This window comes from Pelmatolapia mariae, linkage group LG10_11 (assembly GCF_036321145.2).
Source record: "Pelmatolapia mariae isolate MD_Pm_ZW linkage group LG10_11, Pm_UMD_F_2, whole genome shotgun sequence".
Lineage (NCBI taxonomy): Eukaryota > Metazoa > Chordata > Actinopteri > Cichliformes > Cichlidae > Pelmatolapia > Pelmatolapia mariae.
This window is the reverse complement of record NC_086236.1, coordinates 75134056-75278234: the sequence shown is the minus strand read 5'-3', so window position 1 is coordinate 75278234 and position 144179 is coordinate 75134056. Positions and strand designations below refer to the sequence as shown.

Below are 144179 nucleotides of genomic sequence, written 5' to 3'. Positions count from 1 at the left end.
AATTGTGATGCTATTTTCTGGAGATGTGATTGGTCAGTAGGTGGTTATTTCATACCTGACGATGTCTAGTTACCATGGCGATTTACCCCAGAAAGAAGTGATTGACCTTGGTGTCCAGAAAACCCAGGGTTAACCCTGAACTTATCTGGATATCCAGCTTACAGTTTTTCTCGATTGCTAAGACACATTCCTGGAAAGTTGCTCTCCTTTTCCCCAAACTGTGAACATCAAGCTACATTCACAAAACCTCTGACTCTTCTTGCAAAAACTTTCACCCCAAAACAGTTCAATTTGTGCTCAAAATGAACTATGCCATCAAATCATGCCTCAAGTCAATCTAAATTAAATACTCTACTGAGTAGTCACTAAACACTACATAGAAAAAAGGAAAACACAATGCTCAGGACATGAAGCGGTAGGAATAAATGTTTAAATGCATGTTGCAAAACAAAATACCTGGATATTTCTAACACTTGTACATAGAAAAGAGAATTTGCCAAAAAACAGAAATCCTGTGCATTTACATGTAGCACTTGTGCGTAGAAATAAAGCACACAAATATAAAAATGAAGTACAAAGAAAAGAAGTGCGTTACTCCGCCACAGCATCATTTCTCCGTACTGGGTCGGGCCACAGGACTTCATCTACATCACAGGCCACATGTTCTCTGGCCAGGCAGCGGGGGAAAAGACCCTGGCATGCCGTAACCAGGCTTGACATGCCTCCAAACCCATGTCACCACAGGCCAGTTCTCTGGCTTGCAGGAGATTTACCCTGGTGTAAGGTTGGCGTTCATATACCTTCCACCGCCATGAGGAGAAGAATTCTTCAGTGGGGTTCAGGAAAGGGGAGTATGGTGGAATCTACTGATGTTTGGTTGTACCCTTAGTCCGGCCTCCTTCATTTCATACCACGGACAAGGACCAATCACAGTAGCTCTGATTTCATCTGAAATTACTGGTCTTTGTCCTCGCTGACCACCTCGACTACCTTGACCTGCTCGACCTCTCACACGAACTCCTCTTCCTGGATGTCTATTCATTGTAGTGCCTCACAAACCAGTGCTCTGGCTTATACGTACCCTCACGTCATTAGCCACAAGTGTGATAAATTTTGAGTTGTTGTCAACCGGTGACACCTGAGCTTTACTTGTGTTTGACTTTTGCCACCTGTGCTCACCGTTATGCAACACAGGTGCATCACAATGACAATGTGTTGACAAGATGTGTCTAAACAGGTGAAAAGTGCTTATGGTTTTGCCAAAAGAGTGATTGATTCAATAAGTGGGTTCAGGCAACTGAGACTTTGGTTCAGACAATAGGATTTAGTGTTTTAGCAATTGAGAAAAACTGTAATAGTAGCGGCCCCTGGCCTCATGCTTGGATAAAGCTGGGTCATCTGCATAGCACTGAGCGTGCATGCTACGGCTTGTAATGAAGCCTAGGGGACGCATGGTGTAAGTCAGGCCAGCACAGATGGCATTTCACCAGCGTGTTATCAGCTCTGCGGCTGGTACGCGGTGAGGTCACATGGGTCAGACTACAGTGAAGCATTACCTGCTTCTCTTCTGTCCTCACTGAGTCTGCTGTCTCTCCCGTCTCTCCTCTCTAACCTCAGCTCACTTGCTCGCCATCACATGACACACACACCCCCCCCCCCACCCGCACACAGAGCTCGCTTTGTTCGTCTTCATCACTGAGCTCTTTATTTATTGATCAGCTGATCGGTGACTGTCACCAGTTTCTCTGTAACTGTGATGCTTTTCTTGTCAATGCTGAGACGGTTTTCACATTAGAGCTGCTGCAGTTTGTTTACCTTAAAAACAGACAGTATAAAACAGGAGCTCTGTCATTGGCTGGATGCTAGTCACATGATTTCTCTCCTTTAGTTTTTCTCTGACCAGAAGAAGTTCAGAGTCAGAAACAGGAAGTAGTTATTATTTTCAGACATGCGCTCAAAGAGAAACACCGATCACATGCAGAGAAAACTCAAACAGGAAGAACTAACCCTGTTTCTGTAATCATCACCATCATTAGTTAAATCTGTGATTATTTCCACTGACAGTGTTGCTGTTTGTGAGAGACACGAAGTGGGGCAGTGGGAGGATGGATGTCTCGATGCTGTGCAAACGTCTCGTTCTTTATGCTTTGCTCATAAGCAGCCAGACTCGAGCAGTAGTTCTCCAGTAAAGTTCTTTGGACACTGGCTGCTTTTTCAGTCTGGTCCATGTACCTGACCGCTGTGTTTGTTTAGCCTTGCAGCTCTGACCTTTGAATCATCCAAACATAAAAAGGATAATAAATCAAGGATGAACCAATGTTGTATCCACACATAAGACACCTCAGTGTCTTTAGGCTCTTTCTTACCAGTGTCCTGTTCACATTTCTTTACTGAACCTATGAAAAATGTTAAAGATAACACAGTTGGAAATAAAATAGTATTTTTGCACCAAAACAGTGAATTCCAAAGAGCTGGTAGCTGAAAACTGGCAGGAACATCTGATTGTCATCAGCTTCATTTTTCAGCACGACAGTCAGATGTTAATAATCCCAAACACACTGTGGAACACTATCAGTCACGGATGGTCCTCCCCAGAGCCCGGACCCCTGAAGCAGTGTGGGATCATCCTGACAGGGAACAGAACAACAGGCAGAAACATCCTCAGCAGCAGCTGGAGAGCTGCTGCTGAGGATCCTCACAGAGGGATGAAGGAGCTCACACATAATATACAAACTTATCCCACATAGCAAAATTGGTATGGATCGGATCTGGCCCACACAATGTGCTTACACATGGCCCACATGCCGCAAAGAGTGACGGCCCTTTGGTGGCCCAGATCTGGTTTGCCAGAGGTGGCCCACACATGGGCCAGTTGCAGACACACTGCTGGCCCTGTGCTGGCCCAGAACAGTTTCAGCTCTGGCCCCAAATGTCAGCCTAATGTGTGCCTTAATCAAGCCATGTAATAACAACATGTGCATAATAGTGCAAAAGTAACACGACAAAACTCCGTTCAGACAGTGAATGGACTGATCTTATATAACACTTTTCACTATCCCAGATTACTGAAAGTGCTCTATACAGCATGCCACTTTCACCCACTTTCTCTAAACTGAGTGCTTCCTAACTACATTCATACACATTCACACTCTTGACATGCAGACTGGAGGAGCCAGGGATCGAACCACTAACCTTCTGATCAGTAGGTGACCTGCTCTACCTCCTGAGCTACAGCCACCCAGTGGTAAACATGAGTAAACCCTCTCTAGGTTTTGGATATAGTGCACACTCACAAACCTGTCAAACCTGCATTTGAAACGTTGGCTACCATAGCAGTATAGTATTGCAACATGGCATTTGGGTCTTCTAACTAAAATAGGAAAATAGGAACATAAATACTGCCATGATTACCAGACCTGGCCCACATCTGGCTGACATACACCCTGCCATCACACCGGTCAGTCAGAAGTGCCAGCTTGATGCCGGATCCAGGGAAGACCTGTTTTCTATGAGCCTGGGCCACATACACCAAACCACAATCGAGCCAGATGTGGCATGCCATCACATAGACAGTGCCATCTACGCCAGGCCTGGCCCACATCTGGATGACATACAGTCAGGTCCATAAATATTGGGACATCGACACAATTCTAACATTTTTGGCTCTATACACCACCACAATGGATTCCAAATGAAACGAACAAGACGTGCTTTAACTGCAGAGTGTCAGCTTTTATTTGAGGGTATTTACATCCAAATCAGGTGAACGGTGTAGGAATTACAACAGTTTGCAAATGTGCCTCCCACTTCTTGAGGGACCAAAAGTAATGGGACAGAATAAGAACCATAAATCAAACATTCATTTTTTAATACTTGGTTGCAAATCCTTTACAGTCAATCACAGCCTGAAGTCTGGAACACATAGACATCACCAGACGCCGGGTTTCATCCCTGGTGATGCTCTGCCAGGCCTCTACTGCAACAGTCTTCAGTTCCTGCTTGTTCTTGGGGCATTTTCCCTTCAGTTTTGTCTTCAGCAAGTGAAATACATGCTCAATCGGATTCAGGTCAGGTGATTGACTTGGCCATTGCAAAACAGTCCACTTCTTTCCCTTCAAAAACTCTTTGGTTGCTTTTGCAGTATGCTTTGGGTCGTTGTCCACCTGCACTGTGAAGCGCCGTCCAATGAGTTTTGAAGCATTTGTCTGAATATGAGCAGATAATATTGCACGAAACACTTCAGAATTCATTGTGCTGCTTTTGTCAGCAGTCACATCATCAATAAATACAAGAGAACCAGTTCCACTGGCAGCCATACATGCCCACACCATGACACTTCCACCACAATGCTTCACTGATGAGGTGGTATGCTTAGGATCATGAGCAGTTCCTTTCCTTCTCCATACTCTTCTCTTCCCATCACTCTGGTACAAGTTGATGTTGGTCTCATCTGTCCATAGGATGTTGTTCCAGAACTGCGACGGCTTTTTCAGATGTCGTTTGGCAAACTCTAATCTGGCCTGCCTGTTTTTGGGGCTCACCAAAGGTTTACATCTTGTGGTGAACCCTCTGTATTCACACTGGTGGAGTCTTCTCTTGATTGTTGAGTCTGACGCACATACACCTGCCTCCTAGAGAGTGTTCTTGATCTGGCCAACTGTTGTGAAGGGTGTTTTCTTCACCAGGGAAAGGATTCTTTGGTCATCCACCACAGTTGTTTTCCGTGGTCTTCCTAGTTTTTTGGTGTTGCTGAGCTCACCAGTGCGTTCCTTCTTTTTGGGAATGTTCTAAACAGTTGTTTTGGCCACGCCTGATGTTTTTGCAATCTCTCTGATGGGTTTGTTTTGTTTTTTCAGCCTAATGATGGCTTGCTTCACTGGTAGTGACAGCTCTTTGGATCTCATCCTGGCAGTTGACAGCAACAGGTTCAAAAAGCAAACAGCACACTTGAAATGAACTCTGGACCTTTTATTTGTTCATTGTAATTGGGGTAATGAGGGAATAACACACACCTGGCCATGGAACAGCTGAGAAGCCAATTGTCCCATTACTTTTGGTCCCTTAAGAAGTGGGAGGCACATATACAAACTGTCATAATTCCTATACTGTTCACCTGATTTGGATGTAAATACCCTCAAATAAAAGCTGACAGTCTGCAGTTAAAGCATGTCTTGTTCGTTTCATTTGGAATCCATTGTGGTGGTGTATGGAGCCAAAAATGTTAGAATTGTGTCGATGTCCCAATATTTATGGACCTGACTGTACGTCTTATCATGCCAGAAGTCAGCCAGCAGTGCCGGCTTGATACCAGATCCGGGCCAGACCAGCTTGCTATGTGGGTATAAACAGACAGAAATACACTGGACACGTGTGTTTGCATATTTCATCCCTGCAGCTGTTTCACATTTTCTTGCAAAGATTCCAGAGGTGGTTGTCTTTTGTGAGGTGTCGGGTTTCGACCTGCAGCATCCAATAATCTAGAATCAATAATGATGTTCAGCTGGAGCTGTGTGAAGAGGAAAAGCAGAAGTGTTTCGTTGTTGGTGGATTTCACACCCGTGTGTACTTCTGTGTTTGTGATGACATCATCCCCCCACCCCCCACGGTCCTCACACACTTCCCCTTCCTGCCCCTCCCAGGGCAGAAAGCAGAAGTTCAGCTTTTGGGAACATGAAACATGTTTCTGATGAATCGTCACTTTTAGTGTTTTCAGTTTAAACTCTTGCCCCCTCTTCTGTTACCGATGGATCGACTGATCGGGTCTGAGTCTGTAACTTTGGAGCAGTTTAGTGAAGATGTCTCTGAAACTTGTCGGCGGTTTCGGTTACAGATGTGACTCATTTAAGCCTCACGCTGCCTTCACGTCTGTATTGACAGCTGATTAATCACTCTGGCTGAATTTAGTCACAGTTTGAGTTCCTGTGTCGGTGATTCCCACGCGCGGTGGGCCTCCAAGTATTTTATTGACTCATTTCAGAGTGGAGCCACTGATACTCTGATTGGCTGGTGAAACAGTCTGTCTGCAGCCAATCAGAAGTCTTGGGTTTGAATCCACTGGCTGTTCTCAGCAGGTGCTCCGGTTCCCTCATACAGCTGTATCTCATCTGTTTCTCAGAATAAGGAGAAGGAGCGCCTGAAGGAGAGGGAGAAGGAAGCGAGAGAGAGGGAGGCGCGCTCCAGCAATGGCCACCTGTTTACCTCACTGACAGTGTCCTCCACCACCCTCTGCTCCTCCTGCAACAGGAGCATCACGGCCAAAGAGGCGCTCAGCTGCCCAGGTAAGCACACCTGTACAGAGGGAGGGTTTACAGTCGATTTACACACAGAGGAAACTTTATTTATACAGTCGATTTACAGCTTGATCAAACTTGTATGCGTGTGTGTGTGTGTGTGTCTGCTGTGTGTATGACAGACGGTGTGTTAATCCTCCTCACAATGAACAGATGTCCCTCCAGATTAACACACACAGAGTCAGCTGAGATCAGTGTAACACAATAAAATCTCCTTGTTGAACACAACAGATTGATCATGTGACCACATGTAGACCTCAGGAGCGGGTGAAAGAAGACTCACCCCTCTTCCCGCCCCATCCCCCCAAGCCCCTCGCCCCTGTTTGTGTGTGTGTGTGTGTGTCAGCCTACACACCTTGTTGTCCTGCACTCTGATTGGCTGCTGCAGATGCACCCTGAGAAGTGGGTCAAGGGGACTATGTCTACACGTGTGTGTGTGTGTGTGTGTGTGTGTGTGTGTGTGTGTGTGTGTGTGTGTGTGTGTGTGTGTGTGTGTGTGTGTGCACAGACTTCAAGTCAAGTGGCTTTATTGTCATTCCAGCCATGTACAGTGGTACAGTACACAGTGAAACAGCGTTCCTCCAAGACCACTGTGCTACAAATGACAGACAATCAACACAGGACAACATAAAGTGAAATGTGCAAAAACTGCAAAAAACCAAAACAAAGACAGAACAGAACGATACAGACAAATCTTTGTGTAGAGCAGGGGTGTCCAACTCCAGGCCTCGAGGGCCGGTGTCCTGCAGGTTTTAGAAGTGTCCTTGATCCCCACAGCTGATTTAAATGGCTAAATTACCTCCTCAACACGTTTTAAAGTTCTCCAGAAGCCTGGTAATGAACTGATCATTTGATTCAGGTGTGTTGATCCAGGGTGAGCTCTAAAACCTGCAGGACACCGGCCCTCGAGGCCTGGAGCTGGACACCCCTGGTGTAGAGCAACTCGAAGACCGAAGAAAGTTTATAAAAAGAAACGTACACACCCAGAACACAGACAGAGTATTTTTAACTGTGTGTGTGTTGTGGTTTACTGACGACATCTTCTGTGGAAAAAGTGAGGTCAGCACAGTGAACAAATGTGTGTGTCTTTAGCATGTAAGTGGTCTCTTTCTTGCCTGGTTTCTGCTGGTTCCAGTACCACTGTGGTAGTTGGGTTTCTCTCTCTCACTTCTCTTTTTTTATTTATACAGCATCAAATCACAACAACAGTTGCCTGAAGGTGCTTTATATTGTAAGGTAGACCCTACAATAATACAGAGAAAGCCCAACAATCATATGACCCCCTATAAGCAAGCACTTTGGTGACAGTGGGAAGGAAAAAATTCCTTTTAACAGGAAAAAACCTCTGGCAGAACCAGGCTCAGGGAGGGGCGGGGCCATCTGAATCTTAAAAAAGTTGTAGAGTTTCTGTTGGACTTCACAGAGTCCGGCAGCACAGCAGATTCTGTTCTGTAAACTTCAGACTGTAAGAAGCTCGTTTACAGACTGTTTCCTGCTGGATTAATTGAAGGCTTTTCATTGTATACCAACAAAAATGTATGCTATGTCTTCTAATGATGCTGCCTAAGGGAAGCATGTATAATGTAAGTAGAATTGGTCCTAGCACTGAACCCTGTGGAACTCCATAATTAACCTCAGTGTGTGAAGAGGACTCTCCATTTACATGAACAAATTGGAGTCTATTAGATAGATATGATACAAACCACTGCAGTGCAGTACCTGTAATACCTACAGCGTGCTCTAATCACTCTAATAGGATATTATGGTCGACAGTATGGAACGCTGCACTGAGGTCTAGCAGGACAAGCACAGAGATGAGTCCACTGTCAGAGGCCATAAGAAGATCATTTGTAACCTTCACTAAAGCTGTTTCTGTGCTGTGATGAGCTCTGAAACCTGACTGAAACTCTTCAAATAAGCCATTCCTCTGCAGATGATCTGTTAGCTGTTTGACAACTACTCTTTCAAGGATGTTTGATATGAAAGGAAGGTTGGAGATTGGCCTATAATTAGCTAAGACAGCTGGGTCACCCCATTTACACCTGTGTCTCTCTTTACCTGTGTGTCTCATAGCATGTAATGTCACCATCCACAATCGCTGCAGAGACAGTCTGGCAAGCTGTGCTAAGATGAAGCAGAAGGTAAGAGCAGTCTCTCTCTCTCTCTCTTCTTACCTGTCTGTCTGCACACACCTGTCCCAGTCCTGGTAGGCTACAGTCACACTGGGGAAAACAATGGTTCGCTCTTGGTTTACATCTTACATCAGAAAGCTTTGCTATCAGGGTCTCTCTGACAAAATGTTACATTAACTTCAATTCAATTCAATGTTATTTATACAGCGCCAAACCACAACAGTCGCCTCAAGGTGCTTTATATTGTAAGGTAGACCCTACAATAATAGATACAGAGAAAAACCCAACAATCATATGACCCCCTATGAGCAAGCACTTTGGTGACAGTGGGAAGGAAAAACTCCCTTTTAACAGGAAGAAACCTCCGGCAGAACCAGGCTCAGGGAGGGGCGGGGCCATCTGCTGTGATTGGTTGGGGTGAGAGAAGGAAGACAGGATAAAGACATGCTGTGGAAGAGAGACAGAGATCAACACATACATGTTAATCTCTGTGGCTTGGCAGCGGATGGTGCAGCCGCTGTGATAGGTGTCACACCCCTGAGTGAAAAAAATCAGCCCTAACCTGACCGTCATTCAGTGCACCATTCACAGTTAGAACAATGATGTGGTAAAACATATTACTTTCACATATTTATTAACTCTGAAAATCTGAAAGTCTACTGTTGAATTCAGTGAGTGGAGCAAGGCGCCTCCGTTCTTGCACAGAGGAAAGATGTGTGGGGAAAAGGGAAGTGATGCACTGCAGTAAAAATAAATGGCATCAAAGCATACTTTTTTATTGGGAACATCCTGTAGTGGAATATTTACTCATTCTTTCTTTAAGCTGACAGCATTTTGTGCTGTTGCATATATTGAAGTTGTGTGACAGCTGGTCAAAAATAGCACAGATGAGGCTTTCACCTGCACTGAGGATAGTAAAAGAAAGAAAATGAATGTTGCTCTGTGTGCACACTACTGAGAAATGTTATGTAATTTTTATTGTGCACTGATCTTTGTGTAGAAGTTTGACTAAAACACTGAACTGATCGCTGGAAAAAGGAAAACAGGATATTTCCATGTGTGCGTCCTGTCTCAGGATTCTCCTTGCTCAGTTCAAGTCGTCTCTTTGAGAAAGCTTGCAATATTATTGTGGAGCAGGAATATGTGGGGCTCGACTCTGAGCGCGCCAGGAGTGAGTAAAGATCAACAGAGCCAAAGGCCAAAGGCTCAGGGCTCCGCCCCCTCATTCTAACATGGCCGACCAGCCCCTCCTGACTCACTCTAAGTAGATTTCTTTCCATGCCCAAGCAAGGAGGGAAGTGTTGGTGAAACACCTGACTCTCTTATCAAGGAACCAAGGATTACGTTGAGTAATCCAACATTCTTTTTCTAACTCCTCTGTGTTTCTTTATGGGAGATATAGCCCACTCCCCCGCAGCTATGCTCCAGGACTACTCAGGTCTCAGGGTGGATCTGAGGCACTGGATTCCAGCACTGCCTGAGCCAGGGATGACTGTGCAACATCCAACTTATAAAATTGCACAAACGTGTGTGGCGTAGCCCAGCTTGCTGCCTCACAAATATCCTGGACTGATACACCTCTGAACAAAGCTCATTCTTCTAGCTGTACCCCTAGAAGAATGAGCTCAGAGTCCTGGGGTGGCCTGCGATTCCTTACAGCTATCAGCCAGAGCTATGGCCTCTACAATCCAATGAGCTAGGGCCCGCCCTTGTAAGGGGAGGCCCAAGAAACCAACAGCTGATCTGACTTTCTGTCTGAATCCAGCTGTTCTGTCTACATATGTCTCCAAGGCTCGCACGGGGCACAAGTATTCAGCCTCTGCTCCTTCTCCGAGGAAAACTGGGGGGGCAGCAGCTCTACTGCAGAACAGAGCACCTGATGACGTTTCCATCACCTTAGGGACAAAGGCCGGGTTACGCCTCCGACATGCTTCAGTCCGGGAGCCAACTGCAAACAAGAGTAGTGAATAGACAGAACTCGTTTAGCTGTGGTTAGAGCCAACAGCAGAGCGGTTTTAAGAGAGAAAAACTTCAAACCCACAGTCCCGATAGGCTCAAAGCCTGACTGACAGCTCCAATAGTAGGACCAGTGGTCTAGAGACCGGGAGCCTACGATGTGCCCCCTCAGGAAGCGACAAACAAGGGGGTGTTGACCGGCAGATTTATCACCAAACCCCACATGGCAGGCTGAGATAGCTGCCAAATAGACCTTTATACTGGAAAAAGCTCTCGTTTTGTCAGCTCCTAAAGAAAACACAGCAGCTGCATATCAGACAGTAGGAGTACTGTCCGATATGCAGTGTGACTGCATTAAGAGAGCATACTGACTGTACAGCACATTTGTACATCCTTTGATAAATAGATGTCGTGAAGCAATCTACCATACTGGGCAAAGAAATGCTGGCAGAAGCTGAGATTGCCCCGTGGTTAGGGTGTAGGTAATAAGTAGGCTCCACAGCCGAGGGTTCGGTGAGCCCCAGCTCACTCATCCCCTGGATCTCGAGCTTAGAGCAGCCCTTGGTCGGAAGCTTCCTTGCTTGCCATCCACCAGGTTTGCAACTTTGGCCCCACTTGGTGGCCTAGACTGCTGGGCAGGGGAAGTGGAGTCATCCTCCTCCTCGGCCGTATCCTCCAGATAGAGGAGGTAAGAGTTGGCCGCACTCTCGCCACCTGGGTGGCCAACGTTTTGATTGAGGAGGTCCTCAAATGGTGGGACTCTTCTCAGGGACTCTTCCTCCATCATGTCCACCCAGCTCATGGTGGCTCACGGATGATGGATATCACTCGTAGCAGTAGTAGCTGACAGGCAGCGATCCTGCCTGTTCGTTACTGCTACTCTCATCCTCCTTTCCAGGACTTGCTCTGGCATCAATGGACAGTGGGGGCATGACGGTTATGTTTCCGCACATGCTGTTATTACATGGCTTGATTAAGGTACACATTAGGCTGACATCTGGGGTCAGAGCTGAAACTGTTCTGGGCCAGCACAGGGCCAGCAGTGTGGCTACAACTGGCCCATGGCTGCACACAATGTGCTTACACATGGCCCACATACCGCAAAGAATGACGGCCCTTTGGTGGCCCAGATAAGGTTTGCCAAAGGCAATCCACACATGGACCAGCACACAATCACCAGTGTGTCTGCAACTGGCCTTGTGCTGGACCATGTGTGGGCCACCCCTGGCAGACCAGGTCTGAAGCACCAAAGGGCCGTCATTCTTTGCAGCATGTGGGCCACGTGTAAGCACATTGTGTTTGCCAGATCTGAGCCATACCAATTTTGTTATGTGGGAACACGGTTTGTGGCCTACTAACATGTTAATGCTAGCCGGACACTGAGAGGAAAAGGCTCAACGTAACACTAGAGCCTGAATTTGACAATCGTCGGCTAGCTCACTAGCTAAAACCAGGAAGCGTTGGAAGAGCTCGCCTGACTAGATTGCTGTTCAAAAGGGTGTAACTGTAAGTACACTTCTGTGGAAGGACTTACTCAGCAAAAACTGGAACCGGAAACTGCGTTTGGCAACATACTCCTATACGGGATGCGTGAGAACTGTCAAGCAGCTAATCAAGTTAGCTTGGAGAAGCTGAGGGAGCTCAAAGTAGTTTCTCACAGGAAGAAAGCAAGAATGAGTTAGCAGGGGTTGGTCGGCCGTGTCAGAATGAGGGGGTGGAGCCCTGAGCACGGCTCGCCAGGTCTGTCATGGACAGACATGGTCCGTAGTTGGTCACGCCAAGACGATTCCCATAGAGAAACAGAGCGAAGTTATAAAAAGAACTGCCACAAACATCGGTGACTCAGGTTTTTGGAGCAGCTGTGTTGCTCATGAACGCAGGCTGTCTCTCTCTCTTTGGTTGCTCCAAGGTTGTCCTGTGTTTCTCTCTGACAGCAACAGAAGCTGGCGTTGGCGAGAAATAGTTCAGCTCTGCAGAACGTCGCCATGAGAAGCAAAAGTGAGTCCTGTCACCTAAAAACATCTCCTTTTCCTCTTCTGCTGTTGTTTGTCACAATGATGACTTTTTCTTCTTCTCTGCTTCAGCGCCGATGATGAAGGAGCGTCCGAGCTCAGCCATCTATCCTTCTGACAGCCTTCGTCAGTCACTGCTCGGCTCCAGACGCGTTCGATCTGGCCTCTCGCTCGCCAAAAGTGTCTCCACCAATAACATCGCAGGGTGAGGCTGAGCACGGAGCTAATTGGCTGCTGGCTGTTGTGGTTGAGCAGGAGCATCAGAAACAGGAACAGCAAATGTACAGACTAAAGTGATTATGGGTGTTCCTAATAAACTGACCACTTTGTGTGTTTGTAAGAGTATAAATAGCTAAGACTGGAAATCGGAAACATTCAGCTGAGCTGAAATATAAACCTCCACAGACGAGGATCCGGTTTGCTCGGCTCCGACAGCGCCATATTGTGGTTCTTGTGGTTACAGGAAGCAGCTGCTGGGAGGGTTAGAGATATGGCCGCAGAGTGAAAGGAGTAAAATTCTATTAAATTTGAATTAAATTAAAATTGATGCAAGAATAAAATCACGCAGAGTTCATTAAAAATAAAACATAAAAAAAGGAATCCAGATGCTGACATCATCAAACCGCCACCCATCACAAAGTGAGGTGAGGTCTTGATGCTCAATCATCCAGGTAAGTAAATCCCATAAAGTGGATTCTGTTCATCTGGATGTTTTCAGTGGGAGAAACGTTTCGTCACTCATCCAGGTGACTTCTTCAGTCTCAGCTGACTGCAGGTTTCCAACCTTATAAACAGGACATTTGCTCAATGACTGAAACCAGCCCACAGAAATGTTTCTCCCACTGAAAACGTCCAGATGAACAGAATCAGTTTGTGGGGAAGGTGAAGCAAGCTTTTAAATCGCATCCAGTGAAACTAGTTCAGTGTTTTGTGGGGCAAAAGTAAAACACTGAAGCTCTCTGTCTTTAAACTAATCAGGACTTTAAGTTATTCTTTCATTGCCACCTCTGTTTGTACTGTACTCGATTACTGTAATCGAGTATTGCAGCTTCGGTGACTTGAAAAAGTCTTCGATATGACGAGCTTCGACACGCTCAGACATTCAGACATTTATTCATTGCCACAGCAGTCAACAGCTGACATGCTCACCTGCTGCTCCGCATCCGGAGGAGCTCAGGGCCGCAGAGAACGTACATGTTTTTAAGAACAGGCTCAAGACCCACCTTTTTAATTTAGCTTTTACCTAACGTTTATTTATTTTATGCTTATTTATTCTATCCTGTTATTCTATTTATATTATTAATTTAGGTTTTACCTAATATTTATTGATTTTATTCTTATTCATTTTTTATCTTCTTACGCTATTTATATTTATATTGTATCCCATTCTTATTTATTTTATCTTTTTATCCTGTATATATTCTTATTGGGTCATATCTCCATGTGTGTATGTATCCATGATTGTTTATGTTAATGAGAGTGTGGGGAGTGAGTTGGAGGGCGGGGTGGGGTGGGGTGGGCTGCTTTTAACCATGTAAAGCACTTTGTGCTACATTTCTGTATGAAAAGTGCTTTATAAATAAAGATTGATTGATTGATTGATTGATTGATCTTCACACCAACAGAGCATCATAAGTCACCTTTCTGTCTGTCTCACCTGTCTGTCCTCAGTGTGACCGAGGACTCTGCAGGTCTCAAGAGGATCCTGTCTCAGTCCACAGAGTCTCTGAACTTCAGGAGCAGGACTCTGTCCATGGAGTCTCTCACTGATGACGGTCTGTTAGTCACTTTTATTGATTCCTATCAGATCTTAATTATGTGAGCAGGTGGCGCTGTAACCTGATGGGATTCATTCTTTCTGTGTGCAGCTGAGTGGAGCCCTCTGCTGGACGAGCTGCAGAAGGAGGGCAGCTGCGTGCAGGCCGACAGCTGGAGCCTCGCCGTGGAGCCCAACTTCCTGCAAACGCTTCACAAAGACCTGATCAAGCAGCAGGACGTCATCTACGGTACAGCGACAGTCACCAAACATACACACAACATGTGGACTCGTTACACCTGCGGGAGATTTAAACTTGGAGCTCTTACAGCTTCCAGACGTGTGGGAATTTTTGCCCGTTTGTTCAGGAGAGCTTTTGTCAGGTCTGGCACCTGGCGTCTCTGTTTTAGTTCATCCCAAAGGTGTTTGATGTGTCAGTGGTCGAGTTTTTCTACAGTCCCGATGAAGTAGCCAATTCTAAAAACTTAACTAAAGCATGATCTACAGCTGTGTGTGTGCTCGCCACAGCTGGAGAAGAAACGTGACCGAGCTCTCTCTCTGCCTCAGAACTGATCCAGACCGAGTTTCACCACGTCCGCACGCTGAGAATCATGGAGGGCGTGTACCGGCGGGGGATGCTGGAGGAGGTGATGCTGGAGGCGGGGGTGGTCCACACCATCTTCCCGTGTCTGGACCAACTGCTGGAGCTTCACTCCCACTTCCTGTCAGAGCTGTTGAACAGGAGGAAGGCGGGTCTGGTGGAGGGCAGCTCCACCAACTTCACGGTGCGCAAGCTGGGAGACCTGCTGGTCCGACAGGTACGACGGCTCCACCTCTTGCACCCACACCTCGCTGCTAACAGGGCCTCTAAGGCTACATTCCCACTGCAGGCGAAAGCGCATCAAATCCAACTTTTTTGACCCTATGTGACCCATATCCGATCATGGTATGACAGTTTGAACAGCACAAATCCGATATTTTCAAATCCGACCTTTTGTATGTGGTACTGAATCCAAAACATATCTGATGTTTTAGAAAGTGACTGCTGTTTCAATGGTCATGTTGCATTAAACTAGTCTTTTACATCACTGACACAAGACAGACGCCAATTATCAGCACTGGAGAAGACAAACGACTCCGTGTCCATGTATACCTCTGCACAGAGGTAGCAGCCACGGGCTCTCTGTTTTCTCAGTGTCCTTCTTTCTCTAATTAATTTGTCAAAATTCTGTCGGCTACGACTGTGCAGAAATTGATAGACTGCTGTAACAACACCTACTAGCTCTGTAGCCGCCATTTTTACTTCCATAAACAGAGCGTGTTGTGTGTGACGCCTTCTTTTGCGCATGCAGGCCGCTTTGAGCCGCTCACACTAGAGCGCGTTTGCTGTCACATTTTATTTGTAGTGTGAACAAAAAACAGACAAAAAAACTCGGATTTGATCAAACAATCAAAACTGAGTATTAAGACCTGCAGTGTGGACGTAGTCTAGCAGCCTGATCAGAGTAAATATTTCAGTTTCACTTTAATGACGACGCTGAAGGAGGACTAAGACCCTAAAACAGGTGTTAACATACCTGCTGCTTCCTCGTATGTGCAGCGCGGGTCATACAAACTACAGAAGAGCTCTGAAACAGAGAAACGCCACATGACTGATAGTAGAAGACAGTGTAATAATCCAGTAACACAGGAAAGCCAAACATACAACCAAAAGATCAACAAGAAGCTCAAACCTCAGCTCGCTGTCTGGGAGTACTTCCTGTCACTGAAACAGTGCAGTAATGATCAGGTGAGGGTAGCGTGACACAGACGTTAGACGGGAGTGCATGATGGATCACAGGTACTGTAAAGAAGTGGACATGAATAACTTGAGCTTCTTGTGTAATATTGTACTGCATGCTGCAGTATTACTCTAACCCAGCGGTCCCCAACCTTTGCTGCCCCACGGACCCATTTAATGTCAGACAATATTTTTCGGACCAGCCTTTAAGGTGTGGCGGATAAATACAATAAAATAAAATCATACGACAGATAAATATAACAATAAGTGTGAATTCATTGTGTAACTTTACTAGCAGCGTCCTCCTGAAATGCGCCAACATTGAGACTAACATCCTCCTCTCTGTCCCTTAATGCTCTCTGGTCGCTATGGTAACATGTAAACATTTCTTTCAAAATAAGAGAGACAACTACAACATGGTAAAAGACCCAGGGAAACCGAGTTAACGATAAAAACCCGGAAAAGCATAAATTTCACACCCGGGCCTCGACTCTCGCGCCCTGGTACCAAACGACTCGGTCCGCGGCGCGAGGGTTGGGGACCGCTGCTCTAACTGATACTTTCTTTAAAGATGGAACACATTTTGGGGTCAACTTGAAAGAGCTGAGGTCAGAGGTCAAATGTGACACGGCATCTTTCCCTAAACATTGTCAGTACAAACAGTGGCAGCCGAATTTTAAGCAAAGGTAGGACGTTTTATGACCGCTTGACCCTGAAGGAGAGGTCAAATAAGAGGTCGTGTCCACAGACAGAATGACGAGGCAACAGCATCATCCAACAAATAAAACCCGAGGCTTGTTCGCCCGGAACTGAAGGTCACGTTTGTCAACATAAACCGACCGCTTGGCACTGATTTTAAAATGGCATTCGCCAGATGGTCGAGTTTATACACCAAACCTACACGTGTGTGTGTGTGTGTGTGTGTGTTTGTGTGTGTGTGTGTGTGTGTGTGTGTGTGCGTGTGTGTGTGTGTGTGTGTGTGCAGTTCTCAGGGCAGACTGCTGATGACTGGAAGAAAGTTTATTCAGAGTTCTGCAGTCGACATCCGAAAGCTGTGAAACTCTACAAGGAAGTTTTGGCTCGCGACCGGAGGCTGCAGCAGTTCATCAGGGTGAGGCGCTCGCCTGCGGCTTCAGGCCCGTCCTGGAACCGTCACGGTCACTTTAGATGTTTTGATTTACGTTGCTGCAAGCTGGTTCGGCCCGGGGCCGGCTGGTGTTTCTGATGCTGACTTCCTGTCGCTGTCCTTTCCCACAATGCTCAGCGTGTGACTCGCGGTCCTCTGCTGCGGCGTCACGGCGTCCAGGAGTGCATCCTGCTGGTGACGCAGCGGATCACAAAGTACCCCGTCCTCATCCAACGAATCCTGGACAACACTAAAGGTAACCTGTGGCTTTTGACCTTTAGGATTCTCTGATGACCTTTGACTTATGACTGTGATGAATCCATGACCTCCTGCAGGCTGCGAGGAGGAGGCACAGGCTCTGAGCCGCGCACTGGGCCTCCTGAAGGAGCTGATCAGCTCTGTGGACAAAGAGGTCCTGGAGCTGGACCGGAGCAGGAGGCTGCAGGAGATCCATGCCCGCTTGGACCCGCGGGCCCAGGCAGAGGTCCGGGGAGGAGGCGTGTTCAGAGGTGGAGAGCTGCTGAGGAGGAGGCTCCTGCACGAGGGGACGCTCCTCTGCAAGGTCCAGGGCTCCAGGATGAAAGGTAGTGGGCTTTATCACCTGCTGTGGTGTAACATGCGTGTGGGCGGAGCTTGCAAGTCACGACTGTGTTTGTCTCCAGATGTGCAGGTGCTGCTGATGTCAGACATCTTGGTTTTCCTCCAGGAGAAAGACCAGAAGTTCACCTTTGTTGCGTCACTGGTGAGTCATGCCTGATAACACTCGAAAGCCCCCTGACCTTCTTCAGCTCGGTTCAAGTTTTCCTGTCTGCTCACCTGTCTGCTCACCTGTGTTTCAGGACAAGTCTCCAGTGGTCTCATTGACTAATCTGATTGTCAGAGATATAGCCAATCAGGAGAGAGGGATGTACCTGATCAGTGACTCCACCCCCCCGGAGATGTATGAGCTGCACGCCTCATCGAAAGAAGACAGGAAGACCTGGATGAGCCGCATCCAGCAGGCCGCCACCAGGTGAGCAAGACACACGTGTGTCCTGAGGAAACGAAGTGCTCGGGCTGTGCGTCATTTCCTACCCCGATGACGACATTTATCACAACACAGAGCGCCTGTAAATTCAGTGAAGAGTTTACATAATATAGTCATATACCTGCAGGCGAGTGTTTTCGACCAGTGCATGACATCGTGTATTTGAGGGAGTTTTGATGTCCGGTTTTCTCTTTGGTATTTGACGTGCTGCAGGAATCAGAATCACAACTATTAATGAAATGATGTGTTTAAGAGCAACAGGCTGAACCAGTTAAATAATACATTATAAAGTTACAAACATAAGAAATCGCTCTAATATTCACAAACGGCTCAATTATAAATATCCAGAATATTACAGAGGTTAAATATATATAATTGACATTTAACCTGTGAAACTGGTATTTGTTACCTTCAGCACCTCTATTTGTTTTTAGTTTTGGTGACCTTAGTTACCGTGGTAACTACTGCAAACTGTAGTTACTGTAGTTACTGTGTACTTTAGTTACTGATGTATTTTTTTCTGCAGCTGTCCGTGCAGAGACGAGTTTCCTCTCATTGAGACAGAAGACAAAGCGTTGCTGCGCAGACTCAGAGCTGACATCCAGCAGAAGGACAGGGAGGTGCTGGAGCTCTTACAGGAGCGCGTCACTCTGTTTTCTGACCTGGTGGAGGCGTCTGGAAGAGGAACGGCAGAAGAAGAAGGAGACATGGAGGTCAGGATCTCCTCCTCCTGCAGGAACCTTTTTAGAGCTGACACTCCTCAGGCTCCTCAGGCCGAGCCGCTCCTCCTCGCTGCCATCGGTGAAGGTGAGGAGGTGCTAATGCTTCTTAGGTCCAGAACGATGGACTAAGGCTTTAACAGAGAGTAGTCTTTGGGTGGCGCTGTCACTTGGTGTTTCGCTCGCTCTGCGGTAGAGTATCACTTCCTGTTCCTGCTCAAACACAGTGGTGTTTCTGAGTAGCTTTTCTGCTTAGCAATTTAATTGAAATCTTTTGATACATCCCTTTTTCATAGTATAATCTTAACGTGCTTCATCTGAATCACCCTTTCTGTGTGCTCACTACCTAATTTATAGCCAAAGTATTCACTCACTGTCTCTTTACTGTTTCGCTAGCTTAGCTTAGCTCGTAGCTGACTCGTTAGCACCATGGCTACTTCACCTGTCCCTGTTGCACTTTCCTGCTCATTGTGTCAGATGTTTAGTTACTCCTCGGCCTCCTTTAGCAGTAATGATACCTGTAACAAATGTAGCATATTTGCAGCTCTGGAGGCCAGGATTACTGAATTGGAGACTCGGCTTCGCACCCTTCATTCACCCGTAGCTAGTCAGGCCCCTGTAGCTGGTGCAGCCGAAGATAGCGTAGGCCCCGCTAGCTGTTCCCCGGCAGACCCCAAGCAGCTGGGGAACGAGGGCGGTTGGGTGACGGTGAGGAGGAAGCATAGTCTTAAACTGAAGCCCCAGGTACACCACCAACCTGTTCATGTGTCTAACCGTTTTTCCCCACTCGGCGACACACCCGCCGGGGGTCAAACTCTGGTAATTGGTGATTCTGTTCTCAGACATGTGAAGCTAGAGACACCGGCAACCATAGTCAATTGCCTTCCAGGGGCCAGAGCAGGCGACATTGAAGGAAATTTAAAACTGCTGGCTAAGGGTAAACGTAAATACAGTAAGATCATAATTCACGTCGGCAGTAATGACACCCGGTTACGCCAATCGGAGGTCACTAAAATCAATATTGAATCGGTGTGTAACTTTGCCAAAACAATGTCGGACTCTGTAGTTTTCTCTGGTCCCCTCACCAATCAGACCAGGAGTGACATGTTTAGCCGCATGTTCTCCTTAAATTGCTGGCTGTCTGAGTGGTGTCCCAGAAACGATGTGGGCTTCATAGATAATTGGCAAACCTTCTGGAGGAAACCTGGTCTTGTTAGGAGAGACGGCATCCATCCCACTTTGGATGGAGCAGCTCTCATTTCTAGAAATATGGACAAATTTATTAAACCCCCCAAAATCTGACTATCCAGAGTTGGGACCAGGAAGCAGAGTTGCAGTCTTACACGCCTCTCTGCAGCTTCTCTCCTCCTGTTACCCCCCCAAAAACCCATCTCCATTGAGACTGTGTCAGCTCCCAAACAGACAAAAAACAAACCAAAAACCAGCAATAAAAAACTTAAACATAAAAAATCAAAAAGAAAGAACAATACAGAATCCACATCTGAACCAAAGAGTAAAACAGTGAAATGTGGATTATTAAATATTAGGTCTCTCTCCTCCAAGTCTCTGTTAGTACATGACTTAATAATTGACCAACAAATCGATTTACTCTGCCTTACAGAAACCTGGTTGCAGCAGGATGATTATGTTAGTTTAAATGAATCAACACCCCCGAGTCATTCTAACTACCAGAAACCTCGAAGCACAGGCCGAGGGGGCGGTGTGGCAGCAATTTTTCACACCAGTCTATTAATCAACCAAAGACCAAGACAGACTTTTAATTCATTTGAAAGCCTGATGCTTAGCCTTGTCCAACCCAGCTGTAAAACTCAGAAACCAGTCTTACTTGTTATCATCTATCGTCCACCTGGGCCTTACACAGAGTTTCTCTCTGATTTCTCAGACTTTTTATCTGATTTAGTGCTCAACTCAGATAAAATAATTATTGTGGGTGATTTTAACATCCATGTAGATGCTAAAAATGACAGCCTCAAAATTGCATTTAATCTGTTATTAGACTCAATTGGCTTCTCTCAAAATGTAAAAGAACCCACCCACCACTTTAATCACACTCTAGATCTTGTTTTAACATATGGCATAGAAACTGAACATTTAACAGTGTTTCCTGAAAACCCTCTGCTGTCTGATCATTTCCTGATAACATTTACATTTACAATAATTGATTACACAGCAGTGGAGAGTAGACTTTATCAAACTAGATGTCTTTCTGATAGTGCTGTAACTAAGTTTAAGAATATAATCCACCCACTGTTATCATCTTCACTGCCCTGTACCAACATAGAGCAGGGCAGCTATCTGAACGCTACTCCAACAGAGGTCGATTATCTTGTTAATAATTTTACCTCCTCACTACGTACGACTCTGGATACTGTAGCTCCAGTGAAAACTAAGGTCTCAAATCAGAAGTACCTGACTCCGTGGTATAATTCTCAAACACGTAGCCTAAAGCAGATAACTCGTAAGCTGGAGAGGAAATGGCGTGTCACAAATTTAGAGGATCATCATTTAGCCTGGAGAAATAGTTTGCTGCTTTATAAGAAAGCCCTCCGCAAAGCCAGAACATCTTACTATTCATCACTGATTGAAGAAAATAAGAACAACCCCAGGTTTCTCTTCAGCACTGTAGCCAGGCTGACAAACAGTCAGAGCTCTACTGAGCCAACAATCCCTTTAACGTTAACTAGTAATGACTTCATGAACTTCTTCAGAAATAAAATTTTTATCATTAGAGAAAAAATTACCAATAATCATCCCACAGATGTAATATCGTCTACAGCTACTTTTAGTACCATTGATGTTAAGTTAGACTCTTTTTCTCCAATCGATCTTTCTGAGTTAACTTCAATAATTACTTCCTCCAAACCATCAACGTGTCTTTTAGACCCCATTCCTACAAGACTGCTCAAAGAAGTCCTGCCATTAATTAATTCTTCAATCTTAAATATGATCAATCTATCTCTAATAATTGGCTATGTACCACAGGCCTTCAAGGTGGCTGTAGTTAAACCCTTACTTAAAAAGCATCTCTAGACCCAGCTGTCTTAGCTAATTATAGGCCAATCTCCAACCTTCCTTTCATATCAAACATCCTTGAAAGAGTAGTTGTCAAACAGCTAACAGATCATCTGCAGAGGAATGGCTTATTTGAAGAGTTTCAGTCAGGTTTCAGAGCTCATCACAGCACAGAAACAGCTTTAGTGAAGGTTACAAATGATCTTCTTATGGCCTCTGACAGTGGACTCATCTCTGTGCTTGTCCTGCTAGACCTCAGTGCAGCGTTTGATACTGTCGACCATAATATCCTATTAGAGCGATTAGAACATGCTGTAGGTATTACAGGTACTGCACTGCAGTGGTTTGTATCATATCTATCTAATAGACTCCAATTTGTTCAAGTAAATGGAGAGTCTTCTTCACATGCTGAGGTTAATTATGGAGTTCCACAGGGTTCAGTGCTAGGACCAATTCTATTTACATTATACATGCTTCCCCTAGGTAGCATCATTAGAAGACATAGCATAAATTTTCACTGCTATGCAGATGATACGCAGCTCTATCTATCCATGAAGCCAGGTAACACACACCAATTAGTTAAACTGCAGGAATGTCTTAAAGACATAAAGACCTGGATGGCCGCTAACTTCCTGCTTCTTAATTCAGATAAAACTGAGGTTATTGTACTCGGCCCTGAAAATCTTAGAAATATGGTATCTAAGCAGATCCTTACTCTGGATGGCATTACCTTGGCCTCCAGTAATGCTGTGAGGAACCTTGGAGTCATTTTTGACCAGGACATGTCCTTCAAGGCACATATTAAACAAATATGTAAGACTGCTTTCTTCCATTTGCGCAACATCTCTAAAATTAGAAATATCCTGTCTCAGAGTGATGCTGAAAAACTAGTTCATGCCTTCATTACTTCCAGGCTGGACTACTGTAACTCATTATTATCAGGATGTCCTAAAAACTCCCTGAAAAGTCTTCAGTTAATCCAAAATGCTGCAGCAAGAGTCCTGACAGGGACTAGAAAGAGAGAGCATATTTCTCCTGTTTTGGCTTCCCTTCATTGGCTTCCTGTTAAATCCAGAATTGAATTCAAAATCCTGCTCCTCACATACAAGGTCTTAAATAATCAGGCCCCATCTTATCTTAATGACCTTGTAGTACCATATCACCCTATTAGAGCACTTCGCTCTCGCTCTGCAGGCTTACTTGTTGTTCCTAGAGTATTTAAAAGTAGAATGGGAGGGAGAGCCTTCAGTTTTCAGGCCCCTCTTCTGTGGAACCAGCTTCCAGTTTGGATTCAGGAGACAGACACTATCTCTACTTTCAAGATTAGGCTTAAAACTTTCCTTTTTGCTAAAGCATATAGTTAGGGCTGGACCAGGTGACCCTGAATCCTCCCTTAGTTATGCTGCAATAGACGTAGGCTGCCGGGGATTCCCATGATGCATTGAGTTTTTCCTTTCCAGTCACCTTCTCACTCACTATGTGTTAATAGACCTCTCTGCATCGAATCATATCTGTTATTAATCTCTGTCTCTCTTCCACAGCATGTCTTTCATCCTGTTTTCCTTCTTTCACCCCAACCGGTCGCAGCAGATGGCCGCCCCTCCCTGAGCCTGGTTCTGCCGGAGGTTTCTTCCTGTTAAAAGGGAGTTTTTCCTTCCCACTGTCGCCAAAGTGCTTGCTCATAGGGGGTCATATGATATGATTGTTGGGTTTTTCTCTGTATTTATTATTGTGCTATCTACTGTACAATATAAAGCGCCTTGAGGCGACTTTTGTTGTGATTTGGCGCTATATAAATAAAATTGAATTGAATTGAATTGAATTAACAGATCATGTGACCTTTGGTGGAGGTGGGTGTAGCTGAACTGGTTTGATGTTTTAAATTGATATTTATGGGATGAAGCCGTTACACCTCAGGTCTTTGTGCCACACATAAACATCTGTAAGTGGGAACAACGAAGAACTGAGCATTAAAGGAGACGCTCTCCTCCACCTCCTCCACCCTGAGCAGCTTCCAACGCTAACAGAGACTCAGTCCAGGCCATCGGTTGCTCACCATTAAGCTCACCATGTTTTCTGTTTCAGTCGACAGACTGACGGAGCTGCTGTCAGACGCCAGCATCCAGAAATCTTCCATAACCAACGGCAGCCAGGAGATCAGCGGTGAGTCACCTGTTACCTGTTTGTGCTCCGCCCACTCTCCGCCCCTTCCTGTTAGAAGTGCAGAAATCATCTTTCTGTTGCTGTTTGACAACCTGTCTCTTTCTCTCAGATGGTGACTCTGGTTCTCTGAACGGCTCTTTTGACTTGAACGACAAATCCTCAAAGGTAAAGCTCACCTTTCACCTTCTGCTCAGGTGTGTGTCTTAAAGAAGTGAAACTTTCAACCCTTCATATTTCTTCTGACAGCTAAAATGTTTGAATGCTCAGAGGTTCCATGGAAGTTATTTACAGTCTTTAACCAATCAGGGGGCAGTTGGTCATATGATCCCGATGTCACAGCGAGGTTTTGGTGGATTTTGTTTCTGTGGAAACTGGTGCAGAAATGTAAGATACAGGTGACAGTAAAAAACGTTGAAGAATGTTTTTCTGAGGGGCTCGTTTACGTCTCACTGCACAGATGAGCGGGTGGAGCTACTTCTTCACTCACATGGTCGACGGTCCGCAACATTTCCCTTATTTATAACATCATCATATGCAGCTGGTACAACAGAGGCTCCACCTGATTGGTCCACATGTTTCAGGTGGTTCGTGAAGCTGAACCTGCATCTGCAGGATGCAAACCTTCAGTGGTGTTTAAATGTTTGTCTGCTGAACCACAGTTCTTCAAAGAAATCCTCTTTATATGAACTGTATGTTTTTATATGTCTGAGTGAACCTTCAGAATAAGAGCAGGTCTGTGGCAGCTTGTCTCCACATCTCTCAGTTTCAACTCTTTTCTCTTTCAGGACAGAAATGGTAACCAGCTGCAGGAGCGAACCCTGAACGAGGTAACACCTACTTCCTCTTTTCTGAGTAACCTCTCGTTACCAAGAAGTCAAAGACCTAAGCCCCTTCTCCATCAGTACCTACTCGGATCGACTCGCCACAGTTCGCCACGGTTTTCGGGGTTGGCACCACATACTGCAATAGTACCTGCTCGGCCCGGGTTCCAAGGGACCCGAGCAGGTACTAAAATGTGATGTCAGATTGCGTGACACCGATTGGCTGGTCAGTGGCGTCGTTCGAAGAGTCACGAAAGCATCTCGTTCACGAAAATCAAAACAGACATTTTTGAAACCCGGCAACGAGGAAAAAGGCTACAAAAACCGACGCGAGGTGCACGAGTCTGACGAAAAGCCACAGACCCAGCAGCAGCTATACTGCTGGGTCCACGTCCACCTTTGTTGTAGTCGTCGCATATTAATCACGGGACGCTCGGACATGTCGGTATGATGACAAACACACACGTTAGGTGTAACTGGACTGTAATGGAAAGCCAGTCGATCTGAGTAGGTGCCATTGGAAGAGGGGCTTAGATTCGCTTTGAAGATCGACATGTTTCTGTCTGTGTTGAGATGCAGCTCATGCACCGTTTCATACATTTTGATGTACAAAGTTTCTGCCTGTGCAGTTCTAACATCTTCAGCTGTCCTCTCTGCAGGACGTCCATCAGCGGTTGATCAGTCTGAGCACACAGCTTCACGCCCTGCAGGTCTGAAAATTATTTCCACTATTGATTGTTTATACTTCCTGCAATTAACCCAAATAAATGTATAAATAGTGATTCATGTATTCAGTATTTATGTTATCAATGTTGCAGGCTGCTGTGATTCGTCAGGACTCAATGCTAGCGCTGTTAGTCAGTACAGGCTCCACCCCCTCCACCACCCCTGGCTCTGCCCCTGGCCCCCGCCTCAGCCGGTCACTGTCACGTGACACAGGGTTGGAAGCCAGCGGGGAGGCGGTGCTGCTGCGGCGGCAGGTGGAGCTTCTACAGGAGGAAGTGACACGCCTCCGTCTGAGAGGGGAGGACCAAAACTGGGAGGGAGTGGAGCCAGGCACCAGACGGAGGAGCAAAAATGGAGAGAAGAGTGATGTTATGAAAGGAGAACAGGTGAGTTGCGTTCACCTGTTCACCTAAAGCGCGATGAGTCGGCAAAACTGAAATAAACCCGAGGTGTCTGTTGACAGGTTAACAAGAGGCGTGGCAGTCGGGAACTGGAGCTCCGCCCCCTCGCCCCACTAGCCACCGAGGATCCAGTCGACCAGTTAGATGGCGTCCAAGAAGGAAATGAAGAGGAAGAGGATGAAGTGATGAAGATCTCTCCTCGCTCTGACAGCCCCAGAGGTTAGTACCACTGATCAACAATCGTTCTGGAAAACCCATGGCATTATGATGGTCTCCATGGTAACCTGTTACCTCTGACCCCTCAGACCTGCAGGACATCCCAGAGGAGAGCGAGAGTTAACACCCCACCTACAGCCGACCTCAGGGACCTCTGCTGTTGTCACTGTGACGTCACAGACACACATCGGACTCTTATTGTTAAAGGCCCTGGATATAATGCCATTTCCTGTTTTACAGTTTTTAGACCAAATCAGACTTTTGTTCTTGGAACATTTTCTAAAACTTGCTCTTAAGTTTAAAACAGGAACCATGTGGCCTGTTTGTGTTATCATGTCTGTTGGAATGGGAGGAGCCAAAAGGGTAAGGGCGGGGTTAAATTGGCAACTTATTTTCTGCTTCAAACAAACTGGGTCATGTGATTAGATCACTGGTTTGATCTGTGCCCTTGATTGTTTTTTGTTTATTTGTTTCTTTGTTGTTTGTAAATGGGACCAGAGCATGCGTATCTGGAGCTGGTCTGATCCGGATATTTTTCACAGTTTGTTTTAAGCAGACAGATTTTTATTTATTCTTTGAATCTGAGACACACCACACTACATTACCCAGAATGCCTTTGGACCAGCAGCCATCTCATGTTTAAAGTTTTGGTTTTAGAGGTGTCTGATTTACAGAAACCATTACCAGTATGTAAGCATTGAAAGGACTGGGATTACGGGGAAGGATTGGAGGTTGGTGTGGTCAGATGTGGGTTTTGGGGGTCGGGACTCACGTAGTGCTGGATTGTAGGTCAGGTGTGTTTTTAAGGAGCACAGAGCTCCTTCTATTAGCATGTTAGCATGGCTGTGTCTCTTATACTTGTGTAGGACATTGGTTGAATTGACCAATCAGCTTGTTTCTTTTGATGCATGGAGGTGATGATGTCAGCTCCTCATGTCGTCCGGTGATGATGATGATGATGATGATGATGATGGAACAGTGTTTCACGTAGAAAATTGTTCATTTACAATAAAGAACAACAGACGCCGGTGATGATGTAATCATGCGATCACATTGGGGTGGACTACAGCAAGTTTAACAAGTCTGCGATCAGTCAAAGAGGCCATGCCCCTAATAATGCGAACTCTAATCCAGTTCAGACAGGGGAGTGTTGTCTATAGAGACCAGTTTGTGAATCAGGTTGTAAGCATGTTTATTTTAACGTGTAAGGGTTTTGGGACTGACTCGCTGCTGCCTCTGCTGGACAGTAGAGGAACTGTAGTTTGGCGCTGATTAAGCAGAAAGCGTTAGCGAAGAATGCGGGTATCCTCTGTCCTGATCGTGTGTGATTGATCATCTCTGATCAGGTGTTTTATGGACAGTAGTCCCACCCCCTGTGAGTTCACATGATGTTCTGTAGGTTTTGGAAACACAAAAAAATAAATTTGTAACATCAGGATCTGAATGTGATTTTGACGTTTTTGAATAACTGATCGTGTTCAGGTTTAACGCTGAGAAGTTTCTACAGAGTGAACCGTCACTGTTTTGTTATGTTTTTTTTATCTGAAGCTTTGGGATCCAAAACATTTCTGACTGTTTACGCAAAAAAGCTCGCCAGGATGCACGCCTCACATCCAGATGTGCCGCTGTAACATTTCTTTTGAGTGTATTTTAACTGTAGTAACAATGGACTGAAGTAATTGTATTGATCTCTGATCAGTGTAGGTGATTCCTGCTGTACTCTTTATAAATCTAATCAGCTGCTCTTCGAGTATTTGTCTTTACTTTTAGCTTCAGATGAAACGTCACTTTCAGATTTTGATTACTGATGCAGAAATTGATGAAAGTGGAGTTTTAAACTAAACATACAGTGACACAAACTTCATTCAGCAAATTTATTTCCTGAAACTAAAAATAAACAAAGATGGCTCCTGAAGAATTTGTGAGCTGACGTTCAATTTAATTCAGTTTTATTTATATAGTGTCAAATTACAACAACAGTCGCCTCAGGTGTCACGGGTGCAGGAGAAAGAGGACCCCAAAATGCGGAGCTCTGGCCAAAAAGGGTGCGTTTATTTACAGTGTCCAAAGGTAGTGCCAAAGAACAGTGAAAGGTGCTAATCCAAAGGTGCTCCTCCTTAATCCCCAAGTGCAGCTTCGTCCGTGCGATTCCGTGTGTGAATGGTGCTTCCCGATTCTCCTCTCCGTGCCAATCTCCTGGGAGAGGTTGAAACCAAACACACAGTTCGCGGGCTTTAAAACCAACAATCCACTTTCACTTAAAGTAACTAATGCTACCGGCTTGGAGTAATCATCCGACGTGTCGCCGTGCATCTTCCTTAAATGGCACAGCTCTAAGATGGAGGCTTAGTCCAATGGGCTAGTCCGGATGAGCCTAACTTGAGAGACATGAAAGATGTTATGTACCTTCATACTGCGCTGAAGGGCCAGCTGGACCTTCACAGGATTCAGGACGTCCTGAATGGCAAAGAGCCCCAGGAACCGGGGGCCCAGTTTCTTCGACTCCGTCCGGAGAGGAATGTTTTTGCAGGAGAGCAACACGTCCTGGCCGACCCGATAGTCCGGAGCCGGAACTTGTCAGCGGTCCGCCAGTCTCTTGTTCCGCTCCGACAACCTCAAGACCGCTGCGCGGGTGGCCCGCCAGACCCGACAACAGCGCCTCATATGGTGTTGGACAGAGGGCACCGCCAGCTCATCCTCCGTGACCGAGAGAAGGGGAGGCTGGTACCCCAGTGATGCCTTGAAGGACGAGACTCCTGTGGCCAAAGAGGTGCTTGAGTTATGGGCGTATTCGACCCAAGCCAATTGGTCGCTCCAGGAAGACTGATTGGATGAGGTGACGCACCACAGCATGGCTTCCATCTCCTGGTTCGCCCCCTCGGTTTGCCCATTGGTTTCCGGGTGAAACCCGGAGGACAGATTGACCTGAGCCCCTAGCTCCGAGCAGAACTCTCGCCTGATTAGAAGCAGCTGGCAGGGCGATCAAGCGCAGGTGAGTCGACAGCCGCGCAGAGGAGCCTCCGGGTGGGAGGCCGTCCGGGCCATGCCCTCCCCGGAAGCGCGAACTTCTGTAAACAAACCCCAGGGCTGGGAGAGAGGAGAAACAGGAGAAAAAACACACACCAAAACCCAGGTCGCCCGGGGAGGACCATCTGACCGTGACACAAGGCGCTTTATATTGTAAGGTAGACTCTACAATAATAGATACAGAGAAAAGCCCAACAATCATATGACCCCCTGTGAGCAAGCACTTTGGCGACAGTGGGAAGGAAAAACTCCCTTTTAACAGGAAGAAACCTCCAGCAGAACCAGGCTCAGGGAGGGGCGGGGCCATCTGCTGTGATTGGTTGGGGTGAGAGAAGGAAGACAGGATAAAGACATGCTGTGGAAGAGAGACAGAGATTAATAACAGATATGATTCAATGCAGAGAGGTCTATTAACACATAGTGAGTGAGAAAGGTGACAGTGGGAAGGAAACACCCAGTGCATCATGGGAATCCCCCAGCAGCCTACACCTATTGCAGCATAACTAAGGGAGGATTCAGGGTCACCTGGTCCAGCCCTAACTATATGCTTTAACAAAAAGGAAAGTTTGAAGCCTAATCTTAAAAGTAGAGATAGTGTCTGTCTCCTGAATCCAAACTGGAAGCTGGTTCCACAGAAGAGGGGCCTGAAAACTGAAGGCTCTGCCTCCCATTCTACTTTTAAATACTCTAGGAACAACAAGAAAGCCTGCAGTGTGAGAGCGAAGTGCTCTAATAGGGTGATATGGTACTACAAGGTCATTAAGATAAGATGGGGCCTGATTATTTAAGACCTTGTATGTGAGGAGCAGGATTTTGAATTCTGGATTTAACAGGAATGAAGGGAAGCCAATACAGGAGAAATCTGCTCTCTCTTGTGCTTGTTAGGACAGATGGAAGCGTGCAGAACAATTTGGTCACCCTGGAAGTGCAGATAAAGAGAAGGGTTCAGGCTCCAGGCACGGCGTTTCAGCCCACAGATCAAAGCTGTGCTGCCTTCTGTTACAAGACGTGCCCAAACCCAGTTGTGGGATGATGGAACAGCTCCTCCCGGCCCTGGGAGTGAGGCTCACCCGGAGTGAGGAGGAGAATAACCCCGGCCACTCTGAGAGTGTACTTGTGCCCCTACTTTTAATGGAGGTCAATTTGACCTTTTCACCATAGTGACCAGCCTCAGACTGACGGGCTGGTGGAGCGGCTGAATAATGATTTGCAAATTCATTCACCACGACCAGTTGGGGTCGCAGTGGGAGGTGCCCCAGGCCTCCACAGGATGTTCTCCTTTTAAACTACTGTTTGGCAGGAAGCTGCAGAGGTGTTGGACCTGATTAAAGAAAACTGGGAGGAAGATCCAAACCCAGCTAAAAACAAGATTCAGTAAGTCCTGGACCTGAGAGCAAAGCTGTACACGGGTCCAGGAATGTGCAACAGAGGGCCAAGAAACTTTCACTGGGATACAAAGTACTTGTAACATAAGGCTGACCAACACAGCAGTATTACTCCCTTCCCGGTGAAAATCACTCGCCAAGTGGTAAGTAACCTTCTTGGTCACACGGTGAGTGGGTGACATCGACTTTGAAGTATCACGGTCAGACAGGGGAGGGGCCACACAGATTTATCACCTCAACCTCCTCAAAAGCATGGAAAGAGTCTGAAACCACTTCTCTGGTGAGCCTGGTGAAGGAAAGAGATGAGTTGGGGCCCGAGGTGCCAAATTCCACCTTTCCCACCTCCCTCCATTGTGACGAGCATCTCACACAGGCCCAGAGAGCAGATGTTGGTGCATCTGTTCTCCCTCCCTACGTGGTCGTACCATTTTGAAATGCGACCTGGTGGGCCGATGCGTTCATGGCTTTGCAGGTTACCCGAACATGTAGTGTGCTTAGTGGTTCTGTGAATGAAGCGTCAGAGTTTGATGCTTATTTCCCGGGTCGACGACCTCCTGAACCAGTTAGGCACTGCTTAGCTTTCCAAGACACTGGATTTAATCAGGGGCTACTGGCAGATTCACGTCTTAAGTAGTGATGGGAATTCTGGCTCTTTTGGCTCGGCTCACTAAAAAGAGTCGGCTCTTTCGGCTCCCAACCGGCTCTTCAGGTTGTTTTGTTGCTTTAATTAATTTATTATCAACAACAATATAAAATTATGCACAAAAGGAATTACTAATGTAAAAAAAATCTGTTTTTTATTTATATATGTTTATATATAAAGATATACGGAGACAAAATGCGTACAAACTCCGAAGCACTGCATGAATAAACTGGGATGATTTTTTTGGGAGAGTGTTTTCCTGCTTGGAATTGCATACATAGGATTCACTGCATGAATAAACTTTCTGAATCCTTTATCATCTGCAACTGAAAATAGTTGTGGATGATTACTATACATTTCTAATGTGACGATGTTGTTTCTTGTTGTTGCCCCTGGCTCTCTTTCTCTCTCTCTCCCTCCCGCTCTGTTCCTGTGCTACTGCGAGTGTTACTATCGCCCCTCCCCCCTCTGCTCAGCCCAAGCACAAGGCCCACATGCGGAGTGAAGCAAAAAAAATGAGAGAGAGAGGGTGAGAGAAAGAAAAAAAACCCCACGGCTCCCAATAAGGAGCCGGCTCCCGTCGTTCACTTCTAAGAGCCGGCCCTAAGAGCCGTTTCGTTTGTGACCCACACATCACTAGTCTGAAGAGTCCAAGAAAAAACGGCCTTCCCCCCTCTGTACGGTTTGTATCAATTTGTCCTGCTTCTGTTCGGCTTGTTCAGAGCCCCGGCCACTTTCCAGAGTCCGACCCATGGCCCTTTGACACGTCTTCACCTTCATCCGCGTTCCTGTCAATCTTCACTGTAACTATCAAAAAGGGTGAAGCAATAATTTAAACCCCCCCAAAAAGAACAACTAAAGCAATGTACAGCTACAGTAATGAAGTATTTGTACTTTCTTGCAGAGGTTGGAACAAACACGTGGGTCATGTAGCCATCCTCCTCCATCTGAAGCTGATCTCTCTGATCTTACTCACATTCAGAAGCAGATGCTTCATAAAATCATCCACTGGTGCTTCATCCTGCTGATGCAGCCACCCACTGCTGCTCCATCACAGTGTTTCTGTAGGTTGAGCTCCTTCACATCATCTGTTTTCAGTAGCAAGCGATGCTTATGATTGTGCCACAGCACATTTTGAACAACACCATGGGAATTTCAGATTTCACACAGCTGGTTGGATGTTACACTCTGGAAATGGATTGAAGGTGAGTGTTATTAACCCTCTGGGGTCCACGGACACACTGCACCTCCAAATCACATGACTGATGTAAGCTGACACAGCCACAAGCTGCAGCCACGCTGAGTCTTTCAGCCCGTGTTGAAGTTTGGACTTCAAAGTTTTAAAATTTTAATTACAGGCCAGTAAATCCAGAGTTATGATAAAAATATTTATGTATATAAGCCATGCTTTTTTCTAAATACTGTCGTCAAGGTTTTGTTTTGTTTTTTGTATAAAGCATTTTCTAAGGACAGCGCAAAAACAGTAAAAAAAGGGGAAAAAAGACACCTGTTTCCTATCGGTGGAAAAATGCACCATGTCGACCAATTAAACAAAAAAAAAGTCAAGTCGTGGGATTTGGTTGTTTAGGCAGAGGGGAAAGTTTTGGGAGTGACGGTAACGGCAGCGAGACAGAGCGAGCGAGAGAGAGAGAGTTTTTAGACATGGGAGATTTGTGACGTTTAGTGTGTTGTGTTGTCTTGTGTGGTTAGTCTGTTGTGTAGTCATTGTTTTGTTTTGTGTGTCAGTGAGGGCACTAATGAATGTCACACAGGCACATCTGCAATGTAAACACTATCACCAAGTAGAAAACCAGCGCAGTGATACGCCTCCTGCTGTCAGGCCTGCAGGTTTGTGCTGTTCTCCTGTCTTGTGGTGGACAAACTTTTTTTTTTGACTGGCACACATCATTTGTGGGGCATCTTATTGCGACACCTGATTGTTCTCTTATTTTAGTTTTAGTATCATTTTTAAAGCGTTGTACAAAATTAAAAAAAACAGCAGGTGTATTGGCTGCATTTTTAGATAAATAGTTGTATTTGTTTACAAAATGTGTGCATAAGTTTTCAAAATGTAGAATTTATATTTGCATTTCAAGTTATAAAAATAATTTACTCAACATGTCTGTGTTTTGTTTACAGTAAAAAAATACTACTAGGATTTTAAGTTTGTGTGATTTCAGATCAGTAATATTAACACAGTATGTCAATGAAAACACAACTGAATTCAGACACGTGAGGTTGAGCTGAAAAGAATGAAACCAAACAAGGCAAAGGGGGAAAATCAAAAGGAGTCAGAAATGACCGGTTGTATTTGGACCTCAGAGGGTTAATCCAACAAATCATGAAAAATTAGGTTTAAATTTTTGTTCATGACGGTGCAGATTTCTGACATTTTGTGTAATTTAAGCGTGTAACGATTTTACCTTTTTTTCTAACGATAAACAGTGAAACTTCAGTTAGACTTGTGTTTGTAAATGAAGCGCCACATGTTGTGAGCTTTCTGGATTGTATACTTACTGGGCTACATATTTATTTATTATACAGGCTATACAGTACACAACATCACGTTTTATGTCACTAAAGTGTTTTAATTATGTAGGCTACAGAAAATAATTAAGTTATAGACTATATTTCTATGAAAAACATGCATAATTACTGCATTTGAATCAGTTTAACCATATAAACCACCTGCATATGTGTTTGGAAAAAAAGGCTTTGATTTTGCCAGCCCATTTGATTTCTTTGCCACCCTCATGCCACCCTAAGAAAAGTTCTCTAGATCCGTCCCTGGTCCAGTGGGTCAAATCGAATCCTTTGCGGACCAATTCTGCCCCCCGGCAGTGTATGTTTGGCACGCTGCCCTATGATAATACAGAGAAAACCCAATAATCAAATGGCAACCTTTGATTGAGCACTTGGCAACAGTGGGAAGGAAAAACTCCCTTTTAACAGGAAGAAAATTGTATAATCCAAACAGGGAGCTGGTTCCATAGAAGAGCGGCTTGATCGATGTCCCAGGACCACAGATCACTGCTGCTGTTACAGGATGAAGGTGGGGTCTTCCTGCAGGCCAGCACACAGTCTGCTTTAACATCACGCTGGAGCTACCTGTGCACACCTGCCAGAGTTGCTCCTCTCTGATCTTCTACACTTTTTTCCCACCTCGAGGTGGCTGCTGCTGTTAATTTAATTGATTTAATTAGAGCCAAATTGCAATAACACATCAGAAGAACAAGCTGGAGAAGATTTCTGGTTTGGTTTGTTAAAAAAAAAATCTGTCATTATGCATTCTAAGGTTTAATATTCAGTCACAATGAGACGGGATTAACAGCTAAACAGTTTCAAAAACAACTTATTCAGGAAAAAAAATAAACAGAACAGAGCCAGACATCAAAGAGTCCATTCAGTTTCAGTAAAGTCACTAAGACCGGTAAAACTGAATCAAAATCCTCACGGACACTTTTTAAAGTCTCATTGTTTACATTGGATTTTTCTGCAAAAGCAAGTTTTAATTCATTTAAAACAGTCATGTTTGCACAAATAATTAATACACTTTCTTTAGTTTTCATAGAGAGCGCTAATGTGTGCTGTCCGGGAGGTATTCACAGAGCTCAGGAGTCTGATTTTAAACTTTGATACTCGGCAGCTTCTTCTTTCGGACTTTTACTTTGAAGAGGACATAGTGCAACATCACTTCCCGTGGAGCGAATTTAACCCGGAAGAGGGCGAAGTCTCCTGAGTTGGGAGTTGGCTGGAACCGGAATCCAGACTCAGTGCGACCAGAACCCTAGACCAGAAATCGAGACCACCACCCGAACCGGGAGCACGAGGACCGACACGAGACTCGAATCCGCGGAGGCTGAGACGTAGCGCGATTCACAGTTCGACAAACTTCAGGGCGAGTGAGGCATTAGCCGCCAACAGCTAACAGTTAGCTGACCGGGAAGTGAGTGCAGCGGAAGAAGGGCGCGAGCTACAGGTGTGATTCCTTCCAAGGATTCGGACAGGTAAGTGGGTGACACACGGGTAAAGCTGAGCACACCTGAGCTGAGCTAACGAACTAGCCGCTAACAGGGCGGTGTCCGCAGCTAGCTTCCGGCGCTAACGTGCTAACACGGAACAAACAGTGGCGCACACAAGAGGAAGTCAGGTGTGAAAAACGTGCTTCCGATAAAGTCGGTAATAATCGATGAGGTATGGACAAAAGACCCGAGCACGTGAGAGGTGCGCGGGCACAGGGAGGGACTAAAGTTTGAGTTTTATTCAGACCAACTTTATTTTAAAAAGCCAATCATAGGGGGAGAGAACCGGAACCGCCCCCTGAACGTGCCTCTTCAGATCAAAGCTTCAACTCTGACCTACACTTCCGATTTGATCAGATTAATCGGTGGTCAAAAATATGGGTGATGACCCTGTACATTAATCACACTCGGAGGATGGGTCATTGCTCAGGCCCAGCAGTGTGGGGAAATCAGATTATTAAGAATAATCAGAGTACTCTCAGAATCTCTGAGCTGAGCTCAAGTGTAGCAGTCGTTCCTACAGCCTTCAGCTTGGCGGTGTTAGGAATCAAGAGGCTCATGCGACACAAGAAAGAGCCACTGGTGCTCAGGTGGAACAGTGGTGTACCCATCTCAGCAGATTTGTGTCAGCTGACTGCGAGGAAAATTCCCCGAGATCGATTCGTTGCTGACACCCAATCCAAATATCGGATCCTCCCAGAGGACGCCGGTCTATGGAGATGATCTAAAGCAGAGATTGCTCTGCCCTCTTCGTTCGTCTCAGGAGCTTGAAACCCATGTTACTCTGTGGGCTGCAGGATGCCACTGTGATCTGGCAGCAGAAAAACCCACGCCGCCTTCTGTCAGAGCTAAGATGTTATGCTAGGGCTGTTCGATATAACGATATATATCGGATGACGATATAAAAACGTCTATCGTTTCCTTTTACGCTATCGTTTGTTTCGTGGTGTCGCAAAATAAACTGTTTACATATTTTTTTTCATTGTTTTGATGGTCACCGTAGTGGCTATATTAATTTCTTAAATTTCTCTCTTTCTCTTATATTTAATATAACCACACTACGGACCGACATGCGCCTGTTTTTATGTGTTGTCCTTGTTAGCAACAATGACGGTAAAACCATTGCGTGTCCGCTTGTTTATTTTCTATATAAACCTTTCAGAATAAAGCTCAAGATCCTGTTGAGACCTTTCAAAATAAACGGAATCACGTGAAAGAGTATGCAGAGTATTTACAGATGAGAAGCAACAAAGAGGCGTCAGGTGCTAAAAAACAAACCTTAGACTCAAACGTTAGAACAGGCTTTTCCCCGCAGCACGCCGTGTAATAAATACTCACAAAGAAACGGCGGCCGTTACAACTTATGTCTAAAAATGTATCGTTTCATGCATCGGTTAAAATACTCAACTCCAGGTACACGACGCCCAGCTGGAAACACTTCACGCAAGTCGAGCTGCCCGAGATTCACAGAATTTACAGAAAATGTTAAATTTTTGTGATTTATATCGTTATCGGACGATAGATGTCTTACATCGGGATATGAGATTTTGGTCATATCACACAGCCCTATGTTATGCTATGCTCCATCCATGTTACCATTGGATGTCAGAACGGTCACGCCGCTTCAGAGTTGCCGCGTTCCAGGAAAAGCAGGTTTTTGTTTTGGTTCTTCATGAGTTAGAGACATTCACGTATCACCAGCAACACAGCATAACACTAATGTTTCTTACACATTCGAGAACCGCCTGATCACTGCTTTATGTACGGCTTGGTGACTCAAAAATACACACCTTGGTTTAATGCAACTCACTTCTATTTATACAGCGCCAAATCACAACCACAGTTGCCTCAAGGTGCCATATATAGTAAAGTAAAGGCCCTTCAATAATGCGAGGAAAACGGAGAAAGCCCAAACAATTATATGAGCAAGGGCTTTGGTGATGGTGGGAAGGAAAAACTCCCTTTTAACAGGAAGAAACCTCCGGCAGAACCAGGCTCAAGTATGCGCTCTCCTTTTAGTCCCTGTCAGGACTCTTGCTGCAGCATTTTGGATTAACTGAAGGCTTTTCAGGGAGTTTTTAGGACTTCCTGATAATAATGAATTACAGTAGTCCAGCCTGGAAGTAATAAATGCATGAACTAGTTTTTCAGCGTCACTCTGAGACAGGATATTTCTAACTTTAGAGATGTTGCACAAATGGAAGAAAGCAGTCTTACATATTTGTTTAATATTTGCATTGAAGGACATGTCCTGGTCAAAAATGACTCCAAGGTTCCTCACAGTGTTACTGGAGGCCAAGGTAATGCCATCCAGAGTAAGAATCTGGTTAGATACCATATTTCTAAGATTTTCAGGGCCGAGTACAATAACCTCAGTTTGATCTGAATTAAGAAGCAGAAAGTTAGCGGCCATCCAGGTCTTTATGTCTTTAAGACATTCCTGCAGTTTAACTAATTGGTGTGTGTTATCTGGCTTCATGGATAGATAGAGCTGCGTGTCATCTGCATAGCAGTGTAAATGTATGCTATGTCTTCTAATGATGCTGCCTATGGGAAGCATGTATAATGTAAACAGAATTGGTCCTAGCACTGAACCCTGTGGAACTCCATAATTAACCTCAGTGTGTGAAGAGGACTCTCCATTTACATGCACAAATTGGAGTCTATTAGATAGATATGATACAAACCACTGCAGTGCAGTACCTGTAATACCTACAGCGTGCTCTAATCGCTCTAATAGGATATTATGGTCGACAGTATCGAACGCTGCACTGAGGTCTAGCAGGACAAGCACAGAGATGAGTCCACTGTCAGAGGCCATAAGAAGATCATTTGTAACCTTCACTAAAGCTGTTTCTGTGCTGTGATGAGCTCTGAAACCTGACTGAAACTCTTCAAATAAGCCATTCCTCTGCAGATGATCTGTTAGCTGTTTGACAACTACTCTTTCAAGGATGTTTGATATGAAAGGAAGGTTGGAGAGGAGGCTGCCAGTTGTAGCATCCAAGTGTAAATAAATATCAATGGTACTGAAAGTAGCTGTAGATAATATTACATCTGTGGGATGATTATTGGTCATTCTTTCTCTAATGATTAAAATGTTATTTGTGAAGAAGTTCATGAAGTCATTACTAGTTAACGTTAAAGGGATGGTTGGCTCAACAGAGCTCTGACTGTTTGTCAGCCTGGCTACAGTGCTGAAGAGAAACCTGGGGTTGTTCTTATTTTCTTCAATCAGTGATGAATAGTAAGATGTTCTGGCTTTGCGGAGGGCTTTCTTATAAAGCAGCAAACTATTTCTCCAGGCTAAATGATGATCCTCTAAATTTGTGACACGCCATTTCCTCTCCAGCTTACGAGTTATCTGCTTTAGGCTACGTGTTTGAGAATTATACCACGGAGTCAGGTACTTCGGATTTGAGACCTTAGTTTTCACAGGAGCTACAGTATCCAGATATGTCTGTGAAGGTTCTCAATCATCCAGGTCATCGTAGTCAAAGGAGTTTCTTCAGTTCTCAGAACTGAAGAAGCTTCTCGGATGAGAGGTGAAACGTCTTCAAGCAACTTAAAGAAGTCCAGACGCTTTTCTTTCCAAACTCCTTTGACTACAGTATCCAGAGTCGTACGTAGTGAGGAGGTAAAATTATTAACAAGATGATCGACTTCTGTTGGAGTAGCGTTCAGGTAGCTGCTCTGCTCTGTGTTGGTACAGGTCATTGATGATGATAACAGTGGGGGGATTATATTTTTAAACTTATCTCCAAAAGTTGATTCTGTTCATCTGGACGTAGCATTTTGTGGGAGAAACATTTCGTCTCATTCAAGTGACTTCTTCAGTCTCAGCTGACTGCAGGTTTCCCCAATTTTATAAACAGTACATTTGCATAATGACTGAAACCAGCCCACTGAAGGAACAATGGGCTGGGAGTTCCTTATTCTTAATTATGCAAATTCTCATGACCATTGATCAAAGACCACTGATCAATGGCCATGAGTACCATTCACAGAGAGTGGGGGAATGGCTGCAATCACAGCGTTATAAGATGGTGAAAGATGTACCCTTAGGCCCCCTCCTCGATTCAGAGATGGTCTTTCCCTTTTCACGTAAAGGGCCTCCTTGACTCCGCCCTCAAACCAGCGTTCCTCCCTGTCCAAGATGTGTACATCCTCCCTGACCTCCCAGCCCATTGTTCCTTCAGTGGGCTGGTTTCAGTTATTATGCAAATGTACTGTTTATAAGATTGGAGAAAACTGCAGTTAGCTGAGACTGAAGAAGTCACTTGGATGAGTGACGAAACGTTTCTCCCACAAAACGCTACGTCCAGATGAGCAGAATCAACTTTTGGAGATTTACTTTCCTGGATGATTGAGCATGCATCAAGAAATTCTTAAACTTAGTTACAGCGCTTTCAGAAAGACATCTACTGTGATAAAGTCTACTCTCCACTGCTGTGTAATCAATTATTGTAAATGTAAATGTTATCAGGAAATGATCAGACAGCAGAGGGTTTTCAGGAAACACTGTTAAATGTTCAGTTTCTATGCCATATGTTAAAACAAGATCTAGAGTGTGATTAAAGTGGTGGGTGGGTTCTTTTACATTTTGAGAGAAGCCAATTGAGTCTAATAACAGATTAAATGCCATGTTGAGGCTGTCATTTTTAGCATCTACATGGATGTTAAAATCACCCACAATAATTATTTTATCTGAGCTGAGCACTAAATCAGATAAAAAGTCTGAGAAATCAGAGAGAAACTCTGTGTAAGGCCCAGGTGGACGATAGATGATAACAAGTAAGACTGGTTTCTGAGTTTTACAGCTGGGTTGGACAAGGCTAAGCATCAGGCTTTCAAATGAATTAAAAGTCTGTCTGGGTCTTTGGTTGATTAATAGGCTGGTGTGAAAAATTGCTGAGAATCCATACAGGAAGGGGTGGGACTATATTTCGATGGGCACACTATGCGGCCAATCGCATGCAAAGACAGACTGGGATCATACTATAATGTGAAAGCAGGAAGGAGGGCAGACGTGTAGTGGTACAGGCCAGGCACACAGACAGACTTAAATGTGTGTCGGGAAAAAGTAAAATGAGTGAAAACGTAAAGTGAGCATCTGGCTGCATTTCAGTGATATTGGAGGCCACAAAGCTGAGTGCAGAATTGATCAAATTAGGAGCTGGATAAAGTCAAACCCGCTTTTATTCTCAGCCATTTTTCACTGTTGAGGACAAAAGGTTTCAAACTTGTCCAGGCCTTAAACTTCATGTGTGTTCTCCCTTCTAGACTTAGAGCTTTTTATTGTCATTGTGCAGTTTCTTGCACAGTGAAATTGGGTAGCTGGACCACAAAGGTGCAAAAGTAAAGAAGAGAAAACAATATACAACGAGGGGAAAAATAAAATAAAAAGCAATATATATGTATACACATATATGTAGTTTTTGATGTAGTAAATGCATCAAAATAAGGCTTTTATGAGAAAATGTGGAGGGTGAAGGTAACGGTGGTCCCAGTGGTAATCAGAGCACTCGGTGCGGTGACTCCCAAACTAGGCGAGTGGCTCCAACAGATCCCGGGAACAACATCGGAGATCTCTGTCCAGAAGAGCGCAGTCCTAGGAACAGCTAAGATACTGTGCAGGACCCTCAAGCTCCCAGGCCTCTGGTAGAGGACCCGAGCTTGAAGGATAGACCGCCCGCAAGGGGGCGAGCGGGGGATTTTTAAAATGTGTATATATTAGGAATTTCTTAAGCTGGGCATACACTGTTCGATTTAAAAAAGAAAAAAAAAAGAAAAAATTCAGTCGCGTTATTCAGCTTCTGCTCAAACTGTACGATTGACTCGCAGGTGTTAGAAGTTCGTAGGTCACGATGCAGGGTGTCTCAGTATATGGCCCAATGCTCTGATGCACCCTCACGACGGCCGACAGGATTTCAAACAGGTTTGATTTTCTTGCGACCAAGCGATTGATGATCGGGAGCTGGTCGTGAGGTGCTAATCGCTTCTCGTTACCCCGCATATACTACACGATGCATGACACACGATTAAAGCGAAACTCGGGCCGAGCCTCAAAACGGTTGCACGACTGAAAAATCAGCTCAGTGTATGCCCAGCATTTAGCCAACTAAATAAGGGAAAAATTGAACTGAGTAGTCTTAAAACTAAGAAGCGCTTAGATTTCAAGTTGTATTTGAGAAGCATTTCACGTCCAAAACTCATTTAACAAAGGCATTTAAACCCATCAGTGTCACTGTTCAACAGTGACTCATGCTGCTTAACTGTGCAGCACCACGCAGCGTGCATTATGAACACTGCATGTTAGACTCCAGACCGGCGACAGAGGAGAAGGCGCTTAAACTCATGTTAAATGTGATATAAAAGAGTTTAAAGTGTTATTAAAATTTGCCAAATGAAAATCCAAAAACCTACAACTGTGACTGAAAAGTGTGGCGCATTGTGGCTTGCATTAGGAATGAAAATCAGTGACAACCACTTCAATTAAAGCTAACACCCAAAACAACAAAACCATAAATCATCCAGCTGCTTTCTTACACTGATCTGGAGTCAGGTGGTGGGGGCAGCAGCAGCAGGGAGGCTCAGACCTCCCTCTCACCACCTTCTCCAGTTTACCTGCGGAAACGCTGAGCCGTTCCCAGGCCAGGCGATCGATCTGGGGCTTCCTCCTGGTAGGAGGGGTTACGTTTTTACGTGTTTACTGGCGTGGACAAATCCGGACTGTTAACAGGTTGTAGAAGTGAGCTCCCCTTGCCCCTTTTTTAGGATTCACGTATTTACACACAGAGCTCCACGTTATGTTTCACACCGCGGCTCGCTGTGTTCGCTCCCCGGCTCAGTGATAGAGGGCCTCCCTCTGACCACAGCTGTGATTATTTCAATCTTCAAAACGTCATTTGAACTGACTTCCTGCTGATAGTTTATTTCAGACTAGGTATGTGCGGCGCTCTGTGACTGTTTTACTGTGAAACGTGTGTAATAAACTTTTTCTGTGCAGTAGAAGAAGAAAAGATGAGTGGCGGCATGAACAGCATCGAGGCGGTGAAGAAAAAGATCAAAGTCCTGCAGGAGCAGGCCGAGGAGGCCGAGGAGCGGGCAGAGCGACTGCAGAGGGAGGTGGAGAAGGAGAAGAGGAGCCGGGAGGAGGTACAGCACACGCACCCGAACGATGTCCTTAAGTCACAGGCGATGACATCACGTATTTCACAGCTGTTTCCTGTCAGGTGGCATGAGTCTGCGCTCCCACAGTCCTGTACTGCTGTGCGTTTGTCATTGTGGGTTTAACCCTTTAAAACCGGTCGGAGCGGGCACGCTCCGTTTTGCGTAACTATTTTTAAATCCCTGTAGAACCGGAACCACGTAAGCTAGCGCAAAAATCTTTTTTGCATATGAAACCGGAGGAGTTGTACTTACATCTTATGCCATCAGCTTGTCCCAGGTCACGGTTTCCTTCCACATAAAGCTTTGCAAAAACTGCATAAAAAGCACTTGCAGCAGCAAAAACATAATATTCCAGAAACATGCTTTGCCGATTCGATCAGCTGTTCAAAACACTTCCTACGTTGGAATAGACGTCAGCACGAACAATCGCGTGTCCGCCATTACCTGGCCAAGACCGGAAGTGACATCATTTTCGCGGAAAATGTAGTTTTTTTTTTACCTTCAGGGCCTTATAAGCCTTTACTGGTGTTTTTAAAAGTCATGTTTGGCTTTATGCTTTCCTGAATAGTTTCTGGGATGCTTAGAACTCAAATTGCACTGCTGGAAATAGTTTATTTTGATGCACATGCTGATTTTTTTTGCAAATTTGCATTATAATATTTATTTTTGTTTTTCCTGCAGTATATAAAAATTGGTGTATCTCTTAAATTTCTCTAACCAGAAATATATGTAAAAAATCAAAAACAATTTTCTTGTAGTTTATTGCACTTTTTTGCAATTTATGTAGTTACTATGGACTTAATGCATACATGTTATTAAAATTTGGGCTATAACGGTTGTATTGATGTATAGCAACTTGAAATGCTCCCAAAAATGTCTCCACAGCATGTAAAAATATAAAGATAAGCTCTGGCGGACTTGGTTCTGTGGTAGGTCTTAAAGGGTTATGTGGCACTGCATTCAGACAGGAAATGATGCTATTACTCACAATCAGACCTCAGTCACAAAACAGGAAGTGTGCCTGATGCGGCTGGCTCTGATTGGTGTACAGCCTGAAGTTTAGAGCGAACTCGACGTGTTTGAAGCAGGGCGTAAAGATCAGGCGAGCTGTGTAGTTCCAGCAGCGCTGCAGCAGAGGGCGCTCACCTTTTCTAAGTTTGTGGGCTCCCGACAACAGAAAAAAGACAAATTTCGGCGGCACAAATTCAGGAAGCAGAGGCGACGCTCGCAGGTCGCTGACTTTGATTGCTGCTTCAGCCCGATACGTTTGCTGTGTGTCACCGTGGCGTTTCCTGCCTGTGGGGGAGGAGCTTTGTCTCCTCTGCGTTCCTCGTGGCTCGCTGACACAGTCGCCTGAGTTTTTGTGAATATTTGGTCCAGCCACTTGATTAGCTCAGCATGGTGCTGTTTTCTCTCTGATTGGCTGTTTAAGCTGTCCGTGACAACATGCTGATCGTGTTTCATGATGCTGGAGGAGACTGCATGAACAGGAAGTGATAAAGCTCGATGAACACGTTCCTGCTGCTTCTTTAAACACAGATATATTTCACCTCTGTAATATTCTGGATGTTTATAACTGAGCTCTTATTTTTGTAAACATTTACAAATATCCTCTTATTTATCTTACTGTTGTGCTGCAGCGACATCATTTCCTCCGATTATCAAAGTGTTGTGAAAATGACAATGATTGATAGGAGGACTCACACACATCTGGAGGTGGCTCACATGTGGTTCCTCCCACACAGTGTGCACAGCCTCATTGCTACCTGTTACAGTAAATATCCAGTACCCTTCCTGTCAGCGGAGTGTGTACTCTGAGTACTGCAGTACACTGTGTGTGTATCAGGGCGTGACGCGCTGATAAACGGCAGCATGAAGCTGCTGATAACACACTGGCTGTGTGACCTGATGCGTACAGGAAGCCTGACCCGTTTCACTTCCTGTTACCTCCAGATTAAAGGTGCTGGGTTAAAAAGGCCGCAGTCTGCTTGTGCGTTCTGGTGCTGAACTCGACTTTAAGCAGAATTAAAGTCGTTTTTTTTATTTTATGACAGTTTTTCATATTTTAAGAGTAAACAGACAAACTACAGTTAAGCTTTGTTTTGGTTTTTTAGGCACGTTTGTGAATCATGAAATCAGAAACGTTATTTATAAAACAGATGATTCCTATGTCATTTCCTGTTTGTGCTGCTGAACCAGAGCAAGCTTGTTATTAATACAATAACAATGTTTCATAACTAGTAAAAAACACATTTTTAGCTTTAAGTATTTCACGTGCAGCTGTCACTGTGTGTGTGCGCACCTGTGTGTGAAGAGGAATTTTATTGTGAAAGGAAGGAACAGGATGGGGAATGACAGGATGTTTGCGCCCCTGGGGGGTTAGAGGTCGATGTGTCAGCTGACCCGTGTCTGCGTCTCACCGCAGGCGGAGGCCGAGGTCACGTCTCTGGGTCGGCGTCTGCAGCTCAGCGAGGAGAACCTGGACCGCACTCAGGAGAGGCTCGCCGCCGCGCTGCACAAGCTGGACGAGGTTGAGAAGGTAGCTGACGAGAGCGAGAGGTCAGAGGGCGCTTGTACTCCACAAATACTGCAAAGTACTACAGCTTGTAATAATACACAGTAATACTGTGGCAGTACTATGACTTTAGAGAAGCACTGCAGGATTTGTAGGATTTGTTTGTAGCTTTTTTACACAGCAGCAGTGATGAGAAGGTCAAAGGTCAATGTGATCACATAACTTTGTCCACAATCAGGGGGATGAAGGTGATCGAGAACAGAGCTCTGAAGGACGAGGAGAAGATGGAGCTGCTGGAGGTGCAGCTGAGGGAGGCCAAAACCATCGCTGAGGAGGCGGACCGCAAGTACGAGGAGGTACTGCAGTACTGCACACGCTGCTACCGCCATTACCACATAGTAGTAGTACATAGTGGTAGTACACAGGAATGCAGTGTGCTGTTTGATTGACAGGTGGCTCGTAAACTGGTGATGGTGGAAGGAGAGCTGGAGCGAGCTGAAGAACGAGCGGAGCAGGCCGAGAGGTTCAACACACACACACACAGACACGCACAGACACGCAACTTTCAGAGCCACTTTATTAGGAACACCTCAGGGACCACACAGGTGAGTTTCGAGCGGGTAGGTGTTCCTAATGAAGTGGACTTACCTGCCTCTGTAACAGCATGAAGCTGCTTTGACACACCTGGTAACTGTGACATCACATTGATGCCACACTGCTTCTGTAACAGCTCCGCCTCTTTCTCCCTGTCTGTTTCCACGGCAACTGTCTGCATGCCCTGCTACCTGCCTCCACCTGTCTCACAGTAAGGTTCGGAGGTTGGAGGAGCAGCTGAGGAGCTTCGATCACTCGCTGAAGAGTCTGCAGGCGTCCGAGGATAAGGTACTGAGGGTCACGTGACCTGGACCTGCTGTCCGAGTGAAGCTCCTCCTCCTGACCTCCCACTGCCTCCATGATCTCTGACCTTTATCTGCTGCTTCAGCTCCTCCTCCTCACCCTCCTCCTCTTGTTGCTCTGCATGAATCTACCTGCAGGCTCAATGACACCTGACAGTGCGCGCACACACACCTGATGACACACACACAAACTCGTAGGGTGCTCAGGTGGTGTCGGGTTGATTAAAATCCTTCTAGAAGCAGTTCTCGACACTCGGCAGCCATCTTGGTAACAGGGTGTCAAGCAGCAGGTGAGGTAGAAATGTAAATCAATGGCTTTGTCGGCATCCTCATGACCTGAAAATGAGGGGGCGGAGCCTACAGGATCACATTTATGGTGTTCCACCTTGCTCCTGCACCTGTCTGCCTGGCGACAGAATACATCATCAGTTCCGTACCTGGCAATCTCTCAGAGCAGCACCTGTGCAGGTGTGCTGCTCCGTCTAAGTCCTGAGGCGGGAACATTAAAGATGGGGACCGTATGGACAGTTGGGTCAGGCTCGTAACATTTCCAGGTGCTGCTGAGTGCATCCTGCTTTAGTCGGAAGGTAGTTGATACCTGACACCACCTGAGCCTACCTGCCCACATGCCTGTCTGACACACTGTGTCCTCTGATGTGACCTTTGACCTGCAGCAAGACCCGGGTGTTGGAGGAGGAGCTGAAAACTGTGTTCACAAGTGCAAAGTCTCTGGAGGCCCAAGCCGACAAGGTAGGAGGAGGGGGTGGGGCTTCATGGCACAGGTAAATCTGCCGGGGAACGGAGCCGGTGCTGTCACTGGAACCAGAAACTGTTCATCCTCACACCTGTGTGCTCACCTGTGTGTACCTGCTCTCTGATTGGCTGCTGTCTCTGTGTGTCAGTACTCTCAGAAGGAGGACAGGTATGAGGAGGAGATCAAGAGCCTGCGCAACAGACTGAAGGAGGTGAGTGCCATGTTCACCTGTGACGTCACGACCTGTTGGAGAAACTCGATTTGTTTTTTCTTTTCACAATAAAAGTTGTCAGCTGCATGGAGGGAAGCATCTGAATAAAGTCAGCCGATCGTCGGTTTAAGGCTATGTGTGTAATGTATTTTCAATTTTATAATCAAGGTCTGAGACTTTGTCTGAGGTCACGAATATTAAACAAGATTAATGTGACCATAAAGTGTGATGTTTTTTCAAAATAAAACTAAACAAAAATATCTTGAAAGGGTTTAAAAAAAGAAAAAAAAGTAGAAAAGCAGGACGTACGAGCGTTTTCAGTTTGACTATTTATCCTGCACAAAACAACAAACCAGAGCGACCAATCAGGGTTCTGCAACAGACCAGCTTTTCACATTCTCCCAGGTGTGTATTTCCCTTTTGTCATCCGACTTCCTGTGTTTCAGGCTGAGACCAGAGCTGAGTTTGCCGAGCGCTCGGTGGCCAAACTGGAGAAAACCATCGATGGTCTGGAAGGTGAGGCTCACGATCAATATTCATCACAGATAACAAGTGTTATTTGTCACATACACAGTACAACATGTGTCCGAGCTGCAGACTTGGCCGCGCCATTCCAGGTTTCCAGGTTGGATGGTTTTCTAGGCAGGACCCTTACTGAACACAGGGCGGGAATCGAACTTGCAACTCCCGCTCCAAAGGCGTATAGTCTTACCACTACACTATCAGCTGCCAGCTGAGGTCACAAAGTAAAACTGTAAGACCTCAGAGACCAGCCTGTGATTGATGTGATTGGTCATTGACTGGTTGGCCCCTCCTCTCTGTGTTGCAGATGCTTTGACTTCTGCCAAGAACGCAAACCTGGAGCTCCAGGCGACCCTGAACCAGACCATGGAGGAGCTCAACTCCTGCTGAACCTCTGGCTCCGCCTCACCTGACGTGGATGTCAGGAAACTCTGTGGCCAAAATATTCCTCTTCCCTTTCTTCCTCTGGCTCAACCCCTTTTGCCACTGGCCCCTCCCCTTTTCTCTGCTTGCTGGAGGTCAGAAACTAGATCCTCTGATCCTGCTATGACAGCGGTGAGAGGAGCGTGGGAGATATTTCCTCTCCAATCTGGCTCCTCCCCTCACCTTTGGCTCCTCCCCCTCTTTTCTCACATTCCTACTTTGAACTTTTTCTGCACAGTTTGCTTTGCCTCCACCCCAGTCATGTTTTTGTCTATGGGAGTAATGAGTGACTAACAGCCCCGCCCCTCGTTAACTAATGACTAATGGCGTGTTTGTCTTAACGGTTTGTCGTTCCTGCTTTAGTTCACTTTGCCACAATAAATATTGATGACTGATTGATTAAAGCCAATCTTCTGTTAGCCAATTATTGTTTTTGTCTTCTGGGGTGTGGCTTACTGGAGTGACCAATAACAGAGGCATTCAACTGCCAAATATGGTGAACAAAGGGGCCAATCACAAGCCAGACATGCCTCCTGTTTTCTTTGACCTTAGGACAGAATCAAAGTTAAGAAAAGTGATTACCTGGAGGCAGGTGCTGTCATCACTGATGATGTCACAGTTCATTGTAATAAATCGTGAAAGTGAAACAGGATTTTATAAAATAAAAGCACCGTATGTAGACCCAAACAGAGTCTGTGGGTTATTGATCGATCGACTCATTTTCCTCTGAAACGGTGAGGCAGCTGTGAAGTTGTACTGCAATACAAGTACACGTACGACTCGAGCAGACGTCCGCAGGAGAGTTTAAAAACTGACACCAGGTCAGCTTTAGGCTCAGAGTCTGAAAACCTGGTCACGTTCTAGTGACTCAAAGTGCAAACTTGGGTAAACTTTCAGGCTTGTGGAACAGGCGTGTGCTGAGAGCCGGTGAAATGGCTCCTTTTACTACACCAGCGTTGTCTTCCAGCTGCAGAGCCACGTTCATTCAACATCTGCTGGACTGCAGTACTAAAGTAGGAACCGCAGAGTTTGGAACGAAGCCTCGGCTGTCATCTTTCTCATTGAAATCATTGATTTAACCTGCTCAGACCAGCAGAGGGCGCTCGTACACCAGCAACAGCTGAGGGGGACTACAAACTACTACAAACTTCTAAAAACAAAAACACAGGGCCGGAACAGGTGTTAAATAAAACTTTATTGATCAGCTGAACAATAAAGTTTTGTAGTTCATCCTGCTGAAAGCATGCCGTCCTCCCTTCTTTAAACATGCCGGACCACCTGCAGCAGCTGCTCTGAAACACCTGAGCTGCAGGTTAGGTCAACCTGTTAGTTCTGTGGGCGGGACCACCTGATCAGTCACTGATGATCAGCTTTGATTTACTGATGATGATGATGATGATGTTGAAGCTGCTTCCTCAGCAAGCTGCAAGATTGGACGCAGCTGCTTGTCCAACGAGGGGGCGTCGGCTTCATTAATTACAATCCAATCAAATTCAACTCCGTTGTCCAGACCGCACTCCGACTCTGCATCGTCGACACCTGAGAGACCGAGATGGGCAGACAGGTGAGACGGAAAAAGTTGAGAGAAACAAACGGTTAGTGGGAGGATTCAGTCTCACCTGCAGTGAAGCTCCACCCCCTCTGTGACCTGGTCTTCTCTGAACTTTGAACTCTGACACTTTGAGTCTGTTGAGGAAACTCTGCCTGGAACCACTGCAGGTCCGAGAGCCGCCGCGCGTCGCTCACCACCTGACCAATCACAGAGCAGAGCTCAGCTGTCTGAAGGATGACATCACAGCAACATGATCCACGCTCACCTACCCACACTGGTTGGCAGGCTCCTCTGCTCGCCAGGCGACAGAAGAAGCCGGGGTCCTGGCGGCGGCGAGATTCTCCCCAGCGAATCATGTCAGCTCGATACTGCTCCTTATAAGGTCCAGGACCCATCAACTGGTCCAGGTCCAGACCGTGTTCCTGCAGAACCAGAACCAGGGTGAGAACCAGAACCAGCCTTCTTGTGTCTGGCTGTGGTTTATCAGCTTCAGGTACAGTAGCAAACTGGCAGGTATGATGAGGTGTGACCCCGAATGGGCTGTTTCACCTGTGAGAGGTCACCTCACACATGTCTGAGTACGAATATAAGCTGCTGCTGGAGGATGTGGTCCATGAGGTGGTTCCCAGGAACCTTCTGGAGATCAAACCTGCTGCCACACTCGCACATCCTCCATCGTCATCAGCCTGAGCTCACCTTAAGGAGCTCCGAGACCTGGACACCTGTACGGTCACCCACCTTAATCCAGGAGAACCAGTTGGCCGGGGATCTGAACTCATGACCTCCAGGTAAAGTGCAGACATTTGTGTGAAGGTGCATCTGGAGCAGGTGAGTCTCACCTGAGCATACTGCTCCTTTAGGGGTCCAGACAGGCGCAGGATGCAGCAGACGTCAGAGCCCAACCTGCAACACGTCACGGTCAGCGCAGTGAGGTAAACATGGACAGGTGTCCAAGTGCTCCAGGTGTTTGTGTTTTAAACAACAAACACTCAGAAACACAAATAACAAATATTTACAACTGCACAGGTACAAGTACAAGGTTAACATTAAGAAAGGCGGATTTAAAAATTAGATCGTGATATAATGATGATGATGATGGTGGCGGTGGGTTATCTTATACAAACAGTGCAGCTTGTTGTTCTCTGGTTTTAGTTGTAATGGAGCTAAAACTGGGTCCAAAATCTGCTGTGAAAATTTAAATGTTTCTTGTTGCTGAATTATTCCAGGTGTGTTTACCTCTTCTGGATCAGCTCCGCCACGTAATCTTTTCCGGACTTCCTCTTCCCGCTGAAGACCAGAACCAGGCTGGGCTCGGAGACCCGGTCCTCCATTGCTGATCAATCCTCTCATTCAGCTCCGCGCGCATCGATCAGCTTCTGTTTATCAGTTCAGATTTCCGGTCGGACCATGACGGACCGGAACCGTAACTGGCCCATTAGACAGGAAGGAACAAAACCAAAGTCCTCCCAGAGCGCAGGTCATCAGTCACCGAAGCTTCATCAGATCAATTATCAATACCAAACCGACTGGCCATCGATCTGCGACGCGTCAAGCTGTTTGCGGACAAAACGGAGCTCCGTTTGAGTAACGCAATAGCAATATTACGGTAACACGTGATCGTCGTCAGATGTGGACTGAACCACTGTGCAGGGAGGAGGGGGTGTCTCTGTTTCGTCACTGCTAACGTAAATAAAGAAAGAGCGAGGCTAAAAAAAAACAAACAAACTTTGATTGAAAATTAGAATAAAAAAAACAGATTAGAGGTGAGTTTAGCTAAAAACTAGAAACTTTATATTAAAAAAAAAAATAAAACCAGGAGATCAATAATCGTCATCATCATCAAGGACCAAATCTAATACAACCTTTCACTCAGAAATGGAACAAATTCTAATCCGGGTCAGTCCCGAGTGAATCCCGAGCAGTAACCGGACTGGGAGCTTTCGTTTTGACGTTCCCGCCGCTCCTGCTTTACTTAGTACGACCCGTCATGACGTCTTCGTGAGCCGACGAAGATGGCGGCGCGTGTCGTGGGGAGAGCAGGCAGGCTCGCGGCAGTCGTAAGGAGCTCCGCTGTGCGCGTGAGGGAAAAAAAACTTCTATTATGCAGCACTTTGTTGATGCCCTCACTCGGGCGTCTGTGACGTCAGAAAGCGGATTGTTTGAGCGATGGTAGAGTAAATAAGTTTTTTTTAGGGTATTGACCTTTCACCCAGCTATCGCATGTCCACCCGAGGCGCGTGCGCACAGGCAGCTGAGTGGTTGATTAGAAGTTCCTATGAATTCAGCCAGATGTGAGCAGATGTTTCCTGAGCTCTACACTGACAGCACACTGTAAATGTCAGGGATGTATTAGATTATAAGGCAATGCGTATTTTATATTTCTCACTAATTTTCCCCCTGTCTCAGTTATTGTGCTGAAGTGTGGGGGAATACATATGCCAGTAATATAAAACCTTTATACTTGTTACAGAAGAAAGTGGTACGAATGGTTCATAATGTGAAATATAGAACATACAAATAATCTGTTTATAAAATCGAAATTGTTGAAATTATAAGATTTGGGTGGGTGGCTGTAGCTCAGTTGGCAGAGCAGGTCAGCCACTGATCAGAAGGTCAGTGGTTCGATCCCAGGCTGACTCCTGGCTGCATGCCAAATATCCTTGGGCAAGATACTAACCCCATGTTTGCCTACTGGTGGTGGTCAGAGGGCCCGGTGGCGCCAGTGTCCGGCAGCCTCGCCTCTGTCAGTGCGCCCCAGGGCAGCTTTGGCTACAATGTAGCTTGCCACTGCCTAGGGCTGCACGATTTTGCATAAAATGAGAATCACGATTTTTTTGCTTAGAATTGAGATCACGATTCTCTCACGATTTTCTTTTCCAATATAAATATTTATTGGGTTTAAATCTGGGACTCTCGGCCATTTGACCTTAGAACTGAAGAAGCTTCTCGGATGAGAGGTGAAACGTCTTCAAGCAACTTTAAGAAGTCCAGACGCTTTTCTTTGCTAACTCCTTTGACTACGATGACCTGGATGACTGAGAACCTTCACAGACATTTATTGCACTTATTAACTGCACATCAACTTCGTAACAGTTGAAACTGAACATAAAAACAATAAATAAACATAAAAACAATAAATGCCTCACATTTTGTGGTTGCCGCAAAATGTTGTACTGCTTGAAATTCCGTTTTCACCGTTGCTCGACACTGCGTGTATAGAGCAGGTAGTGCAACAATAGAAAAATAGTTGCGGGACGGCACTGTGTAGCGTTTGTCTAGGGTGTTGATCATTTTCCTAAATCCCTCGTTTTGCACAGTGTTGATATATCTTTGGTCAGGTGATAAGTAATAGCATCCGTAATTTCTTTGTGCCTGCGGGAGTTCGACGTGTATAGGGAAGCGCTGTATAAGGTTCCCGTTATGTTTGGGTGGTTGACCGGGACGAATTTTCTCCTGTCACTTTCTCGTCATCCCTGACGTGTTCTCCGTTGTTTTTCCCTGCCAATTTGAGCATCACGGCACAGCTTCTGTATCACGTGGTATAAGGCTCCGCCCTTGTCATTTGTTGAGCAGGAAGAGTGAGCGCTTGTTTTCATGCAGATTACGTCCCGGATCAAAATGCGGTACAATCGTCGTCGTCTTTTTTTTTTTTTAAATCGTTGTCATTTGGAAATGAGATCGCACATAAGTATGAATCGAGATCGCGATTTTCTAACGATTAATCGTGCAGCCCTACCACTGCCAGTGTGTGAATGTGTGTGTGAATGGGTGAATGACTGAATGTAGTGTAAAGCGCTTTGGGGTCCTTAGGGACTGAGTAAAGCGCTATACAAATGCAGGCCATTTACCATTTAGTGAAATTACAAACATTATTAATCATGTTCAAGGCAAAAAATAATACATTACCTCTGAAGTTACAAAGTTTATTTGTATTGTGTTCAGGAAGTGGGGATTGTAGAAGGAAATTTTATTTGAGGCCTCAGTTTGCCCGGACCAGACAAAGGCAAGTGTGTCCGACAGTTAGCGGTATAAAAACATGGAATTCTCTTCATGATAATCTTAAGAGTTGTACAAATATACACCGTTTTAAAATGTGTTACATGCTTAAAACGATAGCTCAATATGAAGAACATGAAAGTAATCTGGGCTAAATGTGGAAGGAACAGTTCTTCTGTGCCATCAAGTAGAATCAGAATCATAGAGACTTTATTTATCCCCAAGGGGCAATTAACATACAACAGAGCAGCATGACGTTGAAGATGAGGACAGGGCATAAACAGGCAATAAGAGTGAGATAATAAATACACAGAATATACACAGTTTTAAAATTTTACAGTTTTAAAATTAAAGTGACTGAAGGTGAATAAATAACTGTAAGTGAATGAAGTGTCGGTAGTATAAAAAGAGAGTAGTTTATGTTTCTGGTGTGGGAAATGGTCTCATCGGCTGGAGTTAAAAAGCAGAGTGGCTTTGGGGACAAAGGTGGCTCTCCTCCTCTCAGTCCTGCAGGAAATGCAGCGGAGGCGCCGCCCAGAGGGGAGCCGTTGAAATGCGGGGTGAAGAATGTGAGAGGGCTCGTTGATGATTTTGGCTGCCTGTCTGAGGGCCTGTTGGCTGAAAACCTGTGCCAGAGTAGTATTTTTGTAGTATTTTATATTAGTAGAATTGTATATTGTTGATTATATTCATTTGTTGTTTTGTTTTGCATTGTTAAATATAGATAAATGTTAGAGTGTGCCCACTTGTAAGATTAATTGGAGTTCAGATAGGGGGCAGGTGCTTTTAACAATTTATTCTTCTTCCTGCTCCTTTTCACCCATGGGTGCAGTGCTATATTAATGAGAAATGAGGACTTGTGTGAAGGAAATGAAATACTGCTGAACCATGTGTGAAACAAATAAAAAAAAAAAAATGGAATGAAAATGCCGTCTTTATGTTAGACACTACACCAGGGGACGGCAACCCTGGGCACGCGTGCCACAGCTGGCACGCGAAGGGTTAACTGATGGCACGACATGCAGTAAATTAATCTGAGAAGGTGCATTAAAAAATAAATGGCCGGGCCAGCGGTGCACATCGCAGATTAGCTCGCATACACACATTAGTTGTGCCTCTTCTTAATGACGGTATGTTAGCTAACAACCCCGACTACCAGACTCAACTTGTAATTGGCTAAAAATAACTTAGCCTACCGGTGAGAGGGACGTTGCTAGCTGGCAGTTTTTTCAAGCGATGTTGAAATTTCCACATTCCAACACTTCAAATGCTTCAGGAGCTGTCCGCACAGCGCAGCATCAGCACCATGGAAATACACGGATACATCCGAAGACTCGAGACAGAATTCACAATGCGACTTTCAGGTGTATGGACTAATGTTTTCTTTTCTGATCAAACCAGAAAGCAGCTGGATTTGTCTCTCATTAACTGGATGGACACAGAGGACATCGAAATGCAGCTCATTGAAATAAAAAGCTCGACTCTGTGGGGGTCAAAGTTTGCAGAACTACAGACACAGCTGGAATCTACAGTTGTGCGTGTTCATGGAGCTGCATTTTCACCTGCTGGACATCACTACCTGACAAGTTTAACTGTCTTCAGAACATTGCAGAGGCCTTATGTAGAGCCAAATACTGTCAATATCTGTGTGAGCAGATTTTCTCTCACATGAGTGTCCTCAGGTAGCCGTCTGAATGCTGGACACTCGGAGACCTGTGTCTCTGATTGGGGGACCAGAGATCACATTAACACGTGTATCTCTGTGTTAGAGTTGGATGTCTTGAGACCAGTCTTGGTCTCGAGACCACTTTTACGTGGTCTTGGTCTTGCCTTGGTCTCGGATCCCTCGGTCTTGTCTTGGTCTCGCTGTCTCGGTCTTGCTGTCTCAGATCGACGTAGTGGTCGGGAGATTTGGAGTCAACCATCGGGGGGGGGGGCTTACTGGGCTTAAGCCCGGGTCATTTTTTGAGAAGCCCGGGGTTTTTGGAGTGTAATTTGTTTCATAGTTAGATGCCTGACTGACAACTGTATAAAACAAAAACTACACACAATAGTCGAAGCACATAGCGCACAGTCCTAAATTCCCCCTAATTTTGGTATGATCCGAGCTCAGGCACTAGGCGACGGAGCACAGCATGTGAGCGAGGGGGGAGGAGCTGCTGCCTGCGAGTTTGCTGTAGGAGAAGCGCAGCCAGGCAGACAGAGGAGAGCTTAAGTTTGAGCAGGTACCAACGCAAATCATTCGTACTGTACAAATAATGTAAATATGACGGTGTATCACAAAAGATATCAAACTGATCACTTGACCCATATTACGTTACTTGCTCTTCGAGTGAACCAACAAATGTTGAAATGAAAAGCCGAACAACAACAATGCTGTTTTTTAGAGTCTTAGCTTACATGTGTGTTTATTTCATATTTTCAGTTGTTACCCTCCACGGCTAAACAAACTCTCTAAACCGGTTTCAGTTTCCACTCCAGCTTCCTTCTGTAATTGTCCTTAGCCTCTCTGATCTTGTCCTTTAGTAACACCTGGACTTTCCTCACCTCCTCTTTATTGCCCCCTCTGAAAGCCCTCTTCTTGTTGTTGAGGAGGGCCTCGATGTCCTTAGTCACCCACGGCTTGTTATTTGGGTAACAATGAACAGTCTGAGCTGGAACAATGGAGTCGGTGCAGAAAGTTATGTAGTCTGTGATACACTCAGTTAGCCCATTGATGTCCTCGGCGTGAGGCTCACAGAGTGTTTCCCAGTCGGTCACCTCGAAACAGCCCTGTAGTTCCTCTAAGGCCTCCTCTGACCACCTCCTAACGCTCCTCATGGTCACAGGTTCCCTCCTCACAATTGGTACATAGCGGGGGGTGAGGTGAATCAGGTTATGATCTGACCTACCAAGTGGGGGGAGGGAGGAGGAGCTGTATGCATCCTTTACATTAGCATACAGCAGATCTAGAATTTTCTCTCCCCTGGTGGGACAGTCCACATATTGTCTGAATGTTGGTAGTGTATTGTCCAGTGATACATGGTTGAAGTCACCCGAGATCACAATAAAGGCACTCGGGTGCTGAGTCTGTAACCGGGCTATGGCAGAGTGGATAGTGTCACATGCAGCTGTGGGGTTAGCAGAGGGAGGAACATAAACAGCCACCAAGATGACGTGAGAGAATTCCCTGGGTAAATAATACGGCCTGAGTCCAACAGCACACAGTTCAATGTCCGGGCAACAAATCCTTTCTTTGATTGTTATGTTGGCAGGGTTACACCACCGGTTGTTAACTAAAACAGCAAGCCCACCTCCTTTCCGCTTACCGCTAGCAATGCTGTCCCTGTCTGCTCGAACAGTGTGGAAGCCTTCCACGAAAGCATTCTCGTCGGGAATGTCCTGGTGCATCCATGATTCGGTGAAACACATCAGGCTACACTCTCGGTATTCCCTCTGACTCCGTACCAGCGCTGAGAGCTCGTCGATTTTATTTGATAACGATCGCACATTTCCCATCACGATAGACGGCAGACACGGTTTATACCTCCTCCTCGCTTCGAGCCTCCGCTGTCTCACCGTCTCCTTCTTTCTTCTCTTCTGTCCTTGACCTCTGCATCCCCGATGTGTTTTCCTCCAAATTTCAGCTGGTACTTCTGCGGGCCTGGCCAGCGAGCCGGCCGGCATCAGGGTGATCAGCTGATCTCTGGAGTAAACAGTCCGTGCGTGTAGGAGATGTGCCGCGGTCCCGTTCCTTGATAAAAGTAATAGTTCCACGGCCACCAGAAGAAGAAAAACTCTCTCAATCCACATGATTGAGTGAAAGATAATAAACGGATGAAAATACAAGTCAGAAAAAAAAGAATACGTAAGAAAACAGAGCTAAACTAAGAGAAAAAGCAACAGTCAAGTGGAGCATGTGTCTGTCCTCTCAGTAAGTGAGAGAGACAGTAGACAGCGGTGAGGAGGGCTGTGCGGGTGCATCATGAATGCATGTGTTTCACCTGTAAACGAAGCAGCATCTGGCTGCAGTTTAAAGACTTTTTTTTTTGTCTTGGTCTTGGTCTCGTCTCGACTTGGTCTTGGTCTTGTCTTGGTCTCGGTTTAGGCGGTCTTGACTAGGGCTGGGCCATATTATACCGTTCACGGTAATACCAGTATAATGTTAGGCAACGATAAGAAAATGAAATATCGCGATAGGATATGAGTAAAACGTGCATGCGCAGTGCCTTTGTTTTCATACGTACATGGCCGATTGTTGAGTGAAACAGATGAACCAGAATTGGTTTGTAAAAATGGTGCAACTTCAGTGATGTGGAACTGGTTTGGTGTTTGTCCGTCAGATACACGACAAAGCACATTTTTTTGCAGAACATGCAAGCGGGCCGTCGTTATTGCCGTATTTGTTGGACTAAGATGCTCTTAAATCTGGGAGTAATCTGGGTCCTAAACTCCGTATGCTTCAGGTCCCAAAGTCAAACGAACACTGCAGCATCACTGAGAGTTAAAAACTGTCTAAATTCTTTCATCTTTAATAAAACGATCAGCATTGCTGCTTTACCATGTTCTGTTAGCATGTTCTGACTGAGAGATTTCTGAAAAAATTCAAACGTACAGCTCTGCTATCACTTCCAACATAAATGAAGACAGGAAACTAAACAGCAGTGACGTTTGTAGGGTTACTGAAGTTGGGCTATAATGATGTGCTACGCGATAGCTAGCGACACAGCTATGTTAGCATAACATAAACAGTGAAGCTGGAGGATGAACGCTAACACTTTTCCACTTATAAAAGTTAACGTTAAGGTTCCTGATAGTTAGGGACAAATGCAATTGCATGGCAGGATGCTGTAAACGGACCAAACTTCAGTCAGGAGAACAACTGAGATAATCCATCCACAATACCAGGTTAGTCATTAATATACTGCAACAACATGGGAATAGAGCAGCTGTGAGAGAATACAGCATTAATGAATCAATGGTACAGAAGTGGAGGAAGCAAGAAGAATGAGTTGAATAAAGTTTGATTTATCTGACTGCTTTGTTTCGCTTAATGTGCCTTATAATCCCGTGCACCTTATGGTCCGAAAAATACGTATTTGACTTTTTTATTTGGCACACTGCAGTTTAATGTTGCAAAGCACCTCTTTTTAACTTCAGTGGATATTATACATGGTTATGCTCAGGATATGTCAGCACATTTCTACTGGAAATGCCTTTTGGTTAAACTGTCAGCAAGGAATTTGCATTTGCACTGTTAAATTTTTATATAGCTTAAATGCACATAAAAACCAGCTTCTTGTTTAAGTGAAAATAAATGGAAGGTTGTCTTTTTGCGCTAGTAATGTTGTGGAGTTGTATTTTGTCTCGCATCAATTATATCGTCAGTTATATCGTTATCGCAAATTTTCAAATATGTATCGTGATAAATATTTTTGGCCATATCGCCCTGCTCTAGTCTTGACTAAAAGTCTACCCTGTATTAACAAACATGCCATATTGGCCCAGTTTATTTTTCTTATTGTTGCGAGGAGACCACAAATAGCATTTGGATTTTCTGTTGTACAGTTCATTTGATGTTATGGATAAAAACTTTTTATCCTTTTTTTTGTTTCAAAATAGCGCATAACTATTCGCTGATAGCTGCCAACATCTGCGAACAAATATAATCTATAAACTGGTTCTATATAGTGTGTAACTGTTCATATAGAGCGTTATTACATTTATTGCTGATGCAGTCATATGGTACATTGACTTCTGAGGAAATTTTAGATGGCACTCATCATCAGAAAGGTTGCCGACCCCTGCTCTATACAACCATCATCAGCTAAAATTCATATGAATCTCTGCTACACTAGATGTAAGCTAACTGTGTTCTTTGCTTTAAACCATCACAGTGCAGCAAACTAACCTGTTTATCCTGCTCTAACCTGCAGAGGATTTTAAACAACACTTAGTCTGCCTCAGATTGATTTACAGCAGCTTTTACAATATGAAACAGCCGCACAGCTACTGTAACCTGCACATTTCCACTTTATTCTCCAAACGATTATTAACAGGTTTTTCTTAACTGATACTCCGTAGATCAATGAGACTGATCACAGTTTCATCAGAGTAAATAAGCATGCGATTGGTGGTGGTTAGATGAACTTCCTGTCAGGAGATTAATGAGATCAATAAGCCCCGACTCAGTTACACACTTCTTTACTAGAAGGACTCACCTGTCAGGTACATTTTGATGGTTCAAATTGGAAGAGTCTATCAATAAAGAGGCTAACTGATGCTCAGTGTAATCAGTAGCTCCTTTTATAGGATCGATGAAGTGATTAATCGTATGTGTTTGCAGCTCCAGTCGAGGCTCCACGGGTCAGCAGGTCTCCGCTCCGGGTCGCAGGCCAGCTTCTTTCCGCCCCTTAAAGACGCCATGCTGCCCTCTGGAAGCTTCAATAACCGTGTGGCCTTAATCACAGGAGGAGGGACGGGGCTGGGGCGCACCATGACTGCCACCCTGTCGCAGCTGGGAGCGCAGTGCATCATTGCTAGCAGGTTAGAGGTCACATGGCCATAATCTGTTTTAAATCTGATCGTCAGCGCAGGAACTGTAGATTTGAGCACGATGTTTGCAGAGATCCCGCAGAACCAGCTGGTGAAGGTGAAGGGAGGCACATTTAAACGGAAACGCATCGTTAACTTTAACCTCTCCACTCTCATTATTAAGAATCATCGTCACACTGAGGTTTACCTCCGAGTTATTTTTGATTGCAGGGAAAACATGTTTTCATACATGTGACCAGAATTCTAGAGAGCCTCTGAGTTCTCCTCTTCAATAACCCGACTTTATAGATGAATCGGTGCTTTATCATCAGAGCAACATTCGGATCTTCCTTCATCTCCTCTTTAAACCAAGCAGCCACCAGAACTCAAAACCAGCCGCGAGCACTGTCTGAACCCTGATTCCATCTTGGTTTGTGCTTCAGGAAGCTGGACGTCCTGCAGCGGACAGCTGAGGAGATCAGCAGCCAAACTGGAAACAAGGTCAGAACCAGAATCTGGATCCAGTACCAGACTCTGTGTAGTCTGTCCTGGTCCAAACGAGTTGTGTCTCTTTGTCCTCAGGTGCATGCGGTGCAGTGTGATGTCAGAGATCCTCAGGCCGTCTCTCAATGTGTCGATCAGATGGAGGCTCTGACTGGACTTCCTGATGTAAGCGCACGCACACCAAACACTCACCTAGGCCCCTCATTGGCTGACCCATACCCTAAACCTTCCATCCTGATTGGTGCAGGTAATAATCAACAATGCTGCAGGAAACTTTGTCTGTCCATCAGAACGTCTGTCGCCAAACGCCTGGAAGACCGTCACCGACATCGTCCTGAACGGGACAGCGTTTGTCACCTTGGAGCTCGGAAAGAGGCTGATCCAGAACCAGAAAGGTAGAAAAGCCTTTTCCTGTCCAGCTTTTGATTGTCTCTTTAGGCATAGAGTGCCGCCTTTTTTGGCATTCGAGACTTCTCTCCGAGATTCTGTTCAGATGTCTTTGACTGCCTCGCTCTCATCATGTGTGTCAGGTATGTTGCTGTCTGGTTCTTATTGTTGTTTGTTTAGGAGCATCCTTCCTTGCCATCACCACCATATATGCTGAGTCTGGTTCTGGTTTCGTGGTCCCGAGTGCTTCGGCAAAGGCCGGAGTTGAGGCGCTCTACAAGTAGGTTAAATTCCATTTTGATTTCGGAGGTCACTCTGTAAGGTTAGATGACCTTGAACGTCTCACAGCATCACCTGTGGTTAGCATTATTAGTGTTGTGGCTGTGTCTCAGGTCTCTGGCAGCAGAATGGGGGCGCTATGGCCACAGGTTCAACATCATCCAGCCTGGACCAATCAGAACAAAGGTACCACCCACGTGACTGTAGCGGCTGGTGTTTGTTATCTTCAGTTTGTTGTTGTTGTTTATGTTTTTTGGCTTGTTTGGGGGGTTTCAGGGGGCCTTCAGCCGTTTGGACCCAACTGGAGCCTTCGAGAAGACCATGGTCGACCGCATCCCAACGGGCCGACTCGGCACACCAGCTGAGATCGCAAACCTGGCGGCTTATGTGAGCAGCAACTATGCCTCCTGGATGTCTGGGGCTGTGAGTTTAAAATGACCTGGGGTCAAAGGTCAAACAGTTGTAGGGTTGGATGGTTCATGAGGTGCATTAATTGGTCAGATTGAACTTCCTGCTGAATGTAACAGGAACTGCGTGTTTGTTTTCAGGTGATTCGGTTTGATGGAGGAGAGTATGTGTCACTTGCAGGAGAGTTTAACGAACTGCGCAGTGTGAGTGTCGCATTGCCAGATTGCCCTCTGCCGATTTCACACCTGAATATTCAGTGACTCCACCTATTTACTGTATTAACATTTGTTCAACTCTTTGTGTCTCAGGTGACTCCCGATCAGTGGAAGATCCTGGAGGCGATGATCAGAAAGACCAAAGGATCCTGAAAGCACAGTGACGCTCATCATTGGACCACCACAGTCATTCAAACCACTCTCTGCAGTGACGATGTAATTATAAATCTGACAGATAAGATAAGTGAATGAAAGATCAATCAGCTGATCGTCAGTGCCCAACATGTTAGCTGTCAGCTGGGGTGAGGCTGTCACATGACTGTTTGCACATGCTCAGTGTAAATGCTTTGGACAGTTTGATAATAAAAAAGGTAATCTTCTGAGGTCTGAGTTTCTTTTTTGTTTTTGCTTTTTTATTTTTAACAGTTTTTATTCATTATCAGGAAAAGCAAAAAAACATAACAAAGCAGACAAACAAGAGGAAAAAAAACCCCAAAGGAAATCGCATGCATTAAAGTCATATACCTGTGCAAATACGCATATGGGGGAAAAACAGAAAAGAAAAAAAAACAGAAAGAAGAGAGAAACAAACAAACAAGAAAGAAACAAAAAAAGAAGGAAAAAATATTTTCATCCATTTACCCACAGATTTAGAAAAAAATCCCCCCCCCCCCCCCTCAACAGTTGGGACAGATCATTTGGCAAATAACTAAGCAAAGGGGACCAGACATTGAGAAACATCCTCATTTCCTCCTAAAACAGCAGCGGTTCTTTCATGAGGAATAACTTTAAACCACCATCCCTGTACCACAAAATCACAGAGGGAGGTTTATCCTTAACCCAGTTAATGAGAATACATTTCCTATCTAGCAACAATAGTTTATCACATAGTTTGCGCTGCAAGTAATTTAATGTTAATTCTTTTAAGGGTAGGCCGAAAAGAAAATATCCGGGGTCCCTTTGGAGCCGATTCTTAAAGATATTACTTAGTTCTTGAGATGTGGAACTCCAAAGTCTTTTGATTAATTTGCATTCCCAAAAGTAATGAAAAAAAAGTGCCAGTTTCTTTTTGACATTTACTACAGAGGGGGAAATAAGAGGTGCGATCTTATGCAAAACATTAGGAGCTATGTATAGGCGGTGTAGGATTTTGTATTGGGTTTCTCGCAAGCGGTTGCAAGTAAAAGTGGATCTACCTATGTTAATGTGCAAGACTGTGGAATTTTGGAATTAATTCAATTCAATTCAATTTTATTTATATAGCGCCAAATCACAACAAATGTCGCCTCAAGGTGCTTTATATTGTACAATAGATCGCACAATAATAAATACAGAGAAAAACCCAACAATCATATGACCCCCTATGAGCAAGCACTTTGGTGACAGTGGGAAGGAAAAACTCCCTTTTAACAGGAAGAAACCTCCGGCAGAACCAGGCTCAGGGAGGGGCGGGGCCATCTGCTGCGACCGGTTGGGGTGAAAGAAGGAAAACAGGATAAAGACATGCTGTGGAAGAGAGACAGAGATTAATAACAGATATGATTCAATGCAGAGAGGTCTATTAACACATAGTGAGTGAGAAAGGTGACTGGAAAGGAAAAACTCAATGCATCATGGGAATCCCCGGCAGCCTACACCTATTGCAGCATAACTAAGGGAGGATTCAGGGTCACCTGGTCCAGCCCTAACTATATGCTTTAGCAAAAAGGAAAGTTTGAAGCCTAATCTTAAAGGAGAGATAGTGTCTGTCTCCCGAATCCAAACTGGAAGCTGGTTCCACAGAAGAGGGGCCTGAAAACTGAAGGCTCTGCCTCCCATTCTACTTTTAAATACTCTAGGAACAACAAGTAAGCCTGCAGTGTGAGAGCGAAGTGCTCTACATGTTTGATATGAAAGGAAGGTTGGAGATTGGCCTGCAATTAGCTAAGACAGCTGGGTCTAGAGATGCTTTTTAAGTAAAGGTTTAACTACAGCCACCTTGAAGGCCTGTGGTACATAGCTGATTATTAGAGATAGGTTGATCATATTTAAGATCGAAGAATTAATTAATGGCAGGACTTCTTTGAGCAGTGTTGTAGGAATGGGGTCTAAAAGACACGTTGATGGTTTGGAGGAAGTAATTATTGAAGTTAACTCAGAAAGATCAATTGGAGAAAAAGAGTCTAACTTAACATCAATGGTACTAAAAGTAGCTGTAGATAATATTACATCTGTGGGATGATTATTGGTAATTTTTTCTCTAATGATAAGAATTTTATTAGTGAAGAAGTTCATGAAGTCATTACTAGTTAACGTTAAAGGGATTGTTGGCTCAGTAGAGCTCTGACTGTTTGTCAGCCTGGCTACAGTGCTGAAGAGAAACCTGGGGTTGTTCTTATTTTCTTCAATCAGTGATGAATAGTAAGATGTTCTGGCTTTGTGGAGGGCTTTCTTATAAAGCAACAAACTATTTCTCCAGGCTAAATGATGATCCTCTAAATTTGTGACACGCCATTTCCTCTCCAGCTTACGAGTTATCTGCTTTAGGCTACGTGTTTGAGAATTATACCACGGAGTCAGGGACTTCTGATTTGAGGCCTTAGTTTTCACAGGAGCTACAGTATCCAGAGTCGTACGTAGTGAGGAGGTAAAATTATTAACAAGATGATCGACCTCTGTTGGAGTAGCGTTCAGATAGCTGCCCTGCTCTATGTTGGTACAGGGCATTGAAGATGATCACAGTGGGTGGATTATATTCTTAAACTTAGTTACAGCACTTTCAGAAAGACATCTACTGTGATAAAGTCTACTCTCCACTGCTGTGTAATCAATTATTGTAAATGTAAATGTTATCAGGAAATGATCAGACAGCAGAGGGTTTTCAGGAAACACTGTTAAATGTTCAGTTTCTATGCCATATGTTAAAACAAGATCTAGAGTGTGATTAAAGTGGTGGGTGGGTTCTTTTACATTTTGACAGAAGCCAATTGAGTCTAATAACAGATTAAATGCCATGTTGAGGCTGTCATTTTTAGCATCTACATGGATGTTAAAATCACCCACAATAATTATTTTATCTGAGCTGAGCACTAAATCAGATAAAAAGTCTGAGAAATCAGAGAGAAACTCTGTGTAAGGCCCAGGTGGACGATAGATAATAACAAGTAAGACTGGTTTCTGAGTTTTACAGCTGGGGTGGACGAGGCTAAGCATCAGGCTTTCAAATGAATTAAAAGTCTGTCTTGGTCTTTGGTTGATTAATAGGCTGGTGTGAAAAATTGCTGCCACACCGCCCCCTCGGCCTGTGCTTCGAGGTTTCTGGTAGTTAGAATGACTCGGGGGTGTTGATTCATTTAAACTAACATAATCATCCTGCTGCAACCAGGTTTCTGTAAGGCAGAGTAAATCGATTTGTTGGTCAATTATTAAGTCATGTACTAACAGAGACTTGGAGGAGAGAGACCTAATATTTAATAATCCACATTTCACTGTTTTACTCTTTGGTTCAGATGTGGATACTGTATTGTTCTTTCTTTGTGATTTTTTATGTTTAAGTTGTTTGTTGCTGGTTTTTGGTTTGTTTTTTGTCTGTTTGGGAGCTGACACAGTCTCAATGGAGATGGGTTTTTGGGGGGGTAACAGGAGGAGAGAAGCTGCAGAGAGGCGTGTAAGACTGCAACTCTGCTTCCTGGTCCCAACTCTGGATAGTCAGATTTTGGGGGGTTTAATAAATTGGTCCATATTTCTAGAAATGAGAGCTGCTCCATCCAAAGTGGGATGGATGCCGTCTCTCCTAACAAGACCAGGTTTCCTCCAGAAGGTTTGCCAATTATCTATGAAGCCCACATCGTTTCTGGGACACCACTCAGACAGCCAGCAATTTAAGGAGAACATGCAGCTAAACATGTCACTCCTGGTCTGATTGGGGAGGGGACCAGAGAAAACTACAGAGTCCGACATTGTTTTGGCAAAGTTACACACCGATTCAATATTGATTTTAGTGACCTCCGATTGGCGTAACCGGGTGTCATTACTGCCGACGTGAATTATGATCTTACTGAATTTACGTTTACCCTTAGCCAGCAGTTTTAAATTTCCTTCAATGTCGCCTGCTCTGGCCCCTGGAAGACAATTGACTATGGTTGCCGGTGTCTCTAGCTTCACATGTCTGAGAACAGAATCACCAATTACCAGAGTTTGACCCCGGCGGTGTGTGTGTCGCCGAGTGGGGAAAAACGGTTAGACACATGAACAGGTTGGTGGTGTACCTGGGGCTTCTGTTTAAGACTATGCTTCCTCCTCACCGTCACCCAACCGCCCTCTTTCCCCAGCTGCTTGGGGTCTGCCGGGGAACAGCTAGCGGGGCCTGCGCTATCGTCGGCTGCACCAGCTACAGGGGCATGGCTAGCTACGGGTGAATGAAGGGTGCGAAGCCGAGTCTCCAATTCAGTAATCCTGGCCTCCAGAGCTGCAAATATGCTACATTTGTTACAGGTATCATTACTGCTAAAGGAGGCCGAGGAGTAACTAAACATCTGACACAATGAGCAGGAAAGTGCAGGAGGGACAGGTGAAGTAGCCATGGTGCTAACGAGTCGGCTACGAGCTAAGCTAAGCTAGCGAAACCCTAAAGAGACAGTGAGTGAATACTTTGGCTATAAATTAGGTAGTGAGTACACAGAAAGGGTGATTCAGATGAAGCACGTTAAGATTATACTATGAAAAAGGGATGTATCAAAAGATTTAAATTAAATTGCTAAGCAGAAAAGCTACTCAGAAACACCACTGTGTTTGAGCAGGAACAGGAAGTGATACTCTACCACAAAGCAAGCGAACACCAAGTGACAATTAACAAAATTACGAACCTGGAGAAAGCCAAAAAAGTGGCCTCTAGGAATATTACAATTTGACTGCAGTTGCTCAAAGTTCATCAGTGTGTTGTTTTGAAACAAGTCGCCAATTACCCTTAATTAATTCATTTTTGTGCCACTTATCGAACATACTGCGAGACATTCCTGGAACGAAGTCTTTGTTTCTCAGTAAAGGAGTCAAGAATGAAGTGCAGTCTTCTCTACCCATCCTTTTACGCATTTCCCTCCAGACCCTTATTGTATTATGAATAATTGGATTATTCTTAATCTCCGTTTGTAATTTTTTTTTGTCACAGACAACTAAGCTCCAAAGGGAAGAAGGTGAAGCAGACCAAGAGGTGGGAATGAGAATTTAGATAAGCATGTAGCCACTCCCATAGAAAACAGCTATGACATGCCCAATTATAAAACATTAAATTTGGTAACCCTAAGCCTCCCCTATCTGTAGGCAGTTGTAAAATTCTAATCCCTAATCTAGGTTTCTTGCCACACCAGATAAATTTTGAAAAGACTTTTTCTATATCACAAGAAACTTTCTGGGTTATCCATAGAGGCAGCATTTGTAAGGGATATAATAAACGCAAACATTTTAATTAAGTTCACATGCCCCATAAGAGAAAGCAGCAATTTTTGCCATCTATCTAAATCTTCTTTAATTTTTATTAAAACTTGTGATAAGTTCATGTGGTGAGGCGTGGTCTACGGTGCCGTGCAGGGAGGGCGGACGCACCTGCACGGCATCCTTAATCACGCCCGCCGAGTTAAAAACACGGGGACTCAGGGGTTGGTGTGTGTTGTATTGTGATTTCAATAAAATGGCTCTAAATGATGATCTGTGGTCCCGCCGTGCTGCCTCCTGGGTTTCGGCACCAGTGTGGTGTGAATAAGGCACGGCGGGACCACAGATCATCATTTAGAGCCATTTTATTGAAATCACAATACAACACACACCAACCCCTGAGTCCCCGTGTTTTTAACTCGGCGGGCGTGATTAAGGATGCCGTGCAGGTGTGTCCGCCCTCCCTGCACGGCACCGCAGACCGCGCCTCACCACAGTTCAGTTTCTATAAGTCTTTAAGAACTAGTGGAATGTTTAGCCCAAGGTATGTGAAGCCACTGGGGACCATTGAAAGGGATTAGAAATATCTGGCAAACAGCTGAACTCATACATAATGGACATAATGGCTGGTATTGATTGTTCTGGTTTTGATAAGAACAACAAAATATCGTCAGCATACAATGCTACCTTATGATTTGTTCCACCCACTGTTGTACCATGAACATCTTGGTGCTGGCGAATGGCCTCAGCTAGAGGTTCAAGTGCTAATGCAAAGAGGAGAGGGGACAGGGGACAGCCTTGCCTCGTACCTCTGATGATTGTACAACATTAGTTATGACACAAGCTTTTGGAAGTTTGTAAATAGTTTTAATCCCTCCAATAAAACCCTCGCCTAAGCCAAATCTTTCTAATACATTAAATAAGTATGTCCACTCGATTCTGTCAAATGCCTTTTCGGCATCTAAGGATATAACATAGCCTTTATAATTTGTCTGATTCGAGTATTGTATAATATTTAATCGTCGTCTAATATTTGTAGATGAGAAACGATTATGGATAAAGCCTGTTTGATCAGGGTTTATAAGCAGTGGGAGAATGCCCTCAAGCCTCCTTACTAATAGCTTGGAGAGTAATTTAGCATCGACATTGATGAGGCTGATCGGCCTGTATGATGAGGTCTGAGTTTAATTTACACTGTCACATATTAGGGGTTTTCTCCTCACGCTAGAGTTTTCCTGATGGAGTGTTCATAGAGTTTAGAGGAACACGCTTCAATTTCACAGCACGTCCTGATGCTTCAAACAAACCAACAGAAGCACTGAAAGAGACCAAGAGTCATGGGTCTCTTCATTATCCCCAAGAGGCAATCAGCAGGAACCACAAAGACCAGGACAGACCAGAACACCACTGTAAACCAGGAGAGTTGGGGAATGGCTGCAGTCACAGCATTGTAAGATGGTGACAGATGTACCCTTAGGCCCCCTCCTCGATTCAGAGATGGTCTTTCCCTTTTCACGTAAATGGCCTCCTTGACTCCGCCCTCAAACCAGCGTTCCTCCCTGTCCAGGATGTGTACATCCTCATCCTTGAAAGAGTGTCCACTGGCCTGTAGGTGTAAATAGACTGCAGAGTCCTGGCCTGACGAGGTATCTCTTCTGTGTTGTAGCCAGAGGTTGTTTGGTTTCCCCGATGTATAAATCCTGGCAATCCTCCTGGCACTTAACAGCGTACACTATGTTACTCTGTTTGTGTCGGGGGACCCGATCCTTGGGGTGGACCAGTTTTTGGCGCAGCGTGTTTTGGGGTTTAAAAGCCACAGAGACCCGGTGTTTAGAAAAAATGCATCTCAACTGCTCCGATACTCCTGACACATATGGGATCACTACAGGTTTTCGCTTGGGCAGCGGTTGTCCTTCTCTCCTGGATCGGCTGGAGCTTTCTTTAGGAGCCTTTCCAGCTTTGACAAAAGTCCAGCTGGGATAACCACATTTACTCAGGGCCTTCTTGATGTTCTTCTGCCTCCCTGGCCGCTGTGTCAGTGGGGATGGTGTTCGCTCTGTGTTGTAGCGTCCTGATGACACCCAGTTTGTGCTCCAGTGGATGATGAGAGTCAAACCTTAGATACTGATCCGTATGTGTAGGTTTACGGTACACGTCAGCTTTTAGATGTCCCCCATTACTGATGGAAATCTCACAGTCTAAGAAGGCTAACCTGCCACTTTTCATATCCTCCCTGGTGAATTTGATGTGTCGGTCCACCGAGTTAATGTGATCCGTGAACTGTGGAACGTCCTGAGTCAGTAATCAATGGTCCTTCATCAATTGGCTTTGTTCAATAGTCATAACAATTTACATATTAATGATCAAGGAACTGAGCTCCCAGGCCATTGTTCATTCAGTGGTGTTGGTTTCAGTCATTGTGCAAATGTACTGTTTATATGGTTGGGGAAACCTGCAGTCAGCTGAGACTGAGGAAGTCACCTGGATGAGTGACGAAACATTTCTCCCACTGAAAACGTCCAGATGAACAGAATCAACCTTTTGGGATTTCCTTACCTGAATGATTGAGCATGCATCAAGACACGGCACAGATTAATTTTCTAACATGCCTTTATTTGATTATTCATTCCCCAAATGCCATATATTTACTCGAGGACTTAAACTGAGCAGCACCTGTCATCATAAACAGGTGAAGCTTGACTGATGCCATGAAGTCAGTGCAGATGGGAAAATTCTCACAGGGATCATGGATTTGGATACCTCTGTGGTAACCAAGCTTCTGTGATGGACCTGGAGGAAAGATTTGACACCCTGCAACAGAACTGGTCTGTGACAAACCTGCAACGTTCAGCTGCTCACACCGGAGCAGACACCTGTCCCACAGGCTGATGCGAGTCTGAACATTTACCCAAAATGCACTTTGTAAAGTTTCCTCCAGCAAATTATCAGAAACAGATCAAAAATCAGGTACTCGTCTCTGCTCCTCTGTGTCACTGAGATTTTATGCTAACACACTTCAGGATCGTGGAGGGGTGGAGCCTATTCCAGCTGTCATAGGCTGAAAGGTGGAGTACAACTGGACAGGTGGCCAATCTGACACAGCGAGATAAACCAACATTCGTGGCAATGGCAGGTTTATTATCACCAGTTAACCTGATGAGGATGTGTTTTGACTGAAGGAGGAACCTGGAGAACCCTCAAAGGGACAGGAGAACACCCCTGTTTCAGCATCCCTGTGAGGATGATGATGATGATGAAGGTGTCTGACTTTGGTGAGGTGAGGAGGTTCCAGCATGTTCAGCAAAAACACATCAGCTGATTCGTTAAAATGCTAGCATTAAACACACGCAGTCTGTGTGTGTGTGTGTGTGTGTGTCACCGTGGGAACACTTCTGCAGGAATTCAGGACATCAGTTACCATAGAAACTGTTTCCATAATAGCACCACTCTGTGTGTGTGTGTGCGCACGCTGCAGTATTTTATTTTTATCTTCAGGTAATAAAAAAATAAAAAATGATGATAATAATAATGAAGATGATGATGACGATGAAGAGTCTCTGACCTGCTTTCTTACAGTTACAAACATCCCATAATAATCGCTGGTCTGCGCTGAAATCTTTTTTTAACAGCAAAACTCTCCCTCGTGCGAACAGGAAGTGTACGGTTGCCATGGAAACGCCGTGGCCATCTAACAGGTGATTTCTATTAAGATGAAGCAGCGGAACTAAAAGCAGAGCTTCAGTCTGATCAGGTTATTGATCAGGGAGAAATGTTTAAAATGTCCGATTGTGCCGTTAACCGGGGGTGGGGGATGGGGGTAGGGGGGGTGAATCCGTTGTGAGCCGCTGAGACTGAGGAGGAAGAGGAGGAGGAAGACGCACAGGAGGAGGAGCGCTCCGTCAGTCCGTCGGTAAACAGCAGCGGTCGGTGACGGACTCAGACGGTCGGTGAGCCGATGAAGAGGAGGCTTCTTCTTGCCGGGGTAAGAACACCAAACACACCTTCATCAGCTCCATCACTGCAGCTCTGCTCCATCTTCATCATCGTCATCGCCACCAGCATCGCCGCTCCCGGGCCCGGTACCGCGCGCGTGCGTGTGTGGGTCTGTTTGATCGCTGCGATGCCTCCAGATGTTTGAGGATGATGATGATGAAGCTATAGAAACATCGTTTATCTTCATCTTGATAGACGCGCACGCGTGTTGCGATGGGACACGCGCGTGCACGTGTCTCACGCGTGTGTAAATATAGAACCGCGTGCGTCAGAGCAGCGCAGTGACGTAGAAACCGAGAGATCCGCATTCCTCCACAGCTCACCTTCATCATCATCATCATCGTCATGAGCCGGAGGTTCCACCTGTGTGCCAGGTGACCGAGGGGACACGTGACGCAATCAGTAATCTATCAATGATCAAGGATCGATCTCCTGTAGTACTACACGGTATGCTGCAGTAGAAATACTACCTCACACACAGAGACACACAAACACACATGCACACACGCACACACACATACTTGTTTTCATATGTTAGTGAGGACATAATTGACGTAATGCTTTCCCTAGCTGCTTACCCTCAGCCTAAACTGTAACCTTGACACGAAAACCCCGTTTTGAACCTCAGAAATGTCTTCAAACTTTGTCTCCATAAGTGACTGATGGTCCCCACAAGTGTAGTAGCATGCCAATTTTTGGTCCCCATAACGATATGTAAACATTGTAAAAATGCACACACACAGACACACACAAATAACAGCCTGTTTTTGTGTTTTATTTCCTTCAGACTCAGCTTGTCATCTCAATATTTTTGCATTATTGCTTCATGAAACAGTTACAGTAACTGCTGCACACACGTTGGTCTATCCGACCTTCATCAGGTCACAGGCAGGCATATATGTACATATATACTGTCACTTGGTGTTCGTTCTCTCTGCGGTAGAGTATCACTTCCTGTTCCTGTTCCAACACAGTGGTGTTTTTCTGTAGTTTATCTGTGTAGCAATTTAATACAAAACTTATAGTAACTTCTTATTTCATAGTGTAATCTTCATGTGCGTCCTCTGAAACACACTCTTGGTGTATTTACTCATTAATTTATATTCAGCGTTGGAAAGGTTACTTTTAAAATGTATTCCACTACAGATTACAGAATGTATTTTGTAACTTATTCCGTTACGTTACTCAATGAGAGTAACGTATTCTGAATACTTTGGATTACTTAATATATTATCATGCTTTTACAACTACATGAATGTCCTATTGCTGTGTGATTTATTACTATTACTGAAGGTTACTCTCCATACCAATACCAACCAGATGTTTAAATCTTAATATAAATGAGTAACAGTAGGTGGACATTAGGTAAGGCTGCACTTTTTGCAGCAATCTCGAATAGAAAACTATTCCGCGCGTATATAAAACAGGTCCGCGGCTCCGAACCGTAGTAAAGGGACCTCTGGCTAATACGTCGGGTTCGTGTCGGGCTCGTAGCTGAAAACTAGCTTTACTTTGTTGTCTGGGTCAACTTTGCTAGCGAGAGACAGAGAGAGGCGTTGAAAGGCTGCTCCAACCGAACTTATTGTTTCGGAGGAAAACACGAACATAGTGTACAGTCGAGTCTTAATAGCTTCTTACAAGTGGACTACACTGCCCATGAGGCTACATTCTTTAGGGCGATGCCTGTAACACTCTGCCTATTGCCTTCATATTAAATCATTTTTTGAACAATAATTTTTAAAAATATTTCTTCACGTCATTATGCGGCCGCAAGTAGAGGTGACATGGGCCGTGAGATTGAGACACAGGCATTAGAGCCTCTTAATGTGTGTTTTGTTTGAGTTTCCACCGGCGTGGAATTACAAAAAATAGGGAGAGCATAGCCTAACATATGAAACAGGAAGATACCGCCGTGTAATCCATTTATTTCAACTGTATTCTGAGTACCACCTTTTTAAACGGTAACTGTAACGGAATACAGTTACTCATATTTGTATTTTAAATACATAATGGTGGTACATGTACTCCATTACTCCCCAACACTGTTTACATTCACTGTTTCTTTAGGGTTTCGCTAGCTTAGCTTAGCTCGTAGCCAACTCACTAGCAACATGGCCTCTTCACCTGTCCCTCCTGCACTTACCTGCTCATTGCGTCAGATGTTTAGTTACTCCTTGGGCTCCTTTAGCAGTAATGATACTTGTAATAAATGTAGCCTATTTGCAGCTCTGGAGGCCAGGATTACTGAATTGGAGACTCAGCTTTGAACCCTTGAAAAATCTGTAGCTAGCAAGGTCCCTGTAGCCGGTGCAGCCGAAGATAACGTAGGCCCCATTAGCTGTCCCCTGGGAGACTGCCCCGGGCAGCCGGGGAAACAGGACGGCTGAGTGACGGTGAGGAGGAAGCATAGTCTTAAACAGAAGCCCCAGGTACACCACCAACCTGTTCATGTGTCTAACTGTTTTTCCCCACTCGGCGACACACCCGCCGGGGATCAAACTCTGGTAATTGGCGATTCTGTTCTGAGACATGTGAAGCTAGAGACACCAGCAACCATAGTCAATTGTCTTCCAGGGGCCAGAGCAGGCGACATTGAAGGAAATTTAAAACTGCTGGCTAAGGGTAAACGTAGTAGTTAAACTGTTACTTAAAAAAGCATCTCTAGACCCAGCGGTCTTAGATAATTATAGGCCAATCTCCAACCTTCCTTTCATATCAAACATCCTTGAAAGAGTAGTTGTCAAACAGCTAACAGATCATCTGCAGAGGAATGGCTTATTTGAAGAGTTTCAGTCAGGTTTCAGAGCTCATCACAGCACAGAAACAGCTTTAGTGAAGGTTACAAATGATCTTCTTATGGCCTCTGACAGTGGACTCATCTCTGTGCTTGTCCTGCTAGACCTCAGTGCAGCGTTCGATACTGTCGACCATAATATCCTATTAGAGCGATTAGAGCACGCTGTAGGTATTACAGGTACTGCACTGCAGTGGTTTGTATCATATCTATCTAATAGACTCCAGTTTGTTCATGTAAATGAAGAGTCCTCTTCACCCACTAAGGTCTATTATGGTGTTCCTCAGGGTTCAGTGCTAGGACCAATTCTGTTTACATTATACATGCTTCCCTTAGGCAGTATCATTAGAAGACATAGCATACATTTACACTGCTATGCAGATGACACGCAGCTCTATCTATCCATGAAGCCAGGTAACACACACCAATTAGTTAAACTGCAGGAATGTCTTAAAGACATAAAGACCTGGATGGCCGCTAACTTTCTGCTTCTTAATTCAGATCAAACTGAGGTTATTGTACTCGGCCCTGAAAATCTTAGAAATATGGTATCTAACCAGATTCTTACTCTGGATGGCATTACCTTGGCCTCCAGTAACACTGTGAGGAACCTTGGAGTCATTTTTGACCAGGACATGTCCTTCAATGCTTTGATAAAATAGCACAGGATGAAACCTGTTTTTTTTTTTTTAATTAGTTTGAGCCATCACAGCAAACACCAACAAAGAGTGTTAGAAGTGTTCCTCTAGTGTTCAACATATGTTGAACTTACAGGCTTCAGGTGGCTCTTAGCCTTAGCCTAGTGGTCCTGATCCATAAACATGCATTCAGTTTGCGGTCAATTTTTCAGACTTGGAAATACACACACACACACTTCTGGCTGTGAGAGCAGATAGACTCAGCTGAACTCTGGACCTGTTTGTTCAGACTGAAGCACATCATTAAACCTCCACACCTGGCAACAGGTGTCAGCTGACTCTCAATGAGCTAACAGAGATCTCCCGCCATCATCGAGCAGCTGCATTACTTCTTTCTTAAACGCCAGTTCAGCTCACCGAGCCAAGTAGGTGACTGAGTGCCTCGGCCTGGTCATGAGCCCGGCTCAGGTGCTTTAAGACCAACTGTCCACAATCCCCCCTCAAAGGAGCTCAAAGCCCTGAATCAACACAGGTAACATGTTTAAGAAATGAACAAATGCAATCAGAAACACAGAACGTTATACACTCTCAGTCATGCAGTAGCTAAGGCAGGATGTTAACTGCATATAAGAAAATCTGTGTACCGCATATAAGACAGTATGTGTACTGTGTATAATTCAATTCAATTTTATTTATACAGCATCAAATCGCAACAAAAACCCAACAGTCATTTGACCCCATATGAGCAAGCACTTTGGCGACAGTGGGAAGGAAAAACTCCCTTTTAACAGGAAGAAACCTCCAACAGAACCAGGATCAGGGAGGGGCGGGGCCATCTGCTGTGATTGGTTGGGGTGAGAGAAGGAAGACAGGATAAAGACATGCTGTGGAAGAGAGACAGAGATTAATAACAGGTATGATTCAATGCAGAGAGGTCTATTAACACATAGTGAGTGAAGAAGAAACACCCAGTGCATCATGGGAATCCCCCAGCAGCCTACGTCTATTGCAGCATAACTAAGGGAGGATTCAGGGTCACCTGGTCCAGCCCTAACTATATGCTTTAGCAAAAAGGAAAGTTTGAAGCCTAATCTTAAAAGTAGAGATAGTGTCTGTCTCCTGAATCCAAACTGGAAGCTGGTTCCACAGAAGAGGGGCCTGAAAACTGAAGGCTCTGCCTCCCATTCTACTTTTAAATACTCTAGGAACAACAAGTAAGCCTGCAGTGTGAGAGCGAAGTGCTCTAATAGGGTGATATGGTACTACAAGGTCATTAAGATAAGATGGGGCCTGATTATTTAAGACCTTGTATGTGAGGAGCAGGATTTTGAATTCTGGATTTAACAGGAAGCCAATGAAGGGAAGCCAATACAGGAGAAATCTGCTCTCTCTTTCTAGCCCCTGTCAGGACTCTTGCTGCAGCATTTTGGATTAACTGAAGACTTTTCAGCGAGTTTTTAGGACTTCCTGATAATAATGAATTACAGTAGTCCAGCCTGGAAGTAATAAATGCATGAACTAGTTTTTCAGCGTCACTCTGAGACAGGATATTTCTAATTTTAGAGATGTTGCACAAATGGAAGAAATCAGTCTTACATATTTGTTTAATATGTGCGTTGAAGGACATGTCCTGGTCAAAAATGACTCCAAGGTTCCTCACAGTGTTACTGGAGGCCAAGGTAATGCCATCCAGAGTAAGAATTTGGTTAGATACCATATTTCTAAGATTTTCAGGGCCGAGTACAATAACCTCAGTTTGATCTGAATTAAGAAGCAGAAAGTTAGCGGCCATCCAGGTCTTTATGTCTTTAAGACATTCCTGCAGTTTAACTCATTGGTGTGTGTTACCTGGCTTCATGGATAGATAGAGCTGCGTGTCATCTGCATAGCAGTGTAAATGTATGCTATGTCTTCTAATGATGCTGCCTAAGGGAAGCATGTATAATGTAAACAGAATTGGTCCTAGCACTGAACCCTGTGGAACTCCATAATTAACCTCAGTGTGTGAAGAGGACTCTCCATTTACATGTACAAATTGGAGTCTATTAGATAGATATGATACAAACCACTGCAGTGCAGTACCTGTAATACCTACAGCATGTTCTAATCGCTCTAATAGGATATTATGGTCGACAGTATCGAACGCTGCACTGAGGTCTAGCAGGACAAGCACAGAGATGAGTCCACTGTCAGAGGCCATAAGAAGATCATTTGTAACCTTCACTAAAGCTGTTTCTGTGCTGTGATGAGCTCTGAAACCTGAACTACTGCCAGCTTGAAGGCAGAGATAGGTTGAACATATTTAAGATTGAAGTATTGATTAATGGTAGGAATTTTTTGAGCAGTCTTGTAGGAAAGAAGGTCTATAGGACACATTGATGATTTGGAGAATACAATAAGATAGCCTTTTATTGTCACTGTACATGTACAACAGAATTGATGAGGACAGGATGAGGAAGTAATTACTGATGTCAACTCAGAAAGAGTCTCAATAAATATCAGTGGTTAAAAACTCCATAGAATTTAAATAGTATCTTTAGTTCCATCATGTTAGCATGTTTTTTATTCAGGTGGACTCACCTCAATATACTTTTTCTGCAGGTCATGTAACTTAACAAGGAGGATGGAGATTCAGCATTAAGCCAGCATCCTGTGGGCAGGAGGTCTGAGGAGAGGCGAGGGATCATGGGCGATGGAGGACCCCTGCAGACTGAGGGGAATGCCCTCCTCAAAGCTGTCTTCCAGGGGAAGTTGAGGCTGACCCGCCTGCTGCTGGAGGGTGGTGCCTACATCAATGAGGGCAATGAGCGTGGGGAGACGCCCATCTCCGCTGCCTGCTTAGCAAGCTACGATGACCCACAGACCCGGCAGAGGATGGTGAGGTATCTGCTGGAGAAAGGAGCTGACCCCAACATCCCCGATAAGAGTGGCCGGACAGCGCTGATGCATGCCTGTGCAGAGCAGGCAGGAAAGGAGGTGGTGTCACTGCTGCTGGAGAATGGAGCCGATCCCAGCCTCAAAGACTACTCTGGTTCCTCTGCTCTTGTCCACGCCATCAACAAAGGGGACCGTGACACCCTGCAGGTTCTGCTGGACTCCTGCAAGGCCAAGGGCAAGGAGGTGATCATCATCACCACCGACACATCTCCATCAGGCACCAAGAAGACCAAACAGTACCTCAACTCCCCACCATCCCCAGGCATTGTGGACAAACTGTCTCCTGCCTGTATGTCACCCTCTGAGGTTGAGATTGGCACCTCCTCCCCTGCAGGAGACAAAGATGAGGAAGGGATCTTCAGCTTCAAACTCACCTCAGCATTACCTTTACCTTCAGCTCGACCTCCAGGTGAGAAGAGGCCACCTCCCCGTAAACTGCTTAAGCGTCTGAACTCAGAACCGTGGGGCCTGGTGGCACCTTCGGTTCTCAGTGGGGTTCCCCAGGACCGGGTGGATGGAGGTCTGGAGGAGGAGGAGGGCAACAGCAACCTGAACAAGACGATCACAGAGATGAATGGACTGACTGTCACAGAGCCGGTGAGGCCACTATTGTCACGGCGTCACAGCATTGAGACGCACGACCCCACGTCCCCTAAACTCATTGACCGATCCTGCTCTGAGGACTGCGCAGGGCTGTCTGGTCCATCGTGGGCTGACAAAGTGCAGCAGCACCAGATCCTCTACCGCAGGAACACAGCTCCAGAATCCCAGGAGAATGCTGCTGGAGCTGGGACAGTTGTGGCCCGAGCCCTAGCTCACCCCAAGCTCACACGGATGGAGCACTATGAGTCAGATACCCACCTTTGTCCAGAGTCCATTCCTGGATCACCGGACTCTGGGAGGGTTTCGGTAGAGCGGAGGAGGTACAACGCTTCCCCCTTGTCCCTGGTCACCAGTTCTTCCAGGGAGTCTCTGGAAAACATCCCCAACTCAGTTTCCCCCATCACTATGCGACGGCGTGGCCCAGGGCTCCTGGAGCGCCGGGGCTCTGGGACCCTGCTGCTGGACCACATCTCCCACACCAGGCCCGGCTTCCTGCCTCCGCTTAACATCAACCCGCAGAGACCCATCCCTGACATCCGGGCCAATGGGAAACCCACCTCCCCCATCAACTCTGGACACAAGATCCTGGTTCCGGTAGCCCCAGCCTCACCCAAACGGGGCCCAGACTTCAAGATGAAGAAGAAGCTGATGAGGAGACACTCGATGCAGACAGAGCAGATGAAGCAGCTTTCGACCTTCCAGGAGATTCTAGCGGAGAAAGTCATTGAGTCCAACGGGGATTGATGAATGAGGACAAGGGAGCAAAGCAAAGGGTAGCTGCAGAGACTCATCAGGGGTTGATTTACTGTGAAGCATCTCCATTAGATCATCACAGATGAACTCAAATTAATACCATGGCGTGGTCTTTAAGGAGAGCTGCACCAACAAGGACTCAATTCACCCGAGTTTAGGTTTAATACAGGTTTTGTCTATTCCTGGTGTGAAACTGTGAGGTCAGTATGAGTTTAATCTAACCAACATTAAAGATCATTGCAACATGCAGTTAGATTCCAAAGAGGGCCACGAAGTGTGGCTGAAAGCTACATAAATGTACGTTACAAAGCAGTCTTATGCATCTATCACCTTAGCGATTACCTTTCATATATAACATCACATGTTCAGGAATCAGATTATTCTGAGAATATGATGACGTGTGCATGTCTGTGCAGGTTCTTGATCATGCAGGTGATAGCAGTGTTCATAGACGTGTACGTCCACACGCAGAGACGTGTTCATAGACATGTACGTCCACAGGCAGAGACGTGGTCATAGACGTGTCCGTCCACACACAGAGACGTGTACGTCCACACGCAGAGACGTGGTCATAGACATGTACGTCCACACGCAGAGACGTGGTCATAGAAGTGTACGTCCACACGCAGAGACGTGTACGTCCACATGCAGAGACGTGGTCATAGACGTGTCCGTCCACACACAGAGACGTGTACGTCCACACGCAGAGACGTGGTCATAGACATGTACGTCCACACGCAGAGACGTGGTCATAGACGTGTACGTCCACACGCAGAGACGTGTACGTCCACATGCAGAGACGTGGTCATAGACATGTACGTCCACACGCAGAGACGTGTACGTCCACACGCAGAGACGTGGTCATAGACGTCTATGTCCACATGTAGAAACGTCTACGTCCACACGCAGAGACGTGTACGTCCACACGTTGAGACGTGTTCATAGACGTATACGTCCACACGCAGAGACGTGTACGTCCATACGTAGAGACATGTACATAGACATGTACGTCCACACGCAGAGACGTGTATGTCCACACGTTGAGACGTGTTCATAGACGTGTACGTCCACACACAGAGACGTCTACGTCCACACGCAGAGACGTGTACGTCCACACGTTGAGACATGTTCATAGACGTGTACGTCCACACGCAGAGACGTGTTCATAGACATGTACGTCCACACGCAGAGACGTGTACGTCCACACGTTGAGACGTGTTCATAGACGTGTACGTCCACACGCAGAGACGTGTACGTCCACACGTAGAAACGTGTTCATAGACGTGTACGTCCACACGCAGAGACGTGTACGTCCACACATTGAGACGTGTTCATAGACGTGTACGTCCACACGCAGAGACGTGTACGTCCACACGTAGAAACGTGTTCATAGACATGTACGTCCACACGCAGAGACGTGTACGTCCACACATTGAGACGTGTTCATAGACGTGTACGTCCACACGCAGAGACGTGTACGTCCACACGTTGAGACGTGTTCATAGACGTGTACGTCCACACGCAGAGACGTGTTCATAGACATGTACGTCCACACGCAGAGACGTGTACGTCCACACGTTGAGACGTGTTCATAGACGTGTACGTCCACACGCAGAGACGTGTACGTCCACACGTAGAAACGTGTTCATAGACATGTACGTCCACACGCAGAGACGTGTACGTCCACACATTGAGACGTGTTCATAGACGTGTACGTCCACACGCAGAGACGTGTACGTCCACACGTAGAAACGTGTTCATAGACATGTACGTCCACACGCAGAGACGTGTACGTCCACACATTGAGACGTGTTCATAGACGTGTACGTCCACACGCAGAGACGTGTACGTCCACACGTAGAAACGTGTTCATAGACATGTACGTCCACATGCATATGCTGCCATCTTGCTCAGGGACTCTGACTTTAGGCTCTGAAAAGTAAAAAGTAGAAAGTATCAAATTGTACTGCTTTCAAAATTCGAATAAAATAAATCTTAAATCCAAGAAGCTAAAAAACGATCAACATGTGAGACCTTATTTTCTTACGAAGGTGTTTACAAACCTGTATTAAATTTAGTAATAGTGCTTTATGTGGCTGTTCAGTGACATTGAGTGACGCTTGTCAGCAGTGTCTTCACAGGTAGTCCTAATTTGTTTTAACATATTAGTACGAAAGCTGCATTTTAAATCAAACTACGTATTCTTGATCACAAATACTGTTCTGGCATCTTTAAGAAACCAAAGTGCTTGAAAATCAGTTCAAATTCAGTGAGTTATGAGGATCTACTTGCCATGTTTGTGCAGAGGCCCGGCTCCCCCTGATCAGCATGGCCACTGTGCTGACATACAAGGGGCAGTTCTTCAAACATCTAAAATTTAAATTAAACTCAGAAGGAAGATTATTTACACCATCTGCATGCCTTCAGTTCCTAATAAACCATATGACATATGTACCTGACACAGCCATCACCTGCTTTTCATACAGTGCATGTGCATTACAACTTGTAGGTTACAGTGGGTCCCCAAACGCATAAAACGTTAATGTTGAGTATTTTTGAACTAGAAAACATTGATATTTATTCTTTATGAGTCAAACATCATGCAGAAGTACTTTAAATTTTCCATGCAAAGTAAAGCTGGCATCACCGCAGTCAGCCACGCATTTGACTGAAGAACTGGAGCAGTCGGTGGGTTGGTTCTGGCCTAGTGGGCCATAATTTGATATACAGTGTTTAATGTCTTCCAGTGACAGTCACGGTTACTTCTTTCTAGTGTGGCAAACAGAAGAACACCTTCCTGTTGCATCGTTTCACCACAGACAAACTGCAGTACCTCTGCATGACCAGCAGGAGATCCACCATCCTGGTGTAAAATTCTTACATCTAAGGAAAGCTCGATGAAGAACTCCAACCCAAGATCAGTTTAATGAATAAAAGAAAGGATAACTGAAATAACCCACTACTAGAGCTCTTTAATGCATTTCCTCATAAACGGTGGTAATTCGTTTCACTCCCTCAAAGATTTTCAGCAGGTTGAAGTTGAAACTTGTGGGTGAAGCTCTCCTCACCTTCATTTAATTGTCTGAATGTTTAGCCACAGAAAGCTCCTCAGATTCCTCCGAATTCCTCGTCCTCTCCTCCATTCAGACCTGAACTGACCTAAAGAGAAATAATCAGACTCCTTTGATGTTTACAGATGCACAATTTGCACTGAGGTCATTTCCATTTTCCTCCTCCTACCAGATGAAGACACAAACGTCCTGCTGCAAACTAACTTGTTTTCATTCATAAAACTGACATATTTATTTAAACGCTCCTGTTTGATTGATAACGTGTAAAACTACCTACTGCGCTGTATGTACTGTAATGATCTATAGTCAATATAATAGTTGGTATATCCGTGGAAACCCATCTTTATTTTACTCGTTTCCTGTGTCTGTACTTTCAGAGATGATATTTTGATTGAACTTGTGTTGAGAAACATTGGTTTATTGTTTATGATACTCCAAAGAAACCAGTTCACACTGTAAGTACTGAAAAACAAATCTGTACTGTTATACACCTGTTTCAGCACAAGGGGACGCTGTTAAAGGAGCAGCTCGGGCAGAAAAAGTCAGTTCACTCATTTTATTCTGAGATGTTAGCAGGTTTTAAATCAGAAGCACCTTTATTAATAAACAGGTGGAAAAATCGTCGTCACAGCTGAACCTACGACCCCCTCAGTTCACTTTTATTTATATACAATCCTGTGAAAAACCCAAGCCCACTGTTACTAGTTCTATAGGCATCAACATGGTGTTACCCGAGGGAGGCACCCATTTCAGTAGGAATGAGCTGTAGGCATGCAGTCAGTCCACAAGGTTTAATCCTAATACAAAAACAATTGTTCTAAACAGGTAACAGGAGCACCCAAGACAACTGTAGGTGGGAGACAGGACAAGTGCTGAGGGGAATATATTAAAAACTAACACATTAAACGGCAATCCTCACTTGACTGGGCAAAGATGTGTCATAGAAACTCTTCAATGCCGTTACCGCGGTAAGATAAGATAACCTTTATTAGTCCCACGCGTGGGAAATTTGTTTTGTTACAGCAGTGGACAGTGCAAAGTTGCATAGAAAAATTAGAAAAAAATAAACACTGGAATAAGAAATCAATAAGATACTGTACACAACTGTACAGAATAGAATAAAATACTATATACACAATTGAATAAAATAGCATTTGTATTCTATTTTATTCTATGTACATGCAAAAGCGGCGAGAAAAAGGATCAGTTTCCACGCGGCGCCTTCGCTGTCTGCGGTGCTAAGAAAGGATGAAACCGCTCTAAAACACAATCAGTACATTAATGGGTGCTGACACGATGAGATAGTAAAGCGCTATACAAATGCAGGCCATTTACCATAATTAACAAATAGACCAAATAAACAGCCACAACCATCAGAACAGTTCTCAGCTCTTCGCTGTCAAATTAAATCAGCCTCAAAACAAATGGCAGCAGACACACACATCTAAGGACGTCGGCCCAGCGGCCAATGGCTATCTGTAAATTAAAACAGGACATTACTTACACTGAGCAGGTTACCTCACAAGGAATATCCCTCCCACTTTGCCTCATGTCTGTTTTTCAGTTAACTGTCCCCGGCAAGTTTCCCCGCAGTTTTTTGCTACTGGGGTACAAATAACTTTAAACCTCTGCCAAAACTCAAGCAGAACGTTATCTGGGACCTACCTCACTAACAGAAGGCTATGCAACCCACATCAAGCTGTTGTAGAAGAGCTAAAAAGGCCAAATAGCGCTGCTTAGACCCAGTATTCACACACCACACAACTCCAGGTTCACACAAGAGATCAACAAATTACCTGCACCTGTGCTTATAAAAGGGAAAAACCCAGCCCTGCCTACCAGGGTCAGTTTCCAGACTCAGGTCTTACCTGTCACAAGGGTAAGAAGCAGCCACCTATATAAAAGTAGAAATGTTGTCAGTTTGCTGCTCTGGGGCATTCAAGAGTGTGTTATCACAGTGCTGACAATGAAAGACATCAGCAATATTCTTGGTGCTGTCCATCAACCTGGGAGGAGTGATGAGATCATTTCCACACAATGTGAAAGTCCGTCATTCTACAGTGAGAAGGATTGTTCATAGGCGGATGTTGGTGTGGCTGCAAATTCACGCCAAAGTCAATTTGTGCAAATATCAAAGCGCTCCATCTCACACTCTACAGGCCTCAGTTAGCATCTTAAACACTGAAGTTAATGACAGCACAAATAGAAATAGACCAAAGAAGTATGGCTGGTTTAAAAGAGAAGAGGAGAAAACATGACTTAGGTTTGTAAAGCTGCAGCAGGCTTCAGCAACAGACGAGAGTAAAGTGCACAGCAGCAAACAGCTCACTGTGAGCGCCGTGGAGGAGGGATGACGATCCGAGTGGACCGTGAACTCCCCTGTACATCAGAGTATTCCAGAGTCAGAGTGAGGCCGCGTGTCCCGCAGCTGAAGCTCGGACCAATCGGCAGGACGGTGATCCGAGCGCAGACGGAGCTGCTGCAGCGGTCCAGAGTGCAGAGCTCCGAGAGCTGTGCGTAAACGAACGGTGCAAACTTCAATGAGCTGAAGCAACGCTGTGAAGAAGAGTGGAGCCAAACTCCTTAGTTGAGTATCTGAGGCTGAGACCACGGGACTGTAAAACATGATTGTTGGGCTTCATTTCTGTATCTAACAGTAGTTTTAAGATGAGCTAGTAAATAACAATTAGCTAATGTCACGCATGAGATGAGTGTCATAACACTTTGGTAATGTAAATATAATATGGCTAATATTATATTTATTAAGATTTATTCCAGCAGTGAGCTTGAACTCTGTCATTCACTGAGCTTCAGTAATGATTCAAGTTGCAGTTATTTATATTTCTTATCACCTTAAATCTTCACTCAAAGACAAGTATCTTTGACAGTGTATATATAGATGTATTATACATAAGAGACAAATATTGTCCTTTTAATATGTTGGCATTATTACATTTGGCTCAATGCTTACATATATGTATAAAAAGCAAATGTACGATCTGTGATAACTGTTTCTGATAAAATGAAGAGTAGACTGATATATGAAATATTCCTTTATTGGGTGAGAAAATCAGACCATGTCATAACTGCTTTAAGTCATACAGAATAGATATCAGAGCCTTAAACAGGCTGACTTCTGCTAAATGGGTCAAACTGGGCAGAAAGTATACAAACACATAACATCCTTATAGAATATGATGTAACACTATAGATCAACTTACCTCAGAATATATAAAGCATATAAACAATTACAGCAATATGATGCAACAAACACAGCAGTGCTACTAATCCAAAATACTCAAAGCTTCATAGAACTGAAACAAACATTTATTTTTAGCTCCATTCTGCTGCTGATACATACTTTAGGTTTCTGAATATTAAACTTGTTGCTGCCTTTCATAGTGTGTAACTTGAAGGCCCTGAGTACTTTCTCCCACACTGAAAACACTGGAATGATAACATTATTTGAACATTACCTAATAAGACTGATTCAGGACAGACAATTAGTTATTTTAAACTTTCCTAGCAGTCCTTCACAAACAGGGAACAGTCTGTCTATTCTCTCCATCTGTCAGCTGCTGCTGGCTCTTCCTCCTCCTCTTCCTCACACACTGCTGAGTTTGTCCTGGTGGATCATCAGGGGTGCAAAGCCTCACAGATGATGTGCAGCAGTGGGTCCCTCAGTCTGTCCTCACTCTGGACACTTGCAGTTGTCACACATGGAAATCAAATGTGTGATAAGCTGCAGGATTCAAACACAAGTGTAACTTATAAATACATGTTCATACTTTTATTCCACAATCAGAGAGAAAGAAACAGAGAGAGTGTGCAGGACAGACAGACAGGTGACAGTCTCAGGTGTACACACTGCTACAAAACAGCACAAGAGAAGGAGGATTTAGTGTTTGTGTTATTACGAGTGCTAAACAAGAAGAGTTCCAGATGGTACAGTGGACACATGTGTGACTCCTGTGATTAAAGCATCTTTCTTTCAGCTTAACGAGTGAACCGTCAGCTCGTTCAAACACACGTTAAAGTCCGTTTGGCTCGACACCACCGAACAGAGGCAGCAATATAACATAGCTAACATTAACAGTGCAGTGAATCCTGCTTGTGCCGTGATATTCAGGACTGCAAACCGAGCAGCATCACTGACTTTCAGCTTGTTGTGTTTGTGGATATATGACTGACTTTAATTATCCATAAAATCATCACATTCTCTGTAAGATTAAGGTCGACTATTGAACGGCGTATATTTGAAAGTAAAGGCTTTAAAACCCCCACTCCTGGGTTTCAGCACCGCTGTAAACGATGCACGACAGACTCGCCCACATGTTCGCACTTTTCAGTACACTTCTTTATTGCAGCGACTTACACACGCTGCTGCAGCTTTGCAGTGGATGTGCATATTATTATTAACTTCTGCAAATTTCTTTGTTCCGCTGTAAAAGTGATTGCGATGTTAAACATTAGCTCCACTTGAGAACCACTGCGTTACAGGGACAACACCAGAGAGAACATGGGGTCTTTGAGTTATCAGGCAGGAAGCTTTTGAAAACATTGATGAATCTTTAGGTTGGTTAACCTTAATGGGGTTCAGACCTCGATGAAAGCAAATTAAAGGAACTTTTTGTTTGCTGGATATTTTCCGGCATCTGTCATCAGTCCTTGAATGCAACACAAGGAACATAACTTGACAGTCTGGGCAGCACAGTACATAACCATGAGGGCAATTGTTCCTTGGAGATATACAGGGATATAAATATGTAAAAAATCTCAAAACATATAAATATTTGAGGACAAAAATTTTGCATTTTTCTAGTTTTTGACGTTTGCTTTGACTCTTTGGCTGCCAAAATATACACAAGAAAAGAAGAAGAACTCATCATCCCCCCTGGACGATGAGGGAAGTTAGAAAAGGTTTCATTTCATCACAGCAAAGTATTTTTCCCTTAACCTACAAACACGATACAGGGCTGGTCTCAGGTGAGACGTTGACCTTATTATGAATCTATAATCTATACTCATCTAGCCTCAAATGATGAGTAAAAAGAGGTTATTTAGGCACTGATGGGTGTTTTTTATTGTTGTCTTGGCGATAATAAAATGAGAGCTGATTGGCAAAGTCCTCCAAATTACTCTATAATATACCCTAAAAGTGTTAAATATTTACACGATTTTCCACTGACTTCCTCTCAGTCTGTTCAGGTGTGTTTGAGATAAAATGATAAAAATCAAGTCAATAATTAACTCAGTACTTAGCACAGCAGCTTGACTCTCGTGAGCTCAGACATGCAGCAATCTCCATCAGCAGGGGCGGCATCGGGCACCGTGGTCGTGGTTTTACCGCGGTACTACATCACCAGAAAGCAACTGCCGATACTGGGGGTGAGACACCTTTACATCCTGATGGGATCAGATTGAATCCAGACAGAGATGATTAAACCACTGATCTTTAACCTGTGGATGCTGAAGTCATGTGATTCACGACCACGCTGTCGATCTCTGAGCCGACTTTAATGACAGAGGACGTCTGTCCTCAGAGGCTTTTGGATTACCTCGGAAAATAATCTCTGTTGGAAATTAGAGTTCAGAAAGATAATGTCCAGAAGACAAGCTAACGTGAATACAGACTCATGTTACCTTTTAAAGATAACCAACAAGTTTATCCCATTTATCTGCATGTGGAAATGTTTGGTGTGTTAGTTCAAACTTCCTCTCAGCAGAAAGTTTAAGGATGTGGTTCAGGAGATGTGGAGATAACATCTTTGGCATCAGGACAACTTCATCAGGGACAATTCAAACAGGACTAGAAGTTGGAGGTCAGCTGATTGTTAATGACTTGGCGGGAACATCTGACTTTCAAGCATAAATGTTTAAAGTGTTTCTTTCATCGTCTCTTTGGCATCACTTGTTCTTAGAAAGTTTGAATGAGCCAAAGGCTCTGAATGTTTCCTCTGAGACTTTGTCTTCCTGCAGGTGATTCAGATCATAGTTGCTCTGATTGTCATGGTCTTTGGGATCCTGAGGGCAACACGGTCCAAAGGTGTGGTCTCTGATTGCTTGGTGTACATCTGGGGACCAGTGATGGTGAGTCAGCAGACACTTCTTCCCCTTCATATCGTTTCCCTAATTAATCACTGCTCTCTATTTTAGTTCATCATAGCTGGATGTATGACGATCTATGATGGGACTTCACAGAGACCTAAGGTCAGTAACTCATCTCTGTGACGTCACCTTAGCTGTAAGTCAGCTGATCCTGGGCTAATGTGGTCATAAAAGAAGGCTTCCTGAAAGATCAGAGTGGTATCTGCAGGTTCCTTTGAATGTGTGCTATGCATATGTTTTCATGTATTAAACACATTACTTGCTAATTGTCTGTGAGAGTCAATGAGAGAATTGCCTCATAGAACTGATGAAGGTTTTCAGGTGTTCCAGGTGTACTAATAGCAAGGCGTGGTTTTCTATGCAGAGTAAGAGTGCTGTGGTTCTAAATGTTGCTGCTGGTGTGACTTCACTTGTCACAGCGATGGTCTTCTTCCTGGATGCGTCTCAAGCATTTACCAACAGTGACCCTGGGCAGTCAGACCTGGACATAGTGAGCTTTTTTCTTTCATGTTAAATGAAATGAGAATGTGTATTTAGAGCACAGGTGAATGTGGACTGGCTGTAACAGCTGTGACCCAGCTGCAGAGGTCTGTGGAGCAGAGATTATAGGTGTTTGACCAGCATGCTGAAGAGAAACTGTTTCAAGTTTTTAGTTAAGGCAAGGGAACGTCAGCAGCCTGTTTTTCTTTCTTTCAGTCCAGCCAGGCAATTTCAGGATTTTCAGCCATTCTCTGCTTGTTCCAGCTGATGTTGTGTGGCTTTTCTGCAGGAGTAGGCAAACCTGGAGGTTGCTGTGATCCCACACGTCAGGTGAGTCTATCTACAGAGTTTTCCTCAGATCAGTTTATTAGCTACAGCTGACTAAACATAATTGAATTCAGTTCGATTCAGTTTTATTTATGTAATCTGAAATCATGACAACAGTTGCCTCAAGAAGAAAAAACTCCCTTTTAACAGGAAGAAACCATCATTTTCCTCACCTGTAAGTGTAAGTGCTGCTCTTAGTTGGCTCAAAGCTAAAGAAATACACACACACACACTTCTGGCTGTGAGAGCAGATAGACTCAGCTGAACTCTGGACCTGTTGTTCAGACTGAAGCACATCATTAAACCTCCACACCTGACAACAAGTGTCAGCTGACTCTCAATGAGCTAACAGAGATCTCCCGCCATCATCGAGCAGCTGCATTACTTCTTTCTTAAACGCCAGTTCAGCTCACCGAGCCAAGCAGGTGACTGAGTGCCTGAGGATTCAGGGTCACCTGGTCCAGCCCTAACTATATGCTTTAGCAAAAAGGAAAGTTTGAAGCCTAATCTTAAAAGTAGAGACAGTGTCTGTCTCCTGAATCCAAACTGGAAGCTGGTTCCACAGAAGAGGGGCCTGAAAACTGAAGGCTCTGCCTCCCATTCTACTTTTAAATACTCTAGGAACAACAAGTAAGCCTGCAGTGTGAGAGCGAAGTGCTCTAATAGGGTGATATGGTACTACAAGGTCATTAAGATAAGATGGGCCTGATTATTTAAGACCTTGTATGTGAGGAGCAGGATTTTGAATTCTGGATTTAACAGGAATGAAGGGAAGCCAATACAGGAGAAATCTGCTCTCTCTTTCTAGTCCCTGTCAGGACTCTTGCTGCAGCATTTTGGATTAACTGAAGGCTTTTCAGGGAGTTTTTAGGACATCCTGATAATAAAGAATTACAGTAGTCCAGCCTGGAAGTAATAAATGCATGAACTAGTTTTTCAGCATCACTCTGAGACAGGATATTTCTAATTTTAGAGATGTTGCACAAATGGAAGAAAGCAGTCTTACATATTTGTTTAATATGTGCATTGAAGGACATGTCCTGGTCAAAAATGACTCCAAGGTTCCTCACAGTGTTACTGGAGGCCAAGGTAATGCCATCCAGAGTAAGAATCTGGTTAGATACCATATTTCTAAGATTTTCAGGGACGAGTACAATAACCTCAGTTTGATCTGAGTTTAGATTTCTGCTGTTTAACTAATTGGTGTGCATTATTGGCTTCATGGATAGATGGAAATTGGGTGTCGTCTGCATAGCAATAAAAATATGGTGGGCGTGGCTTGGGCGTGGCTGCAGGAGAGGCTGAGACACGCCGGAGCTCCATCAGCTCATCACGCCTCCCATGTACAAAATATGCCGGGACCTGAGGTTGGGATTGTTGTTGTGAGTGTGCTGAAGTCCGGTCGCAGCTGAGACAGAGAACTGTAAGAACAACAACCGAATAAAGAAGTGTATGAAACGTACGAACTATGTGGTTGGTCTGTCATTCATGTCACATACACTATGCCTTCTAACGACAAGGGAAGCATGTATAATGTAAACAGAATTGGTCCTAGCACTGAACCCTGTGGAACTCCATAATTAACCTCAGTGTGTGAAGAGGAATCTCCATTTACATGCACAGATTGGAGTCTATTAGATAGATATGATACAAACCACTGCAGTGCAGTACCTGTAATACCTACAGCGTGCTCTAATCGCTCTAATAGGATATTATGGTCGACAGTATCGAACGAGGTCTAGCAGGACAAGCACACTTACTTCTTTCTAATGTCTAATTGATATATTTGTCTCTTTGGTATTCACCAACCAGCACTATGGAAATGCTTCAGTGACTGTACAGACTCCGCCCCCAAACTTGGACCAACCCACAGTCAGAGCTCATCCTGTCAGTCAGGCTCCACCTAGTTATCTGGACCTACCACCAGGGATAGTTCCAGTCTGTCCTCACGAGGTTTGTTCTACAGCTGTAAGCTCAGATCCAAATCAGCTGATACATGTGATTCTTCAAATGTAGGAAAGAATCTGATTATTGTATCAATACACCAATACGCTGTATTTTATTATTATCAACACGCCCATCACAGACCGTTCCTCTCTGTATTAAAACTGCGTGCTTGACTCATATGATTATCATTAACCAAACAACACAGACCACGCTGCTTTTTGTTTTCCAGAGAGAGATTATCAACACGCATGTGTCCAAAATTAACCAAAATACCTAAACACAGAAAGTAAAATTGAATGCAATCTGCTGCAAGAAAAAGTATTTTATATAATATTATTATATTATATTGTTGTTTGCAGAAACCTCCAGGCTACGGCAGCATTGTGAGCTGAGGCCACACCCCCTCAAACAGATGCCACTACCGTCCAATCACATTCAGCATTCTGACTTTTATTTGTGCTTCAAAGTTTCCCTTAAACAGACTGATCATTTTGCCTGTTACTGATTATCATCCATTATGTTATTAATTGCTTCTCATTCTTCTCATCACTTTTCTGATTTGATCTTGTTGTAACTGTTAAATAAAGCAGTGTCGTCTTTATTAATAATTAGAGAGCTTCGAATAATGACAACACAGTAGAACTGATACAGGTGTAATACCTGGAGATGACCACCCGATGGCGCTGTGTGGTCAGTAACATCGTCACAGGTGAGACGGAGTTTTCTAAACCTCACTTCTTGAGATGTGTCTGAGGCCGAAAGCAGCTCCTCACACTGTCTCTGTGTGCAATAAAAATGAGATTTTGGACATGTTTTCCTGATGTAGCATCTTTAATGGGCCATAAAGGGCCGAATGAGCCGATTCTCCAAAGGCAGGTTTTCAATATTTGCTGTCAGAGATGATTAAGTGACCTAAAAACTTACCTAATAACTTGTAAATCATAATAAAGGACTTTGTATCATGGTTATATTACATCTTTGGAAAGATCAAACAGCAGGTTCAATCCTCTGAGGGAAAACTAAAGGATTACTCATCGAAACATCAGGATATGTGGACTTCCTGTTATACAGGAATGACATCATGAACCTGCTGTTAGTGTAAAGTTACATGAAATAAAGTTTGTGTTAAACTCAGGATAAAACAAGCCACACAGGATGTTTTCATGACAAAGCAGAAAGTTTCAGGTGAACTCAGAGATGATGAGGGTACCTGTAAAGAGCATCCTGAATAGTCTCAAACAGCATGTTCAAGACTTGTGTTTGAACCACACAGCAGCTACACACTGTGGTACACACAGGTGTGCCATAGCTGGATTCAGACAGCTTACCTGTGGATGAGGAGTCCTGTTCAGGGTCCTGGATTTGTCTGAATTATTTCCAAAATAAACTTCCCTTACAGGAAGGTGAGAGGGGATCATCTTGTTCAGAAAGGTAGAGATCATAGAATAAATAAAAAAGCAACAGATCAGCTATAAGCAAAATATTCAATTCAGATTTCATGATCAGAATGTGAGTACACGCAAGCCAAAGAATCCAAAATGTTTACGAAGAGTCCCAGAAAACCTCTGAATGTATCCAGTCAATGTGAAGGAAAATAGTGACATACCACCTTGATAAAGCTTGAAGAAGATATAATTAAACGCTTCTGATGAATAAATAATTTATTGTTCCCTTTGCAGAAAACATGGCTGTGGATTTACTTCCCCTCGATTTAAAGGTGGAACACAACAGGGGTTCTGTTTGAGGTGTTCTTCAGTGATGCTGGGGTTCACCACGTTCAGCCTCCTCCTGACCTCATGTTCCTGAAGGGAGATGGAGGGGGAAATGTGGGAGGAAGGTGGAGGTGGGTGGCAGTGGGTATGAGAGAGGGGTAGACTCAAACCAAGCAAACAAGGTGTTGAGCACCTCTGCCAGGTTGAGGCTGCTGGGGCTGGGGGGGGGGGATTAATAGTTTTTTGAGGGCTTGGATGCCTCCCCAGACCTAGCTGCTGTTGGTACAATTAATTAATTAATTTGCCATTACTTAAAAAGCCATCTCTAGACCCAGCGGTCTTAGTTAATTATTGTCAGGTTTCGATTGTGTGTAAGCAGGAGAGGACCCAAACGCACGACTCAAGACACACAGGGATAAACTCAAAAGGCACAGCTTTATTAACAGGAACACAGGGAGCGATACAGCACTGTACTGGTAGAAGCTAAAAGCTAAGGCACACACAACCATGAGGGACAACGCGACACGGAACAGAGGGGGACGCTGACATAAATACACAGAAGGTAACGAGGGAAGTGGAAGCACACAGGGAACACAGCTGAGGACAATTACACACGACAGAGCGAGGACGCGAAACTGAAAGTGCTGATGCCAAGACGCGGACCTTAAACGTCACACAGAAGGTACACAGAGACAGCCGAGACAGGCAGAGAGAGAGAACACGATGGGAAGAGGAAAACACGGGACACAAGGAGTGGAAGCAAAGCACAATAACTCAAATCACTATATACACAGTCACACAGAGGAAAACACAGGGGGGAAATCTAATAAACAATACTGAACAGAACACCTAGGCATCTTAAGAATACAAATGAACTTAATACACAATGTCAAAACTCAAAACATCAGGTCAGAAGTCCTGGGACCATGACAATTATAGGCCAATCTCCAACCTTCCTTTCATATCAAACATCCTTGAAAGAGTAGTTGTCAAACAGCTAACAGATCATCTGCAGAGGAATGGCTTATTTGAAGAGTTTCAGTCAGGTTTCAGAGCTCATCACAGCACAGAAACAGCTTTAGTGAAGGTTACAAATGATCTTCTTATGGCCTCTGACAGTGGACTCATCTCTGTGCTTGTCCTGCTAGACCTCAGTGCAGCGTTCCATACTGTCGACCATAATATCCTATTAGAGCGATTAGAGCACGCTGTAGGTATTACAGGTACTGCACTGCTTGTATCATATCTATCTAATAGACTCAGTGGCGGTCCTAGCCTGTTTGGCGCCCTGGCGAACACTCCCTCTGGCGCACCCCCCCCCCCGCCCACACACACACACACACACACACACAAAACATATTAAGGATTGTACATTAACATAAAACTGTTGTACACACACACACACACACACATATGAAGAGAGAGAGAGTATGCATAGTATGCAAACGACTACCAAACAGCCATCATAATTTGTCATACAATGAGAACAGGACAAATCAACAATGACTAATTAATATTAAAATCTGTAACATAATGTATTGTTTGGAGTTTAGTCTGTTACTGTTGCTATTTTTACCATTTCTTCTTGGAGTAACTGTAACCCACATAATTTCCTTGGGGATTAATAAAGTATTCTGATTCTGATTGTTTCAGGATGACCTGCCATTATCCAATGACACATCTGCTTACCTGTATCTTTTGCTCGTTTCTCCTCCTCTTCTTTTCTATTTTTTCTAAACTGAGCACCTGATGGCTTTGAACTTTTCTTGTCCATCTTCCGTTGGTTTTAATTTTGCACTCCAGTATGAAGACCCATCCCTCAACCCGAGGATCATCACAACATAACATAATAGATCCACACCTTAGTTCACAGATTCACTTTGTCTAGGGTGCATTTCTGAGATTTCACACAACCCAGGACCCGCCCTCTCCTCCCTGTGCTGCAAGCAGCAGGCGCACCTCGCGAACGAAGGGCGCCCTTACTCCCAGCAAATGGGCGATAGAAAACCGATCGGTGCCTATGCCATTCCCAGTATGCGCTGGCTGACGTCAGGGCAGCATGAGTACGAGCATTTTTTTATTTTTTTTGCCGATGCCCGTGATGCCGCCCCCCACCACGATGCCGCCCCGGGCAACCGCCCGTGTTGCACGTATCTAAAACCGCTACTGAATAGACTCCAATTTGTATATGTAAATGGAGAGTCCTCTTCACACACTGAGGTTAATTATGGAGTTCCACAGGGTTCAGTGCTAGGACCAATTCTGTTTACATTATACATGCTTCCCTTAGGTAGTATCATTAGAAGACATAGCATACATTTACACTGCTATGCAGATGTGCCCTCTCAATCTCAAATCTCCGTTGGAAGTTTCAGCAATCCTGGGAGCAGCTCCCTAATAAATCCAATCATATCACTTCCTTTCCTTCCCTCTGGAATCTGAAAAATCCTTATGTTGTTCCGTTTAAGTCTGTTTTGTAGCTCATCGCATTTAGCGGAGAGGTCCATGTCCAAGGTTCAATCAAGGTTCAAGGTTCTTTATTTGTCACATGCATAGTTATAACACAGTGAAATGTAACCTGACACGCTCCTCGACTTGTGCAAAGGGGGGGGGGGGGGGGGGGATATAGGAAGAACATTATATATAATATATACATTAGGGGTGAATGTGCAGTAGTAGCATGTATGCAGCAAGTAGGTGAATTCTGTACATTAACTGAATTAAATAAGAATAGACATCTGACTATTTTACCGAATAGACAATACGAACATATTTAAAATTAAAGGAATTTGAAATGTACATTGTGCTGGTGGGTTTGAGTGTCTGGAAGAGAGTCCTGTCTCAGTCACTTATGGATGATGTGAGAGGGTGTGTGTGTGTGTGGGGTTTGGGGGGGATAGAAGCTCCTCTTGAGTCTCTCTGTCCTTGCCCGGATGATGCTGAACCTTCTACTGGATTGCAGAAGTTGGAACAGTTTGTTGCCAGGATGGGACGGGTCCTTCAGCATCTGCGTTGCTCTAGTCCGGCATCTCCTGGTGTAGGTGTCCTGAAGCGGGGGGAGAGCAATCCTGCAGCAGCGTTCTGCTGTATGGATCACTCTCTGAAGAGCCTTTTGGTCCTTCACACAGCTGTTCCCAAACCAGGATGTGATATTCTGTGTGAGGATGCTCTCCACAGCGCCTGTATAGAAAGTCCTGAGGATCTCTGGAGAGACCCTGAACTTCCTCAGTTGTCGTAGGTGGTACAGGTGCTGCCTAGCCTTTTTGGTCTGGACCTGATGTCCTGGTGATGAAGTATCTCAGCACCTTCTGGTGTTGCATAAGCATGTCTTCTGCTACGCTAGTTCTTTCCTGTATTGTCCAATTCACTCTTCACGTTTAGTGATTTGGTCTTTAATATCTGTAACCGCTTGTTCCAGTCTTTCGAGTGAGATCTTTGTGTGGTTGTGTCCATCCTCTTTTCATAGCTTTCTCAGTTCTTCCAGTAGCATTAGGTCTGGCTGATCTTGACTGGCACCAGCAGTGTTTAAGGTAGCTAGGCTAAATGGCTTCTGTTTATCTTTTTTTCCTTCCAAATATGTTTGTTTGGCATTCTTTGTTTCTCTTTTGTAGTTGTTTTATGTACATTTTCTGTTCACCTGGCTGTTTAACTGCCTGCTGACTTCAGTTGTCAATTACTTCATGTGTTGTGTGGCAGAACTTTGTTGTTTTGCTGTTTAGTCCACCATGGCGTCACTGGAAGTCTCTAATTTCGCTGTGTTTTTGATACAGCCGCTGACAGACTGCTCACCCTCAAACAGGGAAGGAGGAGTGTGGCAGACTTTTCCATTGATTTTTGGCTTTTGGCAAAGGGGACAGGTTAGGAGGAGAAGGTGCTTCGTGGAGCACAGCTTTAACCCTCTCAGGGCAGGCGTTGCAGATTTGCAACAGTTAAACACTAACAACCTGATTACCCCACATACATATTTTATGAGTTTTTTTTATTCAGAAGTACCACTGCAGGACTTTGAGGTTGTGCATTAGCAACAAAAAACTTAATTTGAGCCTGAGAGGGTTAATGCGTTTCTCAAATGTGAGTTGGCAGCAAACGAATTACCTAAGTCATTAGATCCTCTCATTTCCATGTGTAGCAGGATGGATGATCACATGCACGAGTATGGTAAATGGACCTCTGATCCTCGGACCGCCAGCGGGGGGATTTACACCTGCAGCAGGAGACACTTCCACGGAGCGGCGCTCGGAGGGAAGCGAGTCGGCAGATGGGGATGAGCAGCCCATGCAAGTCAGCCGTGCATGGCTTTCCCTGTTGGATCGGAGGAGAAGACTGCTAGCGGGTGAGTGTTTCTATTGTGGGCAGAAGGGGCACTGTGTGTACACTTGACTCCTGGCTGAAAGATCATGCCCATTGGTAAGTGTGGGGATGCTGGCAGGCACGATTCGAGAAACTTCCCTACCATGACTCACCTGTTCAGCTAAGTTAATGCAGAGCGGAGTAAAACTTTATTGATCAGGTGTTAGCTCAGTGATAGCTGAACATTCAGCTATCACTGTTTGGTAACCACATGGAGGAGGTTATTCTGTTTCTTTTCCATGCTCCGAGCACTCCTTTAGTTCTTGGTGACCCCTGGCTATTTAAGCGCTATCCGCAGATGGATTGGGCTAAGGGCAGCATCTCTGGATGGAATACCTAGCATTACAAAAATTGCTTGTATGCAGCTACACCTAGTGTGACTTCCAATGAACTCCTCGACCCATTAGATAAACCTGACCTTTCCGCACTTCCAGAAGTTTACCATGACCTCACCAAGGTTTTCAGCAAAGACTTGGCTCTCTCTCTCTGCCACCTCACCGTCATTACGATTGTAGCATAGATTTGCTTACTGGCGCCCCATTACCCATCAGTCAACTGTATAGTCTGTCTATGCCAGGAAGCCTGACATCCCACAAGCTTTGGATGTTGCTGGGACACAAACAAGGTCAAGGTCACGTTTATTTATATAGCACTTTTAAAACAACAGAGTTTACCAAAGTGCTGTATAAAGTCTCTGCACTCATGTCTGACAGCACAGATTGTATCTCCTTGCCAGGGCTGACGGGTGAGGGTTAGGTTTAGTCTGTTTGGTTATAAAAAGGGGCAATGCAGTCCAATACAGCAGTGCAGGTAGACATAAAACAGTTTGTGAGGTCCTCAGTACTCCAGCTTGAGCAGAAGTCCAAATTGCTCAAGCCATAGCGTAAGGCTCAGTTATATCTTGCAACAGTCAGCATACTTGTGAATAGCTTTTATTGCTGTTGTTGTTTATTCCAGACAGCTTTCCAACTGTCTCCATACCACACTACCTTGAATTTAAAGAGCTGTAAAGCTCTTGGCATCCTTCATGCGATGGAACCATTTCAGCAGGGTGTGATCTGAGCAGAGGGTGAATGAGCATCCCAAGAGGTGGTAACGAAGAGTCGACCGCCCAACGTATTGCCAGACATTTCTTCTCTACCGCGCTGTATTACCTCTCCCGCTCTGTCCGGCTGATGTATAGGATCGGGCAGTCGACTGAAAGATGTGCCCTGGTCAGTCAGTATCTCTTTTGGGATGCCGACTCGAAAGATGACCTGAAACAGTGGCTGCGTCACAGCCTTGCTTCGGTATATCAAGTTGCATAATCCACCAGAACTAATACAAAGCAATATGTGCATGCACTCTGGTCCCAGTCATGTTGCCCCAAACTTTTGATCAGCTGTAAAACAGCCTGTTTCAGTTTAAGAGTGGTTTGCAAGCCCAGCTTGAATCACTCTTCACAACGACGGCCTGCTACAGCGGCTGCATCACTGCAGCTGTAGTCCCAATACATCTGTTGATCTCTCGTTGCCCTCTTTGCTCACTCATGAACAAGACTGTCCTCCACGTGGGGCAGCAACTCATCCCTGATGCAAAGTAGGCACTCCACCCTTTTCTGGGTGAGTTCTCTGTACCTATGAAGCGCCTTGAGGCGACTTTTGTTGTGATTTGGCGCTATATAAATAAAATTGAATTGAATTGACCATGCTGATTCTCACTCCCGCCACTCGACACCCAGCTGTGTTCTGCTCCAGTGACCGCTGGAGGCCACCACCTGATGGCTGACCAAGCCCGACAGGCTTCATGGTAATTACTATCACAACCACCTTACAGTCGCAGCTCCTTGCAGCAGCCTCAATGATGTCCATTCTTAGCCTCCGTCAGAATGCTGTTGGGTGTGCTAGGTCTGTCTGCCATGCTCCCCGCCACCTGATCCAACTCACCACCAGGTGGTGATTAGCTGAAAACTCAGCTATCAACTCAGGTTATTATCTCTCATCCTCATGCATAAATCAGGCACCCTCCCCACCAGAGAGGTGATATTCAACGTCAGTCTCAATATCTCTGAGCACCACACAATAATGCAATGAAAGCATAGTTTTTAGAAAGGGCGACAAAAACTTTTCATTCCTATGATCTGCAGAATAATTTGAGCACAAAACTAATTTCACTGTTCAAAAACTTGCAGCTTTCACTGCAGACTGTGCAGACAGTGTTGGCAGTCTAAACTAAGTCTGTGTGATATAATCATGAGTTACACAGCATGTTTGTAGAATTAACTGGAGTCATCAGCAACAGCAGAGAGCAGCCATATCTCAAGTCTAATAAGAGAAGACAGGAAAAGAACATTTTTAACAAAACAAATACTATTATTATTATTATTTAAAATGTAATTAAACAGAAATGTCCGTTAAATATAAAAGCATTTTGCTTATGTTGTTAAAGAAAGGCTAGATTTGATATTAATAGATGCCACAGATGTTCAAAAACTGCCATAAAGCATTAAAATAAATACAGGGATTAAGTATATACAGTTCATATGTTATAAAGGTTCATATGGATTAAAAACAAGCCCCATCCCCTAATGACTGCATCTTCTGAAAAAGTTTCGTCTGGGCTGTTATCGAGCAGCTGCTCACTCTTCTAATTCAAACAATCAACAGAAAATTTCACTGAGAGATTTTTATATAAATATAAATATATATTTATATATATATTTGTTAGCACTCGGCTGGATTACTGTAATGCACTTTATATTGGGGTCAGTGCATCATATATTAGTCATCTACAGAGGGTGCAAAATGCCGCAGCTCGTCTTTTAACTGGCACTCGAAAGTTTGAGCACATTTCCCCTGTTTTAGCTTCACTTCACTGGCTGCCCATTACTTTTAGGATTCATTTTAAAATTCTTTTATTTGCTTTTAAAGCTCTCCATGGCCTCGCCCCATCTTATCTCTCTGAGCTGCTACAGCCTTATACACCCACCCGCTCTCTCAGGTCAGCTGATCAGCTGCTCCTGAATGTACCCAGGACTGGGCGTAAACTTAGAGGAGATCGTGCTTTTGCTGTAGCAGCTCCAAAACTGTGGAACGAGCTTCCTTTAGAGATCAGACAGGCCAGTTCTTTACCTGTTTTTAAGTCACTCTTGAAAACCCACCTCTTTACCCTGGCCTTTGACACCACGTCAGATGTTGGGTTTTTATTTTTATTTCAGTTGTTTTTAGGTGATTCGATGCTGTTTTATCTTGTTTTTGTTTTAATATAGGGCTGTTTTAATTTTATGTATTATGTGTTTTATTTATTTATCTTTGCTGTTTTCTGTTATTCTATTGTTTTAATGTATTTTCTGTACAGCACTTTGTTCCTGTGCTGGGTATTGTTGGGTTCAGGAATTGAGGAGGTAGACCAAAATAATGACCACTGATCCGGCCGGGTGCAATTAGACGACATTTTAATGAATACACGCAGTGTGGAGCCAACACTGTACAGATTCAGTGTTGAACTCTCTTACAACAAGAAGTCAAAGGCTTTATAGGGGTAAATAGTACAGCCCCCCCTTCTTCCTGTTGCCAGGCAGACTCAAACAAAGCATACGTCAACTCAAAACCACAATGACTTTTAACACAGTTTGAAAAGATCATCTTCTCGTCTCGATCCCAGGTGTCTTCCTGTTGTCCCCGGACGCTCGCTTCTTATCTCTAGGAGATCTGATGTCTCCCTGTAACAAACTGACAGCCTCGGCACAATTTTGCAAGTGCAGCAAAACACATCTCAACTTCTAACCTACTACAAAAGTCATGACCTGTCTGCACCCAAGATGACTTCACACCTCTCTGGGGGCCTGAAGCCTGCCGTATACAGCCGAAACTGTCTGTGTGGTTTTCTAGGCTAAATGTCACACTCCAAAAAGCTGCTGAAAATATAAATGACACTCCTTACTTCTTGACACTTAAAACTTACCTCTAAGGAATATAAGTAATAAAAATGATAAAAACTTAACACCTACGCCTTAGCTCTAAAGAATAAACATAATACTGGAGGATAACACTTCACACTGAAAACTTAAAACTCTAAAAGCATATAAGTAATAAAGGATGATAACTGAAAAATTTGACATGTAAGCAGGTGCGTTGCAATTCCTTTCAACTCCTGTCACTTTCACCATGTATTGGCTGATCATTAACGTCCGCCAAGAGTTTCTGACCCTCACTTGACCAGGAGCCACAGCTCCTTTAATAAGCACAAATGCAATCATGTATAAAGATTAAAGTCCTTCTCATTATGAAGGGGTTTTCCCCCCTCTGCCAATATGTTTGCTCCTGTCACTTACAGTCAAACTGTTAAAAATTACAATGGTCGGCATGCTCTGTTGGAAGTTGCAAATTATATCCTGACCAGGGCATCTTTCCAGACCTGACATTCCCCCTGTTTGACCTCTGGTTTACCAGAGGTCAACACAAAACTACGTGTTGCATCACTCCTGGTCCCACACAACGCTCTTCCGCTCAGGGACCTCTCCTTTCGCTCTGGGCTCCTTTCTCGTACCACCCCCTGTTCATCTGGGGCTGCCTCCTTCTGAGCCTGTCCGACCTCTCCGCCAGGGTTGGTTCTCGCCTCTCTTGTTAAAATCTGGCCTCCTGCAAAGGATAGAAAACACCTTCTCCTCCTACGGCTCTACCTTACTCTGTTCCTCAAGTGCTCTCTTTATTCAAACCTGATTTAACCTAATATTACTCAAAACATGTACCTAATTACGTTTTCGGCTTTTATTTCTATATATTATTCAACCTTCCTCATCATGTATAAAACTCTCAAAGTGCTGCTTTCACATCCACTTCCTGTTGCTCGCTCTCTTCTCCCTTATCTGATCATCAACATCCTGTGCTGTTGCAGCTGCATGTAAGTCACCTTTCACAAGAAATATCATCATATAGACTTATTCTACTACAAGATCAAAAACTTCAATCAGCTAAGTGTAAGCATATAATCAATAGCTCCTAAATAAATTGCATCATTGCTGAAAGCTGCTTAAAACCACACCTGTATGTCAACTCTAACTGTATTTTAAAACTCACATTTCCTGTGTTATAACCTGTTCTTGGTATAACATTTTATTTCATTTTTCTGCTCTTAATGTCATGATACACTCTAATCTATACTTTATCAGACTTAACCAAAATATATAAGCTTTCTCCCCTTTTGCTTCTGTTTTAAACAAAAACTTGGTCACTTCAACAAGCATTTGTTATTCTGTAACTGCATTTTATATAATAAGACTAATTTAGAGCTGCATGTGTTATCGCAATATTTTACATGTCACACAGTTTAGTTACAAGCAAAACTCCTATTCAAACAGAGACTAAATGGATTTGAGGCCTTTGGCCTGGAATCAATACTGTCATGTGTGGTTAAGAACTCCATATGTCTGTAAGCTTGTGCAATCCTTCAATAACTCAGGTCATCCCCTCTTTTTAACCCTCCAGACACGACTTTCTAAGCCACAACTCCTTTAAAGGCACAGAATGCAATGTGTATAAAATCATTTCTATGTGTGTAATCTATTCATTTGAGACAACGACACTTTTAGTATGCTCCTATGCTCATAATAATATCTGTATGTGTAAGCCTGGATTATAACCACTTATCCCAAAAATAAAAACTCAAACATTTCCTACTCCTAAAATCTTCCCTAGTTTTCCCCAAATTATCTAAGCATATCTATTACTTCACAGTTTCCCTTTAAATTCGGTGTACAACTTCCTATCGACACCCTTTATCTTCTGAACCAAATACAGTTCATTTTACTCCTTTAGCCTAAACATGAAAATAACAATCCCTGCCTCAGTTTTACCATATCTAAATTATCACAAACACCCCATAATTATAAAATCATCCTAAAACCCATTTCAAATTAAACCCCCCTTTTTATTTGGACTTCACATGTGTGTCCAAACAAAACTCAAAATGTGTCACCTGTACTTAAAAATTAAAAGGGAAAAAGGTTAGTCATCTCCTCTCTCCGAACACATCTGCCCTCTTCCTCTCAGTTAATTTGCTCCGGCCCTAAAAACCTGTGTTTAGGGAATAAAATCAATTTAATCATCATGACACATCTCCTCGACTCCTTGCTCCGGTCGAACTCTGGATCCTTGGAAATTCCTGAAAACAAAATCTGTGTATTAATTTGAACTTCACATTTCATACTCCGTTTACCCCCTTATGATCCAATCTGTGTTATAAGAAAGAAACCCCAAAACAGCACAATTATCAAACAAATAGATTATAAAAATAGCAGCAGAAATAACAGCAAAATATGAAACATGTGTTACATGAGTTATATCAAAAAATGTTTCCCCTATAACATCAAGCCTTCACCCAACAATATAATGTAATCCCATAATCTAACCCCCCTTTAGAACAGAAACTCCCTCAAAGCAACTCAAAAATCAGCATCCCCAGAATTAAGTCTCCCCCTTGTCCTGCTTATGACAAAAGCAAAACAAAGCATCCCATTTCTCTTCCTGGCATGATAAAATTGTCCACATTTATTCATTCCCACCTTAGTCCAATCACTCACATTCAGTCACATGCATTCACACATCATATTTTTGCTGATACTGCAGCCTTCTGCGCAAATAATGAAATGCTCCACATCAGCAAAATGAGCTCAATCCTTTGTTTTATTTCGTTGTCCTTTTTAGGAAAATAGTCCTTTAGGCTTTTGACTGGATTGAATCGCTGCAATCCTTGTAGACAGAGACTCGCCGCCAATCCGGTCTCCTCCTCAGCCAATTTATAATCTGTTACGCCCACCTGAATTTTGTCAGCGCCGTTCGTTCACTCTCTTCCAGGCCTGCTTCAGAACAAAAATGAGAAAAAGAGAGCTGCTTATTAGCTCATCAAAGTACAAAACAAAATCACCTGACAGGTTTTTTCTAAGTGCACTACTACAAAAACTATGGGCCCTTTTCGACATGTCCATGTTTATTAAAACTCCTTCTATTAAAATAAAAACAGCAACCTCACAAATCTTAACCAATCCCAAATGTCACCCGTTCAACACACCGAAAACCTCGTCAAAAGCTGCACCGTTTTCCACACAACGTCTCCCTAGACACTTCACCATACTTAGATTCAGCATAAGATATACACCCATTACAACAACGTATCATCACTACATTATAAATTTCCTGTCCAAATCTGCATCTCTGAACAGACCTGACCACCGTAATCAATTATCCGGTTACTTTACCATTATATATTTCGCCCAATAATCCTTCTCAGTCACTGCTCTGTTTGCTCACTGAAAGCCTGAGTCTCACACGCACACAGGAAGTGTCTTCTTCACCACTCACTCCAGCTAATTTGCATACTGAGTCATATCTCAAGAAGTTACTGTGACAAGAAAAATGCATGTTTAAACCTTATCACCTCATTCGATTATTTTCATTTTCTTTCTATACTAATCGCTTGCTTTGATCATTCAGTGCAAAAGCACTCCTAACTCACTCTTATAAAAACTACTTTAATCACTGTTCTGTTTGTTTTTTCCATAACTCACTCCCTTGTCATACAGCTTCTTTTGAGTCAACTTCAAGCTTTTATCTATCTTATTAAACATTCACACCATTCTATCACTCATACAATTAGCAAGCTGATTTAATTGCATGTGTTTGTGTCCTTTAGCCAAGTTTAATCACTATCTTTGCATTACTCTTCACAAGCTTGTCTCTATTTTCTTAAGATTAATGCATTTTCTGTTTGTGTGGGTCATTTTGCATGTGTTGCTTTTCCAGTGATTCAGACTCCTTCACAATTCTCCAGTTAAACAATCAGTTTTCTCCTTCCCCGAATTACTAGCCCAAACTTTTCGATTTCCCACCTTAAATAACAGCCCTCCTAGTCTTCAACCAGGAGTTAGGGCCTGCTTTCAGGTTCCTGGACACATCATGCTGTGAACAATTCAACCAGAAACTTGCCTTAACATATCCATTGATGTTAACGTATAATTTCTTCCGACCGCTGCTGTGGAGAATTGGTCCAGGTCCGCTTTACTCCTGAAAATAACAAAACTGAGACATTTTCATTATTATCACGGGTACCTAAAGACCCATTTCTCTCTCTCTGGTCAGAAATACCAACTTATGTCATGTATGTAAGCGTGTTCTTCCTTGCGTTATGGGGTCATGTAAATGCAGTGTAAGCTGTTTCTTCATTGCATCTTAAATTGTAATCAGCTTTACTTAATGCGTCTTTCCTCTGAGTTCTGGATTCAAACTATCTCACTTCTGCTTCTCTCCAAAAATAATTTCACATGTAACAATTTGTGCATGTGTGTTTTCTATTCATTAATGTAGTTGTCAGTTATTTACTTTCATTATTTTTACCTTTTCTATTGTTTACCTGTTTGTTGTGACGTGGTGGACCTCCCTAAACCATCATAAGTCCAGCCTTCAATTTCAACCCAATCATATCAAATCAAATCAAATCAAATCACTTTTATTGTCACATCACATGTGCAGGTACACTGGTACAGTACATGTGAGTGAAATTCTTGTGTGCGAGCTTCACAAGCAACAGAGTTGTGCAAAATACAATAATGTAAAACAAGCAAAATATAAAAATGGCTAATCTAAAAAGTAATAAATATATGTACAATATGTAAAGGTATATACATTACTGAATGTGTATACTAAATATGTTTTTCTACGTGTGTGTGTTTGAGTGTGTATATAGTATGTATATACATGTTTTACAAATGAAATAAAGTAAACAATAAAATAAGATATATAAAATATACAGAGGTTGGTATGTGCAAAACAGTGGTATTTATATACAGTATGGAGTGCATAATGTTGAAGTTCCAGTAGTGAGGGTGAGGTGTCTATGAAGTGTTCAGCAGTCTGATGGCCTGATGGAAAAAGCTGTCTCTCAGTCTGCTGGTACGGGACCGGATGCTGCAGAACCTCCTTCCTGATGGAAGTAGTCTGAACAGTTTATGGCTGGGGTGACTGGAGTCCTTGATGATCCTACCCGCTTTCCTCAGGCACCGCTTCCTGTAGATGTCTTGGAGGGAGGGAAGCTCACCTCCAATTATCCGTTCAGCACACCGCACTACTCTCTGGAGAGCTTTGCGGTTGTGAGCGGTGCTGTTGCCGTACCAGGTGGTGATGCATCCAGTGAGGATGCTCTCAATGGCACAGCGATAGAAGGTCCTGAGGATGCGGGGGCTCATGCCGAATCTTTTCAGTCTCCTGAGAAAGAAGAGGCGCTGCTGCGCCTTCTTCACTGTTTTGTTTATGTGTACTGACCACGTAAGATCCTCAGCCAGATGTACACCAAGGAAGCGGAAGCTGCTCACTCTCTCCACAGCGGCGCCGTTGATGGTGATGGGGGTGTGTACTCCTCTGCACCTCCGGAAGTCCACTATCAACTCCTTTGTCTTTGCGACGTTGAGGGTGAGATGGTTGTCTTGACACCAGTGGGTCAGGGCGCTGACCTCCTCCCTGTAGGCCGTCTCATCACCGTTGGTGATAAGACCCACCACTGTAGTGTCGTCCGCAAACTTCACAATGATGTTGGAGTTTCTAGTGGCCGTGCAGTCGTAGGTGTAGAGTGAGTACAGGAGAGGGCTCAGTACACACCCCTGTGGAGCACCAGTGTTCAGTGTGATGGGGGATGAGGTGGTGCTGCCCAGTCTGACCACTTGGCGTCTGTCAGACAGGAAGTTAAGGATCCAGCTGCCGAGGGAGCTGCTCAGTCCTAGATCCTGCAGTTTCCTGTCCAGCTTCGAGGGAACGATGGTGTTGAATGCTGAGCTGTAATCTACAAACAGCATTCTCACATACGTGTCTCTCTTCTCCAGGTGTGACAGGGCAGCATGGAGTGTCAGGGCTATGGCATCATCAGTGGACCTGTTGTGGCGGTATGCGAACTGTAGAGGGTCCAGTGAGTCGGGTAGTGCAGAGCAGATGAAGTCCCTGACCAGCTTCTCGAAGCATTTGCTCACGATGGGGGTCAGGGCTACGGGTCGCCAGTCGTTCAATGAGGAGATGGTGGAGGATTTGGGTACAGGGACGATGGTGGCCATTTTGAAGCAGGCTGGGACTACAGACAGAGAGAGGGAAAGGTTGAAGATGTGTGTAAACACTCCAGCCAGCTGAGCCGCGCATGACTTGAGGACGCGGCCGGGAATCCCGTCCGTCATATCCTATATACTCGCAGTCAAACTTGTCCTGCTTCACCTGACACCGGTCCCTCTCTTCACAGTGTCCTGTCCGGCCTTCAAAGCTCCAACAAACACAGTCTGTTTCCTCTCTGTTTTGATGTTTCAGTATTCTTCTTTTAAGTTGAGTTCCAGTCTGGCAAAATATCACGTTCGGTGCCTTCGACTCAGTGCCCCCCAGTCCAGTCACACTGCTCTTTACCAGCAACGGGGCATATTGCATCACGTGCTTTCATTCATACTGCTGGACTCATCAGTCGTCGTCAGTGTTAATGCTTTCACTTGCACTGCCTTTTGGCTGCAGTCAATTCTTCCATGATGTTCTGTCGGTCTTCCTCAGGAGATTAACTGTCCTTTAAGCTTCTTCTCAGAGTCCGGACAAAGTGACAGGTGAAGCTATCAACTTTTAGCCAAAAAACTGGCCTGTTTTCCCAATTGTGTTGATCTATGCTTTTGCTGCTGTACTCAGGGTTCCAGGTTGAGAGACCTCCACCTGTATTAACACACTAAAGCATACAATTAATATCCTTTTCATTTCTATTCTCTTCTGTGCTTTCTCCACCCAGAGTTTAACTCGTCTCTCTCTCTGGGTTCTCTCTTCACACACTCCGTTCCTTTTATGGGCATGCAGCCCCGGTTACACACACACAGGCACACAGAGCCATATTTCCTGTTTCTTCAGACTAATCTAACTCTTTTGTTTTTCATCGTATTTATAGTCTACAGACCCTCTTTAATTCTACTAAATCTTAATCTAAAATACACCTTTATTTCCTGCACACTTTTAAATATTCTAACCTCTTTCAGACATCATGAATCGTCTCACACACACTGCCTTTTCTCTCAAACTTCCACTTTTTCACTCACTCTACTATCAACCTCCTGAGTGTTATTATTACCTATTTACTTATTTTATACAAATCACGCACAGTCACTCAAATACTTACATCATTCACACAGTTAAAATCACTCAAAATACACTCTCCTAGGAGTATTTTAGACATGCTTTTCATAATCAGAAAAAGCAAGTCAAAGAAAAACAATTTAAACCTCTAATCATTCTCACAGCACACACCATCTAAAAATAAACCCACCAACCAGTGCACCGTTGGCTCAGAAACTCTTCTCCCTCAACCATCTCTTATTTTATTTTACAGACGTCCTATATTTACAACTGCACAGATTTCAGGCCTTATCACTCCTACCTAATTTAGATGAATTTATCCTAACGGTCCAACCGATAAAGCCTCTGCTTTTTTGCGACCAATTCACCAGGCCAGACTTGAACTGCTCTGTCCAGATTTCTAACCCTAACTTAATTTACCAGTAGCCAAACAAGCGCAGATAGGAGACTCGAACTCCTAGCAATTTTGAAGGTTCCCCAGACCTTCCCGGTTTGTCGTACCGTATTAACCCTTAGTCGCCGCTAGGTGAAGGACAAACGTCTTTGTCCAGCAGGGAGCATTACCTCCGAGAAAAATGCGCTTCTTAACAGACGCCGCTGTCGTCCTAGACAAATTTAGAGTAATTTAAACAACAATCTATCCCCATAACAGGAATAATATTGAGGCCGATCTATCCTTGCGGACATAGGAGACTCGAACTCCTAAAATGACCATCACAAGATAGACCAAATGACCAATGGGACTTGAACCCACCAAAAATGACCAAAATCCCTACTTTTCTACGTGAGACTCGAACTCACTTTAATTCTTTTCCTTTTCTTTGGGACTCGAACCCAGTACTTTTACTTATAACTTATCCTTATTTCAACTCATGAGATTACAACCAAAACCAAAATCAAAACAGACATTCACCAGTAATTTCCAGTGATTAGGCTTTTAATTTGACATGCCCAATGTGACACCTTTTGGAAATGTATTTCAACAGGCAGTGTCTTACCTTTAAATGCCCCGGGGAATGCCTCCTCACTTTCACTACTGACTAGCGTCTGCCCGTCTAATCACCACGGACCCCGGATCTCTCCGTCTACACCTCCAAAATCCCCCTTTTTCACCGGACGAGCCCCCAAATGTTGGGTTCAGGAATTGAGGAGGTAGACCAAAATAATGACCACTGATCCGGCCGGGTGCAATTAGACGGCATTTTAATGAATACACGCAGCGTGGAGCCAACACTGTACAGATTCAGTGTTGAACTCTCTTACAACAAGAAGTCAAAGGCTTTATAGGGGTAAATAGTACAGCCCCCCCTTCTTCCTGTTGCCAGGCAGACTCAAACAAAGCATACGTCAACTCAAAACCACAATGACTTTTAACACAGTTTGAAAAGATCATCTTCTCGTCTCGATCCCAGGTGTCTTCCTGTTGTCCCCGGACGCTCGCTTCTTATCTCTAGGAGATCTGATGTCTCCCTGTAACAAACTGACAGCCTCGGCACAATTTTGCAAGTGCAGCAAAACACATCTCAACTTCTAACCTACTACAAAAGTCATGACCTGTCTGCACCCAAGATGACTTCACACCTCTCTGGGGGCCTGAAGCCTGCCGTATACAGCCGAAACTGTCTGTGTGGTTTTCTAGGCTAAATGTCACACTCCAAAAAGCTGCTGAAAATATAAATGACACTCCTTACTTCTTGACACTTAAAACTTACCTCTAAGGAATATAAGTAATAAAAATGATAAAAACTTAACACCTACGCCTTAGCTCTAAAGAATAAACATAATACTGGAGGATAACACTTCACACTGAAAACTTAAAACTCTAAAAGCATATAAGTAATAAAGGATGATAACTGAAAAATTTGACATGTAAGCAGGTGCGTTGCAATTCCTTTCAACTCCTGTCACTTTCACCATGTATTGGCTGATCATTAACGTCCGCCAAGAGTTTCTGACCCTCACTTGACCAGGAGCCACAGCTCCTTTAATAAGCACAAATGCAATCATGTATAAAGATTAAAGTCCTTCTCATTATGAAGGGGTTTTCCCCCCTCTGCCAATATGTTTGCTCCTGTCACTTACAGTCAAACTGTTAAAAATTACAATGGTCGGCATGCTCTGTTGGAAGTTGCAAATTATATCCTGACCAGGGCATCTTTCCAGACCTGACAGTATTTTAAAGTGCTTTATAAATAAAACTGGATTGGACTGGATTGGATTATATCAGGCTTTTAAAGCTGTGGTGTTCATTTTTAAGTAACATGAGCCGAGAGGCTAGGCTAACACTAGCTAGCTAGCAAGTTCATAAACCTGGTGCTAAACTGAGAGAAGACACAAAAACAGTTTGAATAAGTGTAAACATTTGCTCACCAAATCAGTTCATCACGTAAAGAATCACAGCAATGACAACAATAATCTAAGCTGAAGATTCTCCAGCTTCACCCAGTGTTGCCAACTCCTCAGTAAGGAAAATCGCTATTGGCTAAAAGTTGCTAGAATTCGCTAGACGATGTCATCGCCTAATTTGCATAATTGGTCATGCTTGTGTAATTGTAACCACCGCTGTAGGAGAGAGAAATAGCATCGTGGAAGAGACAAAGTAAAAAAACACCCTAAATGCATTTAGAATATATTTAGAACTACAAATTAATAATTGCTAAAAGAAATGTTTGTGGTTTTTTATGTCACAATTCAAACCCTCCATTATCTGAGCTTGGGACTAGTTCCACATGTGTGTGTGAGTAGTTTTAAACCTTGTGATCCACCAAAAGTAACAGTAAAAGAACTTCAGGTGGGAGCAGCAGCTTCGCTCATTCGTGATTCGTTTGCAGTAAGTATGCATAGGTGTGAACATCTGCTGCTGATGATTATCCGCCACCTTTGAGCGCTTTGGCACGGGCGAGGTGACCACAGCAGCACCGGCTGCTTGTTGAGAGTAAGAGAGACTTTTTACGCTTTCACGTAAAAAGTCATCATAAGTCTCCAATAACACCAGCAGAAGTCATCCAATTTGTTGCTAGTCGCTTTTAAGAAAAAAGTCACTAAATATTGTGAAAAGGTTGCAGCACTGGCTGCACCCATGTTTGCACAACATACACAAGGAGGAAAAAGTGAGCACCATAAACATGCGGGCTGATCTGTGCTAGGGAGGAGGAATGCAAAACCAAGACCATGTTGTCATCTGCTGATTTCGAGAGAGTGATTCATGCATTCATATCATCTAGGCTTGACTATTGCAATAGTCTCTATTTTGGTATTAACCAGGCCCTACTCTCTCGTTTGCAGCTGGTTTAGAATGCGGCTGGCCCGACTCCTAACAGGCACTCACAAATTTGAACATCTCCTCAATCCTGGCACGTTTGCACTGGTTACCAGTACAACTTCAAGATTTTGTTTTGTTTTCAAATATCTGAATGGATTAGCTCCATCTTATCTCTCGGACCTTTTAACTAAAAATACTCCAAGCAGAACTCTTAGGTTGGCAGGTAAGTTTCTTCTGGATAAAATGTGCTTAAAATTTGATTTGAATGCAGTGACAATGTCATGATATGGCTGTGTGGCAGGATGTAGGACCCAAACACAGGACTCACAACATGGGAAGTTAACTAAAAACAGCAGCTTTATTGCTGGAAATAATTCTACACATTTACAGAAAATCAAACCAAAACAAGGAATTAGAAATAAGAAACTCAAACCAAAAAACTAAGGAGCTAAAGTTGGAAACAGAAGTAGGGATTTACACACAGCAAAGAGGATGTACGACACAACAATGGGCAGAGGGAAAAGCAGGGCTTAAATACACTCAGGAATGACGAGGGAATGGGAAACACAGCTGGGACTAATCAGACATAATGAGACAGGGAGGAAGCAAAACTGAATATACTGGACACAGGACAAAGAAACTATCAAAATAAAACAGGAAACATGAGACCTTCATAAAGATGCAGACTTGACACCGTGACATGAAACATGGAGACAAGAGTAACTAAGCAAATAACACAGGGAGACACAGGCTTAAGGAGACACGGCTGACAGGGAAGACAGATGACTAAACATGGAGACAGAACAAAACCTCCATCCATCCATCCATTCGCTTCCGCTTATCCTTTTCAGGGTCGCGGGAGCGGGAGCCTATCCCAGCTGTCATAGGGCGAGAGGCGGGGTACACCCTGGACAGGCCACCAGTCTGTCGCAGGGCCAACACACAGAGACAGACAACCATTCACACTCACATTTACTCGCACATTCACACCTAGTGGCAATTTAGATTATCCAATTAACCTATCCCCACAAGCTGCATGTCTTTGGACGGTGGGAGGAAGCCGGAGTACCCGGAGGGAACCCACGCAAACACGGGGAGAACATGCAAACTCCACACAGAAAGACCCCGGCCTGATGGTGGAATTGAACTCAGGACCTTCTTGCTGAGCGGCAACAGTGCTAACCACCGTGCTGCCGAACAAAACCTAAGAACTAGAAATCACAAGGAACTAAAGAACTTACGAAGCTAAAGAGTGTTGTGGTCCAAGGTCATTCCACTTGTCTGCATGCTGCAGTATACAATCAGTAGAAAACAGCCCCAAGTTCTGGATAAGAAAGCTCGCCACGAGGGCTCGTGAGGATGCTGAGTGTGTGTTTGCCTCCCCTGGAAATTAAGAGTGTAATGACCATTGCTACGCTGCTTGATCCAAGATTCAAGGCTGTGGGGTTCTGCAGTCAGACCAATGCTCAAGATGCAGAATGAGTCACCATCGTTGTAGCTGAAACACACCAAAGGATGCCCGTCCCTCCTGCCCCATCCCCCCCCAGCCAGAGCCAACAGCCAATTCTGCGACCCAGTCAGGAACAGCTTGTGTTGAAGTGCATAACACATTGACAGCGTTACAGCATGTTCTTAATATGTCTTTAACAAGTTTTAATTCTGTTGCTGAAAATATGTAAATATAAAATGTCTTAACAAAAGTTTCACTTGACTCTTCAAATTTAATGTAATAAAAATATTGATTTTATTTTAAATATAATGTTAACCTCTCTTAGCCATTTCATTTGGTTATTGGTGATGGTCAGCTATGTGGTGAAGAGCCACACAGACATGTATGAGGGAGACTTTATTGATCAACATTATTTATTAGACAAACAGACATAACGTCATTTTTTCACCCCAAAAAAATACATGTTCAAAGCAACACAACGTTGGCCCAATATCAGCCAATCGTGAGCTCCACCCTGTAGTGTGAGCAGCTGCTCTTCATATTCTTGGCCACCAGATGTCACCAGAGAGGACTGTGTTTCAACACAAGCTTGGTTTGGCCATCACTGACCTCTGGTGTTAACTGGCAGCCCCTTATGGACTGCTGATAATTGGTCCTGAAGCCAGACCTCCATCTGGGGTTACATAGTCAACAAACTACACACACATTTCTCATCTAATAACCTTAATGATATAAAGATAATAACCATAATTATCTGAGTTGTCATAGCAGCAAATATAGAACAAACAACAAGCACTCATATAAAATGAGTGTAGAAACAGAGTTATGATAGATGTTAAGATAAACAGATATGTGTGCAAACGTCGTGGTGTACAAAGTGACAGGGTGCACAGAGGTGTGATTAGTTCTGTTCCACATGTGTGGATCTGACCCCAGTGGATGAATTAAAGTCTGACAGCAGCAGAAGGGACGAGCTTCTGTAACGTCCCCTGAGACAGCCGGGTTGGAGGAACCTGTTGCTGAAGCTGCTCTTCAATTACAATTATTAAATAAAATATGGCCTACTGACTACTATCTACAATAAATATAAATATAACTATTCAATGCCCTCTTCATCCACAGGAACCTTTAAAAGGGCTCTCGAGATGCGTTTGGCTGGCACGCCGAGCAAAAACACGGGTAAGACAATCGTATCCGAAAGGTAAGTGTTAAAGCACCGTTTTAAACAGCACCAGCTGGAAGAGCGCTCACAAGGAGAACCTGTAACCAAATAATCAACAGCATAACAGACGTTTGTATGAGTACTGTTTGCTGTAATATAAATATGAAAACCACTCATGTATGTTTCTGTGGTTAAGGAATGAAGACGACCTTGGTCACAGTGCCAAAGGCTGTTGCTAACTCTGAAAAAGGACTCTGCTACATAAGGAGTACTTTTATGTTCGACACTTTGGGTGTATGAGGAAACTTTTCACTCGTTTCCAAGTATTTGTGAACTGTAGCGCTGAAACGCTACTCAACAGGAATTCATCATTTTGTCACATGACTGAATCTTTGTATTGTTTTGCCTTTGAGGTTTATTTAAGTACTTTAGGAGGCATCCGGGACTTTTACTTGTTGTAAATACATAAATGGGTGGATCAGGTCATTCAGTCATTACAGAGTAGCTTTTCTGGATGTTTTCAAGTGTTGAAACCAACCTTGCGATGAAGTGAGTGGTTTGTTTTCATTTTTACAATAACACAAAGTTTGTGTGAAGTCTTTAATGTTCTAGAAAAACATCAGACTGCACAAACATGTTTGGACTTGACATCACTGAATTTCCACGAAGCTGCTCAACTGTTAAAAATAATTTAGATTCAATGCTGCCTCTTATGAAACTGTGTGACCAGCATGCGTGGCTGCTGACCTGAATAGAGAGCCAGCTTTAACTCACTGTGCATATTTAAAAGGATTAACTGTGGAGCAGAAACAGCAGCTAGTATTTCCTCCTACATCTAAGCAAATATTTAAACTTTACTGAGCACATTTCAGGTCAGAGGTCATCAGGGAGGAGAGTTGCTGATATGCACCTGTACACCAGGTCACCGAGGAACTCCTTCAGTTTACCAAAAAGCCCTTTTAGAGCTCAGGAGCTTCTTCCTTTTTGTGTCTCTACGCTGCAGAAACAATGAACTGCAGATGTTCTCAGAGCTCTGTGTGGGGACGTACTTGATTGGAGGTTTCCTGCAAAACAAGAGGAAGCTTTGAGTGAAGTAAAAGCTCTGAATAATTTTATTAAGTCAGCCTGTGAGGTCCTCTTGAAACCTTCGTTAGACTTTGTTTTTCTGTATATGTATTACTGATACTGGACGCTCTATGCTCCTAGTTTTATTGGACCTCTCTTCGGCTTTTGATATGGTGGACCATAACATCTTATTATTAAGACTTGAGCACACTGTGGGTATTAGAGGCACTGCCCTCGACTGGTTTAAATCATACCTCGCTGACAGGTCCTTTTTGGTTAACTTGGGCACCTTCTCCTCTTCCTCTGCACCGGTCTGTTGTGGTGTGCCTCAAGGATCAGTTTTAGGTCCTTTTCTTTTCACATTGTATTTGATCCCTTTAGGCGCAATCTTTGAAAAATACAATATCACCTTTCCCTGTTACGCAGACGACATACTGATGACCTTGCTGTGTCCCTGCACTACTTTCAAGAATGCATGCGTGAGGTCAAAGAATGAGTAATTCCCTCGTTTTAAACGATAAGAAGACTGAGATCGTGGTGTTCAACAGTAATATCCCTCGTGTCCAACTTCATGCTGCTTTGGGTCCCTTTGCTAGCTCTTCCTGTGACTATGACAGTAACTTGGGTGTATTGCTGGATAGCATAGCAAGTACCGTATTCAATTTAAAATATTGCTGCTTACAGTCAAAACTATTAATAAATTAGTGCCGAGTTATCTTAGTGAACTTCTCAGGCCACATATTCCTGCTAGAACACTTAGATCTGCTACTCAAATACTTATGACCCACTGGTGTCAAGACAACCATCTCACCCTCAACGTCGCAAAGACAAAGGAGTTGATAGTGGACCTCCGGAGGTGCAGAGAAGTACACACCCCCATCACCATCAACGGCGCTGCTGTGGAGAGAGTGAGCAGCTTCCGCTTCCTTGGTGTACATCTGGCTGAGGATCTTACGTGGTCAGGACACATAAACAAAACAGTGAAGAAGGCGCAGCAGCGCCTCTTCTTTCTCAGGAGACTGAAAAGATTCGGCATGAGCCCCCGCATCCTCAGGACCTTCTATCGCTGTGCCATTGAGAGCATCCTCACTGGATGCATCACCACCTGATACGGCAACAGCACCGCTCACAACCGCAAAGCTCTCCAGAGAGTAGTGCGGTGTGCTGAACGGATAATTGGAGGTGAGCTTCCCTCCCTCCAAGACATCTACAGGAAGCGGTGCCTGAGGAAAGCGGGGAGGATCATCAAGGACTCCAGTCACCCCAGCCATAAACTGTTCAGACTACTTCCATCAGGAAGGAGGTTCTGCAGCATCCGGTCCCGTACCAGCAGACTGAGAGACAGCTTTTTCCATCAGGCCATCAGACTGCTGAACACTTCATAGACACCTCACCCTCACTACTGGAACTTCAACATTATGCACTCCATACTGTATATAAATACCACTTCTTTTGCACATGTCCAACTGCCAACCTCTGTATATTTTATATATTTTATTTTATTGTTTACGCTATTTAATTTTTAAAATATGTATATATACACACACACACATACACACACACACACACACACACACACACACACACACACACACACACACGTAGATATACATATTTAGTATACACATTCAGTAATGCGCACACACTCTTATATTGTACATATATTTATTACTTTCAGATTTACCCATTCTTATATTTTGCTTGTTTTACATTATTGTATTTTTGCACACCTCTGTTGCTTGTGAAGCTCGCACACAAGAATTTCACTCACATGTACTGTACCAGTGTACCTGCACATGTGATGTGACAATAAAAGTGATTTGATTTATGACGCAACCTAGACCTTGGCTGAAGTCTCGGGGTGACCGTGCGTTTGGCTGCCCCGGTACTGTGGAATAACCTCCCTCTCGCTATCCGCGCCTCTGATTCTATTACACTGTTTAAATCATGACCCGCTTATTCAATCTTGCTTTTCCTTCTAGTTAACATTTCACTTGTGATTTTACATTATGTATTTTTATGCTTATTTTAAGTCTGTCTATGTATCTGCTGCTTCTCTTATGTATCAGTGACAGTGATCTGCTTGCATACCTACTACTTGCTTTGGTCCTATTTCTATTTACCTTTCTTTTATTCTCTATGTTACTTGTAAAGCACCTTGGTATACCCGTGGTTTTTAAGTGTGCTTTATAAATAAAGTTTATTATTATTAGCTTATTATGTTTAAGCATGCAGGCTAATACAAACTATCATGGGTCATTTTAACAAGTTTCAATCATTGTTGGCTTGTCTGACTGATCTGGATTTTGGAGACTTTCTTAGCAAAGTCTGGCATGTTCAGTTTGATCAGCAATGGTCTGACCGATTCCAACAAAGAAAACAGATCCACACACTGAGAGACCAGGTACAGGTACCCTGAGGATCTAAGAAGAGTCTGAAAAGGAACTGGCCCATCTGGTCTACATTTGCTTTGTGGATAAATACAAGATCTCATGGTTCATCCATTATGGTGGGCTATAAGTCATTAACTAGAAAAGTTTAACCGCAGCCAGACCAAAAAGAGGAAGATGAATTTTTGCAGGGAGCTGAAGCATGAAGGTCAAAGTCAACTTAATTTTTCAGGGCTAAATTTCCTCCTTCTCGCAAAAACACATGCTGTGTTTTCGTGAAGGGGAATTGAGGAGGAAGCAGGAAGCAGTCCTGATTCAATCGTTAACTATGAGCTCAAATACAAAGCAGCAGCCCACAGCAGCGTCTGTCACTTCAGCTCAAACATGTCAGCATCTACATCTGCAGCAGGGACGGTGGGCAGCATCTTCGTGGTCACCCACGTGATCCCCGCTACTGAGCCTCAAAACACTCCACAGAAGGCCAAGTTCAGCCAAGGACGACCGGAGGCCCTGGGGGTGAGACTCTGTAACTGCTCAGAATCACAGTAATAGTACACAGTGTTTGCAGTAAAGCATCTGTGTGCTGCGTACGGTTGTACCCACAGACGGTGCAGATCATGGTCGGCCTGCTGGTCCTCCTGTTTGGGATCATCGTGCTTCCACACTCTGATTTGGAGATGTATAGCGGCGTCTTCTTGTGGGGACCTCTGTCTGTAAGTGTGCTGAGACTCTTTTGATCTTTTTACCTGCTGTCACTTTACATTTCTGAGGTTTTATGACCAAACTCATTACCAAACACAGAAAACCTATCACCTTTAAGAACAGATACTAAACAACATCGTGGGAAATCGGCTAAACAGGACTTCTTCCCTCCTGTTGAAATTTCTGAACTAATTTCAGTGTTTTTGCATGAACAAACAGATTTCATTTCATTTATTTATAAAGCACATTTAAAACAACACAGAGTTGACCAAAGTGCTGTACAATGTAATAATTAAACAATGACATTAACATCATCAAACAGGTAAGAACATTCGAATAAAAAAATGGTAACTCTCATGCAGTATAGAAAGCCAAAGAGAAAAAATATGTTTTAAGATGGGATTTAAAAAGAGTGACAGTTGGGGCCAGGTAGATCGTTCCACATTTTCGGCGCCACAACCGCAAATGCCCAATCCCCTCTATGAACCATTCTAGGCTTGTGTAAGGTAAGGAGCAAATGATCACTTGATCGAAGGGTGAATAAAGCTGCAAAAGGTCAGACAAATAGTCTGGCACTTCTGTTGTTACCTCTGCGCAAACTTCAAAAATTACTCCAGCATGTGTGTTAATTTGCTTCAAGGTGCTTTATACTGTGAGGTAAACACCTTATAATATCCAAGACAACCCCCTGCCACAGTCAGGTAACCCCTAATCTGTCATGGTACTGGTACCGTGTTAATTCATGATTGTTTTGATTTTTGGAAATGGTTGGTTAGCTCTCTGGAGCATTCTCTTCCTACTCTGTCTTCCATGAGCAGTCGTCCTCATGATTTAACTCCCTGTCTCAGTGTTGGAGTTTTCCTGTTATATTTTGGTAACCTTCTGTCCCTCTGTGTTTTTGTGTCTAGTTTTTCTCCTTCTGTCTCATCTTCTCTCAGTCTCATTGTTCGTTTTCTGTGTTCTCCCTCATCCCATGTTCATTATGCAATGAATTTCTTTACAAGAGCAAAGGTGACATACACAGCAGTGGATTCCCAAGCGCCCGGTGCAAGGTGCCAAATGCAAAAATACTTCCTCCACAGCTTCTCCCAAACTATGAAAGCCAGAAACAAGTTTAATATTCAGAAACCTTTACAGAAGCTCACTGCTGTACTATATCATAATAATCTAATACTAAATATAATATTGTCCATATTATATTTACATTACCACAGTGAGATGATTTTAGTCTCATGAACAACATTAGCTGATTGTTATTTACTAGCTAATCTTAAATGACTGTTCAGTACAGAAATGAAGCCCAACTATCATGTTTTACAGTCCCGTGGTCTCAGCCTCAGATACTCAACTAATCACAGTGATGTCATAAAAAATGAAAGAACAAAAAACATTTTCTCTCCTTCATTTCTGTCAAACAAAGCTGTATGAAACGTTTCTCGCAGTTAGTATCATGGTTGCTAGGCAACCTGAGCAGCGCGACGAAGGCCAGACCGTCCCATTTCACAAGCCTCTCACCCCCGCACTTCTCACAGTTTGTAGTACCCACACTTCGCAGACTACCGTGTGGTCGCTGAATTAGGACACAGCCCTTGTCTCCTTCACTATGATTAGTGTCAGCTGTGCTCCCACCTGTTTCCTCTTCCCTCTGTAGCTGTCCATATATAATGCTTAGTCTCCCTCTGTTCTTTATCATGTGTTCCCTCATCCTGCGTGCACTCTCCCCTCTGTTGTCCATGTTTCCCCTGTAGTTTCTGAGTTTCCTAGTTCCTTCCTAGTTTTTGTATTTTGTATTATTCAATTCCTGAGTATCACCAGTAAAGCTCATTCATTGCAATGAGCTTTACTTTAAATATGACTATACTATGACAACTATGACTAGTTGGGAGCAGGAAGCAGAGTTGCAGTCTTACACGCCTCTCTGCAGCTTCTCTCCTCCTGCTACCCCCCCAAAAACCCATCTCCATAGAGACTGTGTCAGCTCCCAAACAGACAAAAAACAAACCAAAAACCAGCAATAAACAACTTAAACATAAAAATCACAAAGAAAGAACAATACAGTATCCACATCTGAACCAAAGAGTAAAACAGTGAAATGTGGATTATTAAATATTAGGTCTCTCTCCTCCAAGTCTCTGTTAGTACATGACTTAATAATTGACCAACAAATCGATTTACTCTGCCTTACAGAAACCTGGTTACTAGTGATGTGCGATACCGCTGATTTCCTTTCCGATCCGATATCAAGTAAAATTCAGGGTGATATCGACGATACTGATCCGATACCGATACTTTGTACAAAAACATATTTTATTGTATTTCAAATTATGGCTTCATAATGATTACAGGACATCAGACTACTTGTTCATATTGCTTAAAAATGTAGAATTATCACATAGAAATAAAAATCCTGAAGTTGTGAAGTTTGAACACTTTGCCTGCCTGCAGCACTAAAGGACTCCGTCAGAGACGTCTGTCTCTCGCTTCCGTCCAAGCTAGGCAATCCGAATGAAATAGTTTCTTTTCACTGTGTTCCTGTTAATGATAAACTACAAATTGATCCCAGATTAGTACAATATCGATATTTTAATATGAGAATCGATTCTAGAACATAAATAACTGGTATCGGAGGAAATATCGATCCGCACAGCACTACTGGTTGCAGCAGGATGATTATGTTAGTTTAAATGAATCAACACCCCCGAGTCATTCTAACTACCAGAAACCTCGAAGCACAGGCCGAGGGGGCGGTGTGGCAGCAATTTTTCACACCAGTCTATTAATTAACGAAAGACCAAGACAGACTTTTAATTCATTTGAAAGCCTGATGCTTAGCCTCGTCCACCCCAGCTGTAAAACTCAGAAACCAGTCTTACTTGTTATCATCTATCGTCCACCTGGGCCTTACACAGAGTTTCTCTCTGATTTCTCAGACTTTTTATCTGATTTAGTGCTCAGCTCAGATAAAATAATTATTGTGGGTGATTTTAACATCCATGTAGATGCTAAAAATGACAGCCTCAACATGGCATTTAATCTGTTATTAGACTCAATTGGCTTCTGTCAAAATGTAAAAGAACCCACCCACCACTTTAATCACACTCTAGATCTTGTTTTAACATATGGCATAGAAACTGAACATTTAACAGTGTTTCCTGAAAACCCTCTGCTGTCTGATCATTTCCTGATAACATTTACATTTACAATAATTGATTACACAGCAGTGGAGAGTAGACTTTATCACAGTAGATGTCTTTCTGAAAGTAATTATATATATAAATTATGGTGTTCCACAGGGTTCAGTGCTAGGACCAATTCTGTTTACATTATACATGCTTCCCTTAGGCAGTATCATTAGAAGACATAGCATACATTTTCACTGCTATGCAGATGACACCCAGCTCTATCTGTCCATGAAGCCAGATAACACACACCAATTAGTTAAACTGGGACATGTAAGGTAGCTTTAGGCACCACCTATCTGTGCTAACACGGCACCCTGTTTGTGGTCTCTTGCAGTTTGTCTTAGCTGGATCTGTGACTGTATCGGCTGGGAAATCCCTTAACTGTTGTCTGGTGAGTGTAAAAATATCCAACATAGCAGCATAGCTTTCTGTTATCTAGCTCATGTTATTAACTGGACAAAGAAATCCAGGTTATAAAGTCCAGCTATGAGTATATTCACATGAAAGATACAGAAACATGAATAGATCTACTGACAGCACAGTACCTTTACCAAAGTAAAGTGATCTCTCTCTTTTCATCTCACACAGCGCTATCATATAGCACCTCATCTGTCAATTAATATCCATTAATATGTGGATCCGTCCTTTACATTATTTTCATCTTGTAGCTACAGTTGGCAAGCACCTTTTTTTCTTTTTTCATATGAGCATTGTGGATAAACCTCTGGTCTTTGATGGTACAGTGATGGGAAACCAAACTATGACCTGCTCTTTGTGTGGAAAGAACTCATTAAAAGCCTTCAGTTAATCCAAAATGCTGCAGCAAGAGTCCTGACAGGGACTAGAAAGAGAGCCTTGTAGTACCATCTCACCCTATTAGAGCACTTCGCTCTCACACTGCAGGCTTACTTGTTGTTCCTAGAGTATTTAAAAGTAGAATGGGAGGCAGAGCCTTCAGTTTTCAGGCCCCTCTTCTGTGGAACCAGCTTCCAGTTTGGATTCAGGAGACAGACACTATCTCTACTTTTAAGATTAGGCTTCAAACTTGTTTCTCATGCTTTGTCTAATTCAGAGTCAAGGCTGTGCCCATGCCAGCTCTCATAGGGTGAGAGATGGAGTATACCACAGGCAGGTCACCAGTCAGATGAAAGTACGATATTAGCAGACTGACAGCATCAAAGTGTGACTAAGAGGAAAACGATTAAAAGCTCTGTTTAGTCAGGTTGGAAAAGAGCTCCATTTCTGTATTTATAAAGTTAATGTGAAGCAGAAAGGAAAGCTGTCCCATCATTAGGACACAGGTCTATAATCAATATTAAATAAAGTGGTTAAAAGGTACTTTTTTCAGGATTAAATATTCTCCAACATCTGTTCTAAAACTAGTCTCCACACTGTCCCGTGACTCTGGTGAGATGCAGTTTCTACAGGTTTAATCTGCCTTTCAGGTACTGCCAGGTGTTCCAGGTGTGCTGACCTGTTTTGTGCTCTGCAGGTGAGAGGAGCTCTGGGAGCCAATGTTATTGCTGCAGTTACTTCAGCTGCTGCCATCATCATCTACATCCTGGAAGCCTTTTGGCCACATTATGATTATCATTATTATGGTAGCTCTTACTTGAACACCAGTACCCCCGACTGGTCATTCACTCCCAACTATGAAAGGGTAAGACATTTTGTTTTATATTGTACAAAACCTTCTACATGTCTGATTTCAGCCTCTTGGTCAAAGCTGCTGAAGGATTTTGGGGGTGGATCTTGATTGTGGTCACACCTCCTCTGCAGGTACCAGATTCTCAGAAAGCTCTTCAGTGCTCTGTGTGAATGCTCTGTGTTCAGATGAGGGAGGTTTTAAAGACAGGAGAATCAGAGGAGCGTTGAACATCGTTCTGATTTAGAAAACTACAGACCTGCTGCCAGTAACATCCATGTAAAAAGCAGCAGCTAACAGAGCGTCTGAAGGACGGACGTCACTCAGTGGTTGTATGGTGCAAAAGCAGCCCTGTTATTCTGTGTAACAGCTGAAATGTATGTTTGATAAAGGAGGGATAGAATTTGGTTATTAGAAAAAGGGATTTCATGCAGTCACAGTGTACTAACATCTAAATGATCCCTGCATACTGGAATGACTGAACAGGCTGAATCATGCCTAAGGTGCACCAAGGTGAAAGAAAACCATCATCACTTTTACTACAGTCTTCTTTCCCAGCGTTCACTAACATGGCCTCTTATGTAGTATTTATTTTACCCTCCAGTGTTGTGACTAAATTATCCAGATGCCTGTAGAGGACAGCGCCATCTACAGGCTGACTGAAGAGCTGCAGCCCTTCTTACTGTAGCTGCAGAGAACAAACAGACATGCTGTTTTCAAACACATTTAACAAAGAACATTTAGAGCGGGGAGGCACCAAGATGGCGGCTTGAACAGTTGTGTTTTTTCAGGAGCTCCGAAATTTGCTAAGTAACTTAATTCTCCTGCCACTCGAATTATAACTATGGATGCCCAAAAGGTTATTAAGAATGCAAAGCTGCAATTTGTGCCGTCAAACCCCAATGCTAAGACGTCTTCGCATGCACTGACTTTACAGTGACCATGGCTATGCTAGCACTGAAGCTGCTAATGTGGGCCTAAACAAGCGAGAACAGGGAGCAGACCTAGCGCCGCCAACTCCATCAAAACAACCCTAACCCTAACCCTAACCCAGAGGAGAAAAGAACAAAATCTTCAGAGAAGGAAGATGATATCTCCAATAAAACTATTTTTGAAGCCATTCTGGGACTTGAGAAGAAATTTGAAATACAACTGGAAGATATCAAAGAACAAAACAGACAAAGTGCAGCTATGGTTGCCAGCTTGATTAAGGCTGTAGAGTTCAATGCTGCACAGATAGTCGATTGCAAACTGAAAGTTGTTAAACTGGCAAATGCGAATGAACAGCTGCTTAAAGAAAATGAAGACTTGAAAAGAAGAGTGAGAGAACAAGAGCGCTACCGAATGAGGTGGTGCTTAAAGCTGAAAGGGGTGAAGGAAGACAAAGACGAGAACATTAGAGTGAAGGTTTTGCAAACGCTCCAGAAGATTGCCCCTGACTTGAACTTAGAAGAGGCCGTTGATATTGTCCATCGCTTAGGGAAACAAGTTGATGGCAGAAACATCATTATTCTATTCACACAAAGGCGAATCAAAGAAGAATTGTGGAGGCGCACCAAAGATTCTTCAACCTGCAAGCAAGAAGGCATCAGCTTCGCAGAGATGTTACCGCAGGAGGACAAGATCGACAGCGCCTATGGCCTCTGGTGGAGGAGGCACGACGTGCGGGTAAACGAGCCTACTTTCGTGGTCTACATGCCTTCATTGATGGACACAAAGTTGAGGAAAGACAGGAGAACTACAAAGGACAAAAAACTGAAATAGTGGAAACTTGTTCGCGGTCTGAGGAGCTCAGCATTTAGTACTTTTTTCTTTTTCATTTTTTTCACGTGGTGAGTGATATTCTGTCTATAGTTCATGCTGAATGTTAACATTTGTTTTGGTTCTTTAAATGTTAGGGGTTTAAGAGAATCTGTTAAAAGAAAAGCCTTATTTTTGTACTGCAAAGGTCAAAAATCAAACTGTATTTTTCTACAAAAGACTCATTCATCTGATAGTGATGTATCTTTTTGGTCAAACCAATGGGGCAGCAAAATCCTGTTCAGCCATGGCTCAACGAGGTCGGGGGGTGTAGCAATTTTATTCAATAACTTTCCTGGGGATCTTGTAATACAACGGACTGACTTGAATGGTCATTGGTTGATTGCTGTAATGAGAGTTGAAAGCTTGTTTTTCATTTTAGCCAACGTTTATGGATATAATAATGAAAGTCAGAATAAAAATATGTTAGAAGATATAACTTTAAATATTTTTAAACTTAAAGATCGATACCCTACGGAATATATTTTAATGGGTGGTGATTGGAATATGACTCCTGATGAATGGACTGATAGATGGCCCTCAAGAACAGGTAGACCACAAAAAAATAACCTAATTATAGATTTTTTGATAAACAACAATTTGACAGATATTTGGAGAGTAAGAAATCCAGGAATTAAGAGCTTTTCCTGGTTTAAACCAAATGGAGCTTGTAAATCTAGAATAGATTATTGGCTAGGAAGTGACAACATTCTTAACCACACTGTTGATGTCAAATGCACCTCTTTCTAATCATTGCTTTATTGAACTATGCTTAGAATCCGAAATTAGACAATCAAATAAAAGAACTTATTGGAAGTTCAATGCCAAACTTTTACAAAATGAAGATTACAGCAACATGGTCAAAAACATTATAAACTATATTATGGCTGAGCATTTAATTGTAGGATATATCAGTAAATGGGAATTCATTAAATTCAAAATTAGAGAATTTAGTATTCAATTCAGTAAAAACACAAGTCGAAAGCAAAGAGAATATGAATGTAAATTATTCCAAGAAATTACTTATTGCTGTAGTAAAGATGATCTAAATATCCAAGAAAGGAGTAAACTTACTAAATTAGATCAGCTCTACCTAAATAAAGCAGAAGGAGCTTTTGTGCGTTCACGGGCCAAGTGGATTCAGGAGGGAGAAGAAAATTCCTCAGATTTTTTTAATTTAGAAAAGAGCAGAGAAAAAAGAGATTTTATATCTTCCCTGTTAATTGATGGCATTGAATGTGACGACCCTAAAATTTTGGAGAATGAAATTTATACTTTCTATTCCAATTTATACTCCTCACAGTTCTCCCAAGCAGATTGTGATGTCTTTTTGGATCAAATAGATAATCTGATCCCTAAAATTGATGAATCATTTAAGGAATTTTGTGAATCTGACTTTAGAATTGAAGAGTTAGATGCATCTGTTAAGAAAATGGCGCTTAATAAATCCCCTGGTCCAGATGGGCTTACAGTTAATTTCTTCCAGTTTTTTTGGGAAGACTTAAAGGAAATTTTATTCAAAGCTATACTGGCCAGTGTTGAAAAGGGAGAATTGATGTCTAGCATGAAACAAGGATTAATTACATTAATTCCTAAACCAAACAAAGATAAACGACAATTGGATAACTTAAGGCCCATAACTTTATTAAATACAGATTATAAAATTTTCTCTAGCTCAATTGCAACAAGGCTTAAACAAGGGGTTTCAAATATAATTAGTGAGACACAATCAGGGTTTTTAAAAGACAGGAACATTCATAATAATATCAGATTGGTTTTAGACTTACTGGATTACAATGATCTAATTAATGATGATAGTTTTATTCTTTTCTTAGACTTTTATAAAGCTTTCGATTCAGTAGAACATCCTTTTATTTTAGAAACACTAACTCGATTTGGATTTGGGGATAAATTTAGGAAGATAATAGATATACTGTATAATGATATAAATAGCTCTGTGTCGTTAGGCTATGGCACTGGTAAAAGATTTAGCGTCAAAAGAGGAATTAGGCAAGGGTGTGGAAGCTCTCCGCTGTTATTCATAATGGTTGTGGAGATGCTCGCAATTCTAATTAAGAACAGCAGCGTTGCCGGGATTGAGATTATGAATAATTTTTTAATAATTAGTCAACTTGCGGATGACACTACTCTTTTCTTAAAAAATGAACATCAGATTCCCCTGGTAAAACAAATAATCACTACATTCTCAAAAGCTTCAGGCTTAAAGTTAAATTTAAATAAATGTGAACTATTGGCGTTAAAGGAGTGTCATTCACAATTACTGTACGATATAAAGGTGAAGAAGGAGCTAAAATATTTGGGCATCACAATTTCAAAAGATCACAAAGTCTTAGAAAAAGTAAATATTTCAGATAATGTTGACAAATGTAAGACAATCTTAAATAAGTGGTTACAAAGAGACATCACAATTTTTGGAAGAATATTATCAACCAAAATGGATAGTTTATCTAGATTTATATATCCAGCTTACTCTTTATCAATATCAAATAAAGTTATTAAAACAATTAATAGCTTGAATTTTAATTTTATTTGGAGGAATAAGTGCCATTACATATCTAAAGATGATTTGGTTAAACCATACATTGAAGGTGGTGGAAATGCAATTGACTTTGATATAATGAATGGTGTTTTGAAACTTATATGGTTAAAATCCTTCCTAAATAATCCACACTCCGTTTGGTTTTTTATACCAAGTAAGGTCTTTAACCCTAATTTCCTTCAGGATTAATAAAGTATTCTGATTCTGATTCTGATTAACAAACTGCGGGGTATCGATTTTCTCCGAAAGTGTGACTTTGAAATAACTAAGCTACCTGTTAAACTCTCTGAATTCCATAAACAGGTCCTTCTTTATTGGAAAATGTTATTTAAACATAATTTCACTCCACATAATAGCCCAATTTGGAACAATAGATATATACTGATGAATAGAAAATCTATTTTTATTCAAGATTGGTTATCGAAAGGTGTTTGGGCAATTGCCCATTTTGTAGATGAGGAGGGACACGTTCTAGGACATCAAGATTTTTGCCAAAAATTTAATATCCAATGTTCTAAAAGTAAATTTAATCGGGTTATAAAATCCATTCCATTGTCACTTAAAAACATAGTTGTAAATGATATAATATATTCTGACATCTCCCCCAGGTTAAGGCATTTATATATAGATGATATTCAGTTAAATGCAATAATAAGTTTCTAAGATCTTCATTAAGGAGTCTTTATTCTCCAAATTTACTTAGACGTAATTACATATTAAAAGATTTCCAAAGGTAAGAAATTGAAAGAATAAGAACTGATTATATCACCTTCCCTATCCCTCCTAAAGGGAAAGAAGTCCAATTTAAAATTTTGAATAAAATTTACCCGACAAATAGACTCCTTGGTGATAGATTCAAAATAGAAACTGGTAAATGTGTATTTTGTGAAACAGAAGAGGAGGATTAACCATCTATTTTTTTTTATACAAATATTTTGGTTGGATTATCATACCTGGCTTTATTCCAGTGGGATTCAAATTACCCCACTTACCTTAAATATGATATTGTTTGGAGTGTTTTTGAAAGAAAAGAGAGCTAATTATGGTGTTAATGTGTTATTAATCTTGTGCAAGCAATTTATACATAAATGTCATTTTTTTAAGACCAAACCAACACTAGCTTACTGGGAAAACGATTTAAACCTGTTGGTTAAATCTTAAGATAAGATAAGATAACCTTTATTAGTCCCACAGGTGGGAAATTTGTTTTGTCACAGCACGAAGTGGACAGTGCAAAGGTTATATAGCAAAAATTAGAATACAATAAGAATAAAATACAGTACACAACTGTACAGAATAAAATAAAATACTATATACAGTAGAATAAATAGAATAAAATATACAATAGGATAAAAATAGAATACAAATGCTATTTGTATTTTGTATTGACTTTAGTTAAAAAGACAAAATCTGCTTTTTTTGTTTCCTTTTTGGAAGATTTTGAGTTAATAATCTGTTAAGTTTTATGACCCCATTTTTATATCTTTTTTCCTATGTATGAAAGTTGCTAATATGTAAGGGATGTCTATTCTCTGAATGTGTAATATATGGTGCATTTTGTTTGTCGGTTGATTTGGTGTCTGCCAATCAAACGAGTACAGAAAACTTGCATGACAGTCAGGTCTCACACAGAAGTGCTGCCATCCCATCACTGACGCTCACATCACCTACTACCAACAGTAAAAAAGTGTAATGTGTAGGTTTAGGGCAAATTTAGCAGGAAGTGCTCTTTAGTCCGGTTCCTTCAAGCAAAAATAGTCTGAAAAGTGTGGCGACTGGTTTAAAATGAATGTGGAAACTTTTGAAGCGATGACGTTCTCTCCTGTTATAAATGATCATCATTATTATGATTCATGTCCTTTTTATTGGGAGTTTTATTCTGTGTCTAGATTTACTGCGATTGACTGTGGTCTCTAATTGTTCTCTGTTTATCATTAGAGGCTATCAGTATTTCTTGCTACAATAATTAAGCCCTTTTCCATTAGTACCTGCTCGGGTTGGCTTGGCATGGCTTGACGTGGTTTTTAGGGTTTTCCATTAGGTCACAGATGTCGAACTCCAGGCCTTGAGGGCAGGTGTCGTGCAGGTTTTAGATGTGTCCTTGTCTCCTCAACATGTCTTGAAATTCTCCAGAAGCCTGGTAATGAACTAATCATTTGATTCAGGCGTGTTGACCCAGGGTGTTATCTAAAACCTGCAGGACACCAGCCCTCAAGGCCTGGAGTTCAACACCCCTGCATCAGGTGGTGGTTCCTGATAGCAGGTACTTTTTTAGTACCTACTTGGATCAAGGTTATCTGAAAATGTGCTACCAGTTGGCTTGTCAGTAGTGCCACTCCATGAGTCATGAGAGCGTCTCCTTTGTGAAAATCGAATTTTTAAAATCTGGCAAAGAGGGAAACGGCTGCACAGAAACAACACTGCGGTCCCCGAGTCTGACAAAAAGCCACAGACCGAGCAGCAAGTAGAAAATGGCGTTCATGCTGCATATAAATGACATCACAGGACATTCAGCCGTGTTGCTGTAATTGTCCCACGCTCATGAGGTGGTACTCAAGTCGCCTCAGCCTGATCTGAGTAGGTTCTAATGGAAAGGGCTAAAAGCACAGGTTTTTTTATCCTCCCAGGTCCAGAGAGCTGTTTTCGGTGTTCTGGCTGTTTTCTGCCTCCTGGAGTTTATCGTTTCCATCTGTATCGCTGCCTTTGGCTGCTACGCTTTGTGTCCCTCCACTGATCAGGTGAGTCCACCTGTGTCCACCTGAATCAGCTCAGTCTTTTCACATTCTTCATGTTTCCAATTCAAACCTTAACAGCTGTGTCTTTTGGGTTGTTTTTAGCCAATCATCTTTATCAACAAATCGCTCGAAGCTGCTTCAGAGGTCCCACGTACATACGAATCCCCACCTGTGTCAGAAGCCCCACCCCCTTCAGAGGTCAGCTATGAGGTGTGTTGTTGAGGTGGGAAGCTGGGGCCTGTACTAAGACGTTTCCTCATCTGGCTTCACTTATCCTAACACAGGAAGTGGTCATCAACTAAGTAAATTAACCAAAGTTTATTGAGCATAATTACATGGAAAGGGCAGAGTTTGCAACATGTGACCAACCTGAAAGATGGACAGGTGTGCTGACACAGGCTGATTTTACACAAATGTGTAATATCATAAAAACATGAAGGTTGAACACAGACAGCAGAGTGTGCGAGAGCTTTAAGAGCTGCTGTTTAATAAAGTTTATTTGAAGGAGAGACAGATAAGTGTGAACAGACTCTGCATGTGACAGGACGACCTGATGGTGTGTGTGTGTGTGTGTGTGTGTGTGTGTGTGTGTGTGTGTGTGTGTGTGTGTGTGTGTGTGTGTGTGTGATCTCACCACCTACCGACCAATCAGTTCACCAGAAAATGGTGTCATCACTCCTGGAGGATCCATCAAAGCTGTGTGTGCAGACAGTGATAAGTAATAATAGTGTGTATTTGTGTAGGACTGAGTACTGCAGAAACTCAGAATAAGTGACAGTCATATACAAACTGTGCGAGATTAAAAAAATCAAAATAAAATAATAATAACAACAATAAGCAGCAGTGTCCAACTGTAATGACAAACTTCAAATTAACATAAAAATCTCAAAGTTAAAAGAAAAACATGGTTTAAACCATAAATGTTAAATATAAAATATGTGTGTGAAAAAGCGTTTGTCCTGATTTTCCTTCTTTTCTCTGTCTGTCACACTCAAATGTTTCGGATCAAACAAATTTAAATATTAGACAAAGATAACAAAGGTAAACACAAAATACAGGAAAAAAAACCCCCAAACCTACAAGGCCCTGTGTGAAAGAGTGACTGCCCCCTGAACCTAATAACGGGCCATCCTTAGCAGCAACAACTGCAATCGAGCGTTTGTATTAGGCAAGGCAAGTTTATTTATATAGCACAATTCAACAACAAGGTGATTCAAAGTGCTTTACAGAGACATTAAAAACAAAAACAAATAAAAAGCATGATTTAAAATTGATTAAGACAAGCAAACAAACAAACAAACAAAACAGTATGTAAAATCAAAAATCAAAACAGTAGATAAAATCAGAACAGTAGATAAAATCAGAACAGTAGATAAAATCAGAACAGTAGATAAAGTCAGAACAGTAGATAAAATCAAAACAGTAGATAAAATCAGAACAGTAGATAAAATCAGAACAGTAGATAAAATCAGAACAGTAGATAAAATCAAAACAGTAGATAAAATCAGAACAGTAGATAAAGTCAGTAGTTAAAATGTGAGTTTTGAAATTTAAGCTTAAAAGTGTGGATTTGGTGTTTTATTCAAATGCAGCTGAGAACAGGTGAGTCTTCAACCTGGATTTAAATAAACTGAGTGTTTCAGCTGATCTGAGGCTTTCTGGGAGTTTGTTCCAGATATATGGAGCATAAAAGCTGAATGCAGCTTCTCCGTGTCTGGTTCTGACTCTGGGAACTGATAAAAGACCGGATCCAGATGACCTGAGGGATCTGGAAGGTTCATACTGGGTCAGGAGGTCACTGATGTATTTTGGTCCTAAACCATTCAGAGCTTTATAGACCAGCATCAGAACTTTAAAGTCTATCCTCTGACGGACTGATGTGGTCCACTTTTTTGGTCTTAGTGAGGACTCGAGCAGCAGAGTTCTGAATGAGCTGTAGTTGTCTGACTGATTTTTTAGGTAGACCTGTAAAGATGCTGTTACAGTAATCAAGCCTGCTAAAGATGAATGCATGGACTAGTTTTTCCAGGTCCTGTTGAGACATCAGATCTTTTATCCTTGAAATATTCTTGAGGTGATAGTAAGCTGATTTTGTTATTGTCTTAATGTGTTTTTCTAAGTTTAGGTCTGCATCCATCACTACACCCAAATTTCTCGCCTGGTTTGTGGTTTTTAGGTGTATAGATTGAAGTTCTCTGGTGACCTGTAATCGTTTTTCTTTGGCACCAAAGACTATTACTTCAGTTTTGTTTTTGTTTAGCTGGAGAAAATTGTGGCACAACCAGTCATTAATTTCCTCAATGCATTTACCAAGAGCCTGTACAGGGCCTCGGTCTCCTGGTGACATTGTGATATATATTTGTGTGTCATCTGCATAGCTGTGATAGTTTATTTTGTTGTTCTTTATAATCTGTGCCAGTGGGAGCATGTAGATGTTAAACAGAAGGGGTCCCAAGATGTTTTTTTTTACTTCACTGAGTGTTTCACAGCTGTGGAGGAATTCTGGCCCACTGGATGATTTTCAAGCATGAACCACCTTTTTAAGGTCACGCAGCATCTCTGTCAGAGTCAGGTCAAGATTTTGACCAGCCCACTGCAAAGTCTTTATTTTGTTTTTCTTCAGCCGTTCAGAGGCGGACTTGCTGCTGTGTTTTGATCGTTGTCCTCTTGCTGAAACCAAGTGCGCTTCAGCTTCACCCAGTCTCTTTCTTATGGTGGAGTCATGAACTCTGACCTTAACTGAGGCAAGTGAGGCCTGCAGTTCTTTGGCTGTTGTTCTGGGGTCTTTGGATGAGTCATGGCTGCGCTCTTGGGGTAATTTTGGTCAGTCACTCCTGGGAAGGTTCACTACTGTTCCATGTTTTTTGTGGATAACGGCTCTCACTGTGGTTTACTTGAGTCCCAGAGCCTTTAAAACCTTTTCCAGACTAACTGATCTCAATAATTTTGTTTCTGTTTTGTTCTTAAATTTACTTCGATCATGTCATGATGTCTGTCTTTTGAGGATCTTTTGGTCTGCTCCGCTTTGTCAGTCAGGTCCTATTTAAGTGCTTTCAATGACTTCATGTTGCAGTAATGAGGCCTGGGTGTGGCTAGAGAAACTGAACTTCCAAAGGTGTGATCAGTTTTTCACACAGGGCCGTGTAGGTTTGGATTGCTTCCCCTGCATTATGTGTTTACTTGTGTTATCTTTGTCTAATGTTTACGTTCGTTAGATGATCAAAAACATTTAATGTGACAAACATACAAAAAATAGAAAAATCAGGAAAGTGGGCAAACACTTTTTCACACCACTATATTAACATTTACAAAAAATAAATACATAAAATAAAAAACTTTAAGACCACTTGAAAAATGCAAAAAAAATAAAAAATCATATTTTGCATGGATGGATCTGAACAAGGTTCCAAGTAGAGCTTCAACATGCAACAAGAAGAAATGGGAGTGAGACAAAACATTTTTTTGAGCATGCAATTTATTGAAAACAACGCTTAAACTGAAATAAGCTGTTTTACAGCTGATCAACCGTTTAGGTCCACATGCCTTTAAAAGGACAAACCTGTGCAGAAACGTGGATTCATTGTCATTTTCTGTCAGGTAGTCACACTGTCATGACGTCCTGATGGCAAAGGCAAAAAAGCTTTTTTGAGCGTGGTCAGATTGTTGAACTGCATAAGCAGGGTCTCTCACGGCGTGTCATCGCTGCTGAGGTGGGACGCAGTAAGACGGTCATTTGGAATTTCTTAAATGGTCCTGAGGGTTACGGAACAAAAAGGTCTAGTGGAAGACCCAAAAGATGTCACCAGCACTGAGCCTGAACACTGGATGGTCCTCAACCCAAATTAAGGCCGTTACTGGTGCCGACTGCAGCCCATAACCATCAGACGGCATCTGAGACTGAAAGGCTTCAAAAACAAACACACGTCTTCAAAGGCCTCGTGTTCTTGGACGCCACAGAACTGACCGTTTGGACTTTGCTACAGAGCACCAAACATGGGACACTGAAAGGTGAAAGTTTTATTCTCTGATGAGAACAAATGTAACCTTGATGGTCCTGATGGTTTCCAGTGCTGCTAGCATGACAAGGAGATCCCACCTGAAATGTTTTCTACACACCACAGTGGAGGGGACGCCACAATGGTCTGGGGTGCTTTTTCCTTCAGTGGATTTTTCAAGTGGTCTTAAATCTCTCTCTCTCTCTCACTATTTGTGATTGGTCAGATGCTGCCAGCCCCGCCCCTCTCACACAAGCCTCCTGCAGGTTAGACCCTGGCATTCAATTCAATTCAATTCAATTTTATTTATATAGCACCAAATCACAACAACAGTCGCCTGAAGGCGCTTTATATTGTACAGTAGATCGTACAATAATACACACAGAGAAAAACCCAACAATCATATGACCCCCTATGAGCAAGCACTTTGGCGACAGTGGGAAGGAAAAACTCCCTTTTAACAGGAAGAAACCTCCGGCAGAACCAGGCTCAGGGAGGGGCGGGGCCATCTGCTGCGATTGGTTGGGGAGAGAGAAGGAAGACAGGATAAAGACATGCTGTGGAAGAGAGACAGAGATTAATAACAAGTATGATTCAATGCAGAGAGGTCTATTAACACATAGAAGAAACACCCAGTGCATCATGGGAATCCCCCGGCAGCCTACGTCTATTGCAGCATAACTAAGGGAGGATTCAGGGTCACCTGGTCCAGCCCTAACTATATGCTTTAGCAAAAAGGAAAGTTTGAAGCCTAATCTTAAAAGTAGAGATAGCGTCTGTCTCCTGAATCCAAACTGGAAGCTGGTTCCACAGAAGAGGGGCCTGAAAACTGAAGGCTCTGCCTCCCATTCTACTTTTAAATACTCTAGGAACAACAAGTAAGCCTGCAGTGTGAGAGCGAAGTGCTCTAATAGGGTGATATGGTACTACAAGGTCATTAAGATAAGATGGGGCCTGATTATTTAAGACCTTGTATGTGAGGAGCAGGATTTTGAATTCTGGATTTAACAGGAAGCCAATGAAGGGAAGCCAATACAGGAGAAATCTGCTCTCTCTTTCTAGTCCCTGTCAGGACTCTTGCTGCAGCATTTTGGATTAACTGAAGGCTTTTCAGGGAGTTTTTAGGACTTCCTGATAATAATGAATTACAGTAGTCCAGCCTGGAAGTAATGAAGGCATGAACTAGTTTTTCAGCATCACTCTGAGACAGGATATTTCTAACTTTAGAGATGTTGCACAAATGGAAGAAAGCAGTCTTACATATTTGTTTAATATGTGAGTTGAAGGACATGTCCTGGTCAAAACTTAGCTTCATGTGACTTAGTATAAGTGAATCCTGGTCATGGACAGATACCAGGTTACAGGTGTGTTGGACTTGTTGCAGAGCAGGACTCACGTATCGTGTTGATGTTTGCAGGACGTGAAGTACGACACCAACATCGTCTGACTGCTGTGGACTGAACTCCACGCTGTCCTGAATCTTCAGCTTCTTTTTAACTGCTTAATGGACTCTTTAAGAATCAGTTCCACCTGTTCAGGTCATGATCGTGGGTCTTTTGACCCAGCGTTTAAAGTTTTAGCTTATTTTGATGTTTATAGTTTATGTTTAAGTCCTTTAGGAATTCTAAGTTCATTTCTACTTTGCCTAAGTTGCTGTTATAGTTCATTGTTTTTTCGATTCCCCTTGTGTCCTTTACCCCTGTGTTTATGTTCACCCTTTATGTGTTTCATGTCTGCGCGTCTTATGGTGTCAGGTTTGTGTTGTCATGTCTGCGTTCCATGCTGTTTCCTGTGTCCTGTGTGCAGTGTGTCTAGTTTTGCTTCCTCTTGTCACGTTCGGTCTGATTTGTCCCAGCTGTGTTCCCAGCTGTTCCCCATCCTCTCATTATCTTTCTGTGTACTTAAGTCCTCCTTTGTTCAGTGTCAGGTCGTCTGTTGTCTTTTGCGTCATGTCTCCCTGTTGCAGGTATCTTTGTATCCACAACAAGTTTCATGTTTATGCTTTTTCATGTTTATTTTTAGTTTCCTCAGTTTAGGTTATTGTTTATTCTCATCTTTGTTTGCCTTATGCATTACTTTGTATTTCTCCATCAGTCATATTAAACTGCTCACTTTTTGTTAATTCAAGTTTGGTCCTACGTTCCTTTGTGTCTGGTTCCACTGTTCACTATACACACAGTCTGCTTCTGCATACTGTGACAGTTCAGGTCATTTACAGATGACCAGTCAGCACACAGTACAAAACCACAGCAGTTAATATAGCTTAGTCTGATTAATTTGTAATTTTATTTTAGTGAATAAAATGTTTAGTTTTTATTGTGTTGTACTACAGTATAATACTTAATTAACAATTTAATACTAATATCGCTAATGTATAAGTGTAAAGACGTGAGTTGCAGCTTGTTAACGCCACCCTGACTGTTGCTGAACCTGTTGGCTCCTCAGAGAATCACTGAAAGGCCCATTCAGTCCTCCCAGTTTAGGGTTCATTTACCTGCCACTCTGACAAGAAAACAACTCTGAAGACTTTATTTACAAAATGTAAATAAAGGAGCTGGTTACAGATCAGAGTTATACTGATCTGTGAACAGTGATGGGAATAACGGTGTTACAAGTAACGCCATTACTTTTTTCAGTAACGAGTAATCTAACTAATTACTATTCCTATCGTTACAACGCCGTTACAGTTACTAACAAGAAAATGCGGTCCGTTACTATTTTTCAACAAACAGACGGTTGACGCTGTGTTCAGCTTACCGCATTTTATATCAGCTGCAGGAAGTAGCTGTAAGTAATCTGGACGCTACAGCTTTAAGCAGCTGCGCGCTCCCGCGGATGGTAATCACGATCACTGTCTAGCACAACACCTGGAGCTAAGGGGCAAAACAATCGCAGGAGTGCTGCTGTTTGACTGAGGAAGAATAAAGTAGTCGTGGTAAGCCAATCACATGACCACTTAAAGACAAAGCAACAAGGTGACATATACCAGTTTATAAACTGTGTCGATAGGCCACGTAAAACCAGAGTCATGATAAACAAGATATACGCGTGTTTTTCCTCAATAGCTTCGTCACGTTTACTGTCTAAGGACAGCGCAGCGAGCACTCTCTGCTTATGAGCAAAAAATACAAAAACAAACAAGAAACAGCCCGTTCCTGTTGGTGGAAAAATGCACCATGTCGACCAATCAAAAATGATATGGCAACATGACATTTGGTTGTTTAGGAAGAGGAGGAAGTTTTAGGAGTGACGGCGAGAGAGAGAGAGAGAGACAGCAGAAAGAGAGAGAGAGAGAGAGACAGCAGAAAGAGAGAGAGAGAGAGAGACAGCAGAAAGAGAGAGAGAGAGAGAGACAGCAGAAAGAGAGAGAGAGAGAGCAGAAAAAGAGAGAGAGAGAGACAGCAGAAAGAGAGAGAGAGAGAGCAGAAAAAGAGAGAGAGAGAGAGACAGCAGAAAGAGAGAGAGAGAGAGCAGAAAAAGAGAGAGAGACAGCAGAAAGAGAGAGAGAGACAGCAGAAAAAGAGAGAGAGACAGCAGAAAGAGAGAGAGAGACAGCAGAAAAAGAGAGAGAGACAGCAGAAAAAGAGAGAGAGAGCAGAAAAAGAGAGAGAGACAGCAGAAAGAGAGAGAGAGAGAGCAGAAAAAGAGAGAGAGACAGCAGAAAGAGAGAGAGAGAGAGCAGAAAAAGAGAGAGAGACAGCAGAAAGAGAGAGAGAGAGAGACAGCAGAAAGAGAGAGAGCAGAAAAAGAGAGAGAGAGAGAGACAGCAGAAAGAGAGAGAAAGAGACAGCAGAAAGAGAGAGAGAGAGAGACAGCAGAAAGAGAGAGAGAGAGACAGCAGAAAGAGAGAGAGAGCAGAAAAAGAGAGAGAGAGAGAGACAGCAGAAAGAGAGAGAAAGAGACAGCAGAAAAAGAGAGAGAGAGAGCAGAAAAAGAGAGAGAGAGAGAGACAGCAGAAAGAGAGAGAGAGAGAGACAGCAGAAAGAGAGAGAGAGAGCAGAAAAAGAGAGAGAGAGAGACAGCAGAAAGAGAGAGAGAGAGCAGAAAAAGAGAGAGAGAGAGACAGCAGAAAGAGAGAGAGAGAGCAGAAAAAGAGAGAGAGAGACAGCAGAAAGAGAGAGAGAGAGAGCAGAAAAAGAGAGAGAGAGAGAGACAGCAGAAAGAGAGAGAGAGAGAGAGAGACAGCAGAAAGAGAGAGAGAGAGACAGCAGAAAGAGAGAGAGAGAGCAGAAAAAGAGAGAGAGAGAGAGACAGCAGAAAGAGAGAGAGAGAGCAGAAAAAGAGAGAGAGAGAGACAGCAGAAAGAGAGAGAGAGACAGCAGAAAGAGAGAGAGAGAGAGACAGCAGAAAGAGAGAGAGAGAGAGCAGAAAAAGAGAGAGAGAGACAGCAGAAAGAGAGAGAGAGAGACAGCAGAAAGAGAGAGAAAGAGAGACAGCAGAAAGAGAGAGAGAGAGAGCAGAAAAAGAGAGAGAGAGAGAGACAGCAGAAAGAGAGAGAGAGAGAGAGAGACAGCAGAAAGAGAGAGAGAGAGACAGCAGAAAGAGAGAGAGAGAGCAGAAAAAGAGAGAGAGAGAGAGACAGCAGAAAGAGAGAGAGAGAGAGCAGAAAAAGAGAGAGAGAGACAGCAGAAAGAGAGAGAGAGAGACAGCAGAAAGAGAGAGAAAGAGAGACAGCAGAAAGAGAGAGAGAGAGAGCAGAAAAAGAGAGAGAGAGAGAGACAGCAGAAAGAGAGAGAGAGAGAGAGAGACAGCAGAAAGAGAGAGAGAGAGACAGCAGAAAGAGAGAGAGAGAGCAGAAAAAGAGAGAGAGAGAGAGACAGCAGAAAGAGAGAGAGAGAGCAGAAAAAGAGAGAGAGAGAGAGACAGCAGAAAGAGAGAGAGAGAGAGCAGAAAAAGAGAGAGAGAGAGACAGCAGAAAGAGAGAGAGAGACAGCAGAAAGAGAGAGAGAGAGAGACAGCAGAAAGAGAGAGAGAGAGAGCAGAAAAAGAGAGAGAGAGACAGCAGAAAGAGAGAGAGAGAGACAGCAGAAAGAGAGAGAAAGAGAGACAGCAGAAAGAGAGAGAGAGAGAGCAGAAAAAGAGAGAGAGAGAGACAGCAGAAAGAGAGAGAGAGAGAGAGAGAGACAGCAGAAAGAGAGAGAGAGAGACAGCAGAAAGAGAGAGAGAGAGAGACAGCAGAAAGAGAGAGAGAGAGAGCAGAAAAAGAGAGAGAGAGACAGCAGAAAGAGAGAGAGAGAGACAGCAGAAAGAGAGAGAAAGAGAGACAGCAGAAAGAGAGAGAGAGAGAGAGCAGAAAAAGAGAGAGAGACAGCAGAAAGAGAGAGAGAGAGAGACAGCAGAAAGAGAGAGAGAGAGAGCAGAAAAAAAGAGAGAGAGACAGCAGAAAGAGAGAGAGAGAGAGCAGAAAAAAAGAGAGAGAGAGCAGAAAAAAAGAGAGAGAGACAGCAGAAAGAGAGAGAAAGAGAGACAGCAGAAAGAGAGAGAGAGAGAGAGCAGAAAAAGAGAGAGAGACAGCAGAAAGAGAGAGAGAGAGAGACAGCAGAAAGAGAGAGAGAGAGAGAGACAGCAGAAAAAGAGAGAGAGAGAGAGAGAGAGAGAGAGAGAGAGAGCAGAAAAAGAGAGAGAGACAGCAGAGAGAGAGAGAGAGCAGAAAAAGAGAGAGAGAGACAGCAGAAAGAGAGAGAGAGAGAGACAGCAGAAAGAGAGAGAGAGAGAGAGACAGCAGAAAAAGAGAGAGAGAGAGAGAGAGAGAGACAGCAGAAAAAGAGAGAGAGAGAGAGAGAGACAGCAGAAAAAGAGAGAGAGAGAGAGAGACAGCAGAAAAAGAGAGAGAGAGAGAGAGAGCAGAGAGAGAGAGAGAGACAGCAGAAAAAGAGAGAGAGAGACAGCAGAAAGAGAGAGAGAGAGACAGCAGAAAAAGAGAGAGAGAGAGAGAGAGCAGAGAGAGAGAGAGAGAGCGAGTTTTGAGATGTGAGAGATTTGTGACGTTTAGCGTGGTTGGAGTGTGTAGTTAATGTGTTGTCTTGTGTAGTTAGTGTGTAGTGTTGTGGATAGTTTTGTGTTGTGTGTCAGAACAATGAGGCGACTGCTGTCTCCAGGTAGAAACAGGAGTGATACACCTGCTGCTGTCAGACCTGCAGGTATCAGGCTGTGATGTTCTCCTTTATAGTGGACAGAAATTATGTTTTTGGAGTGGCACAAATAATTTGTTTGCCATCTTATTGAAGAACAGCTGATTGTTCTGTAAATAGTTTGAAATGCTTATTTAAAAAATCAAAGTAAAAGGTAAATGGATGCAAATAACTTTGTTGTTTTAAAATCATATCAAGTTATGAAATATGATTCAATAAACATGTTTGTGGTTGTTACAGTAAAAAATATAACTTTCTACTCTGAGTTTAGATCAATTGTGTTAATACAGTCAAAATGAAAACATAACTGTAGATTCAGACACGTGAGGTTGTGCTGACAACAATGATACCAAACAAGGCAAAGTAAATAGTTTTTAAAGGTGAAATGTGGAGGAAACATCAAAGTAGTTAAAATGGCCAATTATACCCTGGACCCCAGAGGGTTAAAGAAAAATTTAAAGTAATGCAATAGTCACTTTTCAAGTAATGAATTACTTTTAGAGTCTTGTATCTCATTTACTAACTCAGTTACTTTTTTGAAGAAGTAACTAGTAACTATAATTAATTACTTTTTCAAAGTAACTTGCCCAACACTGTCTGTGAATGATAGATAATAATAATAACTGACTTCCTCAAATTCAAAGGTTACTTTGTTTGGATTGGAGGTCGACTACACTCGAATGTGAAAAATAAATGTCTTGTGGTGGAAGTTATTGTTGCACAGAGGAGGCGTGACAGAGATTTAAGAGTCATGCAATACGAACTGCAGCAAAACTTCTTCCATCTCTTCAGTGTCGTGCTCTTTTCAACATACCGAGCCATCTGTGGCAGGAATTTCACAGCCTGCCGGAGGGACCAACTTTGGACCCTGTCCTGAATAGAATAGAATAGAATAGAATAGATCTTTATTGTCACTGTTACCAGAACAGTGAAACACAGTTTAGGATGGGAACGCCTTGGTGTTCCCCTGGACAAGCTGGAGGAGATGGCTAGTGAGAGGGAGGTCTGGGCTTCTCTGTTTAGGTTCCTCCCCCTACGGCCCGGCCCCAGATGGATGGATAACATTTTATATTGTAAAAATCAACACAAAGAACTGATTCCTGTGTCCGTCATTACTTTGTTTCAGCCGTGAACATACACCGAAGTCTGCACGGTTTCACCAAAATGCTGGTTTAAAAACCACTGATCCACCACCAGGGACCAACGTTTTGAGATTTGAGTGGTGTGGATAAAATGTCATACCATAAAATGATTTAATCATACTTTAATAATTGTTTTTTTAACAGGTTGGTTAGAGGGATGAGGCTGAACAGGCCCTTAAGAGATGTACAATGGCAGTGTTTGTCATCAGAGGCAGAGAGGACACTCTGCATCCACCATGTGACATTGGAATTGCCGTTAAAGGTGTGAAGGTCCTTAATGAGTAGCCATCCATTGCACATGCATGTGCTATGCTGCTTGGCTTGAGCTATACGCTCAACTTGAGCTATCCCAGAGTTCAAGTACACCTTTGATGCAGTGCAGAAACTGTTGATGGAACCAAAGAAAATGACACGCCGAGTCTGTAGCCTCGCTGTCAAAGTGGAATGATAAGAGAAGGACCCAAATGCTGGCACTGACTTTGATGAAACTGAGTTTTTATTTACAGTAGGTGACATTCAATCGTTCAGGAGACGACTGGCGTGGAGCTAACAGAACGTAAACTGGGTGAACTAAAACCGAACGCGAGCCTGAACTGAAAACAAGGACCTAGAAACCTGAATACCTGGAAGCGTGAGGGGACAGGGGAACACGGGGCATGGCGGGCAGACGGACCGACGGACCGACGGCGAGCACAGGAGAACACGCACTACATGTACACAGAAGGAAACGAGGAAACTGCACACAGGAAGGACACACGGCTGAATCTAATCAACATGATGAGATAGGGAGGACGCGAAAGTGAATACAGCGACATAAGACATGGACCTTCACAATAAAACAGGAAACTCAACACACATGCAAAGACACAGACTCAGAGACACGGACTTTACACAGAGACTGACTGAACTGGAACAGAGAGCAGAAGACATAACCAGAATAAAGGCAAGGCAAGGCAAGTTTATTTATATAGCACAATTCAACAACAAGGTGATTCAAAGTGCTTTACAGAGACATTAAAAACAAAAACAAATAAAAAGCACGATTTAAAATTGATTAAGACAAGCAAACAAACAAACAAACAAACAAACAAACAAACAAACAAACAAACAAACAAAACAGTATTTAAAATCAAAAATCAAAACAGTAGATAAAATCAGAACAGTAGATAAAGTCAGTAGTTAAAATGTAAGTTTTGAAATTTAAGCTTAAAAGTGTGGATTTGGTGCTTTATTCAAAAGCAGCTGAGAACAGGTGAGTCTTCAACCTGGATTTAAATAAACTGAGTGTTTCAGCTGATCTGAGGCTTTCTGGGAGTTTGTTCCAGATATATGGAGCATAAAAGCTGAATGCAGCTTCTCCGTGTTTGGTTCTGACTCTGGGAACTGATAAAAAACCGGATCCAGATGACCTGAGGGATCTGGAAGGTTCATACTGGGTCAGGAGGTCACTGATGTATTTTGGTCCTAAACCATTCAGAGCTTTATAGACCAGCATCAGAACTTTAAAGTCTATCCTCTGACGGACAGGCAGCCAGTGTAAAGACCTCAGAGCTGGACTGATGTGGTCCACTTTTTTGGTCTTAGTGAGGACTCGAGCAGCAGAGTTCTGAATGAGCTGTAGTTGTCTGACTGATTTTTTAGGTAGACCTGTAAAGATGCTGTTACAGTAATCAAGCCTGCTAAAGATGAATGCATGGACTAGTTTTTCCAGGTCCTGTTGAGACATCAGATCTTTTATCCTTGAAATATTCTTGAGGTGATAGTAAGCTGATTTTGTTATTGTCTTAATGTGTTTTTCTAAGTTTAGGTCTGCATCCATCACTACACCCAAATTTCTCGCCTGGTTGGTGGTTTTTAGGTGTATAGATTGAAGTTCTCTGGTGACCTGTAATCGTTTTTCTTTGGCACCAAAGACTATTACTTCAGTTTTGTTTTTGTTTAGCTGGAGAAAATTGTGGCACAACCAGTCATTAGTTTCCTCAATGCATTTACCAAGAGCCTGTACAGGGCCTTGGTCTCCTGGTGACATTGTGATATATATTTGTGTGTCATCTGCATAGCTATGATAGTTTATTTTGTTGTTCTTTATAATCTGTGCCAGTGGGAGCATGTAGATGTTAAACAGAAGGGGTCCCAAGATGGAACCTTGGGGAACTCCACATGTGATACTTGTCTGCTCAGATGTGAAGTTACCTATTGATACAAAGTATTTCCTGTTTTCTAAGTATGTTTTGAACCAGTTTAGTACAGTTCCTGAAAGACCTGCCCAGTTCTCCAGTCGTTTGAGTAATATGTTGTGGTCAACTGTATCAACATATGATAATATTAATTAACACAAAACACTGATTAATTAACACAGAGTCTTGTCTTGTTAATTAACACAAAACAAGACTCGGGACACAAAGTTTAAAAGAAACCAAAAATGTCTGTTTGGCTGATCCAATGCTTAGTTTATTTGTATTCACACACACATCAGGGACTTTAATTTGAGAGAAATGAGAACCACAGTATGTGATTTTTGTTTTTCATTGTTCAAAGGGTCCGTCATAGTCATTTTATTTGTTTGCACGGCGTTAAAAGTGTTGTTCCTGTTAATGGCTGTCAGATTACCAATCTGATGTTTTAAAGATGAGATCTACCATTCATCTTTTAAAAAAGAGTTTAAAAAGATGGGCTTTGGGAAGAGGTGTGTGTTTGGCAACCACTGTGTAAACAGCACTGAAGACTTCAACAATTTATTTTGTATTTTTGTACAAAAAAGGGAGCCTGTTTTGTCCACAGTGTCTTTCTTGTCCTTACACACGCCTATTATTTGATCCCATGCCGACCTCGTGCATGCGAAAAAACGTTAGTATTATATGTTTTACTTCTTGATTACAGTTGATACTTGTTTTTCTTTAGCTGTTGTCACATGCATTTCGTGTTTTGTGTAAAAAAATACTCCAATTTGGAGTCTCAATTGAAGTCATATTTCAAGTCTTGACTTAGTACTTCTAAACTTCTGTAAACTGGCGTACAGCGTAAACCTCGTCAATTAATTTGAGTCCTCCTGCAGTTAGTGGACACCACGCTTCGTTGTTATGTTGAAGAAAGTAATATTGCACTACGTACTTGTTAATTGAGTGATAACATTGTTTAATTT

The 144179-nt window shown here is 43.4% G+C and overlaps 5 protein-coding genes across 13 annotated transcripts in view; 4 read left to right on the top strand and 1 right to left on the bottom strand.

Moving 5' to 3' along the window:
• The window catches only part of arhgef2 (rho/rac guanine nucleotide exchange factor (GEF) 2), a 39535-nt gene extending 11518 nt beyond the window's left edge, over positions 1-28017 (top strand). For 2 of the 3 annotated variants that reach the window (XM_063486515.1, XM_063486514.1), the window contains exons 2-21: positions 6116-6278; positions 8364-8431; positions 12313-12376; positions 12463-12595; positions 14062-14165; positions 14259-14396; positions 14714-14964; positions 16912-17037; positions 17191-17308; positions 17388-17636; positions 17715-17794; positions 17892-18064; positions 18606-18886; positions 23917-23994; positions 24104-24159; positions 24780-24821; positions 25475-25525; positions 25634-25927; positions 26005-26161; positions 26248-28017. In XM_063486515.1, coding sequence (XP_063342585.1) covers positions 6116-6278; positions 8364-8431; positions 12313-12376; positions 12463-12595; positions 14062-14165; positions 14259-14396; positions 14714-14964; positions 16912-17037; positions 17191-17308; positions 17388-17636; positions 17715-17794; positions 17892-18064; positions 18606-18886; positions 23917-23994; positions 24104-24159; positions 24780-24821; positions 25475-25525; positions 25634-25927; positions 26005-26161; positions 26248-26282 — 2661 coding nt within the window. In that variant the 3' untranslated portion in view covers positions 26283-28017. Of the gene's footprint in view, positions 1-6115; positions 6279-8363; positions 8432-12312; positions 12377-12462; positions 12596-14061; positions 14166-14258; positions 14397-14713; positions 14965-16911; positions 17038-17190; positions 17309-17387; positions 17637-17714; positions 17795-17891; positions 18065-18605; positions 18887-23372; positions 23897-23916; positions 23995-24103; positions 24160-24779; positions 24822-25474; positions 25526-25633; positions 25928-26004; positions 26162-26247 lie in introns of those variants that run through there. The other variant, XM_063486516.1, reaches the window with a different exon arrangement.
• A 6889-nt stretch (positions 28018-34906) lies between these two features.
• Positions 34907-48153, top strand: LOC134636695 (tropomyosin alpha-3 chain-like). 4 transcript variants are annotated; one of them, XM_063486808.1, is made up of 9 exons: positions 34907-35220; positions 42245-42393; positions 44834-44967; positions 45162-45279; positions 45376-45446; positions 45730-45805; positions 46494-46569; positions 46722-46784; positions 47231-47300. In XM_063486808.1, the coding sequence occupies exons 2-8, from the start codon at positions 42259-42261 to the stop codon at positions 46745-46747; spliced, it is 636 nt and encodes a 211-aa protein (XP_063342878.1). In that variant the 5' UTR covers positions 34907-35220; positions 42245-42258; the 3' UTR covers positions 46748-46784; positions 47231-47300. The 4 variants fall into 4 exon arrangements, with proteins under 4 accessions (XP_063342878.1, XP_063342877.1, XP_063342875.1 ...); XM_063486807.1 differs by lacking the exon at positions 45730-45805 and adding an exon at positions 47614-48153 and having other exon boundaries at positions 34909-35220; positions 42248-42393; XM_063486805.1 differs by lacking the exon at positions 45730-45805 and adding an exon at positions 47614-48153 and having other exon boundaries at positions 34909-35220.
• A 753-nt stretch (positions 48154-48906) lies between these two features.
• Positions 48907-50828, bottom strand: pmvk (phosphomevalonate kinase). Its single transcript, XM_063486809.1, has 5 exons — positions 50518-50828; positions 50121-50184; positions 49551-49703; positions 49349-49478; positions 48907-49268 (listed from the first exon to the last, which is right to left on the bottom strand). The coding sequence occupies exons 1-5, from the start codon at positions 50610-50612 to the stop codon at positions 49096-49098; spliced, it is 615 nt and encodes a 204-aa protein (XP_063342879.1). The 5' UTR covers positions 50613-50828; the 3' UTR covers positions 48907-49095.
• Positions 50829-51237: 409 nt separating this feature from the next.
• On the top strand, positions 51238-61963 carry decr1 (2,4-dienoyl CoA reductase 1, mitochondrial). Of its 4 annotated transcripts, none has more exons than XM_063486802.1 (10): positions 51238-51359; positions 59603-59802; positions 60234-60291; positions 60373-60459; positions 60542-60689; positions 60862-60961; positions 61074-61146; positions 61237-61347; positions 61509-61571; positions 61677-61963. In XM_063486802.1, exons 1-10 carry the CDS (start codon positions 51294-51296, stop codon positions 61734-61736), a joined length of 966 nt encoding a protein of 321 aa, XP_063342872.1. In that variant the 5' UTR covers positions 51238-51293; the 3' UTR covers positions 61737-61963. The 4 variants fall into 4 exon arrangements, with proteins under 4 accessions (XP_063342872.1, XP_063342871.1, XP_063342873.1 ...); XM_063486801.1 differs by having other exon boundaries at positions 51239-51359; positions 61237-61383; XM_063486803.1 differs by having other exon boundaries at positions 51339-51450; positions 61237-61383.
• Positions 61964-70821: 8858 nt separating this feature from the next.
• Positions 70822-82851, top strand: LOC134637149 (ankyrin repeat domain-containing protein 34A). The gene is made up of 2 exons (XM_063487505.1): positions 70822-70974; positions 77019-82851. The coding sequence occupies exon 2, from the start codon at positions 77103-77105 to the stop codon at positions 78699-78701; it is 1599 nt and encodes a 532-aa protein (XP_063343575.1). The 5' UTR covers positions 70822-70974; positions 77019-77102; the 3' UTR covers positions 78702-82851.
• Positions 82852-144179: the final 61328 nt, after the last annotated feature.

Excerpts from the sequence above, each read along its gene's own strand:
- decr1 (XM_063486801.1), top strand. The coding sequence starts at position 51,294 with ATGGCGGCGCGTGTCGTGGGGAGAGCAGGCAGGCTCGCGGCAGTCGTA. Across the intron at positions 60,292-60,372 it reads GCAGCCAAACTGGAAACAAG|GTGCATGCGGTGCAGTGTGA; the intron begins GTCAGAACCAGA and ends CTTTGTCCTCAG. Across the intron at positions 61,384-61,508 it reads CCTCCTGGATGTCTGGGGCT|GTGATTCGGTTTGATGGAGG; the intron begins GTGAGTTTAAAA and ends GTTTGTTTTCAG.
- pmvk (XM_063486809.1), bottom strand. The coding sequence starts at position 50,612 with ATGGAGGACCGGGTCTCCGAGCCCAGCCTGGTTCTGGTCTTCAGCGGG. Across the intron at positions 49,704-50,120 it reads TAAAGGAGCAGTATGCTCAG|GAACACGGTCTGGACCTGGA; the intron begins GTGAGACTCACC and ends CTGGTTCTGCAG. Across the intron at positions 49,479-49,550 it reads GAGCCTGCCAACCAGTGTGG|GTGGTGAGCGACGCGCGGCG; the intron begins GTAGGTGAGCGT and ends GTGATTGGTCAG.
- LOC134637149 (XM_063487505.1), top strand. The coding sequence starts at position 77,103 with ATGGGCGATGGAGGACCCCTGCAGACTGAGGGGAATGCCCTCCTCAAA.
- LOC134636695 (XM_063486807.1), top strand. The coding sequence starts at position 42,259 with ATGAGTGGCGGCATGAACAGCATCGAGGCGGTGAAGAAAAAGATCAAA. Across the intron at positions 45,280-45,375 it reads CGGACCGCAAGTACGAGGAG|GTGGCTCGTAAACTGGTGAT; the intron begins GTACTGCAGTAC and ends TTTGATTGACAG. Across the intron at positions 47,301-47,613 it reads AACCATCGATGGTCTGGAAG|ATGCTTTGACTTCTGCCAAG; the intron begins GTGAGGCTCACG and ends TCTGTGTTGCAG.